The 144,179-nt window shown below is 45.6% G+C and overlaps 3 protein-coding genes across 5 annotated transcripts in view; 2 read left to right on the top strand and 1 right to left on the bottom strand.

Moving 5' to 3' along the window:
- Window positions 1-729, top strand: part of Mrps9 (mitochondrial ribosomal protein S9) — a 49,442-nt gene extending 48,713 nt beyond the window's left edge. Inside the window, exon 11 of the mRNA XM_075980276.1 lies at window positions 458-729. Coding sequence (XP_075836391.1) covers window positions 458-549 — 92 coding nt within the window. The 3' untranslated portion in view covers window positions 550-729. The remainder of the gene's footprint in view (window positions 1-457) is intronic.
- Window positions 730-31,129: 30,400 nt separating this feature from the next.
- On the top strand, window positions 31,130-90,935 carry Gpr45 (G protein-coupled receptor 45). Of its 3 annotated transcripts, XM_075980275.1 has the most exons (3): window positions 31,130-31,534; window positions 86,405-86,515; window positions 87,475-90,935. In XM_075980275.1, the coding sequence occupies exon 3, from the start codon at window positions 87,612-87,614 to the stop codon at window positions 88,830-88,832; it is 1,221 nt and encodes a 406-aa protein (XP_075836390.1). In that variant the 5' UTR covers window positions 31,130-31,534; window positions 86,405-86,515; window positions 87,475-87,611; the 3' UTR covers window positions 88,833-90,935. The 3 variants fall into 3 exon arrangements, 2 of the variants coding, with proteins under 2 accessions (XP_075836390.1, XP_075836389.1); XR_012911341.1 differs by lacking the exons at window positions 86,405-86,515; window positions 87,475-90,935 and adding an exon at window positions 31,796-33,554 and having other exon boundaries at window positions 31,171-31,534; XM_075980274.1 differs by lacking the exon at window positions 86,405-86,515 and having other exon boundaries at window positions 31,171-31,534.
- Window positions 90,936-99,019: 8,084 nt separating this feature from the next.
- Tgfbrap1 (transforming growth factor beta receptor associated protein 1) lies at window positions 99,020-143,585 on the bottom strand. Its single transcript, XM_075980273.1, has 12 exons — window positions 143,463-143,585; window positions 127,521-128,222; window positions 120,810-121,004; window positions 118,441-118,595; window positions 113,920-114,002; window positions 112,971-113,312; window positions 111,239-111,296; window positions 108,716-108,859; window positions 106,206-106,352; window positions 105,282-105,441; window positions 103,421-103,854; window positions 99,020-101,618 (listed from the first exon to the last, which is right to left on the bottom strand). The coding sequence occupies exons 2-12, from the start codon at window positions 128,206-128,208 to the stop codon at window positions 101,442-101,444; spliced, it is 2,583 nt and encodes an 860-aa protein (XP_075836388.1). The 5' UTR covers window positions 128,209-128,222; window positions 143,463-143,585; the 3' UTR covers window positions 99,020-101,441.
- Window positions 143,586-144,179: the final 594 nt, after the last annotated feature.

The following is a 144,179-nucleotide window of genomic DNA, read 5'->3' as shown; positions in this document are numbered from 1 at the left end:
AACAAGATACTTTCTTGCTCCAATATGTTCAGCTGTTTGTTTCTATATGAGCCTTGCTGTGCTGTTAACAGGTGCCTGAGCTTCCTGGGACCTTGCTAACAAGGTGCGGTAACACAGCCATAATCCCAGCACCTGGGAGACAGATGTGAAAATCACAAGGTCAGGATCCTTCTTAGAGATATAAAGAATACATTCGAGCTCAGTAAATAGTGGCTGGCCATGAAGAATGGCTCCAACCTAAGTTGAGCAGTATTGGTGAACCAAAGAAAGAGTCTTAATTCTCTTAGGATGCAGAAAGAGTCTCATAAAACATTGCTGGTGACGGGAACTATTAGTTTAGTTGTATGCCTCTGGGTTTCTCTAAGAGCAGTTTCTGTAAATGTCGTGCAGTTCACGCCCTTGTCAGCCAGGCAGCCTGTGTTTCCACAGCTCACAAAGGCTTCCATTTATACTGCAGCTGGACTCCTTACTACGGATCCACGGATCAGAGAACGGAAGAAGCCAGGCCAGGAGGGTGCACGAAGGAAGTTCACCTGGAAGAAGCGCTAAGACTTTCACAGGCGAGCAAGGAGCACCTGTGTCTGTATGCCTGGCTCGTGGTAGAGCACAGTCAAGTACACTGACCAAGGGCAGACAGCTCATTTAGACATTGTTTTTAGTTTGAGTCATAACGTGATTTATTTTTAAGTGCTATTTTATTGTGATTATCATTAAAATAATAAAAAATAATGTTAGTTTCGTTCTTTATTTTTTTAACTTTTTAAAATACAGGAGCGTAATTTACAAAATTTTGGCATATTGTACTCGAAAGTTACAGTCACCCCCATCATGCATGGAGCTCTGTTTGAAGGGCGAGGCAGCCTACCAGAGAGACCACTGCTCACGGGCGATGCTAGACCCAGGGTAGGACTGGCCGCGCCGGGCTTGTTGTCCCACACAGGTGGTCATCCTTGCAGTGTGCTCTTAGAACTGAGCGCTCAGAGTCCTAAGGTTGGAGGGAATGGGTTGCGCAGGAGCCTCTGGACTTGTGTGACTCGTGAGATTGGAGCCGGTGAGGGCGGTTCAGCCCCAGTCGCTGGACAGGAGCGTGGTGAGACTGAGCCTATGTTGGATCAGTTTGGAGTTTGGGTTTTATAAATTTTTCAGTCATGTATTTAAGGTATACAGTAGGGTATTTTGATGTATGAAATGTTTGCTGCAATCAAGAAAAATAACCCTTACTTTGGCAAAGCCTTGTCAGCTATACAACTGTACCCTCGGGGAAATAGATCTGAGACCTGATCTTCCACCGGGCACCTAAATTTTCCCCTTTGAAAAACCTATCATCTAGTCACTGGCATTCTTCATGCCCATTCTGGTAGCAGAATGAACATTTTGCGCTAATAACGGGACCTGTCCTTTTACAGAAGTATGCTTGAAGGAACTTTGCCTGACTGGTGTTTGTAACTGTGGTAGAGAAATGACTGAGAGATAAAAATTAAATAACAAAGACAAAACTAGAAAAGTTACACCCAGGCCTCTCTGTTCTACTAATATACTAGCAGGGCCTGAGGGTTGAGCTCTTGCATAAAAATGTATGTGTTGTTAGTTTTTAATATGAAGAGAGGGGAGGAGGGTCTAGAACTGGAGAAGTAAAATACAAAGGGCAGGTTAGTGAGCTGGCTCTTAGTGATGAGGATGGAATCTTCCAGTGGAGTCTTGGAGACTGAGGTCTTACTCTTTTATTGGCTCCGAGAGTGACTTCTCGGCCCCTGGAAGAGTGCATGCAGACCATGGCCAGCCCTTCTTGATGCCCACAGGATCAGTGTGCTGTCCAGTCTGGGCTCAGTCTTTACCCCACTTCCCTTTAAACCGCCTCTCCTCCACAAAAGCTACAGGCGAATATCAAACTTGTGCCTTTTTTCATTTCCTCAGCTCTGAGTTGCCCTCCTAAATATGATTGAAACCTCCAGGGGAGCTGGCCTCACAGTGTGAGGCCTCTCTGTGAGACAAATGAAGCAACTTCTGGAACCCTCTGTAGCGGTTCCTAGCCTTCCCTCCTCCGGGGGTTTTGTTCTTGCTGGAGGAAGCTGCCCCTCCCAGTGAGCCCACCGTTCTCCTGTGGTATCACTTGTCTGAAGAGAGCAGCAGCGGCAGCAGCTGTTTTGCACGGTGCTGTTCAGTAGATAAAGTTCAGGAGACTGAGTTTTGCATTGCAGTCTGTGGTTACGCTAGAAAAGCTTAGGACTCTGGTAGGTTAGAAAAAAAAAGGCCCAGTTTGAACTGTCTGAAGGGGCCTTTATGGGGAAAGGCTCCCACCGGAAGGACAGCAAAGTGTGCCTAGAGTGCCCAGCAACTCCCACTCTGTTGCCTTCCCCTTTACAGAAGTGCTGCCCTGGCTCCCTACTTCCCTCCTGGAACCTTCAGAGTCCTAAAAGATGCTGAGGATTGCTCCCCAATCCATCAGAAGCTGGTCTTTGATTCGTGTTAAAAAAGACTGTCATCCTGGCTAAGTTCATGCTGGAGCAGAAGATACAATTCCCAGAATTCAGCCCTTCATTTTCCCAGAAGGTGGCAGGTTGCACAGACATAAAAATAAATCTTCAACAAAGGAGCCAATGATTAGTCTTACATAAATTCTTATTTAATGAAGTATATATCTGGCTTTTAACATATATATGTGCAGGTATCTCTAGACTATGGAATTATGAATTATTAAAAGCTTTTTCCTTTTATATGTGTTTAGAAGTTTATAAGTTGCCACGCCCTGTAAGTTGATGGAGGCTGCCAATAACCACCAACTTGGTAAATTATATAATTCATATTGTCATCACTGCCATATCGTAGCCTGTTCCTGAGTGGACGGAAAACGGAGAGAACTCATAATAATGGAGAAAGACAGGCCAATAAGAAAGAGTGAGGGTTTTAAATGAATGCTCTCCATCGGTGACCCTCAGAGTTAATGCTAGTTAACTTCCACCAGTGTGGCCTGCTTTCCAAGGTCCTTCCTGAGTGCCCAAGGACCACTACTTTCGTGTAGTAAGTGTGCCTGGGAGAGGTAGGTGTGGTGAGCACCTGTTGTCCCAGCACTCGGGAGGCAGGAGAAGCACTTGAGATTCCAGAACAAGTCAGACACCATAATGACCTGTCTTGAACAAAAACACAATCCTCAGGATAGGAACTACGTGGTTAAATGTCTCAGGCAGAGGAATTAAAGCATCATTTGCCCCTACGGTTGCCAGCCAAATCCATTCCCAGGCAAGCAATATAAACACATGGACCAGTGCAAGGCCAGAGGGTAGAACTTAATGGAAAATGCTGTCATCACAGAAAGCCTAAATTATTATGAAATAATGAATTTGGAGTTGGCACCCCACTGTTACACCCCTATCCCCTTTAACAAGTCAAGAGGTTCCTGTCCAACCAGTGGCTACTTAACCTAATCTCCACAATGATAAACAGTTGTTAGCCCATCTTGTTGGGCTCTCCTCCTTCAACTGAATTGAGATAGTTACTTGTTTGAAGCCAAAAAAAAAAAAAAAAGTGGGGGAGGTGGAAAGAAAAGTCTTAGCAGTTAAGAGCACTGGTTGATCTTCCAGAGACCTGGATTCTATTCCAAGCACTTACAAAGAAGCTAACTACTATCTAACCCCAGTCCCAGGGGATCCGATGCCCTCTTTTGACCTCCTTGGGCAATGCACACACATGGTAACAGACACACATGTGAGCAAACATGCACACACATAAAAATAAATCTTCAAAAAAGGAGCCAATGACTAGTCTTATCTTACATAAGTTCTTATTTAATGAAGTGTATAGCTGGCTTTTAATATATATATATGTGCAGGTATCTCTAGACTATGGAATTAAGAATTATTAAAAGCTTTTTCCTTTTATATGTGTTTAGAAGTTTATAAATCTTGTTGGTAATTTTTGTATAGTTTGATTGATGGGGCACATTTTCGTGACAGGATCGCATAAATTCTGGGCTGACCTCAGACTCACTGGGTAGCCAAAGATGACCTTGAATGTCTGATTCTTCTGCTTCCTCCCTGCGTTCTGAGATTATAGGTGTGCCCTACCATTCCTGGCTTTATGCAGTGCTGGGATTGCCAGGCAAGCACTGTACCAACTGAACTTGGTTTGAATTTTTTTAGAAAGCCACACATAACTTTTAATCATATAGAACATGGTAGCTCTCCTCATCTGATATTCTGCTTTCCAATGTGTCAATTATCTGAGTGAAACTGTGCTCTAAAATATTAAGTGGAAAATTCTAGAAGTAAATAATTCACACACTTTAAAATCCATTCTTTTCTGAGTAGCCTGATGAAATCTCTGTTTGGAATGAATCATCCCTATGCCCAACATACTCATGATAGGTACGATACTTGCCTGTTAGTATCTTAGAAACCATGTTTATTACCAGGATCATTATACTGAGATCACAGGGCTGGAATCCAAATAGGCTTTTTATTATTTAACAGTGGCCCAAAGTGCAAGATGGTGGTGTTAAAAATTCAGATAGATAACACACAAGAAGATGAAGATGGTGAGAGAGAGACAGAGACAGAGAGGCAAAGACAGAGAATATTCGTGAGTCTTTAATTAGAGACTATTGTAATTGTTCTACATATTAATTTAAGTCAGGAAAAACATGTGTGGTTTGGGATTATCCATGCTCAGGTAGCCACGGGGGTCTCAGAATGGATCTCTGGAGAACAGCGACAAGGCGCTGCTTTTGTATGTGAAAATAGCAGCATCCCAGTTAGTACCCTTGTTTGGCCACAAGATGGAGCAGTGTGCAACAGAATGAGCAACTGAAGGCCCTAGACAAGAGGGGATTCCAGCCTCCTAGATTTCACCGCAGTGATTCCTGTGTGCGCTTTCTGCCTTCTGGCAATACCAGGTGTGGGGTTATCTTCCTAAGCCTACCCACTGAAGACATTTCTAAATTCTCGCTTATTCCTTTATTCTTACATTTGAACCTATAGCTATCTCACCATTAACGCAAGCCCTTTCAGTGAAAGACATCAACGGTTGGAAAAGATTTGCAGCCAAACTTCTGAGGCTTAGTAGCCGCCCCTACTGGAGTGCCCTTGCCAATAAGTCTGGTGTCCACTGCTTCCATCTCCAACCATGAGATTCCCAGACCTGAAGGACAACTCCTGGACATCGGTTGCCATTTCAAAACTGTGTTTGATCAATGATTCGATTTAGCATAAGCTGTCTAAATGCTAATGCAGCAAAGGCAGGGAGGGTGCACAGAAGGCATTTGATTCCAACTGGGCGAGGGCAAACGCTGAGTGAGCGCCTGAGACTCCCCGTTCATGGCACAGGAGGTGATAGGTAAGAGGAGAGGCCTGTGGGGGGCATACAAGGTCCAGAGGTCGGGGAAAAGAAGCTCATCTCCTGGCAGAGCTCAGGTTGGCAAGAGCTGCCCTTTCTGCCCAGCTCCTCACCTACTACCCTACCGGTAGTCTGGTGCCTGGGCTACCAAAGTGGCTTTTCTTTCTTCCTTCCACCCCCCCCCCCCCCCGCCCGGCCTTTTATCATTTTATGAACCAACGGAATAGTTTCTACTTCGCTGCTACAATTTCCTAATAAGTCCTGGCTGGCCTCTTACTGTTAGGACGAGAACATTCAAAACTCTCCTAGCTCTTTTGCAATGTCCAGTACATTACTATTAACTGTGGCTCCCACTCTGCATGAAAGAAGCCCAGAGCTTAAGCCGATGTAACCAGTTTAGTGTTCCTGGCCAACCTTACCCAGCCCTCACCCCGCTGCTTCAGCCTCTGAGCGCTGCCAGTCTCTTGTCAGCTTCTGAGATCAGTATTCTCTTTTGTCCTCACGTAGGAAGACAACATTCATTGCATCTTTCTGATGCTGGCTCTCTTCACCCATCCTAACACCTTCCACGGCCATGTAGGCAAATGGTTCTCAACCTTGGGGGTTGTGACCCCTTGCGGGTGTCACAACCCTTGAGCAGGGGTTGCATATCAGATATCCTGCAAGTCAGATATTTACGTTACAGTTCATAACAGTAGCAAAATTACAGCTACAAAGTAGCAAAGAAAATAATGTTATGGTTGGGTCACCACAACGTGAGGAACTGTATTAAAAGGCCGCAGCATTAGGAAGGCTGAGAAGCACAGGTTTAGGCAGAATTGCTTCTCTCAGAAGCATCCAGTCCACACCGGAGATGCCCATCCCTGGCAACACTCAACTCTGAATGTGGACAATAAGCAGAGTCTGGTAGGATCGCTCCACCGTAGAACATCCTGACTCTGTACTGTCGAAGTCAAGAGGGGAAGATTAGTGACGTCATAGCTAGGCTAGCTAATCAGTGATAGCAGATCCAAGTGTTCTTGGTGATCTAGAACAGTAGAATTGGGAGGCAAAGCAAGATTACTAAGTTGAGAAAGAAAACAACGATTGCCAGTGATCTTAGCATTCTCCCCCAGCCAATAGCTGGCAATTATTTGGGCTTCTCCCGCAGCACGCTGGCACGAAAGGGTGTTCTCATAGTTACCATGAGAGCGCACACAGTTTAGAAACCGATCTTCCATTTATACTCATCACCATCTTTCTGTGGCGCTATAAGCTTCATAATTATAATTTTAATGACCTCATAATATTCTATCCATCGAGCATATGTTCTATAATTTACTTAACTAGTTTCCATACCATTAGCCACATGCGCTTTTAAAAATAATACTGTAAATAATGAGCCACGAGCATATTCATACGGAAGCATTTTCCACTTCTCCTTAGGGTATGTCAACAAGATTTACCAGAACAGAATCCAAGAGAAGCGGAAGTTTTACTTAACAAAGAAAGAAAAAACAAAAATGTACAAGCCATGGGGATGGCAGCCTTCCTTACACAATGAGCGGGCATGCCAAGGGCCAAAGGGAGAGGCTGGCTGCTAAAGAAAGTTTCCATTTAGGCTCCTATGACTAGCTGTCTATACAAACCCAACTCTCCCTCTTCCCCTGCACATCCCACACACCCCCATTTGAGTGTAATCTGGGAGAGCAGCATGGGATCCATCCTGATTGGTTTTTTATATGTAAATGGGAAAAAAAACACAACCATGCCATTCTTGCTTGATTGACATTCATGTATGATTTGTGGATGCTAGTGCACTGGTCAGACCCCACAGCAAAAGCTGGCTTTTCTGGAACTATTTATCTTGGTACATGAGACAGGGGCGTGACTAGGACCACAAAACCTGGTTTTGATACCAGGAACAGGGAGTATACTTATAATGCCTAACCATCAAGTGTTGGGAACCCTTTGGGGACGTTCTGTTATTCTTGAAGTTCACAAAGTCCCCACACTAATGTTTTGTCAGGTTAGTGGGCAACAGCTGTAACTTTACCGCCAAAGCCTTTCAGAAAGTAATTTGCCATTTTCTGCGCGCTTGAGTAGCTTCTCTGCAGGAGGCTCAGCACTGAAAGGCCATCTTCAAAGGCTCCTCACACGGTGTGCCTGCTCTCGCCTCCTCACAGTGCTCCAAAACTCTTCACCCTGCCTCTTACCCTGTTCTGGAGTCTGGGAAGGAGCTTCAGGTGTCTGGAGCGACCAGCAGATTAGCTACCAAACGCCCAGGATCAATTGTCAAGACTTTCGTACCAATGTGGAAGAAATAGGAAACGTTTTTGTTTTGTTTTATCAAAATGGAGTCACTTTTGCCAACCCTAATCAACAAGTGCAAGGCAAGCTCGGTTATGAAAAACAGGTCCCTGCGGTATCTACCACTGAAGTCTGTCAGAACCACAATTTTCCAAAGATAAGGAACTTCAGAATCATCTTCCTCCCTGCTCCTTCAACCCTGAACATCATCCTAGGTACCACTGATGGAATGCCTCAGTTGTAGAAACGGGATTCCTCAGCTATTACAGCATCTCCTGAGATAATCTGTCCTGCCTGAGGCAAACAATAGAAAAGAGAGACCATAGAGCCACACAGAGCCCCCACCACACACAACAACATCAAGTTCCTCGTTACCAGGTCTCCATAAAGGGTCCCCAGATGGCTTTTCCCTTTGCAGACCCCTCCATTTCCCAAAGGAAAGAGGCTGCCCCTTGCTCTGTGTGTGTGTGTGTGTGTGTGTGTGTGTGTGTGTGTGTGTGTGCTAACAAACACAGTCTCATCTGTTGAGGTCCAGCTATGGGCTTTTTTCCTGCTTTTTGTTCTCTTTATGCTGCCTTAGAAATCTAATATTAACCATTGTGGCCGAGAACTGTCATTTAGAAACATCCAGTGCAAGCCGAATATTTGATAAAAGTTGCCCTTGGCCTCCCATCCTTGTGCATACCCATAGTGCTGGGTCATGTGACCACCACTGCATTATCATACTTTAGAGAAACTCTGATTTTTTTTTCTCTTCTTTTTAAAGCTAGACACCCACGAACAATCTGCACTCCCCTTCGTGCCTCCCTGCAGGGCCAGTTCTCACCCCTGCTTTCATATCGTCCCCAGAGTCTTTCCAAAGTCATCGATACCGCTCACTAGGAAAGTCAGTGCGCTCTTTCAGCTCCGTTTCATGGGATATCTGCCAGGCATTTGACACCATTCTTAAATCCTGCCTCCACCTGTCTTTTTATCCCCTCGCCCTGGTGAGATTCCTCTCATGTCAGTTGCTTCCTCCTAACTGCTGGTGTCCCCCCTCAAGTGGAGAACAGAGGGGAGAAGGTGATTGGGCAATGCTGGGAAGTTCCCACCGTCTCCAGGCCCTGAAATGCGCAAATGCCACAGAGCTGTCTACCTCAGCTGTGGGACCCCCTGTATCTTAGGTTTCTGTCTCCACCCTTTCCCTTTCTTTCCACGCATGTGATCCCTAAACAAATTCTGCTCTTCAGAATACTCTAACCCCCTCATGTGTTTCTGTACCCCCAACAAGGTCTTTCCATAGCATTTGAATTGCACCGCCTGTTCAGGTCACCTCTGTGTTAATATGCAGGCATTTCAGATTCAGCAAGGACAGAAGAGAATCATCATTTTCTTCCCCCCACACCTGCTGGTTTCCTGTTTTTTTTTTGTAAAGGACCCCACTCTCCACCTATGGGATCAAATTCAAATCTGCCCGACATTTCAGACCCTTTCCCCGCATCCATTACTACTAAAAACTTTCACATCACACCTGTTAAAATCACACTCTCCCCTCTGTCTGCCTTTGTTGCTTCTTGAGACAGTTTGTGGGTCCCATTATCTCCTGCCTTGATTATTCCAGTACAGTGGTAACCTCATACCGTCTAAGCCCATCCCCAGGAAGAGACGAGGAGATGCGATGTGATCTCGTTTATCTTGTCAAAGAACCAGTTTCCTCCTCTCATGGACTCTTTGTTTTTATTATTATAATTTCCATTTTATTAATTTCACCCTGATATAATTTCTTTCCATATTATGATGTGGCCCTGTGGACAGAACAACTATCGGATTTTGGGGCTTTCCATTTGTAGAGTCATTATTGGACTAGCTGGACCACAGCCTGTAAGACGCTCTAAGAAACCCTTCATTTCATCAGGATTTATCACGTTGTTTATCAGGTTGCTCTAGAGATCCCTGGCGGATACACTTTCTTAGTGTGCTGTTCCCTCTGACCACAGTGCATGGCTTAATCGCCACAAGCTCGTGTGTGTGTTGTAGATCCTCTTGATGTTGGTATAGTTTTATTCCATTACAGTCAGATAAAACACAATAAGATATTTCAATTTTTCCGTATTTGTTAAGACTTTCTTTGCATCCTATTATCATTGTTTTCTTTAGAGAAAGATCTCCGAGCTGCTAAGAAGTGTGTGTAGTCTGAAGTGTTTGGATGGAAATGTTCCGTAGATGTCTGAAGTCCCTTTGACCTATGATATTATTTAACTCAGATGTGTCTCTGTTTGTTTTTGTTGTTGTTGGAATGGCCTGTGAGAGTGTAGTACTGAAGTCATGTTGGGGCAAATCTAGGTTTAGACTTCCTGTCTAGACGTGTTTGTTTTATGAAATTGGGTGCGCCTGTGTTTGGTGTGCATGTGTTTAGAGTTGTTGCATCCTCTTGGTGTATTACTCCCTTGATCCGTAGGAAGTCGGACTGGCTTTGGCTTGAATTCTGTTTCGTCGCATGTTAGAAAAGTGACGCCTGTTTGTGCCCCACTCCCATCCGCTTGCAGTGTCTTTGCCATCCCGGCACTCTTATCTCTGCTGATGAGGTGAGTTCCTTGGAGGTAACACATCTGTAAACCTGTGTGTTTCGGCTGGGGAGTTAAGAATCATTGATACCCATAGATACTGTTCAAAGGTGTGTATCAGGCTGTGATTGTTTATTCTCTGGTGTTTTTCAGGTCCTTATTTGCTGCTCTAGTCTGGCTTATTCTTCCCACTAACATCATGAGTGAGTTTGTTTTTCTCTTCAGTCTGCAGGATTCCTCTGAGTATCTTCTGTAGAGCTGGCTTAACGGTCATGCGTTCTTTTAGCCTTTTTATCATAAAGAGTTATTTCTCTTTAAATTATGAGAGATTATTTTGTCCAGTATAGTAGTCTGAGTGGGCAGTTGTTGTCTTTAAGAACTTGTAAAACAGCATCCCAAAGTCTCCTGGCATTTAAAGTTTCTGATGAGAAATCGTCTATTTTGGGGTCATATACTTTGGACTTTTATCAGAGTTACAGAAAAGTAATTATTACACCAGATAAACTGGATTAAAGAGTGGGTGAGGTGGAGGTGCTGGCTTGCAATTACTTCTGACTGAGGAATTGGGCTGGAAGGGAAGGAAAATATAAGTTAGATCACACTAGAGATTTAGCCTTTGCTGTAGCAGAAGTACTTGGAAACTCTGAGAATAGCCCAGAGAGGAGCTAGTGAGTGGGGGAAAGGTGAAGGAAGATACCCATCATGTCTGACCTTTAATAGAGAAGAAGGGGAGGGGCTGCCCATGAATCAACATGAAAATAGGGTCCTTTTAATGACCTAGCACAAGAAACTATGGTAATAAAAAATTTTTTCTCAACATCTAAATTGTCTGAATTTAAAAAATAATAAAACTTTTAAGCAAGCAATGAAAGAGCCTCTCCTAGGCTAGTTTGTGAGTCTCTGGATTATAGAGAGATGGGGACAGTCCAAGTGCTGAGAAGGAGAAAAGCAGAGACGTGTCACTATTCATCCTTCTTTGAGGGAAAAACTCCATAATCTGAGGCGATAGGAGGGAAACAAATCCATCCTTTGAGACTCTTAGGACAATCGGTTATCACAGGCTGAGATCCTCAAGAATTTCAGGGACTGGAAGACAGGAGAGGAAGGATGGGCATTCCTGAGAGAAGCAGGCATGAGAAAGTCTCGAGTTTGATGTCCAAGTCACTTCATTGGGTCCAGTAGGACTATGGTATTAGTTGGGAATCTCTAGAGGGGCAGAGCCAATAATATATATATGTATATACGTATATACATATATACATATATATATATATATATCATACAGAAGAATGTACCAGATCTGCTTATGCAACTGATCAAAGTCGTAACAACTGGTTAGTTGCACAATCCTTAAGCCAGCTGCCTCAAAAGTCCCCATCTGGCGCCAAAGACCTGGAGGGTTCCTGGAACACCGCTAATCCTCAGTCCATGTTGGGACGCTGGTTCTAACAGGCAGGAAGAAATCTGCAGCAGCATCAACAGGCTAAAGTAACTCAGCGGCAATAGGGAGGCCAGGCAAACAGAAGGTGAATCCTGCTTCCTTCTGTCATGGTCCTTCTTCCTCTGGGATGCTACCAGAAAAAGCCACTCGCCCACATCAGCTACGGAAATCAGGACCATTCCTCAGTGGAGGCTGCCTGCTTAGGTGATTCTAAATTGTGGCATGCTGACATTTAAAACCAACCTTCACCACCGTGTTCATAGGAGAGCTGCGGAAGGAATTATTACCTGAGCAGGGACTTCAGGACTGGTGTGGGGCTTTAATGGCTTTGCTGAGTTCCGTGGTGAGGCGTGATCTTTACAAGGTGGGAGGGGCTTTGGGGGATCTGAATGACTTAGACCGACCAGCGTATAAATCAGTTCCAGAATATAAATCATGTCAGCAAAGTGCTAAAGCAATCTAGATGAGATGGACCGAGGGCAGAGCCGACACGGGGATCTTTCAGGGTCACTCAAGGCAAATGTGGCAAGATTTGTATTGGGTCAGAGTTTCCAAGGGGAGGGAAAATTGACAGAAAGACAAATGCTGTCCTAATGGGCTGCTGTAAGGCTTTGAAGCCTTAAGAATAGTTTATAGGTGGTGTAAATTATAGAAACACCACCAATAAAAAAGATTAAGCTTGTCTCAGGGGTAGGCAATTTTCCCCTCAGAGCAAGCTGTGCACATCTCTCCTGGCTTTTGTTTTGTTTCGGTTGTTGTGTTATTAACATATCCTGGAAGGGAAGGCTGCTCACTAATGTCAGGCTGTCACGGCGGCCATGTATGACTGAGGGAGGCCACATCCAGGCTGCAGCCACAATGGCAGCCCATAGCCTGTCACACATGGGGAGCCAGCCTGAGCAGAAGGAATTTGAGATTTCTACTGCTGTGACCAAACACCATGAACATAAACACCCTGGGGAGGAAAGGGTATATTTCAGCTTCCAGTTCTCAAGTCAGACTCTTGCTGAGGGAAGTCAGAGCAGGAACTCCAACAGGGCAGGAACCTGAAGGCAGGAGCTGCTGTAGAGGTCGTGGAGGGGTGCTGCTTACTGGCTTGCTCCCTATGGCTTGCTCAGTCTACTTTCTTTCTTTCCTTCCATTCTTTTTTTTTCTTTTTAAAAACGTCTTTATCGATTCTTTGAGAATATCACATCGTGCACCCCAATTCTGCCCACCTCCCAGTCTCACCACATCCTGCCCTCTCCCCTGCAGCCCCCCTCCACAAAAGAAAATTTAAAAAATTAAGAAAACACCAAGCAAGCAAACAAACAAACAAAACAAATGACAACCTCTTTGCTTCTTCTCAGTGTGGCATATAATAAACCCCTTTGTCCAGCCAGCTTCACCAGCAAATGCTCATTGCAGTGAGTCACTGGTCTGGTTCAAAGCCTCTGCTTTCCGGTACACCATCATCACTGGATCTTCTGGCACACCCTGTGGCTGCCCTAAGTCGTAGAGACTCTGTAGGTATTTTTCCACGGGACCAGTCCCTTCATGATCTCCAGCAGGTCCTAGATGGGGTAGATGTTAGGGTGGGCCAACCCAAAGCGCGGTTGGGAGCCTAGATGGTAGTTGAGCTGGTCAATCCGGGCCACCCACCTCAGGTGAGGGGGCAGAGTCCATTCCTAGTGCCCATGCTCATCGTCGTCATCATTATTATTTTAATGTATGAATGCTCTGTCTGCCTGCATGCTAGAAGATGTCATTGGACCCCGTTATAGATGGTTGTGAGCTACCATGCTGTGGCTGGGAATTGAACACAGAACCTCTGGGAGAGTAGCCAGTACTTTTAACTGCTGAGTTATCTCTCCAGCTGAATCATCTTTCCAGCCCCATCTACAGCCTGATCTTAAGGAGCTATTTTCTGAACTGAGATTCCTTTCTCTCAGATGGCTCTAGCTTGTGTCAAGTCGACACAAAACTAGCCAGGACAACTGACCCCTTGTCAACTTGACAACTTGTCACACAAACACATCATTTTTCCTCTTGAATCTTTCCTTTCTCAGTTATCCTCAAAATGAGATGTTAATTTTAATATTGTAGTATAAAACTTAAGTAAGTTTAAAAGTCCCACAGTCTTTACAAATTCAAAAATCTTTAAAAATTCAATCTCTTTAAAGTATAGCCAATCTTTTTAAAAAGTCCACATCTCTCTAAAAATCCAAAATCTCTTTAAAAGTTTAAAGTTTTCAAGTGTGGGCTCTTATAAAATCAAGATCAAGAACCAGGACATGATTACAATCAGGTCAAAGCAAAACCCCAAATCCAACACTGTGAAGCTCAATGTCAGACTTTGGGGACTCATGATCTAGGCTTTCGAGGGCTTGCCACAGCACACATGGTTTATCCTCCTAGGCCCGGGCCAGCTCCACTCCAAGCCTATTGCTGTCTTTGGTGACTGTCCTATGGTATTGACATCTCCAAAGCAAAACAAAACAAAAACCACCAGCCAACCAAACAAACCAAAAATCATCCTAGGGCCTCCGTGGCAAATGGACTGCACCTTCACCCATGGCTTCTCCTGAGTTCTCCTTAGGGACTCTGACTCTGCCACATGATGCCAAGCTTCGGCCTCTTTCCATGATCCCTTCATTCCTGGAGTTCTTCTAGCTACTGAGGCTGCACCTCCAACAGTGGCTTCCCCAGCTCCATGGTACCAACTCTCAACTATTCTCCATGACCCCTTTATACCTTCAAAACCAGAACCACCCAGGAGATTTTACATTGCCAGATTTGGCTGCCAGCATGGAATGCAGCCTCAACCACCTGGACCATAGTTTCTGTGAGCTGAGTCTGAGGAAACACTTCGCAGAAGGTTTTGATAAGTCACAGCAAAGCAAAGGCTTCTCTTTCGTGCCTCTGGTCCTACCAGCTCTTCAGTTCCAGCTGACCAGAATCACGATTCTTATCTCAAGACATCATATAAAGAGCCCCAATGGGGTTTATCTCTAAACCTTCACAAGCCAGACCTCCATCATCTGTATTTCTTTCAGCGTTCTCTTCCAAGTGTCCAAAGAACAGCCCATTGAGCTGTGAGCACTCAACAACTTAGCCCAAAGATCAAATGCTACCACAACCCTCCCCAAAATACTGTGTTAGGTCTGTTGTAGAAACACCCCACTCCTGGACTAGTACTATTTACTTCCCAGGCTCTCCTTAAGAAATAAACTGGCCAACATATTAGCAATGCTGAGATCCGTGCCTGGCACTTAGGAAGTCTTTGATGTGACTAAGGGAAAGACGTCTGATTCTGACACAAAGAAATCACAGGCTGGACCCTTCTCCCAGCATTGTGAGCACCACTAAGTGGTAGTGTTGATGAGAATTAACGAGAATGTCATGCCTCTTAGAAGCCCAGGTTCCCCAGGATGCAGGCCCTGGGGGTGGCAGGGGAAGGGGGAAGGGGTGGGAACTCACAGGAGTTCAGCTCACCTCTGTGCTCCTGTAGCTCTCTGAACTGGAAGTTAACTGAGACAAATGTATGTAAGATTTCAAATAATGTTTTGATGGTATGCATGTAAAGTAGTGAGGCTGTTTAAAAACATTAGCATAAGTAGAATGTAAAGTTTATGAGTTTTTCTAATGAGAGGCAAGAAATGAAGCTGGGAGGTAATTTTTGGCAATTCATCCTGGTGGTAAGAGGTAGATGGGAGTCTGTCAGGAGGAAGCGTACAGCTCTCAGCCTCCGTTCCTAAGCCAGAGCAATTTCTCTACTTCTCTCCCCCAAATGGCATTTCGAGGATTAGGAAATCTTGGCTATTAATATACTAAGAAGAAAATCTCCCTTCTCTTACCAGAACTTTCTTCTCTTGCCCATTTACATTACATGCAGAGCAAGGACAAGTTTCACCAAAAGTGTAGTTTAGCTACTGGTTTTGTTTAAGTATGGGAATGTTATTTGTCTGAGTTCTGAACTGATAGCTGTATTTTTTATCACGTAAGAAAATTTTGTACAATGTATTTTGGCCATGCCCTGCCTCAACTCCTCCCAAAACCTCACTATCTCTGTACTCACCTAACTTCATGGGATTTTTGTTCCTGTTGTTGTTTTTGAGGTTGTCTTAGTTAGGTTTCTATTGCTGTGAAGAGACACCATGACTGCCACGACTCTTACAAAGGGAAACATTTAATTGGGCGACTTAAGTTCAGAGGTTCAGTCCATTATTATAATGGAGGGACAGAGCAGTGTGCAGTCAGACAGGGTGCTGGAGCTGGGAGTCCCACTTCTGGATCAGCAGGCAACAGGAAATGGTCTGAGGCACTGGGTGTGGCTTGAGCACGTAGCAGACCTCAAAGCTCACCTCCACAGTGACACACTTCCTCCAACAAGATCATACCTACTCCAACAAAGCCATAACTAATAGTACCATGCCCTATGCACTTATGAAGGCAATTACATCCAAAGTACTGCAGAAGTTATAATTTCATCATTCCTCCCTCCCTCTAAAGCCTCCCAGGTACCCTTCCTTGCCTTCTTTCAAATTCTTGGCCTCTTTTTTCATAACTGTTGCATGCATACATATGTACTCCTAAGTACAACCTGCTCAATCTCTGTAATATTATTTGTGTGCATATATATACACATTCCATGGCTAACCAATTAGGGTGTGGAAGACTATTCCTCCCATTCTTAACTGATCTATGGCGATTCCTTTTTTCCTTTTCTTTTCTCTTCTTCTTCTTTTTTTTTTCAAGACAGGGTTTCTCTGTGTAGCCTTGGCTGTCTTGGAACTCACTCTGTAGACCAGGCTGGCCTCAAATTCACAGAGATCCACCTGCCTCTGCCTTCCAAGTACTGGGATTAAAGGGGTGTGCCACCACTACCCAGCTGATCTGTGGAAATTTCTTACCTATAATTTAAAATATAGTTTTCTTCAGTTTGAGATCAAGTGAAGCTTGATCATGAGCATATTTTTGCACGAGCACTCGTCTCCGGAGAGTCCTCCTGGGATTTCACATTTACAGCTGTTTGACTGCACAGAATGTGTGCAGGATGCTGCAGAACTATTTCCTAGAGTGACTGGCACATCCAGTCCTGTCAGCAAAGCTTAGAGATGATGTTTTCTGGATTTTATCCCAAGTGAAAACCATGTCTACACAAAGACTTGTTTGTATGCCAATTTTATAGACGCTTAATTCCCAGGTCACACAGGAAGCAGCTCAAAATGACCACTGATAGGTAAATAGATGCATAAGCTTGTCAAGCCACCAGCTTAGTCCTGCTTAGCAATAATGGGGGTTCAGCCATGGTACACCCCTCATTGCTGGAAGCCTCAAAAATATAGAAAATGAAAAGTTAACAGACATAAAACAACACAAGCCATGGGAGGGAGACTGGTAAATTTGTTTAAAGATGGCCCCAATGGGCTCATATATGTGAATACTTGGTCTCCAGGTGGTGGAACTATTTGGGAAGGATTAGGGGGTGTGTTCTTGTTGGAGAAGCTGTGTCACTAGGAGTGGGATTCAAGATTTCAAGATCTTGTGCTATTTCCAATGAACTATCTCTGTCTGCTGCTTACCAATAAGGATGGAAGATATCAGCTGCTGCTCCAGCACCGTGCCTGCCTGTCTGCTGTCATGCCTCCCCCAAGATGGTCATGGATGGTCACTCTCTGGAAAGTAAGACCCCAATCAATTCTTCCTTCTATAAATTGCCTTGGTCATGTAGTGCTTTGTTTCAGCAATAATAATTATAATAATGATAATAATAATAATAAAGACAGCTGGGAATTCAGCAAAAAAGGGTTTAAAGAAAATTGAAGGGATAAAGGCTAGAGAGATGGCCTGGCGCTTAACAACCTTTGCTACTCTTCCAGAGACCCCAAATTTGTTCCCAGCTCCCATGCTGGTGGTTCACAACTGTCTATCACTATACTTCTAGGGATCCAGTGTCATCTCTGACCTCTGTAGGCAGTTGAGAAATTTGGTACATATTCACACAGACACATCACGTATAAAAATTAAAAAGAGAATCATTAAAAAGATTGGAAAGGGTGACAGAAACTCTCCATCCCGGTGGTGACAGTGGTCACACATGAACATAATTTGTCAGAACCAGCTGATCTCTACAGTCAGAATGGGCATGATTCGTTTTCTGAGAGTCATACTAAAAAAAATAAAGTAGACTTTTAAAAAAAAGATGATAGGGGCCAGCCAAAACGACGCAAAGTCTGTTTAAAGAATGCTGTGGCTTGGTTCTTCAATATCCCCCAGGGACCCCGGAGTGAAAGATTTGGTTGGTGGTTGTGGTACTATTTATTGGCAGCCAGCAGAACTGTTAAGAGGTAGGCTGTTAGATTATTGTGGGTGTTTAAAGGGAACGGTGGGGCCCTAAAGTCTATTGCTCTGTTTCTCTTTCAATTTCCAGCTATAAAATAAGGAGATTCACCCCCACCCCAAGCACTGTGATTTGTCGCTTTCATCATTGCCTGAGGACAGCGCAGCCACTGAGCTAAGACTGAAAGCTCTAAAGCCTCGGACCAGAGTAAACCTTCTGTCTTCAGAAGCTGTTTAACAAGGGTGGGTACTCCCATGGAACACCAGTCAGCTAGGCCCCCTCCAACACTATTAGGGTAATGTGGACGTTAAAAAATGGTTTCTATAGAATAAGGAAACAAAAATCTAATGGATTATAATGAGAGAGGCAAAGGGACAGAGGATATGGAAATCCATATCTAGGAAGTCAACAGGTACAAAAGATGCAAGAAAATGAAATCCAGGGACGTTATGGGCGTGGCTGAGGGCCTGAGCATAGAGTGAGATCAGGAGCTGGGGGAAGTAATGATCTCACTGGCTCTTTACTTCCAGGCCACTTGCTAGCTACGTGTGTCTGCGTGTAGACATATTTCATAGTCAAAAGAGCAGCCTTCATGTTCAGAGAAGTAGAGAGCCCCAAGTAACCCATTTTAAAACACCGCTTCCACCCACTGCTTTCTGTTCTCCAACCCAAGTACCTGTTGCCTTTGATAGGGCTGAGACAGTCTTTAAAAGCCAGAAATAATTTCTGCATAAATGTTATCAAGAAAGCTTTTTCTAACAAACAGATTTTTAGGACTTCTTGGAGAATCCAGGATGAGAACCACAGAGTTGTCAGAAGAGGTTTGGCTCTGTCATGAATGCCTTCTCGTTATAGAAGCCTCTGAAAAGCCCTCAGCCTGTGACATGTCTGCCCTTCTCTAAAAACAAGAAGAGAAAGCACAATGCTGGATCTCCTTGATGTGAATTAGCAGATGGGCTGGCTTGCTCTGGCTCCTTTTCAAAATACTAAGCTATTAGACCAAATTCGAGGACCTGGAGGCAACCTGATCGGCTTCCTATGCATGCAGAGGTCAGTGCAGGGCTGCAGCGGGCCTGCCGTGGGGTTAATAGATGGACACGGTTTGTTCATCGTTGCTGTCTTCCTTCCCTTCCACGGCACCTGCACTCTGCTATCCTCGCCGTGTTAATAAAAGGCTGGACGAGACAAATGGAAAATCACCGGCAGGTTCTCTCTCCTAGCTCAATCTTGGGTGAAAGCCCTTTCATCTGCTGGGGGATTTTTTCGTCCTTTTCTTCACTTTAACACATTTTTCTGCCTTGTTTTGGTCTCAAACAACTCTTATTTATTCATTCCTGTGGATGAAAGTCGAAGCCTGGATAATGTAAAATGATACAAATCCAGAATCCTTTTATATTTGACTTTCAAATGTAGGGTTGTATTTACATTTGATTATGCAAATGTTTAATATGCAAGCAATTCAATCCAGGCAAAAGACGGCAGAGCCACAGGCTAAGTGCCTCCCTGGAAAAGGTCTGAGCGGCTACCCTGGGTCTTGAGCAGTACCCCTTAGCAATATCTACCCCCAGAAGCCAGAACAGGTCTCCTCAGCAGAGGATACACCGAAGAGCCCCACTAACTGTCTCTGTTAACCTTCTTACCCTCGTTCCCAAAGCAGCGGGACCCGGTGTTTCCCTGGACATCCTGGGTGCTGTGCGCATCTTGTCATCGTGGCCGCAATGGTGATATTTGCTGCCAGTTCTGGGAGGGACTTGTGACTGACACAAAGATTACTGCTCCCCTGCCAAAGGCTGCCCTTTCTAGTCGTCTGTCTTAGCCAGTGATGAGGGTCAGCTGCTAGCAAGGGGCTTACCCACGCTTTAAAGGATTAGTTGCTGTTACCCTTTAGGCATGTGCAGCCTCTCTCTCCAGCTCTGTCTTCCACCAGCTCAGTTCAAGGGGAGACAGCATCATCTCCAGGGAGGGGAAACACACAGCGGTTCAATATCAGGAAAGCACCCTGCCACAGAATTCTTCAGGAAGATCAGTAGGGTTGCAGACAGGAAATGAATTAAACATGGACGTGTCTGGAGACAGGGAGGCCACTGAGGAGGATGCTCAAATATCCAGGCAAAGGATGATGGCAAAGGAGCCAAGGTAGTGGTGACAGAATGAAGAAGGGACCAAGTAGGAACTATTTAGATATTAATATTAATTTACTTTGTGAAAGCTTCATTCTGGGCTGTTTTGCTCTTCAGGGAGACAGTGTGTATACTTTAATAGGCGCAGAAAGAGATTGGAATGGAGAAGACAAAAAGGAAATGTAATCCGAGATCAGGATTAGCCTGCGGACAGAGGTGTTGTGCTTTCCTGTCGCTTTAAGAGAAAAGCCACACCCATTCCCCTCCCCATCTGCTGAGGCAGGCTGATCTTCATCTTCTGGCCTGAGCATGCTTTCTTTTCCATCCTCCTCTCTGCCTCTCTCCCCACTTCTCTGCTTCCCCCTTCTCTGTCTCTTTCTCATCTTCTCTCTCTCTCTCTCTCTCTCTCTCTCTCTCTCTCTCTCTCTCTCTCTCTCTCTCCTCTCTCTTTCTGTCCCCCCCCCTTCACCCTTCCTCCTCCATAACTCCCTGAATAAACATTCAACCTCACCCTGCATGTCATGTCTATCCATGTTTCTGTCTTCTGCCCGCCCACCATGTGTCTTCCTGCCTGGGACCAGCCATTGCTCAGGGACCAGCAGCCGTCTCTGCCTGGGACTGGCTGCTCCAGGGCCCGCTGTCTGCAGCCACATGGCCCGCCACCACCATTTGGGACCTACAGCATTTCTGCTGCCTACTGCCGTGGGGATCTTGCAGCATTTTTTTAAAAAAGAATAACACTGTGTGTGCCCAATATTTACACATTGGAACCCCAGGTCGTCAGAACACGACTATATTGGGAGACAGGCCTGGTGGAGAGTTACTCAGGTTGAAATGAGGTCATTAGGGTGGCTTCTAATCCCGTAAGCCTGGAATCCTCTGTAGAGACCATTGGGACACACCCAAGAGGGAAGATAGAAGGACAGCAGCAAGAGATGGCCGCTGAGAACAGCTCTGTTGGCACGTTGGTCTTCGAGGTGTAGTGTCAAGATTTCAAGAAAACACATTTCTGTTGTTGAAGCCCAGCAGTTGGTGGTTTTGCTAAGGTACCTCAGACTGATGCAGGCAGAGATCAGCACCTTTGAAGAGAATGGGGGGAGGGGGAAGCATCATGCTGAAAATGAGACAGATGGAATCACACTAAGCCCCACAAAGTTGGACTCAACCCTGCAGGGAGCTGTGGAGCACGTTCCACCTCTTTCTGTCACCTGGTGGGGGCTGCTCCCTCACTCTTGTGACCTCAGGCCAGTCAGCTCTGAGACTACCGTGGCCTTGACTGTCCACGCCCTGTCACCAGCAAGGCGCTGCCTTAGGGGAGAGTGCTGCCTCTGTCCCAGGGAACTCTCTTTGTCTTGCTTTGGCTCCTGTAATTCCCCCAGGACATTAGCAGGTCCTATTTCTCCAAAGCTTGTAGAATCAGTGAGTCTCACGGTTACAGACTCCCTTCCAGCCTCTTTTGCTGTAAAACAGGCCATTGGGTCTGGTGTTATCCGCAGTCTGTTTCCTGAGTTCTCAAGCTCCGCCGTATGGGGGCTGACTGGCTCGCGGCCACCTGTCATCCATCTAGCCATTGCAGAATTGTAAGGAGGAACTCAAAGGCTCTGAAAAGGGAAATGATATGGAGAAAGAAATGCCAATTTATCTTTTTGATCATTACCAGTAGCATACACAGGTCAAAATATGTACCGTGGAGAAATGGAGACACTGTTTAGTTGTTCACACGCTGCTAAGCCCTCTAGGCTCCAATGGATAGCTTCAAACTCATGCCACACAACTGCCTTGGCTAATCCCAATGGATCACAAAGCAAAACAAACAGATATGAATGTGAAAAAGATTTGTAGAGACAGGAGAGGGTGGATGGGATGGTAGAGAGGAAGGAGTTGAGAGTGGTCCGTGTGTATGGTATATATGTGTGAAATTGTAAGTGTCTATTGTACCCAATTGATTATTGCATATTAATGCTTTATAAAAGAATAGTTCAGTTTTACTCTTTCTCTAAGCTGGATGAGGCCAGCATGTCACAAAAGAAAGCTACAGAAAAGATAGCTGATCAGTGTTCTCAAGAGGAAGGAAAAACACAGTGGTGGCCTGGGGAAGTACCAGGACTTGTCTAGGATAAGGGAGAGTGGAGAACCTAAGGGCAAATCTTCTTGTGAGCTTTTCCCACAGGAAAGGATGGGTAGGGCATAGGAAGCAGGCTTGGGATTGGCCGACTAGGGTGATTTCCAAGGGTTTGGGGGTACAGGGATTGTTAGTAGCTGTCTGGTGTCTGACCTTGTACTGATTAGGGCAGGAGGATGGTCACCCATAGTGTGAAAACCCCACGGGGAAGGTGGCTGTGGATGGAGACCCTGGATGGGTCAGTTCACATTCATAGTCTACATTGACAGGTGAGCCATTTACTGTCACTAGGAACCGGACAATTTCCCCAGAGACAGCAAGGTCCCAGATGACAACACCTTAGGATGGAGCCGAGTCACATTGTATACACGTCTGCAATTGTCAAGGAATAAGTAAAAGGCACTTTAAAAAAATTCATAGGTGGTCATTACATGTGGTCACCCTGCTGCCAATGGGACAGCGAGCGAGGGGCAAAGGCTGATGGCAATGAGATGTTTGAGTCATTTTGTCAGTTTGGTTGTTTAGTGTGATGATGCTCAGGAGAAATCTTAAAAGCCACCTTCCTTTGGGACCTTAACTAATACAGAAAAACATTTCTTATCAGAGGCCATTGGCGCTTCTAAATGTCCTGTAGCCATGAAGAGCTCTGATGAAGGTAACAGGTGGTGTGCAGCTTGCTAGCTTTTAAGACTTTCGTCACACTGACCTCTCACTGTGGAGATGGCAGCAAGCTGTCCTCAAAAGGAGAAATTCACATGATGTGATAGTTAATCTTCATCATCAACATGACTGGATTTTAGAAACACCGTGGGCTCGTACTTGTAGATATCTCCTTGTAGGTGTTTCCGGTAATATTTAACTGCGGAGGGAGACCCATCCTAAATGTGGGCCGCACTATTCCATGGCCTGGGATGACAAGGGGCAAGTGAGCTGAGCACCAGCCTTCGTCGTTCTGACTGGGGACATAATATGATCGATTGTCTCGGGCTATGGCCACCACACTTTCCTTACATGACACCCTTAAACTGTGAGCGGAAATAACCCTTTCTCCTTCCGTTCCTTTCTATCAAATATTTTTTGTCACAGTTAACATGTAAATTAGCGGATACACATGTGCTTGAATTTTCCTTTCCTCTCCTTGGTGCTCTGCCAGACACAAATTTGGGGTTTGGGGGGTTCCTTATTGACACCTATCATATGCCTCACAACATTGACTGTGACCAGAAAACATGTTTGTGATGACAGAAGTTCATGAACTGGGCTATCACTGCCTCAAGCTCCCCTGCCTAGAGGCAGTATTAATTAACAGGATGCTGGAACGGTGCACTGGAGGCTTACTTGCAGTAGCAGACGGGAGGCACCATCCTTAAAGCTGTGGATGACTTGATTAAGCATCTGCCTCAAACCCATGGCCAGTATCTGGTGGTGTCTGCCCAGAAGCAAGACATGCAATCTCAGAAACAAGGAGCTGTGTTAGCAATGTCGCCAAGTCCGTTACATCTCAAAAGACACTGGGACAATTTCATCTCATAGTGGGATCTTGGAATCAGTGGGTTTGAGAGCGTCAGATTCCACGGCATATTATCTCACCAGGGAACGTGTTATATGGTGAGCCCAGGCTTTGGGCCTCATCCTGCCAACCCAAAATGTCTAGGTAGACTCACCAGACTAAGCAGGAATATCAGTCTACAGAAATCCAAGAAAGCTTTCCGTTTCTGCCATGCAACAGAGATGGGAGCGGGGGTTGATCCATTGATACCCCAGTAGACTCATGGAGCCACAGGCTTGTAAAAAGAGTCTTCAACCGTAGGCTACAACCAAATCAAATCCATCCTCCCACCGAGGTGCCCACAATGCATGAGGAACACTGCCCCAGAAGTCACCTCTACATCCCTCATCAGGCCTGAGGAGCAGCTGCAGGAAAGGAGACTCTGAGGCTACGTTTCTGTTGTCCTCCTGCCTTTTCCTCCCCACAACCCCTCCTTCTAGATGCCACTGGGGCTAAAATCAAAGGTTCCATGTGAACACCAGGCTAGGCTACACCACCAGAGACAATTCAACATGGAGCGAGGTTTCTCATTTCCCTCTGTAAAGTTATCTTTTCCAATTGAACAATGAACGGGAGCAAGCAGTCTGCAGAGAGGCGTCACCACTGACCCTGGGGATCTTGTCTCCAGCTTCCTCAACCCTGTGTGGCTGGATGCCCACCCTTCACATGCCATCTATTAGGTCCCTTTCATTTTGCCTCCTTGATGGAATCAGCCAGTGGGGGCATCAGCGGGAGGCGAGAGGTTATCAGTCTTTCTGCTGTGTCCCTTGGCTGACCTGCCTAGTTGTTCTTAGCAGGAATGTTACTAGGTCTCTCTTTTCGCCTCTTCATGTTTTATTACGGTCAAATGTGTCTCCCAAATTTCATGCGTTGGGATTTTAATCCCCAAGTTCATGTCCACAGGTTTTTTTTTTTTGGAGGGGGGGCTTTTGGGGAATTGTTTGGGCCATCAAGGCAATGAGTTACTGTAGAATGGCTTTCTTGGATGTCAACTCTGTCACACCATGTGATGTCTACTGCCATGTTGTGATGCAGCATGAAGGCCCAATCAGCTCTGACTAGAATGCCTGCAGCATCCTCCGGGACTTCTCAGCCTCCGTAGTGGTGTAGAAGGTCCTTCTAAATATGTGTTGCTGTCATTGGTTAATAAAGAACTGCTTTGAGTCTCTGGCAGGGAGAATAGAACTAGGGGGGGGGAAGCTAGGCTGTATGCTGGAAGGAAGAAGTCAGAGTTGGAGAAAGCCATGGAGCCACCAGAAATTTTGCTGGTAAGCCACAGCCACGTGGAGATACAGAGATTCATAGAAATGGGTTAAATTAAGATGTAAGAGTTAGCCCTTAAGAAGTCAGAGCTAATGGGCCAAGCAGTGTTTTAATTAATACAGTTTCTGCATGGTTATTTCGGGGCTAAGCTAGCCAGGCGGCCAGGATGAATAAGTGGGCCCTCCTCTTCATCTAACACCATAGAGCTCTAATACATGACAGACTTAGGATTTACTATCTTGTTGTGTACCATGCCCTGATCTTTTTCCATTCCACCACAAAGTTGCCTTTGAAGAGAAGGTCATTCTCTGTCTTTGAAACCACAAAATGAAAACAAGACAGCCTCTTATTAACAAATTCTCATTCCATACCTCAAGTGTGGCCCCCAAAACTGTGAGCCAACTGGAGAGGCCCCTGAAGGAAGCAACAGCTCCGACTTACATTTCTCTGAAGTTTCCATTGTCTGCATGAGAAGAAAGAGAGAGAATAGGAAAAAACCTGTCTACCGAATCACCTTAGCAGATACATGGCTTGCTTCATGGGAGCAGAATGGCATGTTCGTTAATGGCTCTGTTACGAAATGTGTTCTAGGGTCATTATTTATAATGGGCAGCAACAAAAAGCAGTAACAAAGCTGGCGCGCAGCAACGGACAGTGTAAAATTTTAATTGAGAGGCATTTTCTGGATTCTGATTTTAAATGTTCTGCTGTTAAAAAGGAAAGCAGCTTTTCCAGAAGATGAGCATTACGACAGAAGTGAGTGCCTGGCACATTGGCTTGAGACACCAAAGAAAGGGATGTCCGCCAAACCTCTTCCCCCGACACCTAAATTGCATCAATGTCAACGATAACATCTAATTATACATCATCTGGGAGCAACTGACCGCTACCCACACATAGAGCATGAGCAGATTATTACAGGTGAGTGTTCCTGTACCAAGATCAATTCCAAAGAGCCCATCTGGCACCTACTCTGTGTTGGGCACATGCATCGGCCTGCAGAGACAGTAGCATCCACCTAAGACCCTGCAGCACTGTTCAGGATGGACCCTCGGCTCTGCAGAATGCAGCACTGGTGCTTTTTCTGGGAAGACAGTAGACTGGGGATCCTGCAGGGGTGGGATATACACGGGGAAGATTAGATGAGCAAGACAAAAACAACAAAAAGTTTACTGCAAGGAATCTGCCTTGATCAGAACCAAAGAGGAGAATCTGAAGCGATAGACGAGAGAAATATAGAAAATGATGATAATATATTAGAATGTTCATGGGATCGTGGTGACTGAGGTCACACAGCGTGTCATTTGCTAGATGGACAACTGAATGCCACTGGTTTAGCTCTAATCTAAACCTGGACGCCTGAGAACCTGAGGGCTGATGGGCAAGGGACAACAGAAGATTGTCCCAGCTCGAGAATGTGAGATTGCCCCCCTCCTCCTCTTTGTTTCATGTGGGGACTAGATGGATTGGATAATGCCAATTGATACTGAAGAGAGTCAGTTTCTCTACCCCTATATACTGATTCTAGCAATCTCTTCTGATCACCAATCCACTCTTGCGTGCATGCACACACACTTTTTTTCCAGCTGTCTGGACATCCCTTAGGCTCATCAATTTGGTACCTAAGATGAACCACTGCAGAAGCCATATAAAAAAATAATTGCTGCTTGGCTTTCAACTTGTAAATATGTACCTGGCTCACAGTCTGTGTATCTCTTACTGGAGGTGACAATTCAAACAAGAGTGTATAACTCCGACTTAAGGTCAACTGTAAAACTGCAGGACTGGCTTACCAAGCCCATCATGTGAGTCTCCTTTGGCTGAAATGGAAATCATCAAATGCCATGCCTGGGAAGCAGGAGTCCTTTCCCTGCGCTCTGCCATGGAATGGGCACACCTGATGTGTGAGCCTGTCAATAATGACGAACATCTGTGGGCAGTCCATGTTCTAACTCTCCTGTGATGGAGATCAGATTGTCTTATTTTATAGACGTAGGCAGGAGGCTGTCACTTTCCCCGGGGTGTGGGGCTGTAAGTGGCACAGGACACCTTGAAATTCAGCAGAACCCCTACCTCCTAATTCAGCTTGTTTCCCACGGAGCCTTGCGAAGGCTGTCAACTTTGTGGTGTAAATTGTCTCCTGTGGCATACGTCTGTACATTGTTCAGTATTCTAGTTTTCAATCGCTCCGACTACCCAAACTTCATGGCATTAAGCAACCTTACTTTATTGTGCTTACAGAATTGGAGGATCAGGAATTTGGTCACGTTATCAAAGGGGAGGCAGTTCTCTCTGTGAAGCTTGGAAACACTCAACAGCTGGAGGGTACTTGAGGGTTGGGTATGCCAGTCATCTGGAGGCTGCTTCATTCCCCCATCAGGTGCCTGGACTGAGATGCCAGCAAAGCTGAGATGGTTGACCTCAGTATCTCTTCTCGAGGTCTCCATGTACCTGGGCTTGATTCTGGGGCTGGCGTCTCCTTTGGAGGAGACATGGAAGACAAGCACTCCAGGTGAAGACAACGTACTGCCAGCCTTTTCCTAACCAGCCTCGGATGTTATCATCAGTTCTCCCATTATTTTCTCTTGGTTGGCAGATCCATCTAGATTACCAAGGAGGGGCCACAGGCTTCACTTCTTGATATAAAAGCACTCTCTATGAAATTTTTAATTTTCTTAGTTTTCAACCAGTGCGTACAAGCTTTCTTGTTGTTGGGACAACTGGATTTCCCTTGGTGTGGGAGAGTGAGTGGCTCAAATTCTTCGTGATGCATAGGGCACTTTGTGGTTAATAATCTGCTGTTCATTATAATGATCTGTAGTCCCTAGAAGAGTAAATGAGCTGGAACCACAGATATATTTACTGCCTTAATTTAGTCGCCGGCATTAGGCTTCCTTTAAAGTAGTTTCTCTCCATTTGGGTGGAATTTCTTTTATCCAAGCTTATCTTCAGTGTCAATAAGTTTAGCACTCCTCAACAGCTGGAAGCCCAGATATTATACATCTCCCCTCCTATTAATCTTCTGTAAGTTGATCTTTATAGCTATGGAGCCCATTCGTCACCGTGAGCTGTCCGCTTACATTTGTACGGTCTTCCATTTAGCTAACTGAACTCGATTTCTTTATCTAGACTGAAGTTCTTTGTCATTTTAATAGTTTATAGAGTTCTCCCTCGGAGCTGCCTCTGAGTGTCAGATTGTCCACAAAGAACAAATGGATGCTAATAATGTTCCTCGTTATGTTTCATCTTAACCCATTGCTAAGGCTCTCTGGTAAAGTTATCTCCAAGAGTCGTAGGATAGTCCATGTTCTGTAAGAACACTTATGATCTGGCAGTTTTTCTCTGAAGAGGACCAGACACCACGCTTCGTTTATCGAGCTCATCCTACAAAACCTGAAACTCGGCTTTATTCATCTACGTTTTCCAGATTTTGTGCAGGCAAAGCACAATGAAAGGTTTTTAAAAAATCCGTGTGATGGGATAATATGACACAGAAAAGGACAGTTGGGTTGACAGAGCAAAGAGGGAACTGAAGGAAGGCGTGAGGGAAATGAAACAGCAAAGACAGAGATAGGTTCCTGGTTCAGATCTTAAATGCCCGCCGGAAGTCAACATGCCTAAGGCTTGGTCCTCACCTGACTACAGTTTTGGGGAGGTGACAGAAGCTCTGAAGTGTGGGATGGAATAGCAGGAAGCCGGGTCACTGAGGATGTGCCCTAGGAGACACTGTAACCTTGTGCCATCTTCTCTCTGCTTCCCAGCCACCATGAGATGAGTAGCCTTGTTGCGCTGTGAGTTCCCCACTATGACCTTCTACCTCGCTCCTCTGTTATTCCAAAGCCACAGAACCCAAGGGATCATGGAAAGACCCCCAAAACCTTCCCTCCTCTAAACTGGGTTTCTCAGGAGCTTTTCCAAGGGATGCCAAGTAACAGATGCAACACGGCTATCATCAGAAAAAGCTAGTGAAGTCCTGAGCCCCACCAGGGTAGGAGGCTATGGTTCTCATTATAGATGGGAAGCGAGAGCAACCAGGACATGAAAAATCCAAACCAGGATGCCATTATCAAGGTGCTGGATGCCCTAGCTCTAGGGCACACATGCCTCTGTCTCTCTATACCCAGGCAAGGATGACTTTGGGAGCAAGTTCAAGTCACCCGTGCCAGCTCCTGGGCTAGCTAATGACTGAGAGTCACTGTACAGGGCAAGCCTTCTTGGGAGAATGGTTTTTGTTTGCTCATTCTAGAAGTAGTTTGCACAGCACGGGACTGGGCAATGGTGAGAATGTCACGAGGAAAGCCAAGACTGAAGAAGGACACCAGCTCAGTCCTTGCCACAATCTGGATGCCTGACAGCTGCCACCACAAATGGGGGTGGGTGGGTGGGCAGGCTGCCGGGGACAGCTTGCACAGTGTCAGGGCAGCAGGGCATTTTCTAGTCACCGTGGTCAGTTTGGCTGGGAAAGTGGATGCAACCTTCCATTTCCTTCCAGCCTTCAAAGGCTGTGTCCTGGAGTCATGTGACTAGGAGAGCCAGATCCAGAGGGTTCTTCAGATGTGCCGGCCCGTAAGTACCTGTGTGAAGCTCCGCAGGCCTCTGCGAAGAGAAGAGTCATTCTGCTTTCTGTACATTCGGCTAATTCTGCAAACCAGCTAGGGCTGGGCCCCTTCCATCCTCGGAAAACAAAGCCACAAATCCTTTGGAACAGCAATCTCTCTGGGCTTCAGTCATTCTACTTTTCCCTTAAGGTAGGCTAAGGGCATACAGTGCCTTCTCAACCTTTCTAGGCCAAGTACTCTACATGCAGAAATGCCTCCCGCAGCTCCATCAGACAGACTCCATCCACACTCCCAGTTTTTCCCATTGAGAAAATAAGGCACAGAGTGGCCAAGTCATTTGCCCAAGGGCACACCCCTGAGAAGGGGTGAAGGGCTGAAAGCCAGACAGGCTGAGACCATAGTCATCTTGACCTGTCTACCCAACTCCTCCCTGAATCAGTCACCAAAGACACCCCTCTGCTCTGCCACTGGGAGGGATAAGACACACAGAGAGGCTGGCTGGGTACCCTCAGCATGGCCTGAGTCTCTCCTTAGAATGCTGCACCAATTAAGGAATAGGCAGGAACCAATTCTTCAACTCAAACACATGAAACTTAAACGCAGACCAAGGCTGGGTGCTTCAGCATTAATCTCATGCTGTGTGTGGACTCCAGGACACCAACCAAATCACTGCAGGAAATTGGATTCTCTTGGAGGATGCCAGGCCCCACCCTCAGACTCCAACTACCTCTGAGGCTTATAACCTGCCTGCACTTGGGTTCCTAAGGCTAAGGACTGAACCGAAGCCCTTGGTATTTAAGCCAACATTCTGCTTGTCGACCCGTCCCGTCTCCCCCCGCCCCACCAGGGATGGCTTCAGTCACATTTGGCAGAGTCTAGAACAGAGCCACAGCAGCTTGGCCCTTGGTGGGTCAGTGTTGCTTAGCTCATGGAAGGCATATCAAGAGCCTTCCCACTACCAACTCGGAAACAAATTGTTTGGTTTCTTTCCCCAAGCCAAGCGGCACAGGTGAAGCGTTTAGCACAGGCCTGGGGATCCAGGATGCTCTGAAAATAGCATTAGTTAAGATGACACTATGGGATGGAAACTGACGTAGCCATTGTGCTTTTTTTGAGTGAAGTGGACGGGAAAATTCTGGCGTCTCTTGAGGCTGAAGATGGCTTTTTACACTATTCTCCTCCTTTGACTGAAAAAAAAAAATAACAATACAAAGTTTCTAAAATGTGAAAAAAAAAATCTTTTCACCAAGACACAAAAGACTGAGCCAAGCCACGGAGTTACTTTTTATAGCAAGATGCCTATGGAAGACTCATGCCCGGCAGATCTCACCTGCCCAACTCCCCAACCTTGGCTGTCCCCATAGGTACTAGGGGTAGTGCTAGAGCAGAAGACGTGCCACAAGAGGAGGGTCACAAAGGGCTCAGACCCCGCTGTCACCTCTCAGATGGCTGTCGCCAGCACCTTCTGCCACTTAACCTTCAGGTCTGTTTGCCGGTGGAGGTGGGTGGGCTGGCTGGTCTGGGGCAGAGGTGTGCCGGCACCGAGGGAGGCGGGGCCGTTGGGAGCCAGGCGGCTGGCGGGGAGTCTAGCATGTTCCTGGGGTTGCTGGCGGACGCGGGGGTGGGTGGAGACGATCACGATTGAGGAGGAACACACAGGCGCACTCACCGCCTTCCTCCTTCCCTTCCTCTTCCTCCCACCCCGCCCCCAGGGGGGCGGTACCCTGGTCCCTGGGGGGAGGTCTGTACCCCCGGAGGGTGGCGGCCCGGAAGGAGGGCTAAGGTTGGGGCTGCTGCGGTGGGTGGCGGACACCACGGGCCCCTCCCCCGCGCTCCCTTGCTGCCTCCTCTTGCTCCCCGTCCCTCCTCCTCTCCATCCTCTCCATCCTCCCCATCCTCCTCCTGGTCCCCGGCAACCGCGGCTAGGGGAGCAGCCGGCGGCACCCGGGCCGCTCAGCCTTTGTCTCGGGCCTCCGGACGCGCCGGGCCCAGCGCAGTGTAAGTGATGGGGGACGGGACCGGGTCGTGGGGGGCTCGGCTGGGCGGGCCCTGGCGCGGGCGCTGCCGCGGGGGTGAAGAGAGGGCTGGTGGGGAGGAGGGGTAGTAAGTGATGGGAGGCCGGGCCGGAGGAACCAAGGCTGCGATGCTCGGGCGGAGCCGGCGCGGGAGCTCAGAGGGGCGCGTGGCCGGCTCGTGGGGCGCCGCAGCCTCGCGCTAGCGAACGTGCGACTTGGGTGCAAATCCTGTTTCTCCGGGCAGAGGCCACGCGGGGACGGCGGAGGCTGCGAGGACTGTCAGTCATGGAAAAACGGGAGAAGAGCCGGCCCAGCGTCACCGCCACCACTGTCACCACCATCACCATCACCACCACCATCACTGGTCGTCGCCCATCCCACCACCCCGCCTCATCCCCCCATCTCATCTCCCCGCGCACCGCCAACTTTGTCAGACCATTTCCTTTGCATCGGGTAATACTTGGACAGAATGATCGCGAGTGAGCGCGGCTGCTGTGGGATGTTTATCCAACAGGCCACTGGGCTGCCTCGGTTTTCCCGTCAGGGAAAGGGGCCTGCGATGCCGCCTCTGCGTAGCCACTAAGGTTTAATCCTGGTGCTAGAAGGGACAGAGACATGTCTTACTTGTTAATGACCAAAGAGACACCATAGTTATGTCTTCATCAAACCAGAGATTTGGGGTTTAAAACTTCATCTCTTATCTCTAAGTGTCAAAGTATTAATGGCAAATGAAAACTTAAAGAAATGAAACTTTGACCAAACTATTCCAAAAAAGAAGCAAAATCAGGTATTTTGTAGGAAAACCACTTCAGCTTGCTAAGGGCAGTCTCAGTCCGCCGTTAGTGCTGGATCTCTGGTGAGGCTCATTATTTTGGATGCATAGCGTGTACCCCCGGGTGCTTCTCACCCCACCGGAAGAATGTCTTAATTACTGGGTTTCAAAACTGTCTTTTGCCAGCTCAGCACAGAATAGTGGGGACAAACATTCCTAGAGCGGGCCTGGGCACCTGCCTTCTTTTGAAGACACAGTAAGATCCTAAGCCCATTCTTTATTTCCCTTCTTGTTGTTGGAATTTTAGGGAAACTCCACTTGGGTTGCCACATGGTAAGGGGTCAATAGGGATTCCTTTTTAAGATTCTTCATCTTGTTAATAAAAACATGCAAGAATGAACCAAGAAGGAAACTCGAGGACAATTTTATTTGAGTTTTATTTTATTTGAACTCCAGGGCAAGCAAGGTGTAAATCTCAGCAGCTTCCAGGAAGAGGATGGAGAAGAGGTAGAGACGGCTCTCCTATACAACAGAAGTGGGACTCAGGGACAGCTTCAGAAAAGGGGTGTGAGGGAGTCCAGTGTGTTCAGGGCAGCATCCTCAGGCTTTTGGGAAGACTCTGAAAGAAGGAAAAAGATAAAAAAGAAGGGAAAAGCAAAAGTTAGGTTTTTCCAAGTAATTGAGAAAACTGAGCAGATATCATAGCAGGACCACGCAGCCAGGAGTTTCTGGTAAGGACAAGTCCATTATCTCAAGAAGAAATATTTATTCCTCCCATGTCTTTGGCATGCTTTAAAGCAAATCTGCCTTCCCGAGGGCTGATCTCTTTGGTTAAGTGACCAACAGGCCTGGCTGGATTAACTTTTGTGTTCTGGCTAGCTTGGAATCTTTGGTCTCCATCCAAGGCCAGGGGTAGAGCCGACTCTATTCCAGGAGGAAATATCTTCTCCTTAGTGGCCTTGACATATCCTTGATTCAGGCTACAACAGTAGCCTGTCCTCAGAAGAGGTAGCCCTAAGTCTGTGAGGGTGGCCCTCATGATGTGGTTCACCCTGTATTTTGTACCAAGTAGGGAAAATGGCGCTGTTAAAAATGTAGGGGCAAGAGCAGTCAGCATGCTTTGTGTACGTGTGTGAAACTGTCCATGGACAGACTTTTAACTCATCAAAAAGAGAAATAATTTTACGACATAAAATAATAATAACAATAATAAAGATCTAGCTGAGCTGTACGTGTCACTGGCGTAGCTGGAAATACCTCCGATCTTGAAGTGTAATTGTGCCTCATGGACTCAGACCTCCGCAGTTTATGAAATGGGGTTTCAAAGTAGTAATTTTGTGGAGAAAGGTTGTTCTTGTCTACAAAGTGTTTCAAGTCCCAAATTTAAGTGAGGCATAGTCAGGCATACACAGGCGTGTTTCAGAGTAGAAACTTACAGAGCTACCCTACTGTGTCGTAAATTCCACTCTTTGGGGGAAGAATTAGCATCTTAATGGGCCGTCATGTCTTTGCCTGTGTTTTAGTCTTTGCTGCTGCTACAACTAAATACCTGTGACAAACTACTTTATGAACAACAGGCATTTACCCACTGGCAGTACAGTCAAGACCCCAGGTTAGTGTCTCTGATTCGTAGATGGTCCCTTTAGTTAGTCCTTCGGTGACACAGGAGCCTAGGAAGCTCCCTCTGGCATCTTACAAGGGTAGCCGTTCCATTCCTTAGCATGAACTCTTACTCATTAATCACAGCCTAGGAGTCCAAGTGCATTGAGGGATAGTGTTCAAGCTGTGAGTCCAGGGAGCACCCGAACATTCCATCCGCAGAGGGCCACCGTGGAGTTCTCTTGTAGAGAATGTGGTAGATGTTTTTAGCTTGTGTGAGTTTTTATATCCCCACTCAAGAAATAGGCTACAAATTAAAAACAATGTGTTTGTTTTGTTTTGGAGTTTGGAGTACTGGGACTTGATCCCCAGACCTGGTGTGAGCTGAGCATACACTCTTTCCACTGAGCTACAGCGCCACGTTCTCCTCTTTTCTGAAGTATTTCCATCCATCACGTGCCACTTGATGCACATCCTGCCTTGTGACCCTTCTTAGTCAGGACGCCTTCAGATTATAGTCACTTCTTGGCTTTTAAACAATACAGAAAAACAGTTCTTTTAAAGTAATCTCTAAATGTTTTAAAAATTTATTCCATTAAATCTACTTGGCTCACTAAGGGTGCTGGCCCTGCGTCCAATGTTTTTTGTTTTTTTTTTTTTTTTTTTTGGTTTTTTGAGACAGGGTTTCTCTGTAGCTTTGGTGCCCGTCCCGGAACTAGCTCTTATATACCAGGCTGGCCTTGAACTCCCAGAGATCCGCCTGCCTCTGCCCCCGAGTGCTGGGATTTAAGGCGTGCACCACCACCGCCCGGCCTGCGTCCAATGTTGTATAGATATGGGCCTTGTTAGGGCCAGAATGGAGAACCAATAACGTGTGGGCAGTGCCCACCAGATTCGGGGTGTAGGACTGGAAAGGAGGCAGATTGTAATGGAGTTCTGTTTAGAGGCGGAAATGGGAGGCTCCCAAGGAGCTGTGAGCTTTTCAGCTGGAAACAGAGACGTGAGTATTGACCAGCTCTAACACAGAAGGAAAAGGGAAGGCGTTCTGTATGTGGAGGGCCTGTCTGAAGTCATTGGCTCAGAAGAGCAGAGAGACAGAGGACTGAAGTCATTAGAGATAGCTGGGGTTTGGCGGCGTCAAGTACACGCTCAAAGGTCTGCCCTTGGCGGCTTGCAGCATTGCTCCAGGGGCTGGGACGTGGCAAGGAGACAGCTGAGGAGCTGGCTGGCTGATCAATCATTCCCAGATAAGGAGGTGTGGATGGGTGGATGCTTGGGCGTCCAGCTTTAGGGATAGGACAGCTCCCTGGGTGGTGGTGACGGATTTGAGGTTAGAAGGGAGGATTAGCACAACCTCATGTTTGACAGGGGAAATTCATGGCTGACTCTTGGAAAATGCATGATGAAAACCACTGGAGATAGGAAGGAAGAACCTCGTTTACATGATACTTTGGGCTTTGTAAAAATGCGTTCCTTTTTGATTGACAGCAGCAATTACACCTGAAGGGCGGGCCGTGCGTTAAGTCATGCCACCTGTAGTATGCAGTGATGCGTTGAGGGTGATCAACTTAGTATCTCCATTTCCTTGCCATTTCTTTCTGTTGCGTGCCTCTGGTTCTTCATGAACATGGAGCAGGGGGCTTTTGGGAGCAGATCTACTCCTCGGTGCTATACAACATTAGAATGTCTCCCTCCCATATAACTACACTTTAGAAGGGCACGTTCAGCTTCTCTTCCCCTGATGCTGCTCTTCACTTTGTTGTTGTTTGTTTTTTGAGACAGGTTCTCACTATGTATCCTTGGCTAACCTGAAACTCACTACATAGATCATACTGACGCCAAACTCAGAGATCTACCTCCCACCTCAGCCTCCCGAGTGCTGAGATTAAAGGTGTACACCACCACACCTGGCTTATCTCTTTTTTTTTTGAGACAGAGTCTCACTCTGTAACCTAGGCTGGCCTGGAAATCGCTGTGTAACCCAGACTGGCCATGAACTCAGAGTGAGCCCTCTTGCCCCCATCCCTCAAGAAAGTTGAGCAGAAGCCATCCCATCTGGCTTCGACACATCCCTTTGTCAATGTGTGTGGCTTCGCTTGCTAGTTAGCACGTGGGGCATTTGGAAATGGTATCTACTAGGAAGTCCTCTGAAACACATAATGATTGAACATATTCTCTGCCAGCACGCTCTGTCACTTGAGGGGCAGCCAGGGAGGAGATACAGCTCTGGAACGACGGGGTTCGAGTGTGAGTCAGGGCCTCCAAGGGAAGCGGGGGCTCATGGAGATGGCAGCTCAGGAGCAGCGGGAGCCAGAGTGAGGTCCGAGGAGCACTCGGAGGAAAGAACTGTTCAAGTTTGATTTTCACTTGAAAATTTCAAAATTGAAAATGCCAAAATTTCTTTGGCCTGTTTGGGTTTCTTTCCTTCTCCTTTGTATACTGCTTGACAACCGATTTGAGTTCTGTCTACTCCAGTTTTGGAGATTTTGCTGACCTACTGAAGCCCTTCCCTTTGCGGGGACTCGAGATCCTAAAGCACCCACAAGCATCGACTCTTCAGCTCTGAAATCCGAGACAGCTCTATCCTGCGGATAAGTGGATCTCAGCTCCGAACTGCTAGGCGCTTGAATTAGCATCTCCAAAAAGCTGCAGAACTGTATTGGGGAATGGACTTCTGAGTATTTGAACTTGTTCTTGTGGAGCGCCTGGGAGTGTGTGTCCTCTTTGTCTCAAGTGCTCCAATTACACAATTGCAGTCACTGTACTTGTGACGGATTCAGGAAGGGAAGAGCTCTTAGGGACAAGGTGATTTTGTTTTTCTTATTTTTCTTATCCTCTGGTTGTCAGCTTCCCAAGTTTGTTATTTCAGTTGTCAAAAAAAAAATTAGAGCATATTGCGTTATTTTGATGTGGTCAGGGGAAAACCATGGTAGGTGGCGGAGACTGGCGGAGGCTTCACTCGTATTTCTGTCCCAAATGAAGACCTCGCTGTTTGTGAGGATAAAGTCTGGTGGGAAGGGCCTAGGACTTTGGGTGTAGAGAAAGCATTCAGATAGCGAGCGGATGGATGGATTAGGAAGGTGGGCGGGTGGATGGGTGAATGAATTGATGGGTGGATTGTGTGGATTGGGGGCAGATTAAAAAATGGATATGCCCCCCTGGTGATATAGCTCAGTGGCAGAGTTCGTGCTTCCCTGCCATCAGTGAAGTTCTCAGCCCTGCACGTGTGTGTGCAAGTTCCCAGGGACACACACACATGCACACACACACGCGCGCGCTGATAGATGGTTGGATGGTCGGACGAGTGGATAAGTGAATGGCTGTGTGTTACGGGAGGTCCTCCCACTCCTCCAGCCTATCACCGCTGAGATACCAGCCCATTGGGGCGTGGTCTCTCTCCCTTTAAAAAAGCGGCCACTTCCCTCTCCTCGCTCTCTTCACTTCCTGCTCCGCCGGCAACTAGACTTCCTTCCTGGTTGCGCAGAGGGCTGACAGTGATCTATAAGTTTTTTCCCCTTTAAATAAATACCACCCTATTAATCATAATTCCAAACTGGTGTGGCATTGTTTATGACTTACGTCTTCAGCTGTGGAGATACAAGGGCAGGTAAAAGGGATAGGTGCATGAACGGATAGACGGATGGCTCAAGGATGGATGGGTGAGAGGATGGATCAGCTAACGGATGGGTAGGCAGAAGGACAGACGAATAAAAAGATGGTGTGATAGTTCTGCTGATTTTCTTTAGGAAAAAAAAAAGATTTCCCCTGAGCAGGGCCCAGTGAAGATGGAAATTGTGTAAATGCTGAGCATCATATACCGCTGTGCTCTCCTGGGAATTCTCTGCTGTCTCAAGCTCTTTATGGAAGAGGGACGTATGGTCCACCATGCTCGCTGCTCCATCTGTGGTCGGGACCACACTAATGACCCTGCGTGTGTCAGAACTGTGAAGTGCTCTAGGAATCCGTGTTGAATGTGCTTAGATAGTGAATTATGGTTTGTGGTTGCCGCTATTGGTCACGACTACACTCCTGCTCTTCCAGGGAACGTCCCGGTCATTTCTGTGTACGTACGAGACATTGGTAGACCTCTTTCTGAGGACAAACAACGAAACAAAACTCCTGTCTGCAGCAGGCAGTGGTCCTTGGCTTAATACTCCTGCATGAATAGTGTGTGTGAGTTCATCCCCAGGGTGTCAGGCCTGTGAGCCGTTCATAAAGACCATATGAAGATGCACACGGGATTAACTTCAGTTTGACACAAGGGGAGATTTATAACTGATGGCGCAGGTAAGATTGCGCTAGCCCTGGCAGGAAGTGCAAAGGTGGCGGGCCCATGAATGGTGGACTCTGCAGAAACTTAAGCTTCAGGTCTCTAAGAGTGCGGTGCGGAGAAGTGATCTGAAGTTGTCCTCTGTTGAGAGCAAATCCTCAGTGACTCGCTTTCCTGCCCCAACACTAGCCAGTCTCTCATTGGATCCACCTCTTTTGATACCTGCTGGCAATGATGATGACGTGAGACAAACTTGTTTATCTGGATGCCGTGGACGGTGCTGTCGCGGGTGCATTCTGTTCTCACATAGTCTGTTCAGTAGGCATTGCTGTTGCCACATCTAAATGAAACAGACTTACTATATATAGTTGAGACTTACTATGGTTTAGATGTGGCTTATGTCACAAGGTTCATGTGTTAGAAACTTGGTATTCAGTATGGGAATGTTAGGAAGTAGTAGGACCTTGAAAAAGTGGGACTTAAGGGAGGATTTCAAGACTGGCTCATCCCTACCCTCTAGCTGTTTACCATGGGTGCCTCTCTCTCTCTCTCTCTCTCTCTCTCTCTCTCTCTCTCTCTCTCTCTCTCTCTCTCGCTCTCCCTCTCTCCTGTGTGTTGTTTATATCTCTCTGTGTCTCTGTCTCTCTCTCTGTCTCTCTCTGCTCTCCTCTCTTCCTCCCTTTTGTATGTCCCTACCCTTGTAATGCCATCTGAGTTCCTCACCAGAATCAATTATTCCCAAACCCCATACCGCTGAAACTTCAGAACTGTGGGTTATATAAACATTTCTTCTATTTGTCTCTCTTTCTCTCCTCTCTCCCCTCCCTCTCTCCTGTGCTTGCTCTCTCTCTCTCTCTCTCTCTCTCTCTCTCTCTCTCTCTCCCTCTCTCTTCTCTCTTCCTCCCTTTTGTATGTCCCTACCCTTGTAATGCCATCTGAGTTCCTCACCAGAATCAATCATTCCCAAACCCCATACCGCTGAAACTTCAGAACTGTGGGTTATATAAACATTTCTTCTATTTGTCTCTCTTTCTCTCCTCTCTCCCCTCCCTCTCTCCTGTGCTTGCTCTCTCTCTCTCTCTCTCTCTCTCTCTCTCTTTCTCTCTCTCCCTCTCTCTTCTCTCTTCCTCCCTTTTGTATGTTCCTGCCCTAGTAATGCCATCTGAGTTCCTCACCAGAATCAATCATTCCCAAACCCCATACCGCTGAAACTTCAGAACTGTGGGTTATATAAACATTTCTTCTATTTGGGAAGCTCTGGGCATAGTTAACAGAAAGCTGGCTAATAGAAGACTACAGAGCCAAAACCAACCCAGGCATTCTGATAAGTCCAGTTTCCCCCTGAGAACTCATTGGTGAAAGTTTAAATAAAATGTACACCGTATCTCAGAGCTGACAGCTTCTGAATAGTTCCATCTTGATTCTTTGGAAGAATCGACAAATGAGTAGAAATAAGGTCAGAACTGGTAAGTTGCCAGCAAATAGCACATAAGAAAGTGTAGCGCTCACTCCCCAACCCCCACACTTGCTGTTGATCCTGGCAGAAGCTTGGGGGCCTCCTACTCAAGTCTGAGTTGCATGCTTGCAACATCAGTGTGAGCTGTGGCTGAGCTGGCACTCTGTTGCGCTCACAAGGTACCTGCTTGCATCAGGGACATCAAACATGTAAAGGCGACGTTTTAGCAAAGAACCAGCGGAGGTTCTCTGGGTGCAGTTCATGCAACCCCTGTAAACCTGAGTCTTTGGAACTGTCTGCAGAAAGACAGTAGCTGTATTCATTTCTGATTAGTTTATCCACATCTCTTAAAAGCATTTATGCGATGTCTGATATGATACACGGAGCCAAAGAGATAAGGAAGTCTGTTCGAAATTATTATTTTTTCATCTATGTCCACTTAACCTTTTACTTAAAAAAAAGGAAAAAAAAGACTGAGATACAAAATTAGAATGCAAAGTGATCTTTGAAACGCTAATATTGCTGAGAGCATCCTTCACTTTTGTGCTAATTCCTAACCACAGACAGTCAGGATGTGAAGAATTTCATCTCTGCTCCGGAGACTTCTGGGAGACCTCGGTAATAACCTGGAAGTCTTCATCACTGGGCCTCGTGACTGGTTTTATTTGGAAGATGACAAATCATTTCTATCTAAAACAGGTGACAATACTCCCTACAGGAGGCTGTCCAGAGCAGGTGGCTGGGGCAGGAAGGAGTGCTGTGAGCACTAGAGGAATCAGATTTATGGGTAAAAGAGGAAGGGCCTGCACCAGGGACTACTTGAGGCTATTTTACATGCTAGTTGACTCAGATTGAGTCATTTGCCCCTGTGTGCCTCAGTTTCTTCATCCACAAAATGGAGATTATTTGTGCATTTGTCTCCTGTATCAGCTCTCTCTGTGTTTAACTCGCCTGGAACTTGGGTTCTTTATGAGTCAGCGATGACAATGGGACCTTCCATACCATTGGGCGGTTGGCTTGACATTCACATCAAGCTTTGGCCACAGATGCACTCTGAGGTGCCCCACCTCCACCTGCGTGACCCAAATACTTACTTGTGATGCTATTTTGTTATATATATATATATATATATATATATATATATATATATATATATATATATATCCTAGGTACAAGACGGATACAATGCAAACTATTTCTAGGGCTGGAGGATGTAGCTCAGTGGTAGAGCCCTTTCTGGGTTCAATCCTCAGTAAAGAGAAAAACTCAAGCTTTTTGCCAATGACATTCAAGTGCTGTAACCGTGCACAGAAAAGCCCAGCAACATCTTAGCTTCACAGAACCTATTTTTCTCTACTTTAGGTATTGTTTAGTCCAGCCAGCTTAATATATGCAAAGCTTCCTAGAATATTAAGAAAGAGGGCTCTGAGTGCTGGGTCCATGTGCCTGGCATCTCCAGGTCACTTGGCCCTTCTGGGTCTCTGTTTCCGTTTTGGTGGAATGGGGCTTCTCAGCTCGGCAAGGCTGGCTTCCTGGGCCGTGTCCTTCCTTTTCCATTCTGAGCTCTGAATTCATTAAGTGTTCACTGTTAGCCTAATTTCCCAATCACTGAGCACCACATGATGGAGATGAAAGTCATGACTATTTATATTAAACTGTTTCATTATTTCAGAGGGAAGGCGGGAAAGAGCCGTATGCATGAAGCTCTAATTACAGTAATATGGTACATTAGATTACAGTTCTCCTTTGCCCTAGTTTATTGATGATCATAGCCCAAGAAAGCCAAGAGCTTTCTTCCCATGCTTCCTTTGCCCATGTTCCACATATCCGACCTGTACTCACGAAGGAACAAAACAAAACTTGACGGAAATAATGAATGAGCCTTATTTCTTAAATCATCACTGAATGGCAGGGCAGGGTCTGTGCCCACTTCACACAGCACTCAAAAGTGACAAGCACACTTTCGTGTGCTGACATAATTTCCCTTCCTCTGCATTTGGTGTTCAAGATCCATAGGAACGGTTGTCACCAAATGTAGGGCTGTGCCACTAAGAGGGAACAAGGCAGAACATCTTTATAGACCAAAAGTGTTTCTTAACTAATTTGAAGAAGATGTATTAGCCAGAGAGTAAGATAACACCTAGTTCTGGCGAGGGCTAAAGGACCTACGAACAGTATGGTCTTCTCCTGCCAATGCCCGAAGATGGTACAGAGAATAGGTCTGTGTGTCTGCCTCTCTCCCGCCTTTTATGAAGCTGCAAGGATTGGAATCTTGAGGCTCCACCCTGTTGATTCATCCTAATCTTCATTACCTTTCACAGGCCCCACCTCTAAGCATCAAGGATGAATGGAGCTTCACCCTCCTAATAACACACTAGGGCTTAAATTTCAGCCTCTAAAGCCTTGGGAGGCTTATTCTGATGCCTGCAAACATAGATAGGTCCCAGAGGTCTGCAGCGTATTGAGCTAGAAGATCCAAATACCAATCTCGAGTGAAGACTTCTTCCACATAGTAGGCAGCAAAGAAAAAAAAAACACTGTGTCCTCTGCCTAGTGTAGATGCTACCAATACAGTGTTAGCAGAGCAGCCACCATGGGGCCACTGAACAGTGCTTCATTCATTAGAAAGGAATGGATGTCATAACACGATGCCATGATACCAGCATGGGTGGGGGGTGCAAGTCTCTGATGGTCAAGTTCCTCTTACCAGCTGACAAAAAGCATCATACAAAAAAGAAAAAAAAATGAATGCATAGGAAGTGAGAGAGAGAGAGAGAGAGAACACAAAAGAGAAAGGTAAAGTGGTGGACTCCGGTCCTAATACCAGTGATTACATTAAATGTAAGTGGTCTAAATACACTAAATAAAAGACAATTGGCAGAGTGGGTTTTAAAACATCATTTACCTATATGATGCCTATAGGAAGTCAACTCCAGATATAATGATATAGAGAACAATGGTGCTAAAGTTGTGCCATGCTAATATTGATTCCAAAAGGAAAAATTGCTACAATTGCTAATATCAAAAGAGGTTAGCTCAGGTTAGACAAAACAAGACAGAAACAGAGAGGGACATCACACGAAGAAAACGTGTACATGCCAAACACAGAGTGCATACTATGCAAAAACTGGTAGGTCTGAACAGAAATCGATAGAGAAACAGATAAACCCACAACTCTAATTGGAGATTTTATAAATATTTAATTTTTAAAAAAATGTTAAGGGTCTATATGCGTGTTTGTGTATGAGTTTGTACACATAAGTGTAGGTATTCAGGGAATCCGGAAGAGGACATTGGCTCCCTGGAGCTTGAGTTACAGGCATTTGTGAGCTGCCTAAGGTGGGTGATAGGAACGGAGGTCCTCCACAAGGCCATGAATGCTCTTGAGAACTAAGCCGTCTCTGTAGTCACCATGGTTGGAGACTTCAATACTATCTCTCAGCATCAAATTAAATAACTCTATGAAAACAAACACAGATGTAGGACAGAGTGACATCACCCTGTCAACTCTTGTGAACTTCTCCATCAGCAGCAGAACACACACCCTGCACGAGCTCAGGGAACATCAGTGGAGTTCTGCCACATCTGTGCGATGAACTAACCGTGGCAAACTTGAAAGGACTGGAAGTTTAAATGGATTTCTTTGATAAAAATGGAACCAGACTAGAAAGTTGATCATAAAATATTCAAACCCTTATAGGCCAAACCTAACATTTTAAAACAACTCCTGCATAAAAGAGACTATCTCAGAGGAAGTAAAAATACATTAAGATGAATCAAAATGAACATGCAGCCTATCAAAATTCATGGAACACAGCTAAGGCAATTCTGAAAGGGAAGTTTGCACATGGATATCTCTCAAGCCAACGTTCTAAACCTTCACCTCAAGAAACTAGAGAAAAAAAATTGTGTTAAAGAAAAGGCCAAAGCAAGGAGAAAAAATAAAACAGCAAAAAATTACAATAAAAAATGTGTGAATTTGGGGTGCTAGGAAGATGGCTCAGTTGGTAAAGCAGTTTCAGCACAAGTGTAAGGTTTGGAGTTCAGATCCCAGGACCCAGGTGGAAACACAGAAGTGGGGAAGCCCACGAGTAATACAACTGTTGGGAGGCAGAGACTAAAGATCTCTGGACCAAGCTGGCTGACAAGACGGGCCAAATCAGCAAGCTCCAGGTTCAGTGAGAAATGTTGCCTCGGGAAGTGGCATGTGATTGAAAAAGATGACCAACACCAGCCTCTGGCTTTCAAAGGTACACACATACACAAGAGCACACACACACACACACACACACACACACATGTGAGCATGCATACATATACTCTCACACAGCACACAGACATGGAATTTTTAAAGGTTCTTTTGAGTTGCATGTGTATATGTGTGCATGCATGCATGCATGTGTGTTGAGGGGAGAATACCTACCAGAGGGAAAGTATCTAAAGAGACTAGAGGTGTTGGATTGCCCTGTAGTTGGAATTACAGGTGGTGGTGAGCCACCCCACGTGAGTGCTGGAGCCAAATTCTAGTGCCTGCAGGAGCGCTGCACACTCTTAACTACTCAGCCATCTCTCTAGACACTTGTATTTTTTTTTAACATTTAGTGTGTGTGTGTGTATATATATATATATACAGTCACGCTCAAATGACTCACTACATGCATGTGGATATTAGAAGGCAACTCAAAGAAGTTAATTCTCTGCTTCTACCACGTGGGTTCTGAGGATTCAGCTCAGATTGTCAGGAGTTGGACCATCAGCCTTGCTAACTAGGGCACTTACCCGCCAAAGCATCTCGTCAAGTCCTTCCCCAGTTTTCTTTCAGGCATTTGGAAACGGAAAAAAAGAATATATGAGAAATACAATGAAATAAATAGCTGATTCTTTGAACACAACAATAAAAAGAAACCAACCAATCAAACAATAATACGGACAAGGAAAGGGCAGAAATGGTTAGTCTCGAGGCGAAACAACATACTACAGCTCCTGTAAATGCCAAGAGGTTAACAAGAGAATTCCAAGAGCTACTTCAGTCAAGAAAAAGACCTAGATGAAAAAGGCAAGTTCCTGCGCAAAAAGAAACAAGAAAAGAAGCATACAAGCCACCACAACTTCCCCGAGCTGGTTCGGTTTTGTCAACCTGCAGCAAACTGCAGCCACCTGGGAAGAAGAAACCTCGATTGCAACGTTTTCTCCATCAGGTGGGCCTGTAGGTGTTTCTTAACTAATGATTGATGTGAAAGAGTCCTGCCCACTGTGAACGGTGCCACCTCTGGATACATGGCCCTGGTTTTATAAGGCAGCAAACTGAGCAAGCTGTGAAGGTTGAACCAGGAAGCAGCCTTCCTCCATGAGTCCTGCTTGTTTCTGCTTGAGTTTTTGCCCCAACTTCCTCCAATACTGGGCTGTAACCTGTGAGCTAAATAAACTCTTTACTCCTCAGGTTGTTTCTGGGCAGTGTTTCCACACAACAAGAGAGATCAACTAGAACAACCCCAATATGAAATAGATCCTTCAAAGAGCTCTATAATTCTCATAATTAATTCCTAATTTAAAGTCTATCAAAAGAGAAATCTGAAGTCAAGATGGTTTTACTGAAAAAATGCTACTGAAATTTTGAAGTAAAATTGACACCAGTTCTACTCAATGACTTCTAGAAAATATAGGAAATAATATTTCCATTTTTAATGAGGCCATTATTGACCCAATTAAAAAAAACAGGTAAAAAAATATACAAGGAAGACACCACAAAAATAAGTAAAATGCTGAATTCAACATCACATGAAAATGTTATACATGCATCATGATTGACCAAAGATTATTTCAGGTCTGCAAAGCTAGTACAATTTATTAAAACCAATCAATGTAATATAGCACATCAACAGACTCAAGAAGATTCACATTATCATGCCACCTGATGTAGAAAAAGTATCTGACATAACCCGATACCCATTTATATTCCAAACAACTAGAAAATAAGCAGGAATTTTCCCAACTGGGCATCCAGATATCCAGAGAGTCTGAGAAGTAACAACACATTGCATGTTGAAACACTAGGCCCCTCCCCGCCTCTTGCTCATTAGTTTTCATCAACTTGACACAAACTGGAGTCATATGAGAAGCAGAAACTTCAATTGAGAAAACACTTCTACCAGATCGGCTTGGAGGAAGCCCGTGGTGTATTTTCCAGCTTGATGATTGAGGTAGGAGGACCCAGCTCTTGGTAGGCAGAGCTATCTTTGGACTGGTGACTCAGAGACCTCTAAGAAAGCAAGCAGAGCAAGCCCTAAGGAGTAACCCAGTAAGCAGCACTCCCCCCGTGACCTCTGTATCAGTTCCTGCCTCCAGGTTCCTGCCCTGATTTCCTTTGACGATGAACTATGATGTTGAAGAATAAGCCAAAAAAAATACGCTCCTCCCCAAACAGCAATAGAAACCCCAACAAAGAATCTCTAAGATCAGAAATAAAGAAGTCTATGTTCATCACCCTCCCCCCTCAGAAACATAGTACAGGGAGCTCTTACGTCTGTAATAAGACAAGAAAGGGAAATGCAAGACTCGCTAACCACAAAGTAAAAAAAATGAAAGTATCCTCTGCAGGTGGCATACCTATGAAAAATAATGAACACTTCGAAACTAGAATTAAGAATGGGAAACTGTGTAGTCATGAAAAAAAACATGAAAATTCTAGGTATAATATTTTAAAAGTGATATAAAATACTCCAACAAACTGTAGAATACTGATGAAAAAAATCAAAGAAAACCCAAATCAATGGAGACACTGTTCTCATAGATTTGAATAATCAATGTAGCAAAGCAAAGTCTATTGAAATTAATACATATATTAATAAAGTTTATGTCCTATTACCAAGATGATCTTCTTGTGGATGAAGATAAGATTATGCTAAAATATATAAGGAAAGGCAAAACCTAGAATATTTTAAACAACTTTTAATTTTTTAATTAAAAAAATTATAATATGGTCACATCATCTCTTCCTTCCCTTCCCCCACTTCCAAGCTCTTCTGTGTACTTCCTCCCCTTGCTCTCTCTCAAATTCATGATTTCCTTTTCTTTAATGATTGTTACATGTATGTTCATGCACATTCCTAGATATATAAATACACTATACTCAGTCTGCATAAAACAAAAAAAGTGGATCTTAACTTAAATCTTCTATTTTCCTCCTCCTCCTCTTCTTCTTCTTTATCCTCCTCCTCCTCCTTTGAGACAGGGTTTCTCTATGTAACAGCCCTGGTTGTCCTGTAACTCACTCTGTAGAGCAGGTTGGCCTTGAACTCACAAAAGTCGACCTACCTCTGCATCCCAAGTACTGGGTTAAAGTCATGTGCCACCATCGCCTGGAATTAAATCTCCTGTTTCATACAAATGGGTAATGTTTGATCACAGATTGCAATTTCAAGTATAAACTTTTAGAAGAAAACATAGCATTTTGAGCTTGTTGAGAGATTGGGTTGCAGAACATGAAGGGCTTTTGTGAGTGAAAGAGGAGGTTCTGTGAGGCAGTGATCACCTTTCCCACACTCAGGGAATAGTCTTTCTCAAACTTAGGTGTGTCTTCTTTTCTCTACCAGGAGCATCAGAATGGCTTCCACCATCATCCCCAACTGCCCTATTGCTACTTAACTAAAATCTAAGGAAATGCTCCCCTCCAGCAAATATGAGGTACAGCAAAGAAGAAAGGAGAGAGCGGGCCCCTGTTAGAAGAACCTGGCACAGTGCTTTGTTGTACCACAGGGTGCTGTATATTAATAAATATGGGGTAATTAGGGTTACCATTGTTGTGATGAAATACAATGATCAAAAGCAACTTGGGGAGAAAAGGGTTTATTTCGCTTCTACTTCCTGATCACAGTTCATCATCGAAAACAGAGAGGACGAGAACTCAAGCCGGACAGGAACCTAGGGGCGGGAGTTGAAGCATTGGACATGGATGAGTGCTGCTTACTGGCTTGCTCCCCTTGGTTTGCTCAGTTTGCTTTCTTATCGAACCCAGGACCAGCAGCCCAGGTGTAGAACCACGCACAGTGTGCTGGGCCCCAGCCCATGAATCACTAATTAAGAGAATCCCCTGCAGGCTTGCCTACAGCCATTTACACATCTTTCTAAAAAAATCTATTTGAGTCCTTTGATCATTTTCTAACAGGGACACGTTTGCTGTTGCTGAGTTGTGGAAGTTCAACAAGTGTTCCAGATATTCATCCCCTGGTGGACACCCACTTTGCAAACTTCTTCCTGATTTGTCTTCTCACTGTTTTGATAGTGTCATTTGATGCACAAAAGCTTTGAATTCTGACGAAGCAGTATCCATTTCTCATTCTCTTGCCTGTGCCATACCACAAGGTCCTTTTGGACATTCTGACAATGTAGTCTCTAATACTGTTTTCTCCCAAAGGCTCACATTTCTTTGTGATTCCCACCCTACATTCTCTATGGGTAGCCCTCTCTAAATTCTCTTTAGCGCTCCTGTGTTCCATGAGTACCAGCCAGCAAGGTTTATCCAGGAACCTTGCAAAGCCCTGGGCTATAAAGAGCAGGACTGTAGAAAGGGTGGATAAATTAGTGGAGAGACTGAATAAAGGGCTACCCTGCAGGAAGAATTTGGCCTCTCAGCAGGGCCGTGGAGCCTCAGACCTGGCTGTTTACAAAGCTCTCTCTTTTCATCTTTCCTTATTGTCCTAGGAGGTGGATTCTCAGTGGGGCCTGGCTTTTTATATAATTGTTTGCAGCATAACAATTCTGTTCCGTGGCTCTCAGGCAGTGACCTAATTTCTCTCCTTTACTGAAAGGGAGGTGTTTTCTGTGGGAAATCGGTGATCCACTGAGTCACCCAGGACTGCCTCTGTCCTTTGTAGATAGCAGGATAGACAAGCTACTTATAAAGGCAAAGAGGGAACATGACCAGCTGTTTCTGAATAGGAAATTAATTTTATCACCCCTGGTGTGTCCTGGCTAATGTGGAGGTGGGTTCACCCTGGTGTTCCCTGGTAGACAGACAGTCTATCTTAGGACATCCAGTCTCAAAGATTTTTTTAAAATTGACCTTATATGCATGACTTCCTTGTGAGGCCCTGGGGCTCTCCGAACACAGATACAATATGAAATCAACATTGGTAGCATTTATTTTTAGGACAAAAGGAAATGTACTGTAGAGTATGAAGGGTTATTAATTATCCTTCCCAAGTTTTCAGTTCATTTTTGGATGGCTGAATTTGATATCACTGTCAGATAAGGGATTATAGGCACCAAAGCTTAGAAAAAAAAATAATATGAGAAAAAAAGATAAAATTCTTCCAATTAAGTTCTTGAGCAAACTGGCAAAGGGCTATTATTATAAATCTCTAACTTGGATGTCAGAATATCCAGGTTAAAATTCTACTGTATCATTTGATCCTGCTGAAGCAATGTGAGAGGCTATGACAGTCTAGGGACAGAGGTCTTTGGACTCTGTTAAACCTGGGCTCAGATTCCTACAATGACTCTCCTCTCCAGTTTGATCTTGCCCAAAGGTGGAACTCATTTCTGCCTCGATTTGCTCATCTCCAAAAAGAGAAGATGAAGCATGCCTCAGCAGGCTGCTATAAAAATACGTGGAGCACCACATGCAAGACAGAGAGAGCCCGTGCTCAGTCAATACCAGCCCCCTGTCTCCCTCATGCTTGCCATGAGCTCGGTGATTACCTGAGGTCTCAGTCCTGCTGTAGCTCTCTGGCTGGTCTGGAACTCACAGAGATCCTCCTGCCTCTGCCTCCTGTGTGTTGTACCTAACGGTGGGCTCTACCATGCTTGAGTATCTATGTGTATCTCTCCATTAAATGTTAATATAAGCCTTGAGAACTGAATGGCTGGTGGTAAGGATTTAGAAATCGAGTCTGTCCCTGGAAGGCTGTCCTATTTCATAGTTTGATTTTCATCCATAACTTGTTTCCGACTTGCCCTGGTCATTGGTTTGACAAGACATGAGTGGGGCCTTTATCAGTGTTTGGATTTTCAGATAAGCACCAAGGATGGAACTGTGGGTTTCATTCATGGCCACATCCCAGAGCACACCACCAAGAAAGAGATTTCCATCGTCACTACTGATCACTGACCTTTGTCATATCTCAGGTAGTATCATATCTCCTTTCTGGAGATCCCACATCAGAAAGGAAGCTGAAGTAAGACACAGGAGACCTGATGGTTGATGTTTCTCCCTTTCTTGTCTTTAGCGTAGGAAATGGACAGCGAGGCTCCCATTAGGTACTGCTTCTGTGCGAAGAGCAGAACAAACGGCCGTGCGTGGAGAGAACCTAGTGGGTTAGAGATCCTTAAGGAACCATAAATACATGTCAGTCTGGATCCCCAGATAATCAAGAAGAGTCGACTCCCGCTCCCTGGGTAGCCACTGAATTACTACCTTCTTCACTAGCCCTACCTCAGAGGTGTCTAAATTCTCTGCTTGGGTCTCTATTTTCTCATGAATGCTTCTTTGCTGTGGAATACTGGTTTTGAACACATCTTATCTTTATGCTTTTCCCTTCTTGGTCTGTCTTTCGTTACATTGGTATCAGCCATGAACATAGCACGGGGGAGACAAAGAGGTTTCTTCTTTCCTGCAGGATGATGGAGTAGACATGGGTCAGGAAAAGCTGCACAGAGCTGAAAGGGGCCATGTAGGGAACGTGCATGGGAGACACAGGCAAAGAGTATTCTGACAGGTACAAGATGTCACAAAACTCAGCACTGAGGGCAGTGTCTGATGGCAGCACAGGGCCTGGCTGGTCTGGAGATGGGGGCATGGATGGGGGCCGACAGGATTTCCAGAGGGGGAAATCTGAGTGAGGTATGGCAACCTCTAACACCTCAGTTGGAGGACCTGGTACTTGACTGTGAAGGCAATGAGGTTCATATACTTGAGCAATGTTGTCTTTTGTTTTGTTTTTAGTTTTACTATGGAAATGAGATAATATATATATAAAAATAGCCTCGTATAACAAGTGTCTACTTGCTCATTATCCAGATTCATTAATTATTAACATATCACTAACTTTATTTCATTTATATTTTTCCATTACTCGCTCCTTGCCTGCTGGATTATTTGAATTAAATCAGTCCCATCGTTTAATTTGTCAGAGATTCAGGATGTATCTTTTAGAGAAAAAAATATTCCTTTTAAAGACGCCACAATCTCATTCCTACATTAAAAATGTACAATAATTTCATAGTGGGATCTGTCCTGGTTCCATTTCTGCCGCTGCGATAAAGTACCCTTGACTGAAAGTGGCGTTTGAGAGGAAAGAGCTTGTTCAACTTAGAACTAATTGCAGGTCACAGTCAATTATTACAGGAAGTCAAGGGAAGAAGAATTGGAGGCAGCTGCATCCATCGTCTAAAGCAGAGAGGAACAAATGCATCCTTGCTGTAAGGGAAATGAGGGAGAGAAGCAGACTGTCTCAGTCTCAACAGGCTGAGGCTGCTTTATTGGAACAGCGAGGAGCTCCAACCTACCAGGAAGTTAACAGCTAGAATAGTTAGTCTGGGGCTGATCAGGTCTTTATGACTTGGGGCTATTGCCTAACACAGCCTGATTCAATTCCTTATGACCCAAGGCTACTACTCAAGAATGCTGTTTGCTCACTTCTGTTTTCAGCTAGCTTTCTCATTTCTCACACTGCCTAGGGAATGGAGCCATCCACAGTAGGCTGAGTCTTCCTATATAAACTAACAGACAAGACAGTCCTCCACAGACACGCCCACAGGCCATACTGATCTAAATAATTCCTCAGTTGAATCTCTCTTCCCAGCTAACTTTAGGTTGTGGAAAGTTGGTATTTAAAGCTATCACAGAATCTAATAGTCACCCAGGTTTTGAATTTTGCCATATGACTCAACAGTATCATTTGGCAGTGGTGTTAAACACTGAGGTTAAGCATTTAGATTAAAACATTGCTTTAGCTGATAGGTCTTTTAGGTCAGGTGAAATTAGTTACCTCCCCCGGCCTCATGCATAGCCATGTATACTATATCTTGAAAAGACCAGGTAATGTGTTGGCCTGCCTTAAGCATTTGAGCAAAGGTTTGTTAGGGTACTGGTGGGTAGTCTCCTGGGGGGAGGGTAGGCTGAAGAGAGCTGGATGGCTTAGCAAAATGGCAGGAAAACAAAGGTTGTCATAGTGAGAAGAAAGAGCTCCAATAGGTCTGAGAAGGATTTAAAAGCAGCTCTGGAACTGAGATGGACTGGAAGGAAACCATGAAATGAATGAGGAGGAGTTGGCTGGTAAGACCCTGCTTCCAGGTGAAGCTTATTGTAGACTAAGGTTAGAGCAGATTCGGGATGGATTCAAGGGAGGAGTTGGACGCCAGGAAGTGGACAGATAATGGATAAAGGACTGCCTTCCTCTTGAGACAGGATCTTGTAATATAGCCCAGACTTCCGAGCCTCCTCCAGCAACCTCTTCCCCGAGTACTAGGGTGGCAGGTGTCCACCACTGTGATGGGCAGAATAATATCACCTCATTAAAGAAAAACTGACACCAGCAAAATGTAAGGAAGTTACCTGATGAAGACAAAAGTTTCTAGAACTGGATAGCATTCCCCAAAAGACAGTGATTCCACAGGTTCAAGATGTGTTTATGGACAGAGAAAAGGAAGTGGCATAGAGAGACAACCTGATTGGTTGGAGTTAGCATGACTCTTTATATGGCCATAGTCTGGTCAGGTGACGACCTGTGATTGGTTGAAGCTCAGCTGCTATGTTTGCTTGATTACATGGCTCTATTCCTGGTATAGTTTGTTCGTACGTCATGCTAGCACCCGGTTCACCATGTATGGAGGCTGCTGAGAGTCATAATTTGTCCCTCAACCATGGGCATTATTTTGTTTCGGCAATTGGGATGACTGTATATTTATTTAAACAAAGGCTGAAAGAAAACACACGCAAACACAATCTCAAAGTGACTTACATGAAACATATGCTGATAAATTTAGATAAATTTAGAACTAACATTGTTTCATATTGGGATGCCAGCACCTTTTGGTTTCTTCTGTGGTGTGTTGGCACAAAATTACTCCTTGCCGGTTCCGTGGGTACCAGTGAAATGGAAGGAGACAAGCATGCCCTGGGACTTTTCCCTTTAAGGCTGCATGGGGAGGTTGGGGAGTTTGCTTTTTTGTTTATTTGTTTGTTTTATTTTCAGCGCTAGAGATCAAGCCAAGGGCCTTCTACATGTTAGGCAAGTGTTCCACTCTGCTTCAACAGAGTGACATCCCCAGCCCTCTTTAAGGTCTATCTATCACATCTGTTCTGATAGAACTTAGTCACATAACCATACCTACCTGCAGGGAAGGTGGGATGTGTTGTCTGGTGCCCTGTTAAGATTCTGGAATGTTACTGCTAAAGGAAAGAAAGCAAGAAGAGCAGGGAGAGATGGAGGGCAGTTGTGAGGACTGGATGAAGTCTTAAGTGCATGTATTTTACTGACGTGAGTATAGCCATGTCAAGGACCGCAATGCCTCAGAACCATGTCAGGTCAGGTGCTTCTGGAACTGGTGTTAACTAGCAGTTCGCCATAAACAAAAACAGGGATATGCATAACTTATCAGCTGCAGCTTCCTGGTCTGGGATATTGACACTGTACGCAGGTTGCTTGAAGGTGTCAGATAGGGACAGGTGATTTGTTGGGAAAGACATTGGAAGAAAATGCTGCCGGGAGGTTGAAAGGAGGAGGAAGCTTCTCTTGGCTTCCTGCTGCTATTCTCTACCCTGAGGCTTAGTTACGCAGCACAAACAGTTCCACTGAGAAAGCTGCCTTGAGAAGCAGGCATCGAGGCAGATCTGAGCACATTAGTAAGCAAGGAAATAGCCGTGAGGGAAAGACTAGTCTGAAGCCATAATGCAAGTTTGTGTGGCTTTCCTCAGGTCTCCAGGTCACTTTCCATGTGCTTATCCATGAAGCTTCACGGGGGACAGCTCCTAACTCTGAGTACTTGTTTGCCAAGACTGCCAAGCGTTTATGAACATTATAAATGACTCTAGTGACAGGGAAATGATCCTGCCACTCTTGCGAGAATGAAGAAGGCAGAGCTGGGCGCTCAGTGTTCCCTCAGCCATCCGTCACTGTCAAGGCTCGTGCAGAGGCCCTGGTGTCCTGCTCCCCCATGGTGGCTGAAAGTCACTCCACAGTCAGTCATGAGCAAGAGCAGCAGGCCCCTTAGAGACGATGAAGACCTAATGTTTGTGTGTCCCAAATACCCTGATGGTGAAACCCTCTTCCCTGTGGCTTAGGATGGAAGTTGAGTAGGTTGCAAAGGTGCAGGCCTCACAAATAGAATTAGAGTCCTTAAAAGGGAATCGCCAAGAACTCCTTCTTCTGTGTGAAGATACAAAAAGAAATTTATGACCAGATGAGGAACTCTCTATGTTGATTTGAAAAAATTTAGAGAGATAAAAGGAATTTTTTTCTAAATAGTCTTTTGTAAAGTGTGTGTGTATGTGTGTGTTAGAAACATTAACACAGAGATTGTGATTGTTTGGGAATTGCAAATGCTTCAACACATCCTCTTCCCCCATTTTCTGTAACTAACAAACTATCCAAGCACTAGATAATTGACCAAAGAGTTGATTTGGGTTCCCATTCTGAGTTCTGGGGAGTCCAAGAGCATGATTATGACATCCGTGTGGCATCTAGTCAGGGTCAAGCTGTATCCTGTCTTGTGCAGCGTATTTTATGGCAAGGCAGAGGAAGCCCAGAACGAGAATATTTCTTCTCCTTTTTCCTAACCCACTAATGTCATCATGGGAACCTATTCTCATGACTTTATATAATCCCAATTATCTCTAAAAGTTCCACCCTGAGATACCAGTACCATTTATTTGGGGATAAATCTCCGACACATAAATTTGGGGGGCAGAGATTCAAACCCTAGTTCCCACGGTAGATCCCACACACCTCTATGGTTGTAGTTGTGTGGGTCATTGTGACTGTCTCAATGGAAGTACATGATAGACGGCTGCTGTGTGGCTCAGGGGTAGGTCTAGACAGCGTTACGGGATTCTGGTGTGCCCCTTCATGAACTGCTTTCAGGGCACGTTCCCCCACTGTTCCAGTGTAAACTGCTCAGCTTCTCTTCACTATGACTAATCTCTTTGATAACCGAGACCTGCTTGCTCTCCGCCTCACACTCTCATTTTCTTGCCAAACGGAATGTTTTTCACATCCTCCTGCTCTGCCTTTAATTCCTAAGTCTCACTGAAAACCTGGCTGAAAACAGCTAAAAATAACCATGCCACGGACCAGCGGCTGTTTTCTGAAAATTCTCTCCGTCAAAAAAGCGCATTGCTTTTACATTCTGTCTCAATCAAAACTGCAAGGACACTCACAAGATGTAAATATCTAGCCCAGCTACCAATACAGTTTGTTCCCACTCGAACTTACGATTCTCGCTTTTCTCCTTACCATGTTATTGTATTCCGGTCTTGCAGATTCCTCCCTCACCCGACATTGCCCCTGCAGTTCTGCTTCTCGCAAAGACCACATAGCCAACTTTTCAAACTGTCTCACATAAACCCATTTCAAGGCCCAACGTTGAGTAACAGCCATGACCCCACTCCCGGTACCAATTTTCTGTATTAGTCATTTTCACATCAAGAGATCACAATAGTTGAGGGAAACAGCTTAGATGGTGACTGGAGAGACGGCTCAACTGTTAAGAGCACTGTCTGCTTTTCCCCAGGAACTTGGTTTTATTTCCAGCACCTACGCGGCCGTTCATAACCATCTGAAACTCCAGTTCCAGGGGGCTCGACACCCTCTTTTGGTCTCTTCATCCACAAGATGTGCACTTAGTACGCAGACATACATGCAGGCAAACTGTCCACGGACATTAGAAATAAAACAAAAGAGAAAGCAACTTAAGGAAAGAAAAGTTTGATTTGGTTCGTGTTTTCAGAGAATTTCATTCTGCAGCTGCTTGGCTGGTCCTTTGTACGTGGTCAGGATACGACGGTGAGGAGAACGTGTGGCGAACAACAGCTGCTCGTGGCAGAGAAGGCAGCAGGCACCAGGGGCCAGGTAGCACCTTCGAAGGCCAGCTCTTATCAACCTGTTCCTTCTAGCTAGATGCTACTTTTAGAAGATAACACAGGCTCCTAAGGTACCACCAATAGCTAAAGAACAAATGTTCACACCATGAGCCTCTGGGGGACGTTTAAGACTGACACTGTAGAGCAATATATGCTGTTGTGAGGATTGGGGACTCACCTTAATCTGTGACACAGATCCATAGCCAGAACCATCTAATGGAGCTCAGTGAGTCGGCGGAGTTCTGACAAGGCATCGTAAGATGACTCTTCCTTTAAATCTCTAATCCATGAGTGATATTTTATACAACTATGATGCCAATTGAGCTTATGAACCCAAAATACCAGTGTATTCCTTAGCTTCAATAATCATCAGCTCATGGCCAGACTTGTTGCATCAGAAGTGCCTTCAAATTATCTTGATGGATGTTTCCTATTCCCAATGCATCATTCCACTGATGACTACTTTGAGCATCCAAATATTTATCGTGTGTGTGTGTGTGTGTGTGTGTGTGTAGTTGAGTGTTGTGGGTAGAACTCTGTCCTTTGAAGGATATGTTGAAGTCCTGGTGCATGTGAACATGCCCTTCTTTAGGGAAATAGTCTTTCACAATTGAGCTAAGGCGAGGGTCTGTTGAATTAGGTCATGTCAAATGTTTCTTTATAAGAGGAAGGATATTTGGATACCAAGATTGTTCTTTTTTATTCATCTTTCTGTTACCATAACAAACGCCTAAGACAATCAACTTACAAAGAGGAAAGGTTGATCTTGGCTCACAGTTTTGGAGACTTCAGTTGGTGCATGCTCTGAAGTCCATGGTGAACTATCTAGCCTAGTATAGCACATAGTAGCAAAACTGTGCACCTCATATTCATTATGTCAAAGTAAGGAAGAAGAAGGCCTGGGGTCCAGGTATGCCTTCTGAAGGCAGGTCTCCAGTGGCTGAGGACCTCACACTAGAGTCCTCCTGTTGGACTAATCGCTGCTCTCTGGGGACCAAGCCCTAATGACTTTCTAATGTATCCTCTTCATATGATACTTGCAAGTAGTAAGCAGAGTTATTATCTACTGCATTTTTTTAATTTTCTTTTTCCTTTATTATTTTGAGCATATATGAATTATACATGATAATGAGTTTCATTGTGGCGTTTTCACACATGTATGTAATGTGTTGATCCAATGAGTGCTATGTTCAGCACTCTGATTAGTTATGAAATCTCTGTATTAGTTGCCACCTATTTCAGAAAGAAACTTCTCTGACCAAGGCTGACAGTAACATAATATAAAAATTCACCATAAATATAAATATTTTGATGATTTCATGGGTGTTTGTCTACTTACAAAAATGACAGTAACAGCTTCATGACCTCCCCAGCAATAGACTTTTGACAAGGTTTATAGTAACAGGCACAAATCGTCTCCTGCGGAGCATTCCTCAATTCCAGTCAGAGTGAAGTTGGTTGCTCCCATACACCATACCACTACTGCACGTGGGCACATATTAACCGGTGGGTCATCGTATAGCACCAAGGGGCTACAGCAAAGAAAGATTATTGAAGACTTTTCTCCCCCAGTGTCCTACATCACATCTTTAAGCATGGCAGATGTTGGTCATATGGAGGAAACATTTTTTTTTCTCAGTAGTCACTGATTTTTCTGTGTCTTGTAATCAAAGTATGTATATGGTATTTTTAGAAAAACGTTTTAACATCTATTTTTGGTAGGCAACCAAGAGCAATGGGAATAGCCTGTATTATTTCAAAGGCCTCAGGGGTTCCCTGAAAAACAGTTCATTGGGAGGTAGTCCACCCCGGCACATGGTTTTTCATTTAATAACCCGTGGCTTCTGGGAACTATTGTGTTTTGGTTTTGGCTTTGCTTTCACTTTGAGACAGGATCCCATGAATCCCAGGCTAACCTTAGACTCTCCGTGTGGCCAAGACTAACCTTGACCTTCTGATCCTCCTGTCTCTCACCTCCCCAGTGCTGGGATTACAGCTGTGTATCACCAACTCAATTCTGCGTGATGGTGGAGACTAAATCCAGAGATTCATGCGCACCAGCAAACACTAACTGTGCTATGCCTTCAGCTGGGAGGGAGCAGCTTTATCCACTTAAGCAAGGTACCACGGGGTACCAGGACTCAAAACAAAAAGCTAGCTTGCAAGTAGTAGGTTTTTTTCATGTATCTTTATTACTGGTTGATCCTCCCTCAACCCCTATTCTCCTTCATCTCTGCTTAAACATTTCCACACCTAGTATTTCCTTTCTCGTTTTCATATCATTACATTTTACTGTCTTTACCCATGCACTTAAACCTCTTTCATACCCTATTTTCTAGTTTCCTGCCTCCCCAGAGATATGCATGCACTCACGTGTGTGTGTGTGTGTGTGTGTGTGTGTGTGTGTGTGTGAACGTAAGAAGCTGGGTTCTGCAAATGAAAGAAAATATGGCGTTTGTCTTCCTGAGCCTGGGTCCTTGGAATAGTGTATCCATTTTATATCCGTTTTCTTACAAATCTCATAATTTCACTTCTTTATGGCTGAATGAAATTACACTGCATATACAATGTGCCATTTCCATTTTTCATCCATTACTAGATGGACATCCTGCCGGATTTCATTTCCTTATTATTGTTAATACCGCAGCAATAACAATGTCTGTTTAGGCAAGCCTGTGAGAGATGCTAGGTTTTGGGTGCATCCCTATGAATGGTATACCTGCACCACACAGCAGTTCTAGTTTGAGTTTTTAGAGAAGCCTCCACACTGATACCATGGAAACACTGCTTTACCTTCCCGCTAACAGAGAATAAGCCTTCCACCTTTCCTACCTCCTCGCCAGAATGTATTGTTCTTTGTCCATTCTGACTGGGATAAGTTCGAATCTCGAATTAGTTTGTATTTCCCTCATGCCTAAGGATGCTGAGGACTTCATAAATATTTATCTAATGCTGGGTGGTGGTGTTACATGCCTTTAATACCCGCACACAGGAGGCAGAGGCAGATGGATCTCTGTGAGTTCAAGGCCAGCCTCGTCTATAAAGATAACTCCAGGACTGTTACAAAGTGAAACTCTATCTCGTAAAACATATGTGTGTGTGTGTTTGTGTAATTTATATTTTTTTCTTATCTATGGATATATGGGAAAATATTTGAATATAGTTAGAGATTGTCTTGGTTTAGGGAAAGTAGTAGTTGTAGGTTCTCTCCCAAGTCATGGGTACATGGCATGTAATGGGTTTTCAGATGGCAATGAACTGCATACCAAACAGTCTCGTAAGATTACAAGGTAGCTGAGGAATTGCTGTTGGGTGATGATGTAACTGTCATCACCGCACAGCCCAACACATCCCATGTGTGTGTGTGGGGACTCTGAAAGGAAACCTACAGAACTACCATTGTGTAACAAGAGAGTCCGTAACATATTGTATATAGTTCGTACTTGATGGTTGTGTTAGTCGGGGCTTTCTAAAGGAACATGAATATACATACATATGTTAAATGAGGACTACCTGATTGGCTTATGGATGAGGTTCTGGTAGCCCACCAATGGCTGTCTCCCACTTGAGAGGCAGAGGATCTGCCAGCTGTTTGATCCACGAGGATGGGTGTCTCAGCAGACCCCACCTGGCGCTGGAAACCTAGAAGATTCCTGGAGAGCTGCCGGCCTTCGATCTATGTTGGAATTCTAAAGATCTATTTCTAATGTAGGTAAAAGAATGCTTCAGCAGCAGGATAGATGAGCCTGCTAGCAAGAGTGGGGACAAGCAGGCAAAACCCCAAATGTCCTTCTGTGTTCTCTTATGTGAGCTGCCGCCAGAAGTGACCACCCAGAGTTAGGGCGGGTCTTCCAACTTCAAATAATGCAGGAGCATCCTTTGCAGAAGAGCCAACAGCTTGTGTTTCAGTTGGTTCCGGATACGCTCTAGCTGACAACCAAGGTTAGCCATGAGAATAATGTTAATGAACAACCATGTTGCTAGCTCATAAGCTACTATGCTGGGTTTTTGTCATTATTTTAGATTTTTTTTTTTACTTTATTTAAACCCTTCCTTATCAAAGGAGTTCACTGTCAAATAACATGCTGAGGTATACTAGCCTCAGCCTCACGCACGTTGTTTCTGCGGCATTTGTTGATCACACCAAGCTTTTCCATGGCCTGGTTCACCTAGACCTGTGTACTATTATTCTCCACAACCATGAAATTGCAAAGTGCCGCACTCCTCAAAACACATCTCCGTCCTTGCCAATTGATACATGAGTGTTCTTAGATCAGGCTGTGCTTGACTCTAACAAGTCTGATGGTAAATTTAAAAGAATGAATGACTTGGAGTGAAGCTGAAGATTGAAATGGCAGACAGACCAAGCTCAGGGCTTCCTGTGGGGATGGGACACTGTGATAGTCACCATCTTTGCAAAACTACAGACAGTCCTGCATCTCATGTAACACGAAAGACTTAGACTCCACCTATGGTTTGGACCTGACAAGGTCTCCCTCCACAGGTCGTAAGGGTGCCAGCTATAAGAGTCCGGTCTCTCCCACCTTAATCACACATCAAAAAGTTCCCGCTCTCCAGCAGTGTGCTTACGAAGAAGTGGATGAATGTGTGGGACTGGATTTTTGTTTCTTTGGTTTTACCTGCCATAGGATAACTCCAGTATCTTCCGGAAGAAGCAGTTGCCACATCGTCTTCATGCTCCGTCTCTGTACTGTGTGTCCCCTCCTTTCCTTCCAGCCCTTTCTGTTTGGCCTCATGTCTTCCTACTGGAGAAGTCAACTGGAGAACTCCCTTTATACCCTTCTTCATTCTGGTTGATTTAGCTATTATTGCACCATTTTTATTTCTTCCTAAATGATTCAGACTTAATTGCATGTTTTTCTTCTGCCTTTGGCTCAAGTGTGCTAATTAGGTAGTATTTAGTCTGTCTCAAGTTTATTATTAGACTTTTTATTGTCCCTCCATTTGCTCAATTGCGGAGAATTTGTATTTTTAGGGTTCTCTCCATTCATGGTGTTGTTATTTGAGGAAGTCAAAGAAAACCTATTTAAAAGTAGGCTTGCCTCGATATTTCTGATCACAGGTATAAAATTCTGCATCCCAAACCAAGGCTGCTTAATTCTGTTGTGGCTCAGCTTTAGTAAAGCTGGCAAGATTCTAGAGCTTTCTCTTAGAGCAAATGGTTTATAAAGCCATGGGCTGCGAGATCACCATGTTGGAGCTCTCTCGCCTTCCCTTTGGCTTTCTATTGCCAGCCAGGGATCCTCTTGATGGCTCAATGACTTCTGCCCTTGTCCTCCTCCCCTCTGCAACTCACAACTTATTAGAAGCCACATTCTTCAACTTGGCCCATTTGTTCATTCAGTCAGTCAACAGATGCCTGCTGGAGGCCGTCCTCAAGACACCAAGGACAAAGCCGTGTCGATGACTGATGTCCCCACTCTCCTGGAGTTTATATGACAGTGGCTCGAAACCTGCTCTGGATAGCAACACATGAAAACATAGCTGCCCAGTGGAATGTACTCCGTTCCATTTTCTCATATTCTGAGCCTTCAGAGTTTCTCATCATGCGTTGCTGGGAGACCTGCCATTCCTCCAGTACAAGCAGAGTACATTTCTCTGCCCCTTCTTGCTGGACTTTGGCCATGTCGTTCCCTTCATCCTATGGACTCTGGAAGACTGTGATTGGAGGGAGGATTGCAATATGTTCTTCTGGTGCTGCTATGAAAATATGCCCCAGCAGTCCAGTCCCACAATAATAAAACACCCACGGGTCCTACTTGAATGCAACACACCATCTAGAAAAGAGTCCCGCAGAATTCTGAACCCAGTCTAGATTGACCCAAACAATGGGACTGTAGTAATAAGAATGAAGGCTAGTGACTTTGTGGGTTGGTTTGTGACAAAGCATTCGCTCGGGAATTGCCGAGTAGTAGAAGTGCCGCTTGGTGCTAAAAAAAAGAAAGTCGTAGGGAACGGAGAGAATGTCTTCTTTCAGAAGGAGGTATAGGTTCCTAGGCTCTCAGCATGGGAAAACATCTCAGCAGGGGTTTCTAGCACTCAACTGGTTAAAGCAGTGTCAAATGCTGTGTGGCCAATTCGTTTTTAATAAACTTAATGGGTTAAGGCATTGCTCACAACATTCTTAAGAAACTGAGGCTCAGAGAGAGTTCTGTTGTCATTTTTTCAGTCTCATACATTATAAAAGGAAACCTGGTGTCTTCTCTTCTTTTCTGATTGCTAAAATGGTAAATAAAATAAAATACTCTGGCTAAAACCGCTCCCGGGAGAAAGGTTCATTTTGGTTATAGGGATACAGTCTGCCTGTCACAGAGGGGAAGACGTGGCATCAGGCAGAAAAGGCATCCAGGCAGGAGAGGAGACTGAGTGGTCTCCACGCTCAGGAAGCAGAGAGCAGACAGTGGCAGTAGGCTAAAAAGCCTCAAAGCCCCACCCCCTGTGACACACTTCCTCCAGCAAGGCTCCAGCTCTTAAAGGTTCTAGAACTTTCCTAAACAGTTCCATCAGCTGACAACCAAATGTTCAAACACACACACCCCTGGGCGATATTCATGTTAAAAACCACAACAGATCTCTATTCTTTTTCAACCCCAACTGAGCATTGCACATGTACCCCTGGCTGTAACGCCTCAGCGAGACAGATCCCACATGCTAGGGGGTGCTCTTCGTAATAAGACTATTGTTCCTTCAGATTCAGCTATAACTGGAGGGGGGCAGTGTCCCCAACAGTTCCAAACCACTCCAAAAATTCAGTGGTCCCCACAAGCCTTTCAGTTTTTATAATTCTCTAGAACTCACAGAATTCGGGGAAAAACTGTACATCAGATATGAGTTTCATTATAAAGGACACAAGGAGAGTCAGCCAAAGAGGAGGGCCTGGGGCTGGTGCTGTGCAGCACAGAGCATCTAGGCACACACTTTGTGGCATCAGGACACATCACGTTCCCAGCACGTTATGTGTGTGCTCGGGAATTTGCCCTTAACCTTCTCAGTGCCTAGAATTTTGTTTTGTTTTTTTTTAGTTTTCGACATTGAAATATAATTACTTTTTTGCCTTGCTTTCCCTCCTTCCAAAACCTCCCAGATATGCCTCCCCACTCTGCTTCACATTCACGGCCTCTGCTTCCATTATTATTGCATTCATATATGTGTATATAGATATATATTCCTCAATAGAAGCGGCTCCATATAATGTTGCTTGTCTGTATGTTTTCAAGGATGACCATTTGACACTGGAAAGCCAGCCTCCTCTCCTGTTCCCAGCTGTCTTCCCTGACTATAGTTTTCTGTGTAGTGTTGAGGCCTCAGGGGGTTTTTCCCTCCCACCCACTTTGGCATGTCCACTGGTGTCTTCCTTGTTCTGCTCACATTCGTGCAGCCATGCTGGTGAGACTTGATGGGTGTGGCTTCCGATATCACTAGGAGACACAATCTCAGAGCAACCTCCCTGGCCCCCTGGCTCTTAAAATCTTTCAACCTCTTCTTCTGCAATGTTCCCTGGGCCTTAGATACAGGAGCATTTTGTAGATGTGTCCACCAGGACTGGGCTCCACAACTCTGCGTTTTGATTGGTTCTGGTTTTCTGGTAGTGGTCTCCATCTTTTGCAAAGAGAAGCTTCCTTGATGAGGGGTGAGAATTACACTTATATGTGATTATAGGAACCAAGTTTTGCAGACTGTTCTTAGGGATGATGCTGGTTTAGTGAAGCAGTGGTTGCAGATTCTCCTCCAATAACTGTGACTTCACTTTCCCTAAGCAGTTAGCTAGAGTGCCAGTACGAGCTATATTTTCCTTCTTGCTAAACGGGAATCCTAATTGCTAAGTCCAATTAGAGAGTTGTTGGTTACCGCCAAGGCATGTGTGACACTATTGCACCCTTTGGGTTATTGTGCCATGCTAGTCAATGATGTGATCCGCAGGTGTGTTTTCAAGGTAAGTACTTTAGAAACTTACATGGTGCCTTCTAACTCTGTGAAAGCTAGCCCTTGGGGAGAAGTTCCAGCACATGAATCTCTGAGCCCTTATATGTTTCTGAAGTGCATGGTATATTCAGCAATAGGGACTTGCCTCTGTCTCCGGGAGGCAACCAAGGCAACAGCTATAGGTTGTATGATTTGGGAGTCTCTTGGCCTCACAAAGAGGGCTTTTCGTGTCTGGTACTGATGTTTTGTTAGCTCGCCTTTGGTTCTTTGAGGGAGAATCATGAACTCAGATGAGAAGAGTTCATTGAAACTATACACGCGCATTTCTATGTAGAATTACATTTATTATAAGGTTGTATTTTAAAAGGTAGATAGTTAATAGTATGATTCCTTGTCGATTTTCAGACTTTCTTCTTCTTATTTTATCCTCATCCCTGCTTCTTGTGTAAGTGCCTTTATCTCCTCCCTAAATAGCCCCCCTTCCTATTACCCCGATCAGACCCCTCATAGTCTGTTATTCCCTTCTTGATAGGTTGCTCCCCAACATTCCCTAGCTTGACACTGGTCCTATTTCACTTTATTGGTTTCTTAGTTACTCCAGGCTGTGTGCTCATGCTTGAAGATTTGGAACTAGGAGTCTCTAATGAGAGAGAGCACGTCGTTTGTCTTTATGGGTCTTAGCTATCTCACCCATTATCATCTTTTCTCTTTCCATCCACTTCCCTGTAAATTCATAATTTCACTTTTCTTTACAACGGAATAGTATTCTGTGGTATGTATGCACCACTTCTTCATTATCCATTCATTGACTGAGGATGTTTAGGCTGTCTCCAGCTTCTGGCTCTTGTGAACAGGGCAGCGCAGAGCATGGCTTAGATAGGACCTGTGGAATAGGATGGTGAGTCCTTTGGTTATACGCCAAGGAGTGGTGCAGCTCAATTCTGAGGCAGATCTTTTCCCAGCCATTCTTAAAACAAGGTGGCAGTACAAGCCCCAAGGGGGAATTTTAAAAAGGAAATGACTGGCATTGCCACCAGTCAGACCCATGGGCTGCAGAGCAGACAACATTCAATCAGAGCTCCAAGGGTTTCATGGGGATTTCCTCGGCTTTTTGTTGCCAGAAATGGCAACTTGGGGGAAGACTGAATTGCATAGAAGTAAAATGATGGTAAGTTTAAAATCTCACCAGCTACAACTTAGCCTCACCTGAGAGTTTTTGCAAGGGACTGCCTCGATTAGGGCGGTCTGCACTGAATTGTGTTCATTGACATGATTGATGTGGGGAGACTCACGTGGAAGTGAGTGGTACTGTTTGACGGAGTCTGAGCCCTGGATTTTATAAGAGCAGATGAGAAAAGGGAGGGAGGGAGGGGAAGATGAACTGAGCTGTAAGCATGAACTCATTCATTTTCTTCTGCTCTTGACTGTGACGTGACTAGCTGCTTCACATTCCTGCCTTGATTTCCCCACACTTTAACCTGGAATTGTGAGTTAAAATAAACCCTTCCACCCCTAAGGTGTTTTTTGGTCAGGGTATTTTAGCTCAATAGCATAAGTGAAACCAGGATGAGGGCTTTGTTGATGTTGCTGCTGTGACTCCTCCCCATCAATGTAAAACAAAGTCCATGAAGCACACACGAGAGCTCTTTCTAAAAACCACACATCTCAGTGGGCTGAAATAGCTCATGATTTTCAACGGAACAGCACACATCTGTGGACAAATTTTTAAGTCTCAAAATACACCTAGAGAAAACTTTCGCCCCTGTGGCTGAAGGGTTAAAGCTTCGTGGTCCTCGACTCTGAGCACCTTGGGTCTCAGCACCAGCAGAACTCCCAGGCAAAAGCCTTCAGACTGTGGGAGATGTTTGCATGCTGATTAATTTTTGATGGTCGGCTGAACATTTGTTTAATCTCTGGTTGAGACTTTTGCACTCCAGGCAGAGGGGGAAAGCATGAAACGACGCTCTCAGCACTTTCCCCCCACACTCTACGCGGGCTGCGGGGAACTGGGATTGACAAGGCGAGTGTAGGCATGAATGTATTAACCTCGTTTCCTTGGGAACCACAGAGCGGAGGGGAGCATGTCAGTCACATTTAGCAGCCTGCGCGGTGTAAGGCAATTAGTTCCAGAATTTGTCAGATGACAGTTCTATTTTTGAGCACTTTCTTATCAATTAGAAGAAGAATACCTGACGTGCAGAGATTTCTCAGCAGTTTGCGGCACAGCGTAGTTTAGAGGCAACAAGAAGGGGAGCTCACACTGCCTCCTACAAAGACCGTTCTAATTTGTTCCCTCAGTGGAGCGTCTCGATGGATTGGCTCAGGGTTGAACACAAGCAAGGGAGAGAGGCCGCTTAGCTCAGTCTCTTCAGAGTGAAAACAGACGCTGAGGTGGTACACACTGTTCTCCAGCAGCTTGCCCTGGAAATTAACGGCAACGCAGATTGTGAAGTAGTTCTTGTGTGCGGTCTTTGGGATTTGGAGGAGGTTAGAGCAACAATAATACAAACAAGCGTCAGTCAGCAGCATTGACAGCACACCAGGCCATCCACTCTGCCCACAAGGCTGCGGACAGAGTAGGGTAGCCTCTGAGAACGACATGACACAGTGGCTGATGGGTGCTGTGGAAATGGCTGTCAGCAAATCGCTTGCTGTGCAAGCATGATGTCTCAAGTTCAGGTCCCTAATACCTAAGGGAAAAGGTGTTTTCCATGCATAGCAACAGACATCTCTTATCCGGCCACCAGAGAGGCAGAGGAAGATTCCCGGGAGCTTGCTGGCCAGCCAGCCTAGATAAGTAGATTCAGTGAGAGACTTTGTCTCAAGAAAATAAGGTGGTAGCAATTGAAGAAGACACTCTTCCTTCCTACCTGTGACAGAGAGTTGCCCCCCTTATCAGTATATGGGTTATTGGTTCCGTTTTTCTGGAGAATTTTAATGACATAAGGCTGAACGTTCCACAGTCACCAAGGGCAAGAAGAAACACATGCAGATAGATACATAGCTTTTCACAGGTGGTGTATAGATTTCTAGATCTCTGAATATATGTAGATATAAGGATATTGATTTATTTTAGGTGATTGGGCCATGAAAGAATTGGGTTTGCCAGTCTTCAGTCTGAAGAACAGGCAAGCAGGCTGGGAACCAAACAGGGAATGGGTTGATATCAAACTGGAATGGGCAATATATATAAAACCCACCTAAGCCATTCAGTGCCTTCCTCATAACCCACCGTAGACATCCAACTCTTTCCGTACAACTCGCCCCAGCCATGCAGCTCCATCAGGTATAGTAGAGCCCATCTTTGCCCACCCCTCACCCCAAGGTAGGAGGAGCCAAATTTCTTATGGAAAAAGAAAACCCAACTGGACCCTTAGACCACCTTTGAAAACACAAACCACCTTGTCTTCAAAGCCCCCATGAACATTTTGTACATGTTTTATATTAAATGTTTAGAGGAATGAAAAAAACTCCCTCGCATGGTTCCTATTAGCTTCCCCAAAAGTATGAGTTCGAGTTATCGTGAACAAAGACTTTGGGGATTAAGTTTCCATGATCCTGCTGGCCCAGCCTGCCCCTCATTTCCTGCCATCTCCCAGCACATCAGGAAACAGAGACCATTCAACCCTGGGGCTCTGGGCTCACTCACATCAGATAAGTGGATGGCTGTAAGGCCAGCGAGGAATAACAAGGTGTGCCTTGTCCACCCTGTAATTACTTCCTCCCGGTGACAGGCCCTGAAGACGGCCTCTACTTCCGCTGAGGTGTTCAGTGGACTCAAAAGCTCACACCATACAGAAAGGGAAAGGACAATGAGGCAAATGCAGAGAAGGGTTCTGCAGGACTTCATGGCTTGCCGGAGGCCTTCATACCCTTGCTCATGGCCTAGTCTATGGCCTGAAGTTTGTGATAGTTTCTTGACCTTGCGTCCACCCACGACCAGGTAAAGAATATCTTATCTGTTGTATAGAGCAATGTTCCTTGACTTTTAGCCATTGTGAAGCTGTCCTCAGCTGCCCTCACAGCTATAGGCACCCTGTATTGAGATTCTACCCAAGAGTTAGACTCCCATTCCCTTTGTTTTTGTCCTTCCAACAAGGCCAGGTACCCCGACAAAGGCTACTTGACAACAACTTACAGAGGCTGACCCCAAAGCCCTGAGGAAGAAGTGAACAATTGTCTTCCATTTCCTTCTTCTCCCCTCAGTCCCAAACTCCTACTCTGAGCTGTTTGCGCAACACAGTGAGCAAATTGTGTCACATGGAACCCTCCGATCTGTGCTGAGTCCCCAGAGGTGAAAAGGCACAGACAGACCTGATTCCCATGCTGTGAACCCAGCAGCGGGAAAACCGACCGAAATCAGGACAGTGACCGGGTGGCAGGTGGCCTATCTCTCCATGTGAGTGAAGGAAGGAGACTCGGGTTTGGTGGCGCATGGCAAGCAAAGGGCTTCAAGGAATGAGAAGAGTGTTTGTCAAGGAAATAGGTAGCCAAGAGCTGTATTTGAGATCTCCATGTAGCTGGAGAATTCTGCAAATGGGGAGACATGAGCCTTAACCCCAGGCAGACAGCAGTGACTGCACTGTATTCTGCAGTGAGAAATTCATCTTACATTACAGGGCACACAGAGATCTGAAGCCATAGTTACAATCACTGGCCCTGCAATGCACAGAAGATGTCTCTAGTCTCTTTTATTTGGAGGGGATTGTTGTTTGTGCTCATTGCATGGCTGTCTATTGAAGATGGACCCAGTGCCTCGACCATGCTAGACAAGTGTTCTGCCACTAAGCTGTATCCCCAACACTGCTTATTTTTTTTTTTTGACAGTGTAGCTGTGGTTGGCCTTGAACTACCATCCTCCACTTCAGCCTTTGGAGTGCTGGGATTATAGCATACACCACCTTGCTCGGCTTTTATTTGGGTTTTCAAGTGTTGGTTATGATTGGATAAATTGATTTCCTCATCTTTTAAGGAGTCTCTCGACTTGGTCCCAAGGTTACCGGGGAGCCACTGAGGTGGAAATGCTTTGGCCTCTTTTCCTTCGTGGAAGGATCAATACTGCTGTTGCTGCAGAGTGAATAGCAGTGGTTCTCAACCTTCTTAATGCTGCGACTCTTTAATACAAGTCCCTCAGGCTGTGGTGACCCCCCTCAATAAAATTATTTCATTGCTATTTCGTAACTATAATTTTACTGTTGTTATAAGTCATAATGTAAATATCTACTATGCAAGATATCTGATATGTGACCCCTGAAGGGGGTTGCAACCCAAAGGTTGAGAACTACTGCCTTAGAGGGTCCCCTGGGACTGAGTGAGTGGGTTTAATCCAGTTGAGACATGAGCATACCCCAAACATGAGAACTGGCAATTTATATGGAGAGAAGCAGATTGGTGTGTGTGTGTGTGAGGGGGTGTTCTTAAGACTGAGAACGTTGATTGGAGGTGTGAATATGGAGTCAAGAGGAGGAATGAGGGTGGCTGTAGGAATCTGTTTTGGTAATACTGGTTGCAGCAAAAGTGTGGTGTCTACTGGGGTGAAGATACTGTTCTACCCATGAACTGATGACCACAGACTTTAAAGCTTAAAACAAAGCATCAGGGGTTCAGGTGAGCTGGTCCTAAGGGATTAGAATAGGAGAACTGGCTCCCGTGTCCTCGTCTGCCATGTTGTAACATAAACAAGGGAAAGATGCCCTCCCTCCTCGCCTCTTGTCATCTTCAGCAGGCAGGCAAGCTGGCCCTGGTGGTGTGGGTGTGAGGGAGCAACCCTGAGGGCGTGAGAGCAGGAGAATCGGCCCACCCCTTGCTGCCTGCTGCATTGGGCGATGTAGCCTAGCCCAGACAGTCCTGGGGAGCTAACACCGGTGGTGAGGATGAGGGACAGCTGGCAGTCTGACCAACCCAGTTACCACCCAGACCCAGAACCAGGGCTATGAGTTGGCCCAACCTGACATCCATGCCATCTATGAACTGCTGGAGCCCGTGAAGGGGCTGATCCTGCAGACCCAAAGCTGCAGGACCTCCATGACACGAGGCAACAACAAGAGGAGTCCCGGCCAGGGCCCAGTGTCGCTAGTGTAGCAGAAGCCAGAGGCCTCCAGTCAGACCTCATTGCAACGGACATTTTCAAGTAAGATGTACGGAGTGAAGGGTCTACTGTGTGATTCACTGTCACACTGCAGCTTTCGTGATGAGATTTTTTTTCTTTTAAATTTTCTTTTATTTTATGGGGGGGGAGCGGTTGCAAGGGCAGAGAACAGATAAGAAAGGACAGGGAGACGGATGGAGTCGGGATGCATAATGTGAAATCCACAAAGAATCAATAAAAGGTTAAAAAATAAAAAGGGAATAAGTGTCAGGGGAAGGGGGAGCACTGAGGGAGGCTTACAGACCTGAGACTGAACCACATTCTGGAACACTAGAAGTGATGGCCTGGGAGAATATACGGGAAACGCAGTCACAGCCTGGAATTCCCCCTCTGTCTCTGGAAAGATCTTTGAATGCAAGCAAACGTCAGGTCATTATTGCTATGTACCTCAGATAATACTGCTTCGGGGAGGTTAACACAGAACAGGTGCATATTTGGCCTAATTGTCAAACATCATCTCGGGTGACCTTTCTGAGTGCCCACAATGGCAAGTGACCCTCTTCTGGCTGGATTCAGAGGCGCCTGCATGGGAGGGGCTAACCTGGAGGCTGCTGTACCCCGTGGCTTGGCTGTGGACTTCAGATGTTTCCATCTTGACTCTTTTTGAACTAAATGTGTTCCTCATTGCAAAAGAAGGCACGTGTTTGATGTCGGTCGGAGTCCGAACAATTAAAACATGTTGGGAATTATTAGGAATCGAAGCAGCTGGTATTGGAATACTCTAGCCCTAGGTTTAAATTAGTGAGTTGACTTTCTTGATAAGAAGTGGTATTAGATTCCAGGCCCTGATTTTGCAATGGACTTGGCTGCTGTCCAGGACAGACTAACACTGCGGGTCACTCCATCTCCCCCACTTCATCTGTTTATCACCGCTTCCCATTCTTATCCATCACGTTTAAGAAGTGCAAAGTGCAAACTCATAGACAAAGTGTTACTTTTTTTTAATGAGCTGCTTTTCCTTAGTAAAATATATTTTATTGGGAGAGAAGTAAAATCATTCATCCACTCGGTAAATATTTACTAAATAGTTACTACGTTCCAGAGACTGTCAGATGTGACCGAGAGGCAACATACGGAGGAAGTGCCAAGAAGGGGCATGAACTGGCGGTGGGATAGTTGTTCGTGTCTGCTGCCAGTTCTGCCTGAGAGAGAACTAACTTGCTGTGCTTGTGGAGTTAGCTATGGCTCAAGTTCACCATATCCAGGCTCTGCACTATTTCACCCAACACCAGTGTAGACGTGGGAATCGCCTGATGCCCATTTCTAGATGAGAGAAAAAGAACGACCAAAAGCTCACCAATTCCCCGGGTCAATATTCAAACCACCCTTCTCTGTGCCTCAGTGCCTTGCTGCCACTTGGTTTAAGTGGGTTTACAGCCTCTCTCTGTGGGAGTACAAATATCCCACGGCCAGTCTCTGTGTGTATCAACACTTGTTTCCCTATAGGAGAGTCCTAGAGTGGACTTTCCAAGTCATTCTTTGGCTGTAGCAAAGGAATAATAATTTTAACAATTTCAACAATTAGGAACAAACTGTCCCAGATGCTTAGAAGAGTCCCGTAGTGATGCCAGTCAATTTAAAAGCAGGAGTTGCCGTGGGTCTGGCTGGGTATCTTTGAAAGGAGGGTGCCCTCCCCATACAGTGTCTTCGAAGACATGTTTGACTGAACATTAGTAGACAGTTCTCTAGAACAGCTCTCAGCTCTCTGTGCCCAGAACAGTGTTGGTGGCCACTCCCCACAGTGGATGCTACATCAAGCTGTCCCATCAGGGACTTGGGTAGGTTCTTGAGTAGCTGTGGTGTAGCATGAACTAGTTTTGGAAAGGCTGAGGGCTGTTGTCCCCTAGAGGTCCCCTGTTCCAAGGATAAAAAGATTGATAATATTAGAACTGGCCCTGGTCTCTCAGAGACCCTTCCCAAGCTACCCCTCGACTATGGACAGGCAAGTTCCTCACGCTTCCTCTAAGTAGCAACAACCCCTCACTCTGGATGAGTGAGAAAAGTTAAATAAGGTGGAAAACTATGTGAGCATTGAACCATCTGTACAGTCGTTACCAGCTTCATTTAGATTTACCATCTTGAGTGCCTCCCCTCTTCCTCCTCCTTCCCCTATCCTCCTCCTAAGCCGCTGATACCAGAGTGCAGTCAGGCGTCGTTTACGGTGAGTGCCTCTTCTGAGAAATGCATCATTGAGTGATGGTGGTGTGTGTCAACATTATAGAGTGTGTTCACACAAGCCTAGGTGCTGCTGCCCCCTGCCCATTGGCTAGCTGCTGCATCTCATTGCTCCAAAGCACAGGCCTGAATATTGCAGGTAATTGTGAAGATTTGTGGATTTAAAGCGTAGAGCATGTAGAATAAAAACAAGGGATAGAAGATTTGAACAGTAGCCAGCACAGGGCACTTGCAGGGAATGGAGTTTGCGGGGCTGGGCACCGCTCTGGATGAACAATGGGGTAGGGATGAGTGAAAGCAAAGGCTGGGGCTGTAGGGACGCTTCAGTAAGCTAATTTATTGTTTACAGAGCACAAGTACTCTAGAAATCTGCTGTAAACTAAGAACATGGTGTTTACAGACCAAGGGAGCAGGCTCATACCGTGAAACACAGCCTTATTCTTCATTCAGGCATGGCGAGGCCTCCATGCACACCCTCATCTAGGTCAGTTACATCATCTGAGGGAGGGCGGCATTATGGAGCCACAAGGCTCTAGGGCAGTGGTTCTCAACGTTCCTAATGCTGTGATCCTTTAATACAATTCCTCATGTGCTGACCCCGCCCCAAGCATAAAATTTTTATTGCTTCTTTATAACCGTAATTTTGCTGCTGCTATGAATCGTAATGTAGATATCTGTGTTTTCTGGTGGTCTTAGGTGACCCCCGTGAAAGGGTCAATCGACCCAAAAAAGAGGTCATACTCACAGAGGTTGAGAACTACTGCTCAAGTGACTTCCCTGTTTACCCGTGTTTCACCATGTCTTCATTAAAAGAATCTGTTCTTCCCCTAGGAATGACCTCTTCCCAGAGCCCTCCTTCCCCTTGTTTCCTGTACCCCATCACTGTCTCCCCTTGTTTGCCTGTACCCAAACACTGTCTCCCCTTGTTTCCTGTACCCCATCACTGTCTCCCCTTGCTTGTCTGTACCCCATCACTGTCTCCCCCTTGTTTGCCTGTACCCCCATCACTGTCTCCCCCTTCTTTCTTTACCCCATCACTGTCTCCCCCTTGTTTGCTGTAGTAGTAAGAGCGGCGGGGCTGCGTCCCCGGCACCCGGCCGCCCACATGGTTTATCCCCCGAAATAATTACACGGAAACTGTATTCTTTTAAACACCGCTTGGCCCATTATATCTAGCCTTTTCTCAGCTAACTCTCGCACCTGGACTAGCCCACTTCTTATAATCTGTGTAGCCCACGAGCTGGCTTACCAGGAATGATCTTAACCTGCATCTGTCTGGAGTGGGAGAATCATGGCGACTCTCTGACTCAGCTTCTTTCTCCCAGCCTTCTGTTCTGTTTACTCCACCCACCTAAGGGTGGGCCTATCAAATGGGCCTAGCAGTTTCTTTATTGCTTAACCAATGAAATCAACAGATTGATATATGACACTCCCATATCAGTTTGCCTGTACCCCATCACTGTCTCCCCCTTGTTTGCCTGTACCCCAACACTGTGCTGCTCTGTCTGAGAACTGGAATGTCTAGTGCCCAGCAGCACAGGCTATGGGTTCCTCAGTCTTGGAGATTTGGCTGCTTTTATGCCTACAGTGAAGCAGCATGCTGAGGCAGGAGTTGTGTCTAGGAGCACAACAGCTTGTGCATGGTAAACAGAAGAAGGAGACGGAGACCAGGGCCCAGGAACCCCCTTCTAAAGCATGGACCAGATAATTCAGACCTCCTCCTCTACTTCCCACCTCTTAAGAGTTCTACCGACTCCCAAAAGTGCCACCCTGGGGATCATGGAACATGCGAACATTCAGAAGATGCTTATACGTGAACTCCACAAGAGTCACTAGGGTGGGGCCTGAAAGTACGGTCCCTGGCACTTACACTCGTCTTATATGGCAGGAGGATGCAGGAGAATGCTCTTCTAACAGGTGCCCTGCTTACCCCGCTCCAACCTTTAGCATGCTCCCTTCTTTCTCCCTGTGAAACAAGCTGCCACAGAAGAAAGCTTCCTAAAACCATAGTAAAACAAACAAACAAACAAACAAACAAACAAATAAATAAATAAATGGAAATGCCCTCAGGATCAACTCAAGAGATGCCCCCCGTTGAGGGTTTTGGCAGCGTCACTGGTTCCTTTCCAAAGTTGCTTGTAGTTACATGGCCGCTGAACAGCTTCTTGGTGAGGTGGGTTTCTGGGAGGGGAGTGGCCCTCAGACTCACATCAGTCTCTGTCCTGGCTGCGGTGCTCCGGCCTCGCTGCCATTCGAGAAGCTGAAGACAGTATTTTAAAAACTTAGACTCAGGTGTGTTTTTCGATCTAGTTTTCTTTTCTCTGGCGCTATGGGATAAAAATGTGAGGGAACTCACAGAGTCATAAAAAGGAGTTTAAACTTAGTTTCTGAGAAAACCAGGTAAAAGGAAGAAGGGTGATACAGGTGTGGTTTGGGAGGGAAAAAAAAATTCTTTCATCAAGCAGCTCGGAGACGCTTGAGGTGTCAGTATCTGGTTTGACTCCAGCGCCAGCCTAGCTGTCCTCTGAGCCCCTGGGCTAGGCTGCTTGGGAATGTCACATGGTTTATCTGGAGAAACTCAACATTGGCAGACCTTATTATTTTTTTTAGCATCTTGAAAATGTGATAATTGTCTCAGATTTTGTTAAAATATCAAGCTACATCCATTTTTAAACTAGTACCATATGCTTTGTGCCGGCGGCGGAATCGTCATACCTGGTTCATGGACTTAAAAACCCCTTCTTTGCTACAAGACCTCTAAATGAGTTGAGCCAGAGTGAAAATGTTGGCTTTTAGTTGTGAAATTCACAGATAAAAATTCTCAGGGCTCAGCTTGGAAGCTGATAACCCCTAGAGAGTCATACATTGCCTTCCCCCAAAGAAAGGTGGCAACAGGAAGATGCAGGAAATAGATAGTGTGTGAATATTCTCCAGGTTAGTGTGGGCTTTTCAGAAGCCTTAAAGAATTAATGGTTCTTTCTCAGAATTAGAGCAAGTGTGTCTGGCCGGTTGATTGGTCACTAGCTGAAACATGTGTCCCCATAATAAAGCTCAAATTGTACACTGAGTAGGTGTCCTGACCGGGGCTTCCCAAGACATAGGAAAGGAGAAAGTAGCATGGTCAAAACCAAGGTGTGAAGCTGGACACAGTGGCACATGACCGTAATCCCAGTACCCTACAGGCTAAGGCAGGAGGATTATGACTTCAAGGCCAGCCTGGGCTGTATAGCAAGACCCCAGCTTTCTTACTTAGGGTTTCTACTCATGGTGAAGAGATACCATGACCATGGCAACTCATATAGAAAAAAAAACATTTCACTGGGATGGCTTACAATTTTAAAGGTTCAGTCCATTATCATCATGGTGAGATATGGTAGTGTGCAGGCAGACATGGTGCTGGAGAGGTAGCTGAGAGTTTTTCGTCTTTCATAGGTAACAGGGGGTGATCTGAGAGACGGGGTGTGGCTTGAACACATATGAGACCTCAAAGCCAGCCTCCACAATGACACACTTTCCAACAAGGCCACACCTCCTAATAGTGCCACTACCTTTGGAGGCCATTTTCTTTCAAGCCACCACACCATCTCAACAAACCAAGATGTGACTTGATTTCTCTGTCTTCCACGAGTATCACAGAAAGGCCCTTGTGTTGATCAAGGTTCCTTGTGTATATATAAGTGGGGCTATCAAGACAGTGGGCCACCTGTATCTGCAGATCCCACCTCTCAGAGACAACCAAATGTGGATTGAAAATATCCTACATGCAGGGTCTCTTGTGTAGAATGGCAAGGTGATTGCATCATCCCACGCACTGCACATCATCTCTAGGTGACTTGGTACTATTGTGATGCTATTATAGACACTGTGACTGTGGATCATTCAACAGCATGCCAAGGGGAGAAGAGGCTGACCATGCTTAGCATAGATACAAAGTTTTCCTTAAATAGCTTCAGTCTTCAATTGGTTGAATCAATGAATTTGGAAGCTCTTGACAGAGAGTCTCTGTACTAAATGCTACCAGTAAAAAGGAGTTAGCATGAGCATTAAACAAGAGAAGTTATGCCAGGCATTTGCATAGAATGCCCAACCTCTTAGAAGGCTTATTAAAGGCCAACTGGTGCCTCATCCAGAGTTTCTGATCTAGCAGAGTGTAGCTGGCTTTGTTTCTTTATTCTCTGGGGGCCCACTACCCAACTCCCAAATAAATACATGGGGACTTATTCATACTTATTTTTTTAACGATTTTAAATATATTTGTTTTATTTGGCACTCAAAAATGACAGCAAATCAGTGCTTAGTATTATCTCTACTTTATAGATGAGGAAGCTGAATCCCAGACAAGAGTTTTTCCTAATACCACATGCAAAATAAATATTAAAGTCAGTGTTTCCAACTCCAAAACATGCGCTCTTCATGACTATGGTCAAGATTCTATTTGTTATTTTGCCAGGGATTTCTGTCCCACTGGGTCCTGCAGCCGTTCAGTCCCAAAGAAATACATAGAGATCTACATTAACTATAAACTGGTTGGTCTATTAGCTCAGGCTCCTTACTAACTCTTTTTTTTTAAATTTTTTAAATTTTTTTAAAATTTATTTATTTATTAAAGATTTCTGTCTCTTCCCCGCCACCGCCTCCCATTTCCCTCCCCCTCCCCCAATTAAGTCCCCCCCCTCAGCCCAAAAAGCAATCAGGGTTCCCTGTCCTGTGGGAAGTCCAAGGAACCCCCACCTCCATCCAGGTCTAGTAAGTTGAGCATCCAAACTGCCTAGGCTCCCACAAAGCCAGTACGTGCAGTAGGATCAGAAACCCACTGCGATTGTTCCTGAGTTCTCATATTCCTCATTGTCCACTATGTTCAGAGAGTCCGGTTTTATCCCAGGCTTTTCCAGACCCAGGCCAGCTGGCCTTGGTGAGTTCCCAGTAGAACATCCCCATTGTCTCAGTGTGTGGGTGCACCCAATGCCTGACCTTAGCATGACTTGTTTCTAGCCAGCTTTTCTAACTTGAGCTATCCCATCTACCTTTCGCCTCTTTTACCTTTCTCTTACTTCTGTATATTGTGCTTTCACTCCTACTCCATGGCTGGTTGCGTGGCCTCTGGCGTCCTCCTCTCCTCCTTTTCTCACTCCTTCCTCTTCTCTACTCCTATTTATTCTATCTGGATGGCAGCCCCCCCCCATTTCTCCCTCCTGCTTAGCTATTGGCCATTCAGGTTTTTATTAGACCAACCAGGTGTTTTAGACAGGCAAAGTAACACAGCTTCACCGAGTTAAACAGATGCAGCATAAAAGAATACAACATATCTGTGCACCTTTAAACAAATATTCCACGGCATAAACAGATGTAACACATCTTAAACTAATACTCCACAACAGTAGGTGGCGCTGGAGATATAACACATGGTGGGGATGCTAATGTAGCCAACGTGAGGCCAAGCAGAGCTGCCCAACTATGAAAGGGCTTCACCTAGCACGGGAGATGCACAGAAGGAAGTTTAACCACCGCTAAGGGGAACAAGCAGTAAAGATTTGCTTCATTAAAAACATCCCCGATTCTGCCCTAGTTGGAACCCCCACCCCAAGAACCTTACCGAGTTGAGGACTAAAAAACTCCAGGCTCCTTCCAGCTTACCTTTCTTAGAAGTTGAGACACATGGCCCAACACCTGTTTCTAAACACAGCTACTTGATGTATTACTTTTGGCAGCCCTTGCATATTTTTTGTAATTGCCGATAAAGTTATTGAGATTGAAATAAACCATCTGTCTGAGCTTGTGTCGAGGAGGCAGGTGACAAGGTTGCAGGTAATGATAGAGTCAAGCTGTTTCCACAGCAAAGGACTGTTTCCCGCTTCTCCATCTGCCAAAACTGACTCGGTTTCCAGATTCGGCATTTCAGAAACAATATGTTCTTTCTGGAGGAGAGAATGAGAAACCCAATATTCCAAACACCGATGGGTTATTAATTATTAGATGCTTTGGAAACAGAACCTGTCAAGTTTTCCTGCCACTTAGCTAGAACTGGACCAGTAAAGAGAAAACAAATTCTATTAGGTGTGTGTGTGTGTGTGTGTGTGTGTGTGTGTGTGTGTGTGTGTGCTGTGTACCCAGCGTATCTGTCTTTTCTCCAGTCTTTAAAAGATAGTTCTAAAAAGGTTATAAACACTGGGCTGGTGAATAGGCTCAGTGGGTAAAGATGCTTGCTTCAGAGCCTGAATATCGAGTTTGATCCTAGAATCCACATAGTGGAGAAAGAAAGTCAGCTCTGGCGGGTTGTCCTCTGACCTCCACAAGTAAGCTGTGCCTAAGCATGTGCACACACACACACACACGCAAGCACGCACGCACTACTTGTTTTAAAGCCAACACATGCACCATAAGGTCGTGCATACAAACGGTTTGCTCGCTTACCTGCGGGTGGTGGCTCTGCCGTATTGGTTACTGTCAGTGTACCCGTAACCAATGTGCCAGGGTGCTCGGAGGCAGAGGACACCTCCTGAAGCTCACAGCTGGGAGAAGAAACTAACAGAACCTGTCAGGCTCTAGCAGCGGACACCATGTTCCCTTCTGGGCCTGAGCCAAGCAGGACCACACAGGGAAGCTCAGCAAAGACGAGCAGGGCTGGGGAGATTCCCAGTACCACTCGAGCAGTGGCAACACTCAAATGTGAGAAGCCCAGATGATTTATGGAAAATGATTGTAAGTTACAGAGGGTTAAATGGAGTAATGTCCCCTAGCCATGGCATGGTATCCAAGTGTGTCTGTCCTTTTGATGAAACAGCTCATATGAGTGATGAGATCACTCTATGCTATGTAGGACCTTGTTAATGTCTCTTTTTTAGTATCTCCTTGGCCACCTGTGGTATTCTCAATACAGAATGCTCCCCCATCTACTCATAGAGTGGGCCTCTTAGGAGGCGTGGCCTTGTTGGACTAGATGTTTACAGCAAAAGGGGGCTGGCACTGTCGGGACTGGGCATGCGTGGACCTGTGCATGGACATTTCATCTTTGCAGTGAGTGATGCTGGGAGTCAGAGCCTGTCAACTTCCGTGGACCGAGTGACAGTTTTTATGATGATGTTGTCCAGTCTCAGCCACAGATGGAAAAAAATTAGATATTTCTTATCATTTACCCCCAAGATTCAGAGCTCATCAAAGAAGAATCTGAAAAAAATGCAAGAGCCAAACCAAAGGACGGGATTCTGTGTAGCTGGTTCTTCTGCATTGAAACATTGTCTCCAAGGGAGAAGGGAAGCTTACAACGCTCCAGAAAACGCAGACAAAACTCAGAAAGGTCAGGAAATAAACACAATTTACAAAGCTCAGAAAGCTGCTAGAGACTCTAGGATTCACTAGGTCCCTCTCCAAGGTCACTGTCTGAGTTACGTTTCTGCTGCTGTGAAAAAAGAAAAAAAAACACCACCACCAAGGCAACTGTCTGGAAGAGGGTGTTCAATTTTATCATTCCAGACAGAGGGTTAGCATATATGACGGTGAAACCAAGGAACAACTGAGAAAGCGTGCATCTTGATCTGCAACAGAGACAGACAGACAGACAGACAGACAGACAGACAGACAGATGGAGACCGACACAGAGACAAAGAGAGAGAGAGGGAGAAACAGAGACAGAGAAAGAGTACCCAGGAACAAGCATACAAGAATGGCAGGAGACTTTTGAAACCTTAAAGCGCTGCCCCCCACCCAGTGACACACCTCCTCCAAGAAGGCCACACCTCTTAATTCTTCTGAATAGGTCCACCAGCCTGGACCAAGCATTCAAATATTTGAGCCTATTGGAGCCATTCTCATTCAGACCTTATCCAGCTGTCTCTGACATGTGGAGAGAAGTAGAGTGAAGCAGAATAATGAGCTTGACGGTATGCCCTTGGCATTCCAGGAACTTTGTACAGGAACTCACAGACAAGAACTGAATGGAGACTTTTTAAGCAATGGTGGGCCAAGCGTATGATGCTGGTCTCATTGCTTACATTACCTAGTGACATCAGGTTCATTCTAGTATGTGTAATTACACTTTATGATATTTCCAAAATAACAGACACCTAACAATGCTATTTCTCAAATAGGATAGATAGATAGATAGATAGATAGATAGATAGATAGATAGATAGATGATAGATAGATGATAAATGATAGACGATTGATAGATGATAGATAGATAGATAGATAGATAGAGTAAATATCCCCATTATATGTGATGACTGTGTTTTGTTTTGAGTGGAGGACAGAACAAGCCAATTCCAATCTCTGATTTAGAACTTCTTAAAGCCTATTGGTGCCACCCCAGCTGATTTCTGTCTATACTACCAGTCAGCAGAGATTTGTTAGGCAACACACATGGACTTGAAGCTGCCATCTGCTCCTTCTTCCTGATTTGATGGCCACTCAAATAGCTTTCTTATTCCCAACTACAACATTCCTTTTGTTGAAATTATTATCATCATTTATTTTTTGTGACAAGGTCTTATTATATTAGCTAAGGTTGGCCCCTGACCTTCCAATGTCGTGCCTCACTGAGTCGGCTGAGTGCTGATGTTACAGTCATATACCACCATACCCAGCTATGGAAAACACTCTACACCTGTCTCTAGTTATACGTGCAGCCGGTTAAAGTTTAGTCAAATCATTAACTCATCAGATGCCCGAGTTTTTAAATTCCACTATGCTTTTACAGTGTTTGTAAATGAAGCTATATTGGTTGCTGGGATTAAAAACACCATGACAAAAGCAAGTCATGTGAGAAGGGTTTACTTCATCTCACAGTTTACAGGTCTAAAACAGTCCATCATGGCACGGAGGTCAAGGCGTCGGGAGTCTGAAGCAACCAGCCACATTAACTCCATAAGCAAGAAGCAGTTTTCCCACATCAGTTAGCTCAATCAAGACAATCCCTCACAGGCAGTCTCAGAGGTCAACCTTCATCCAGACAATCCCTGGAGGAAGCCATTCGATGATGAGTGGATAGGGCACTGGCCTATGCAGATAGCAGAAAATCATTAGGAATCATCTTATTTATTTATTTATTTATTTATTTTTAATACTATTCATGTTTAGTTTTACCCTAGGTCTCCTGACTCTCTAATCTCTGGTACTTGGTTACTCAAGCAGTGCCAGGCATGGGTTCTTTTTCATGGAATGGGCCTTAAGTCAGTCAGACATTGGTTAGCTACTCCCACAAATCCCATTGCCCTAGCATATTTTCAGGCAAGACAGATTATAGGCCAAAGGTTTTGTGCATGGGTTGGTATCCATTTTTCTCTTTTGGTAGCCTGAAGAGTACCCCAGATGAAGGGATAGCGTCTTGTCCCCCTTCCCTGACGCAAAGCCTGCCATCATCCTGACACCCACCAGAAAGCCTGTGGGGAAAATGGCCCATAGCGACTCCTGGGCCTCAGACAGGAAGGATGATCAACATTCAGGAATTCCTGACAATCTTAAAGAGACAGACAAAGCTAAACTAAGGGATTCTAAAGGAATCACATATAAATCAGAAAAAATGAAAGGGAAACTTCAATGAAATACTTCATAGCTTTGGAGGCATTGGAGACTGGCATACAGCCCTAAGCAGGAGTGCAGCACGAAGCATTGTCACAGAACATAAAGACACTCTCAGATGTTAAAGATGGATTGTTACAACCAGAAGTAAAGCCAGTGACCCAGCACTTGACCTCTGCCATCTCTGGAAGAGCATGGTTCACAGATTGGGTTAACCGACCTTGGGCAGTGGTGGCGCACACCTTTAATCACAGCTCTAGGGAGTCAGAGGCAGACAGATCTCTGTGAGTTTAAGGCCAGACTGAGTTAGTTCTAGGACAGCCAAAGCTACACACACACACACACACACACACACACACACACCAACAAACAAACCCTGTCTCAAAGACAAAAATGAAAACAAAAATAAAGCTAGACAGTGGTGGGTAGCACATGTTCGGAATTTTTCCTAACGCGAGCTCTCTACTGACACAAAATCCCAATCAAGCCAAATCAAAACAAGCCAAATTAAGAAATATCCAAGTTTAATGGGATTCCTGCGCTCTTGGGTGGCCCCAAGGGGGAACCTGGAGGCTGCAAACATCCACCAGGAAGAAGCAAAAGGGACCAAGTGATCCTCTTTTGGGAGTTCACTTAAATACTCCGTGGGAGTGGTCCTGACCCCCGCCCCCAGGGAGGGATCAGAACTTGGCATGCTGGGATTTGGAGTCCAGACCAATACAACTCTGTGGGGGAGGCTGGGATAGATGCTAGGGGCTGGGGGTCTACGCTCCCAATTTAACAGCATATGTATGCCTTTAAGTCCATTATTAGGAGGCAGAGGCAGGTGGATCTCTGTGAGTTGGAGGCAAACCTGTTCTACAACGTGAGTTTCAGGACAGCCAAGGTGGTTACTCAGAGAAACTCTGTCTTGAAAAACAAAACAACCAAAAAAAAAAACCAAAAAAAAACAAAAAACAAAAAACAAAACAAAACAAAAAAACCAGAATTAAGTAAAGCTAAATGAGCTAGTCATAATGGCACCTGACCACAGTTCTAGAATTTGGGAGGTAGAGGTAGGAGGTTTAGGATTTGGGATGACATAGTGACTTTGAGACCATCATGAGCTACATGAGGCTGAACATAATCACTAAATATAAAAGTTTTTTAATATTCAGAGTATACAATATAAAAGGGAAAGAGTTTTTAATGGAAAAGAAAATTGAGGCTGGAAGAATGGCCTAGCTTTCAAACCAATCTGTGTTCTACCACAGGATCGGTGGGAATATCCAACCTACAGAGGAAAAGATTTTTCTAGAGTTGACCTCTGTGGACCTTTGGGTTTAAATGGCTCCGTGAGTGAGTGTCCCACATAGTAAAAAGTGACCCAGATGTACATCTTTCACCAACATTTCCAGTAAAAAGAGAACTAACAAAACGTCAAGAGAAAAACGCTTATCATCAATGAAGAAAAATAATGAATCTATTTTAAAGTCAGAATCAGTGATACCAATTGTTGAAGGGGCAAAGCTTCCCATTTCTGGCAGTAAATTCTTGCTATCTCAATTGTCAGACAAAGTACCCATTTGTGAGAAGGTAGAAGAAAAATACCTTTTTTTTTTTCTTTTCAGAGACACAAAGGCTTAGAATGCTTTCTTAGCTTGAAGCTTTCCCTGTTTCCCTGGAACATTTTCTTAGCAAGTAATTTACAGTAATTTTCCAGAAAAGAGAGAGCAGAGCATTTAGGAACAAATGAATCGTGAGAAGCCGTGCTACTGACCCACTGGACAGAGCCCATAAGTGGAGCAGAGGCAAATCTCCAGGAAGAACAGCAAGTCCAGGCAAAAATACTAGACCCAAGAAGGACGTGGCAGTATGAAAAAGAAAAAAAGAACTCGAGGGAAACACAAAAATCTGTACATGACAGCCATGGACCATATATGAAGAAAACAAACTGTAATATGTGATTCTTTTAGCTTCAAAGTTTTGATAAATTACCAAAAATTTATACTTAACTTGATGTTTATATTAGGAATGTACTCCTGGTATATCCAGCCCATGTAGATCATAATCTTCAGCCAGTCAGAAAAATAGGATTCTAGCAGATAACATACCCAAAATTGAACAATATTACATAGTAATAAAAATGTAAATAGCTTTATTGGGGATTAAATTATTAAAGTCTACTTATAAAAATATCACAGAGTAACAGGTGATAAATGGGGGGCTTTAGTTAGGCAAAAATAAAAATATAGCTGATGGTCAAATAGACGCAAAAGACTGAGAGAATGTGGGTAAAGACAAGAGTTACTAAACGGTGCATCTCATACGGTAGAGGCAAAAGGGATGCTGCCCAGGCTCAGTGGACTATCACATAGACATTATCAATCTTCTTACGGTTACAGAGCTTCTCAGATGACTTCAAAACACTTCTTCATCCGTCATTAAGAGGTCAGTAGTGTTTTCACTAGGATTTTACTTCTGTGAAGAGACACCATGACCTCGGCAACTCTTATAAAAAAAAAACATTTAATTGAGGCTGGCTTACAGTTCAGAAGGTCAGTCCATCATCATGGTGGGAAGCATGGCAGCGTGCAGGCAGATGTGGTGCTGAAGGAGGAGCTCAGAGTTCTACATCTGGATCTGCAGGCAACAGGAAGAGAGAGCCTCCGGGTCTGGATTGAGCTTTTGGAACATCAAAGCCCACCCCTTTGACACACTTGCCCCAATAAAGCCACTCTTATTCCAACAAGGCCACACCTCCTAATAATGCTACTCCCTATGAGTCTATGGAGGTCGTTTTTATTCAAACCACCACAGTGAGGTAATAAAACAAGCTCAACCTTAAACAAGCCTTGTGGTGAGAACAATAGTATTTATACTATTGAGTATAAATAGTAAGTCAGGAACAAATATGTGAACTTGTCCTCCAGCATTGTGTGAGCATCATCAGCATAACACAAGCCAGAAACTGCTGGGAGTGGCTGTTTGATGTGGGTACCCAAAGATGCAGGTAAGTAACAGATAAGATAAAAACAAAAGGCTAAAGCATCCATTCGTTATTATACATTGGGAAAGAAGTAAATACTACAAAGATACATAGGGACGTGTAACTGAAAACCACACACACACAGAGACACATACAGACATACATGCACATACACAAACATGCACGTATGTGCGCACACCTTTGCCCATACTTTCTACTCACTCTTGTTTTCTGCTTCCTGGTAATTTCTGTTTGGATTGACCCTTGGCATGGTGCTGAAAATAGATACTCAAAGAGTTCTAATAGAGTTTTTTGTTGATGGTGAGCTAGGATGAGGGAAGTGGGGAGGCCTGCTGGGAGACAAGAAACACTTGTTGAACCTGAGAAGAGGGCCAGGTTGTAGGGCACAGCTGTCCCCAGTAGCTGGGGCTTTGCAGAAGGATCAACCACAACCATGCAAAAGGAAGCTGGGGCAGAAAAGACCTCATTTCTCACCCTCCTTCATAGACTAGGGGCCATCCTTCCAGGGATAGATGAAGAGGGCAGGGAATCTGGAAGGGACAAGGCAGTCTCCAGCACATCTTCCGGACCCATGCACACACAATTCTGTCATCTCTCAGCAGCTGTGACTGCTGTGAACTCCTAGTTTCTATTTCCAGCTGAAACCGGGCGGTGGTGGCGCACGCCTTTAATCCCAGCACTTGGGAGGCAGAGGCAAGCGGATCTCTGTGAGTTCGAGACCAGCCTGGTCTACAAGAGCTAGTTCCAGGACAGGCTCCAAAACCACAGAGAAACCCTGTCTCGAAAAAAAGAAAAAAAAAAAACCTCTATTTCCAGCTGAGTGCCTGGAGTCTGCTTTATCGTGGTCAGTGTCCTGGGGCCACCATCCTGGTGCAATCAGCTGCAGTGGACGCAGTAGACTTCAAAACAATGCCATCAGGTCTATTCCACATGCAAATGCATGTACATGAAACAGTAACCATCGTAGCAATGTGACTGGTTTGTCTCGGGGCTTAAATGGTAACAGTGTCACCTCCAGAGAGCCTTCTGCCATCCAGATGTGGCGACATGGCTCTGTGATACGCACTGCTACTCTGCACCTGGACCTGATGCATTCTAGATGAGGGAGTCCAACAGAAGGGATGAGTGAGTGAGGATCCCCAGGGAATGAATACATGGGAGGAGCCTGGGGCGGGGCTAGGGAGATTCCTTTCACCCAGCAATGACTTCTGACTGCAGACCTCGGCTCCTGGACACCATTCCTCCCACATCTCTGAGAAAAGCAAGAAAAATTAACACTGTTTTTAAGAACTGGCCCTCTCCCCTCCTTCTTCGTGTTTCCAAGAAGAATCTTACAGCAGCTTTTATACTCATCTGAAATGTTCCTGCCAGGGAAACAAGGCAAAGGTTACACACAAGGTCACTATTGTCTTATGGCTCCACGTTGAGTATGAGCTTACACCTGCCTCAAATGTAAGCAAATGTACTTAACATTTTTAGTAAGAACACATTTCAGATTTTTTTTTTCTCCAAAGGTAGATCTCAGTAAAGATGCGTAGAAGGCCAACTTTCAGAAATGATGGATGTGTTTACGGCCTTGGTGGTAGTGATGGTGTCCAGGTACACACTTGTCCCTGGCACTACTGAGATGTAAACACATACACCTGCTCCCCTTTGCCTTTCACACCTTGAGAAGGTGTTGTTGTCTTTTAAGTTAAGACTGAGGTTATAGACTTCGGGTCTGGTTAATTTTGCCGTGTGATTTTTTTTTTAATAATAGAGTTAACTTTTGAAAAAATATCTCCACTTTTAACTCAGTAGATAAAAATATCTGAACAAAGGACAGTGCATAATCTCCTTTTTAGAAAGAGTAAATAAATATTAAAGTGACAGTATAAAAATCTAATTAATCATCCCTTTCTTCATCAAGGAACCGGGAAGTACCACCTGCCTGTCAGTCTGGCGCTGTCCTAGGTGCTGGAGACACACAGACTAAAGCAGGCCAGAGCCCTGCCTGCTTGAAGCCAGCATCCCAAAGCAGGTGGTTTGCTCAAGAGCCCATTCCATTGATTTTCATAAAAATCCATTCAAATTACATTGCTGGCAGAGGCTGCTTATTCATTTCCTGGCCACCCAAACCCGAAATAATTACACAGAAACTGTATTATTACAACATTGCTTGGCATATTAGCTCACACTTCTTTTTGGCTATCTCTTATATCTTAAATTAACCCACTTCTATTAATCTCTGTATTGCCACACGGTGGTAGCCTACCAGTAAAGTTCCATCCTGCGTTTGGCGTATGCCTCCTGTGGAGGCTACATAGCTTCTCCATGACTCCACCTACTCTATATATCTTTTCCAGCCTGGCTGGCTATATTCTGTTAAGTTATTGGCCAAAAGCATTTTTTTTATTAACAAATGGTATTCATAGCACACAGAGGGGAATCCCACATCATTACAAAAGTGGTAATTCCAAAGTACCTACAGGGCAGAGCTTCCAAGTGCCCAGAGGATAGCTAGCTGCTTAGGTTTCCTGGGCTGTTTGACAAGACTCAACCTTTATAAATATCAGCCTTTGTCCTAAGTCAGAAATAAAGGAATCATTCTTCTCTATGCTCTCCTGTCCCTGGAAACTCACGAGGAATTGATCCCAACACGCCCTTACAGACTACCATCTCTGGATTCTAAACTCCTTTATAGAGGATAGGGATCTGTTTGCATACAACCCTAGAGCTCCTCTTCAGATTGTGTATGACATGCTGTGATGAAGGCAGTATGCAAATCATATTGCTTAGGGAAGAGTGGCAAGGAGGAGTCTACATATGTTCCCTTCAGACTCCACTGGGGCTTTCTGAGTATTTCCTGGGTTGGCTGGCTAAATGCATAGATGTGAAACCCTCACATGTTAAACCACCAGTACCTGTAAACTTTAGACCATGCTCTACTCCGCCAGGTTTCCAATAGCTGATTCTTTTCTCCCCTCCTTCTTGCTCTAGGCTGTAGTGTCCTACTAGGGAGCTGGGCAAACACATGGCTCCCAGAGAGACAGGACAAGAATGCAAACCCCAGCTAGCCACTCCAAAGGAAGATTTCTCCCAACGACTCAAGAGCACTAGAGAGCCGTCGACATCAAATGAAAAGATGCAGCCAGCAAACAGAAAATGAAAGCCACCCAAGGGCTGGAGGGTGCCCTTGCAGCCACTTCTGTCCCGGTGCCGAGTTTCTCGTCAGGATGGCCTGTAACAGCACACCCATTGGGACATACGAACATCGGCTGCTGAATGGGAGCAACGATTCGGACCCCGGGGCCACAGCACTGTCCACACCGCTCAGGATCTCGTTGGCAATAACGATGTTGCTAATGATCGTGGTAGGATTCCTCGGCAACACGGTGGTCTGCATCATCGTGTATCAGAGACCGGCCATGCGTTCAGCCATCAACCTGCTGCTGGCCACCTTGGCCTTCTCTGACATCATGCTGTCCTTATGCTGCATGCCTTTCACCGCCATCACCCTCATCACTGTCCGCTGGCACTTCGGGGACCACTTTTGTAGGCTCTCAGCTACACTCTATTGGTTTTTTGTCCTAGAGGGCGTGGCCATCCTGCTCATCATTAGCGTAGACCGCTTTCTCATCATCGTGCAGCGACAGGACAAGCTGAACCCACGCAGGGCCAAGGTGATCATCGCAGCCTCCTGGGTGCTGTCTTTCTGCATCTCTGCGCCCTCCTTCATCGGCTGGACGTTCATGGAGGTGCCGGCTCGGGCCCCACAGTGTGTTCTGGGCTACACCGAGTTCCCAGCCGAACGCGCCTACGTGGTGACGCTGGTGATAGCCGTTTTCTTCGCGCCCTTCGGGGTCATGTTGTGCTCCTATCTGTGCATCCTCAACACGGTGCGGAAGAATGCCGTCCGCGTGCACAACCAGTCAGACAGCCTGGACCTCAAACAGTTGTCCAAGGATGGCCGGAGAAAGATCCGGCGGCAGCAGCAGCAGGTCAGCCTGGACCTGAGCTTCAAAACTAAGGCCTTCACCACCATCCTCATCCTCTTCGTGGGCTTTTCGCTGTGCTGGCTGCCCCACTCAGTCTACAGCCTGCTGTCTGCGTTCAGTCGGCGGTTCTATTACAGCGCCTCCTTCTACACCACCAGCACGTGCGTCCTGTGGCTCAGTTACCTCAAGTCCGTCTTCAACCCCATCGTCTACTGCTGGAGGATCAAGAAATTCCGCGAGGCCTGCATAGAGTTACTTCCCCAGACTTTCCAAATCCTCCCTAAAGTGCCTGAGCGGATCCAGAGGAGAATCCAGCCGAGCACCGTCTACGTGTGCAACGAAAACCAATCCACCGTCTAGGGAGCAGGTCAGACCAGGCCGACGGACCGCTCCGAATGGTCCCGGCCGAACTCTGCTCTCTAGCTTTTAGTTGTCTGCGTTTTGTGGTGACTACACAAGCACAAAGGTACTCATTTGTTACCAGGTGATCTGTGGCTTTCAATTTTCTGACCTCCATAAGGCGAATTATTATTTTTCTCTCTCAGAAAAAAAAATATAGTTCTAATGGGAATCGGGGCTTGCAGGAGCTGGCCCAGAAAGTGAGAGGGGATGAGGGGAAGGGGGAAAGTGAAGTTGGCTGAGGGTGGGACAAGAGGAGGGTCTATAGACAGAGCACATCCATTGCATCCCAGCCCCCACTCCACATGCTCAGGAGAAGCCCCTGGTGGCAGTTTGTGGTGCCCTTGTTCACGCTGACACTTGTATCTACAGGGCCTGGGTGTGGCCCAGAGGTCTCCATAACGTTCAACTGTGTGTTTCTGATCATGACATATTATCCTTTCTGGAAAGAACTGGAAATCATATTGGGATGTTCCTGAGGTCACCAGTGTGACAGGGTAGGGGTGGGACGGGGGTGGGGAGGTGACAGAAATGTACTTTGTGACAGCAAAACTGAAATGAGAAGTCCACCTGGACACTTGGGCGTGTGTCCACCCCTCCCACATCTGGCAAGCAAGACAGCCTCCTTTGTCCCTGTCCATTCTTCGTCCACTTGGTTTCCATCCTTTCCAGTGTGCTAAGAACACACCTAGTGTTACTCGTCCGTTGGGCAAGTCTCCGTAGTGACTTGCTCTCTGAAGCAGAAGCAGCCAGTGGCTTAGCTTTGTTTACATATCTCCTCTGGAAGACCCAGAGCCTTGTGAAGCACCAAATCCACATCAGCACCAGAAATGCTACAGGGACAGAACAGACAGCCCCTCCTCAAAGCTGGGCTTACACCCGTCCATCTCTGATCCTCCTACCTCACTCACGCCCACTGCTGCTGTCAAATCCTCTTGCCCAGGATCCAATCCTGGGAGGGAAACTCCTTAGAGGAGACATTTGGCTTGGCCACTATGCTCGTGGCCGCCTATATGACCGAGAGCTTCTGGTGTAGGAAGGTGAGTTCTGCATGCCCAGGACACAGCAGTTGGGTCTGTTGAGCTTTCTTTGCAAAGTCAGATGTGAAGAGAGGGAGAAATTAAGAAAATATGAGTCCAGGTCTGACTGTATCAGGGACCAGTCAGTAATCTTTTTCATTTCATCTTCTGTCAGCCTCAGTTTACCCATTTGTCAAAGGAGGAAGCAAGTCTACATGACTTCAGTCTCCTTGATTCTACACCTGCTCGTAGCCAAAAGACCCGGAAGAGATAAGTCCCCTTGATTCTAAATGGGGTGATTTTTTTTTTGCCTGAAATAGCCAGTTCCCTTACATTCATTTATTCATCCGTAAGATGGGCATCTGTCAAGTAAATGCCTAGTGTATGGAATGTAGGGGATGGAATGCACTGTGCAAGAGACAGTGCCCAAAAGAAGGCTGAAATGCACCCACAGCTAGTAGTCCAAGAGCACAGAAGTTCCAGCTGGCTTCGTTTCTTATTTCTTTCCAAGTTATGCTCAGAGACCAGCTCCCTGCTCTCCTACCCTCTTCCTGCGGTAGTGGTGATGGAGGCAGTGGAGGGAGGTGGGGTGTGAAGAGACCATAACTTATGTTAACCTCAGCCCAAGGGAGGGTCTGTCACGAGAACGATTGATCAGTTTTCATCAGCCAAGAGGGAAAGAGAGAGACGGTGGGATTGGCATGTAGCTTATTAAGGCAGGTGCCACCAATCCTATGCCTCTCCCAGTGATCCGCAAGGCTAGGGTTGGTCTCAGCTTCCATGGGTCAAGTTCACAGGGCCCAGTGGTGCCCAAGAGAATTGCCAGACTACTATGAGGGGCAAGCTTATGGGCACCTCCTCTCCAGTGGTATTTTAGAGAAATTTTATTCAGGAACCTTGAACAAAGAGAAATCACAAAACTGAGTGAAGGTACCAAAATTTACATCCATGTGTGTTATATGATATAAGTTGGATAGTAATATATATGTTTCAAAGTAATAATTTTGTATATATTTTAAATAAAGTATTATGGCTCTTTCAGTGTATAAAGTCATGTTTTTGCCAAAACTTTTGTTTTGTACCAAAGGTACTATTACAAACCTGGAATCTTGTGCCCAGTACCGATTTATCAGGCTGTTCATGGCACATCTTAAACCATGTAATTACAAATCACAAAAATACAGGTTTGATGGTTCTAAAAGCTGGGAAGTCTAAGACCGAGGAGCCAGCGGGTTTAGAGTCTGGAATGGACCACTCTCTTGAGTCACAGAAGGTGCCTTGGTGCTGCTATGTTATCACACGCAAAAGCAGAGGTTCCTTATGTGTGTGTGTGGGGGGTGTACGTACGTGTACATGAGCATGTGTGTTCACTTGTGTGTGTGTGTGTGTGTATGTGTGTGTGCACAGGAAGCCCAGTGGTTGACATCAGCTGTCTTTCTCTATCGTTCTCCATATATAAAAGCATAGAATAAAGATGCTAATTCTATTTAGGAGAGTGGAGTGAGCCCTCATGACAGAATCACCTCCCCACGGCTCCATCTCCACACAACATCACACCTGTGTGAGGTTGCAACCTCAGAGTTTGGGGAAAACACTTTAAAACAGCAGCAATTCCAAAATCACAGTGACCTCCCTGCAGACAGCCAGTGAGTCACCAGCATGTTTGACAAAATGGAAGTGGATGGGGCAAGTGCTGCTTTGTTTCGGAATCATTTCTCTATTTCTCATTCTCTTTGGCCCACAGTTTAGCCAGGTCCTGGGATTTCTGGGCTCTGTGATGTCAGAACAGCTCCATACATATATTTTTTTTTCTGTCAAGGCCTGAGGAAGAGAAAAAAAAAACCTCTCGGCCACAGAAATAAATAATTCCCATCCCATGAAGATGCCTGGAGCATGTGGAAGAGCTTTAGACATGAGACACAGCGTCATATCCTCAAAGGGTCCGGGAACCAATTCCCTATAGATAGCTGCATTTAGAGAGGCTCCATCTCTTATATAAAGTGCTATGATATTCAGAGAACCAGTGCACACACTTCTGGGTACTTTGAAGCACTTGTAGATGATTTTAAACTAAATGATGCACACATCGTACAAGTACACAACATACCACACTTCTTTCTTAAAAGAACGATGGGGAAATCTGTTTGTATTTAGCACAAAGAATTTTTTTTTCAATTATTTTCCAACCCTGAGTGGTTGACTCCGTGCATGTATAACCAAAGGATATTGTTGTAATTATAATGGATTCCAAAACCCTATCACTTTTTTTCACTGATTTTTGCATTTATTTGTGTCTATGTGGTAGAAAAGCAGGGCACGGCGTGTGTGTGTAAGTTAGAAGGTAATTTGTGGTAGTAAGGTGTCTCCTTCTGCTATGTGGGTCCAGGGAGTTGAAGCTGAGCTGTCAGGCTCGGTGACTAGTCCCTGTGCTCACCGAGCTGTCTCGCCAGTCCCCATCATTTCATCTTCAACCTAGGTCTCCACTGTTGGAGTAAAATAAAAGCAAAGGTTCCAGGCTGGAGCAATGGCTCAGCTAGGAAGAGTACTTACTGCTCCTGCAGGATAGTACCCAGTTTTGGTTCCCAGCACCCACGTGATGACAGACAGGTGTCCTTCACTCCAATGCCAGGGCTTCCTGTGCCTTCATCTGGCCTCTGCAGGCATCAGGCACACACATCACCATACATACGTATGTGCATGCAAGAAACTCACACACGTCAATAGGGGTAAATAAATCTTTAAGAGAAAAAAACAGCAAAGTCCCAAGAATGTTGGGAGCATTAAAAGGAGTCATGGAAATCTAGGTCAATTTCTCCTATTTCCAGACACGTGGGATTGAGTTCAGGACTGAGCACAGTTTGAGACAGAGTACACACAGCTGCTCGCTCCCCGCTTCATTCTGAGTATAACGGAGCACCCCGAACTCATGCCCCTCATCTGGGAAATAAAGAGAGTTGTCCCAGACACAAAGCCTTGCTGAAGAGCAAGCAAAGGATGAGGTGTAGCTGGTAGGAGTGTGATTGTCTAGCAACCTCAAGGTTCTGGCTTCCACCCCAGCCCCGTCAACATAAACAAGCAAGTAGACATTACATATCTATCGGATAGAGCCCAAAGAAGGCCTGGTCCGGCACTGGGATTTGGAGACTGTAATTGTCTCCGAGGGACGGGGCAACTGCTTCTTCCTATCAGTTTGTCCTTTTTATGGGCTAAGGTGGAACATGGTTAGAGAGACAGGCAGATGAATTTTTCTGAACTCAAATAGAACCGAAAGGACTTGCCAATTAGAATAGCATCTGGCTTGATTCGGTTTGGTGCTGTCTACCTGGAGGTGACATCAAATTCCACAGGTGGGGGGCTCAGTCCCTCAGACTAGACAACCCCCCACATTTCGGATAACAGCCCAAAGAGTAGCAGAAGTGCATGGTGGCCTATAATCCAGAGCTCCCATAATGCCCTGCTAGGTTTGATTAATTTGGTACAGCTGCTCACAGAACCCAGGGAGCCATTTTGCCTCCACTTACCCTGTTTTCACAGAGGAAACTGCAAAGGGTACAGCTGGGCAGGTAGGTGGAGGTAATGAGTGGGATGAGGCCTGAAGGGAGGAGCAGTCTGCCTTCCCCGCCCTCTCAACGGACTGACCGTCCAGCAAAGCCACTAGGCAGCTCCCGGAAGTCCTTCCGCACCTATCCTCTCTGGAGACTTGATTACACAACCGTTATCAATGACACCACTAGCCGTCTGTGACCAACTCTCCTCTCAAAGCTACAGAGAAACCCTGTCTCAAAATAACCAAAAAGAAGGAGAAGGAGAAGGAGAAGGAGAAGGAGAAGGAGAAGGAGAAGAAGAAGAAGAAGAAGAAGAAGAAGAAGAAGAAGAAGAAGAAGAAGAAGAAGAAGAAGAAGAAGAAAAGTAAAACACTCAGTTGAATGGGGTTGTGATGTGAGCTGGGAAAGGCATACATTCAAAATCACTGGACCACAAAGCTCATGAGCTTTATAGGTAGGTCATACATAGCATCCACTCCACATCTCTTGTATATCGTGGGACTTCTTGTATCAGCCAATTCTTATCCACCCTCTCCATCTCCACACACACGCAGTAGCTTTATTAGCTCGCTCCTCCCTCCCCCCTAAGTAATAAGCACCCTGGCAAAGCCACAGTGGGCTGGGACTAGCTGACCTCTTCTGCCCATTGCTAACGAAGCACTTCATTTCCCAGCATCTACGTAAACAGAAAAACATCTGAAAATGACAACAGCGGGGGCAGATTAAGCTCACACAGGACAGACAGTGCCCTGCCTGCCTCTTGTGTTCGCTTGCGTGAAATTACAGTGACGGGGCAGAGATAATGATGCGCTCGCTCACAGGATGCTCGCCCATTCGCATGCCCGGCCTCTATAATTAGATAACCTTTGCTTCGGTCTATGCCACAGAGATTCCCCGGGACACAGGCCTGCCAGGCAGGTGTGCCAGTACGCCGGGGAATCTGCAGCTCCAGGCTCCCCATGGTGGTGGGAAAAGGAAGCAGGCTGGCTTTGACTTCCTCAGATACTGTTCCTCAGCTCATGTCCATGGAGAAGTGGAACATCAGCCCTTCCCATCCCATCCCAGACCAGACCCCACCCCCACTATTTACACTCTTCAAAAGGTTACCTTGCTCCCCCAACAAAGTGAAGCAGAGAAATCTGCACACACACACCCCCAATCCTAGCCAGTTCTTCAGGATGTCAGCAACTGTGGATATCAACATCATGGAGGGGCAGTGACCCCCTCAAAAGTAAAAATGGGGGTCACGGTAACTTCAGCAATTCTCCAAGGAGGGATATGACCAAGGATCTAAGAATGGGGTATCGCCCCTCCCCACACAACTGAATGGTTGTATACAGAGAGAGGTTGGGGACAATTATGGTAACATAGCATCCATCAGGAGACCTACTGTGAAATACACCCCTGCCTGTTTTTCCCACACTGAAACCTGTAGGCACCCGCCCCTGCTCTCCTTCCCTATATGAGTTAGTCTGGCTCTTGTTTCTGAATAGACTTGGCACAAACCTTTGTAGATAAGCACGTGTCACATCATAGATGGGTGGTGGGGAGTCCGTGTTGACAACATCTAAACCCATTCTTAAGGAACCACAGCAGACCTCACACTGGCTTTGCTCAATGGTGTGTTTTCGTCACTTGATCCAGACAATAGATGGATGCCATTTAGTTGAGTTGATAGAAAGTTATATTTTACATGGTCTGGATATAGGAAATAGACATTCTAATTCTAATACAATCCAATGGTTTCTAATCTAGTAAATTCCAATATCAAATACATATACATGTAAATAGTCGGTGTGCAAACGCATACACTGTTGGTAACACACTATCTAAAACCATGAAATGAATTGTAGGTCTGCTTTTTAAAAGGCAATTGTGACATGGTCACACAATAATAGGCCAAGTGTATTCAGTCATGGTAGAGAACCGCATGGTTTGACCTATTTGAGCAACCCTGGCATTATCAGAATCACAGAATCAGGAAAAAGAGTGTGGTTGCAGGAGGAGACAGGGAGTCATTATACCCCACTGAACACAGAATCTTTAGGATCAAGAACACGTGGAGATGGATGATGGTAATGGTTGTATTTCAACGTGACTATACTCATGTCACTAAAAGGTACACTTAAAAGTGGCTGCATGGGCTGGAGAGATGACCCAGATGTTAATTGCACCTACTGCTCTTCTAGAGGATCAGGTTTCAATTCCCAGCACCCACATGGCCGCTCACAACTGTGTATACCTCCAGTTCCAAGAAGATTTAGCACCTCCTGCTGGACTTCATGGGTATTGCACACAAACATACCTGCGAATAAACACCTATACACAGAAAACAGAAACAAATAAATCTCAAAGAAAAATTCTTTTTCCAAAGTTACTGCAGGGTCCCGGAGAGGTACCTCATTGGTTAAGGGCCTTAGCTCTCGTCCAGAGGACCCTGGTTCAATTTCCAGCACCACATAGCATAATACAGATCATAGTCATCTGTAACTCCCATCCTGGGGAGTCCCAATGCCCTCTTCTGGCCCCCATGGGCACTGAATGAATGTGGTGCACAGACAGGCAAGCAGGTAAAATATTCATACACATAAAATAAAAAGTGGTTTCAGGGTTAGTATACTGTCTCAGTGGATGGAAATGATTACTGCCAAGTCTAATGAACAGAGTCCTACTGTGGGTTAATGCTCATGTACACTGTAAAGATTTGTCACTCACATTGCCAATATAAAACACTGATTGGCCAGTAGCCAAGCAAGACATATAGGTGGGGCAACCAACCTAGGAGAATTCTGGGAAGACAAAAGGCAGAGACACAGTTGTAAGCAAGAAGCAGAGGAAGCAAGATGAGAAGGCCTCACTGAGAAAAGGTACCAAGTCACAAGGCTAAACATAGTTAAGAATTATGGGTTAATTTAAGTTGAAGAGGTAGTAAGAAGCCTGAGCAACAGACCTAACAGTTTATTATTAATATAAGCCTCTGTGTGTTTATTTGGGACTGAATGGCTGTAGGACCGTATGGGGCAGAAACTTCCGTCTACAGAGTCCAATCCCCAGGACCCACCTGATGAAAGAGAACTGACCCCCTTGAGTTGTCCTCTGATTCCTGGATGTGTGGTTGCAAACCCTGCCCCGCCCCACAAAAAATATAGATGAAAAAAATATTAGTCCTTACAATGATAATGTTTATGTTTTGAAAGAGGAACACTTTTAAAATGTTGTCACCTTGGTGACATAGTAACTGTTATTGCTTTTCTTTGGGGCAAAACGCTGATTTCTTGATGTGGTTTATAATATAAAATAAATATATTCTGGTAAATTATTGGAAATCAAAGAAACTGTTTTCAGAGGTGTGCATTATTATGCAAATCAAGGAAATGCTTTCTTGTCCTATAATTCCCAAGAACGCAAAAGTTTAGCATTTGGCTATACATATTTATAGGCTTTAGTCAACGGTGGCCTATAACTCAGCAATGTATTGAAACAATTTAGAATGGATTTGGGGGATTTTCCTGTAACATCCTAGCTAGAGAGGAGAGAGTGAAGGACAGTAGGCAGCCGGGCTCCCCTAATTCTGTCATGTGTATCAGCTGACCCAGGTAAATCACAAATGTTTGTGTGGACTACTTTCTTTAAAGTCTGTTTAATTTTAGGCAATGGTGGAAACCAAGTCACTTTAGCTCCTATTCCTGAGAGTAGGCTGGGATTTGTCTGCTGAGCTGAGAAAGAACACGAATGAAATCTGGAGGGAAGGCTTACTGTCTCAACTAAGACAAACGGAAAATGTTCTGTAGAGAAAGATGACCAGCGTGGTGAAGGAGTCGAAGCCGCCAGAGGCAAAAGAACGCATCGTAGCACAGACTGGAGAACAGGAACAATTGAACACCAGACAGCTCGACCCCATGTGGATGGCTGTGGTCACTTTCCTGGACAGCGACCATGCAGTGAGTTATGGGAGTGCTGACAGCTCATAGAGACAGACAGGCATACCCACAGTCACACAGCCAAATAGGAGATTCTGTGCTGGGTGCTATTGGGGCTCCCCAAGCCCTGAAGGGCAGCACTGAGCGTTTGAACACTCAATCATGTCCATTCCCTTACCCTGATTCCCTTGATCAGAAAGTTAACTCCTGAAGAGACCCCAGACGCTACCCAGCTCTACCCCCTGATCATGGATGAGACCCTAAGGTCTAAGGGACATGGCTGTGTCCAGGTAGAGTAGCAGAGTCAGTGGGACCCAAGTCTCTTGGTATCGAACATCTTCTTGGTAAAGAGTCTCACGTGGTCCAGTAGCTGTGTGTGGTTCTCTAATTCTTGCCACGTGATCTCATTTAGCTAATTTACCACTCTAGGCTGCAGACTGAATTATAGCTGTTTGTTTCCTTTCCCCGGTTGCAAGCCAAAGGAAAGCAGGCATCATTAATTCTGTGCTTTTCTCCAAACAGCATGCTAACAAGCCTTTAGCTGGAGCTCCGGCCACGGAGCTTTGCCGAGGAGGTGAGAAGGTCTCTGGTCCATATGGTCTAGATGCTTGTAGGTTTTCATTTCAAACGCTAAGGTTGACAGATCCGCTAGGAGCAAATGGGGTATTAGTTAATCTCTAATTGCTCCTAACACAAGTCACGGGCCATTTAACCGAGGCAGACGCCAGTCTTTGCCTCCACAAGACACATTTAGGACAGTTTACTCTTTCTCTGCCATTTAGCCTTGTCTCTTATCTTTGTAGTAGGTCCACACCTCGGTGGAATATAGCCTCTTCTTTCCAGGCTCCAGTTTAGCCTGCACCATCTCTTGCTTTATTGTTATTTAATATGCTAATAGACGCTAGGGTACCCGTGTGTTAAATAAAAAAGATGATCCCAGCTGTGGCTTCACGTCTCTGGAGGCAGCACCCATGGTAATTGGAATAACAGTAAAACCTGGGCTAGTTTTATTGGGGGGAGAGGGGTCTCCTTGCTTGGTGAAGTGCCAGACAAGAGAATTTTCACGTGTGTGTGTATGGGGGGGGGCGAGGTGGTCACCTTGCTGGACAGGTGCCAAACTAAAATTATCACGTACCCCAGTTTTCTGCTTGAAATATGAGCCTTGACAGCTTGCCTCACTCCACGGATGTGAGGTTTACCTGACCACATGACAGAGGAAGGTTAGAAGAGTCCAAAAGATGCCTATAGTCCCCTTTGCTCAGGGATGGAGCAGTGCCCATGATGCACAGACCCATGATGCACAGACCCATGATGCACAGACATCCAACAGGATTGCCCAACGACCTGCTGTGACCACTGCAGGGAGGGGGGCTGATCTGAAAACACTTGGTGCATGCCTGTGTACCACTTCAGGGCAGGGATGATGGAGGCGAGAGGACGGTCTGCTCCACCACTCCGCTTCATGCCCTCGAAGGCAGGGAGGGGCTCTCTCTGGACCTGGAGCAATGCCGTCTGTGCCCTTCCATACCTCAGCACTTACAGGCAAGCTGCAGGCATCTCCATGGGCACAGGGAAAAGGCAAAGTGCAGCTGGACTCTAGAACTCCTCCCAACGAGGCGGCATATGTAGAAACCAGCACTTTAGTAAGGTGACTTTTATTTAAAAAAAAAATGACAAAAAAGGAACAAAGAATTAGAAGAATTTTAATAAAATCAATAAGTTTACATTTGTACATCGTGTGGATTTGGGACCCATTAGGAGGCAAAGGAAGCTGTGAGGACAGAGGTTCCTACGGGAGAGCAAGCAGAAAGCAAGGACTGGCCAGTTGTGTAACAGGTGCCCTGTGGCAGCGGGACCCAGTGCCCACTTCTCTGTGCTTCGGGAGCGTCCAGCACGGCTCAGGAAGCCCCTCTCTGCTCTGTTCTCACACCCAGTGCCCACAGCCTGGGTGGCACCTGGCAGGCAACAGTAGATAAATGGTTCCCCCAACGAAACAGTCCCACCCGCAGATATGAAGGTGAACCCATCTCAGCCCACGCAGCTCCAACCAGGACGGCTGCGGAGCCTAAAGGGAGGAACAAGCCCGAATCCAGCTGTCACTGCACCACTCAGTGGACAGTCACGGGCTGTGATAGGACCACAGGTTCATCTTTAAAAAGGGGTTTGAGAAGCGGCCCTCGGGAGAGTGAGGACGGTGAGGGAACGGGACTTGTAACAGATGAGGTGATTCTCTGCCTTGTAGAACTGTTTACGGTAAAGGGCTGGGTGGGGGTTGGACTGCTCGACTTTGTCAATCAACACTCAGAAGAGGCCAGTGTCTCCAGGTTAGGAGTGAGCAGACACAGCCCCTTCCGAGATCTTACCCAGTTTGGGAAGGGAGAACAGTGCTGCTCATGGGGTAACTCGTGCTTTGAGAATTGTAACGCCAATTCGTTGCGTATAATGACAAGCAGTGAGAAGTGTCCTCAGTCATCCTTGGGACACTGGAGCTGCAAGGAGACTTCATTTATTCTCAGACACTCGACACACGCAGGGAAAGGGGTGTCAGTCCCCTGAACAGTGACAGACGCTTTTACTTCCTGGCTTGCTCAGAACCCCAAAAGGAAAAGAAATACAGTGATCATTGTAAGTACAGGAGCATTCTGTAAAGACTGGACAGTGAGGGGAGCTCGGGCAGGCGGAGGGAGGGTGTGTTCTGGGCCATCCCGTCAGCCCAGGAGATGCTGTTTTTCAGGTATCATAGCGGAGGATGTGCTGTCTACCCTGAGGTCCTCATAAAGCCAGCCTCCTGGGGTGACCTGGAAGAGGGCAGTGCAATGGCAAGAGCTGCAGCCTGTCCGCTGCAGGACGCAGAAACCCCAAGTCCAGCTGGTCACGGAGGAGACCCTTCCTCTGCGGGTTCCGGAAAGCTCAGGCAGGCATAGAAAGTGCTGGCAGATCACGTGGCCTGGCCAGACTGCCTCCTGAGGTCCTGCAGAAACACCTGTGGGGAGAACGGGGCGAGCCGCTCTGCTGGCTGCCGGCTACAGGGCGGAGGCCAATGCCAGCCCCTCCCGAAGGCTCACCGGCCACTCAGCACATTTCCCTTCGAGTTTCCCAAGCATTCAGTAGGAGGTACATTTTAAAGAGGAAAGAGATCTCTGTAATGAAAACAGCTGAGGAAATTCCAAGCGAGAGAAAACGACAAAGATGATATGAATTCAAATAAAAATATTTAGTTGCGGATCTCCATCAAGGTGTTTCCAATCAAGTGGATGGAAACGAACCTGTTTCTGGGCCATCACACAACCTGGGGCCCCTTAGTTGCAATCTTCAGGATGGGCAAAGCAGCTTCCACTCCGACCTCTTTTTCTTTTTTTCTCTTCTATCGTGTGTGTGTGTGTGTGTGTGTGTGTGTGTGTGTGTGTGTGTGTGTGTGTGTGTGTGTAGGCAGGACAGCCTGTGGGAGTTGGTTCTCTCCTTCCATAGTAAGATCTGGGGACTGAATTCAGGTTGTTAGGCTTGGTGGCCAGTGCCTTTGCCCACTGAGTCACTTCACCATCCTGCCTGCTTCAAGCTTATGTTCCTGAATCGATGTCCATGTGCTAGGCAGTCAGAGCGTAGGCCTTTACACCATGACGGGGCAGTGGCTTCCCGAGGTTGACAGCAGGATGGGAAGAGCAGACACTGTGTCCACGTTAGCAGCAGATGCAGAGCCCATGTCAAGAGCGCACCTCCCCAGAAGGCAAGGCGCCCACCTCAGGACTCTGCTTCCTGGACGCTGGCCTGAGCCAGGTGGAGCTGAGCTCCTTCCCTGGTCCCAGCTATGTCGGGATCGCCCAGGCTCCACCACCTGCTTTTCAAAGTTGGCTTGTGCTTTGAAGGACTGTAACCTCCTGGACGGGGAACCTCTGGCCTGTCGCTAGTCTCGAGGTGTCAGGCCTTTTCCTTTTACATTCACATGAGGAACAATCAGTGCTGCGGTGCCCTCATTTCCCAGGGCTGGCAGTTCCCTGGCACCCAGATGCCTTCCCTTTGTTCTGGCTGGCACAAAGCAGGTTTGGAAAAGAACCCAGAATCCCCTTTGCAGCCTGGAACCATGCTTTTTCAAGTCCGAGTGCCAGGGCTGGGTGAGCTGGGGGTCGTGTGTCTGCTGGCAGCACAGTGGGTGTGCACGAGCCCTCCATTTGGGTATCTGACAAACACAGGCTCACCAAAAGGGTTCTGGCAGAGTTCGCAGAGCTTTTTGTCTGAGAGCCAGACTGCACTTCCCTTGAGCTTCACCTGCAAACAGAAAGCAATCGTGAGGAAGCTGATGAGTCAGGGCGAATGGGTGCACAGTCTATAGCGGACTGCGGCTGCCCACAGGATTGTGTCCATCAACTTCTGGACATGGGACGTGAGAAACAGAAATGAACAAGCAGAGAAAGCAGCAGAGCTGCCTTCCTTTTATTCTTCGAGACTTATTTATTCCTTTTCCCATGTATGTGTGTGTGCCTGCATGGGTTTCCATGCATCACATGCCTGCAGAAGCCAGAAAAGGTCATCAGAATCCCGGGACTGGAGCTGTGAGCAGTTATGTGGGTGCTGGGAATTGAGCCCAGGTCCCCTGCAAGAGCAGTAAACACTCTTAATATCTGAGCCATCTATCTCTCCAGCCCCAGCAGTTAGTTTTCTTAAAATAACCACTGCGTTTCTGGAAATTTCTACACAAACTCTTCCCTTCAGCATTCTCAAAGCACTGACTGTCTGCCACAAAGTCACGACTATCAGAGCTGAGGGGACCAAGGGGGATGCTCACTTGCAAATAAAAAGCAGAACCCTAATCAGGGATTTGGTCACAGCCCCGCAGTTGATTAGTGGCACATTCCCACATCACAGTTTCATTTTCTGGAAGTCAGTAAGAAACAGTACCTGTCAATATTGACTCTAGTCTGATAATTTAGACTTGAGTTGCACATGCTAAGGTTTTTCTATACAGTCGCTGTCAGTCTGGGCAAGTTGGACCACCGACAGGGGCAAGCAGCAACTTGGGATTCTCCTGCACGAACTAGTGCCCTCACCATGCAGTCCTGCAGCCTACCAGGATAGGCACTAGGGGGAACACTAATAAAAGTCCCTGCCCTCAAAATCTAAATGGAAAAGAGGAAGTTATCAGTGCACACACAAGGGATGTGGGTAGGCAAAAGACTTAAAGCTTAATTAAGGCTTTGAGGTAGAGAAAAACAGATCGGCCAAACGCTGCCTGGGTGTTCATGAAGAAAAGGTAAAATACTGCAGGGTGTAGGGTCAGCACGTGCAAAGGAGAGGAGGTAAGACAGCATGCTGCATGGCCAGGCAACTAAGGCCAGGACATGTGCTGGGAAGCCAGAAGGAGTTAACAGAGGTGAGACTCAATACCCCAGGCCACAGGGTCTTAAGGAAGACCCATGTGTGGGACAAGAAATGACTCTGCTCTTCTAGCCAGCCACATGGGGTTTCCAGAAAAGGACTTCATCTTGGAGAAGAGAATGTGGGTTTCTGAACTGGTCTAGGGCTCTTCCATGTAACTGTCACAAGGCTCAGTTTTCTCCTCCGTGCAATAGAGAGGACAGCAGAAGACACCACGTGTAATGCTATAAAGTGCTCCAAAGGCGTAAAGAATGTGTCTGGGGAGCGTCACTGTTCGGACACGACTCACCTTCCCTACACATTCTCCCTGGTTTGGTTTTGTTTGTTTTCAGTCAGGGTCTTGCACTGGAGCCCAAACGGGTCTGGAACTTTCTTTGCACCACAGGTTAACCTTGAGGTCCTGACGGTTTTCCTGCCCCAGCCTCCCGAGTGCGGGACTTAGAGTGAGGGAGCACACGCAGCTTCCACACACTCTCACGACTACTGGTGTCCAAATGGAAGACGCCTCACCGATGCTGCCTGCCAGCGCAGCCTCTGCCTCTGCCCATACAGATCTCCGTATCTTGGTGGGCGCAATCAATACGTGTAGAGGAAATAAGAACTAACGAAGACCACGTTCTCATAGGTTAAAGACTCACCTCTCATGCAACAAGGGCTCGCAGAGAAGCAAGCTGGCACAAGGGCTGGGCACTCACCTTATCATACCTGTAAGTCAGGTTTTCTGATCTGGCCAGCCCAAGAGCCACCTGTGTGGTCCTCCTGGCATGGATGCTGTCCCTCATAGCTCCTGTGAGGAACGGGCAGAGAAGTTGCACCGACCAGGTGTCAGGCAGCAGCTGCAGGACCTGGGTGGCATCAAACTCCCTGGCGTGATGGTTCAGCAAGTCCACAGCGGCCACAGTCAGCGCATGGGCAGAGGGGCCCGCATGGAGGTACATGGCAAGCAGTGTGTGGAAAAGGCGCTGACGGCAGGCTGCGTCCTGACCCTCGGAGCCCCAGAGGCAGTAGTCCTCAGCTGCAGAGAAGTCCCCCATCTCGTGCACCAGGATATGCAGGGCTTTCTCGTGCTCACCCAGCTTCCCGTGGAGGATGGCGCTTTCCATGGGCAGGCCAGCACCCTGGATCTTCTCTGTCAGACAAAATTGGCACTCAGTAACAGACTGGGCTGGCTGGCTGAGCTCACCTGCTTGTTCTACCTAGACATTGCTAAATACTGCCACCTAGATGGCTGATGGAGGTGGCTCCTTGGATTTTCCCCTGGTGACTCAGAATCTTAGAAAAACCAAAGACAGACTCTGCTGCTAACACTCGGGAAATGAACCAGTGGGTGTGTCTGCTCTCTAATGGACCCTAAGCATCACCGGAGCCCGGGCTCCTGGTCTGTGGTTACCATAGCATCACTCTGTCTTTCCAGTATGAAATCTCATGACTAACACACAGGGGAACAACTGTTCCTTCCTCTGTGTCTTCAGGGGGATGAGAGTCAAGACCCTCCCAGAAAGAGCCCCAAATCCCCTGTACTATTTTCAAGTAACTGACACTATTATACTTGAGATCACCCCTGGAGGATTTAAATGCAGCTGACTATAAGGTTATGGTATTTAGGGGGGAAATACTTTCAAATCACAGTTGGTTAAATCTGCAGATGCAGAACCCATGGATAAAAATCCAAATATCCGCTTTACTAAAAAAATCCATGTTCAACCCCTTTATTTCAACTGAAAGGAACATGGGTTCACGGTATTTTTTTTTTAATCCTAATTGTATTATCTGTATCCAATGAGTTTGCAGAACAGAAAGAAAAATGTTTCTTTGCTCCCCCTACAGTTAAGCTTCCAAAAAATGACACAGCCCAGGGGCAGTGCCAGTCTTGATCAAGGCTCTCTCTTAGTGGGCTGATGGGCTGAGTCTCACTACCGAGATCACTTTGCTCCCCTGTGGGCTGTGAAATAGGGGACGACAGAAGATATTCCCTGCTGCAATGGGATATTCCCAGGACAACTGAGGGCCAAGGTTAATAGCAAATGATAGGCACTGGTATCTGTAGCTTGGTCACTATGGGCTGCTCCTCAGGCCTGATGCCTGAGGTAGATATTACCAGCCTGGGGGTAAAGGGCTGACTGTATAGCCTGTGTCAAGTGCAGCAGCAGCAGCCAGACACCACAGCACACATGCATCACCACTCTCCTCAGAGTGAGAGTCAGGAAATAATTACTAAGAAGCTGCCATACTTACGGCACAGACGAAGGTACAAAGGTAAGGTGTGAGTTACACAGAGTCTATGCTCAGACTATGACATTTCCCTTCAGAGCTTGAGTACTGCAGATCTTGAGATTCCTTGGGGTCCAATACCCCAGGGATACTGAGTGGTGAAGGTACTGAAGTCATCAGAAGGACCTGAATCGTGTGCTTTAAAGCTCAATCCAAAACTCATCAGGACAGCTTAGGAAAAGGAGCTCAAGCAAGCACCCTATGGGAGCCAAATGTTGTACTCTGGGACAATGGCTTCCTGCCCCAGCCCCAGAGACTCTCACTGGGACGCAATCTTATCCTCACCTTTCAACAAATGGATGCGGTAGGAGTCAGACTTCTGGAGCAGCCTCCGGAGTTTGGTCTGCGCCTCAGTGGCATCTTCGTCCTTGCCGCCAGTGGCCACCCTCTGCCGCAGCACTTCCTCCAGGTAGAGGATGGCCAGGTGGGTGTGGTACTCTTCTTTCTGCAGAAGTCAGGAATGAGCCAGACACAGCGTTTACATGAGGGAGGCCATGACAGGTTCTCAAACACAGTGGTCAGGACACCGTCAGAGCACTGGAAGACTCCCAGAAGCTCCAACACAGAGGGAAGGTTTACAGTCACGTTGCTATAATTGGAAGCTGAATTGTCCCCAAAGTCCACTGTTAAAGGCCTGGCCTCCATGGGATGCTATTGGGCGCTGGGGGTGAAATATGGAAGGACTGGAGCCAAGGGGAAGGAGTAGGACCACAGCAGGGGCAGTGGGACCTCAACAAATGCCCTGCCTTGCCCTCTTTTGCCAAGATTCTTCATCCAAAAGAATGGGACGACCCATTACAGACTGAAAGCTCTAGAGCCGTGGGGCCAAGGAACCATCTGCTCTTCGGAAGTTGATTGCCTGGGGCTTAATCATAACGCTGGAAAGATGATTAACACTTGGCGGGGGAGCACATTTTCATTCTGGGAGGCAAAGGCTTTAGTACCCTATAGATGACGTAGCTTCCCCCATTTCCTGGAGGACACCAACAAAGAAAAGAGAAGCGAGGTGGCGATGAGACAGAGACAAGCACATCCTGCTCTAAGCCTCTAGGTCTCTTTCACGAAGGCTCACATCCATCAGATATCAACAAGCACAGACTGAGTGACCAGGAGACGTGGCTTGCCCGAAAAGTGACACTCAGGTTCCCTTTCCTAAGTTGTGAGAGACACCGCAGCCAGAGACCTTAAGTCCAGGCTCTGAGCACTCACCTGCAGTCTCCTGTCGATAACAAGATGCTCCAGATATTTAACCAGGGCTTTAGGGTATTTCTTAAGGCAACTGATAATGTCATCTGGATTAAAACCAGTCTGCTGCTTCTCATCCAAAGGTCTCTTGGTGAAAACTTGAACTCCAATCTGCAGAAAGAACAGCAATTCAGTTTTCTTCATCTTTCTTTTAGTCACTTAGCATTCAGAGGTTGGCCAAAATAATGCAGAATATGCTAATGTATTAAGCAGGTGCAGCTTTTCATACGCCACACTTAGCTCAAAACTATGGGAGAAAACAGTCTATCAAGAAGTCCCTAGAAAGAGCAAACAAAGGACACAATGCAGACAGGAAAGAGGCTGGCATTTTGAAATAATCCCCCACATTGCTGGGATTTCTTCTGGAATGGTTGGAAACTAGGGAACACAGCAGTCACTGGTAATAGGCTTTGACAGCCATGCAACAGACAATAGTTTATGAAGATTATCCTAAATAGAGACTGTCCTTTGCAAACTTTAAGGAACAAAGTCCAGAAAGTATGAAAATACAGTGTGCTCTTGTTTCTCTGAACACATTGTCTGGCTAGCAGATTATTTACTGCACTTGGCTAGTCCACCATCTGAGCCTGTGGTCCCTAAACAACTGTCAGGCTGCCTTCCTATGTCTGCCATGAGGAGCTCCCTGGGCCAATTCTGCCATCTAAGGAAATACTGAGAAGGAAATACACATTGTTGGGTTCCCTTGTGCACTTACACGTGCAAGTACTATTGTATGCCTACAGGTTTGCATGCACACCCCCACACCCTGTGAACCACAAACACGAAAAACACAACATAGCTACAAGTCTTCTGGATCTGTGTCTCAGCACTATTTGCCTCCATGACCTTGAAAAGTCTGCTATTTGTTTGTTTGGTTTTTCTTTTTGTCTTCAGTCTTCTTTTTTTTTTTTTGTTGAGGTTTTTGTTTGTTTGTTTATATTGTTGTTTGTTTGTTTGTTTGTTTCCGAGACAGGCTTTCTCTGTGTAGCCCTGGCTGTTTGTCCTGGAACTCACTCTGTAGACCAGGCTGGCCTTGCACTCACAGAGATCCACACGCCTCTGCCTCCTGAGTGCTGGGATTAAAGGTGTGCACCACCACCATCCAGAAAAAAAGGTCTGTTAATCCTATATGTGAACCATCCTTCAAAAGATGACAGAGGTCAAGTGGTGGGCTACCATGTGGCACAGAATCTCGGTGAGTTTGGCTGATTGCCTGGTGAGTGAAAAAGCCCTAACCCTTTAAGTGACACTGTATCAACACCATCGGAACATGTGCTGGTATGTTCTGTAGGCATGCGTAGAGGGAGAGGAGGAATATAATAAAAACTCTACAAGGCGGGGCTGGTGAGCTAGCCCAGCAGGGAATTTACTTGCTGCCAAGCTTGAATATCTGAGTTCAATACCTGGGACATGCATGGTGGAAGGTGAGAACCTCAGCTGTCCTCTGACCATCATACACACAGTATGTACATATATGTCCATAAATACACATAAATTAAATAAATGTAATTTTTAAATGTTTCAGTATGCAAGGAATAAGGGCTCTGACCTGGTTCAGGAAGTAGGACGGACAGCAGAGGAGTCTGCTTAGTTCTGTCTTGAACCTGTCTATCTGACCTTGTCTCTACAAGGAGGGGAGGGGGGCAAGGAAATGGGTCTGTTAAGCTTGCTGCCTTTGTGGGGGTAAGCTGGGGGGTCTCAATGAGGTCTGTGTCCTTCTGTTCTGAGCACTGGCTGCCTAGCTATGGAGCAGTGGTTTTTAACCTGTGGGCCATGACCCCTTTAGTGTCACATATCAGATATTTACAGTATGATTTGTAATAGCAATCAAATTATAGTCATGAAGTAGCAGCAAAATGCTATGGCTGGGGTCCCCACAACATGAAGAGCTGTAGCAAAGGGTCGCACCATTAGGAAGGCTGAGAACCCCTGCTCTACAGCCAAGAGCCAACAGTTGTTTTTTCTCTATCGTTCTGTTCCAGCCTCCAAGATGAGCCAGGTCGTCAAGCCACTTCACACCTCCATGTCACAGCCTCTAAGACGGGCATGGAAACAGAAGAGGAAGATGTTCTTCCTGATGGGGCCCAGATTGGGGACTACTTGGAAAAGACGGGGCTGTGCAGGTCTACACCCATCCCAGACAACAAAATGCAGACTTCTGTTCCGCAGCAGGGGAAGAGGAAACTGTAGAGTGTTTTTGGAACACCGGGAGCATGCGCAGGCTAGGCTCTTTGTATTTCTACCAGGGGCCTCTACAGAATGAGGGTTCTGCAGACCGCAGCAGCAGCAGCAGCAGCAGACTGTGGCAGTTGCTCATGCTCAAAGGGAGGGATTTAAAATGGCACACAGAAAATGGGGCTGCAGGGGGGAAATGAATGTAGCTCCCCACCCTTGCACCTAAGTCTGCCCGCAGTTTAGGGCTTTGGTGTCTTTTATCAGACATTCCGAAGAGAAAGCATTTATGAAACACAAACCTCCTCACTTTTCTGCAACAGCCAGTCAGCATGGGTCCACACCAGCTCTTGGTCTAAGCAGTAGGTAAGAAAATCAACGATGTATTCATACAGGTCTGAGCGTGTGGAATCCTGGATGTCCCCATTCACAATCTTCACCCACAGCTGAAAAGTAATAGAAACCAAAAAAAATTTTAAATCTAGAATGTTAAATACCTTGTAGAACTATCTCAGAAAGTCCTTGTTTCCTTACTCTCTTAAGACTTTCAAAAACATAGCTGAAGCATCACTCACACGAGAGTCTAGAATCTGAACACGGGCCAGCATGTTGATAGTGCAGCCTGCATTTCAGGCCTGCAGACTGGGTGGCTGGCTGTGGCGGCTCTCTCTACCCATGTATTACTTCAAAATCGCAAAAACTCTGAAATCTAAAACAATTCTGGTCTTGAGCATTTTGAACAAAGGGTGTAAATTCTTAGATCAGTTTTAATTTTTTTCTTTGAGAAATAAATCTAAAAACCCAAATGTGCTAAAATATAATTATTTTCCAATGTGAGATGATGCTAAAAGTGGAAAATTCCACACCATCAAAATTGGTTTTGAGCACAGACTTATAAAAAGTATTGTATAAATTACTTTCATGCTATTTGTGTAAGACACAGTGAAATTTAGCTTAGGATCAGGTCTTACATCCAAGACATTTCATTTTATACATGCAAATACTACAAAATCTAAAATAATCTGCAATTCAAAATAGTGGTGATCCCCCCAATTAAAACGGATTAGGATGCTTAATGTGTACTAGTTTTTTTCAGTCCTGAGTTCACCACTTAAATAACTGAATCAAAGGTCCACTGAAAAATATTGACTTTTTTATGGTACTTTTGCCACTTATGAATATTTACTCCATATTATTCAAGTATGCAAATCTTTCTCTATAGTGTGCTAACATCATCATAACACACGTGCAGTAATCTAAAGATGCTGCTACCATGTCTTAAAAATAAACGTTTTGTTTGTAATATCCAAATCTGTTCTTAGCCTTGAGGCATGTGATGATGAAAACTCATTTTCTTGTTCTCTTCTCTCTGCAATTATGTTATTGTGATTTTAGCAAAGTAGCTGCAGACTAAACTCACGAATGCACGGCCAAAGCCAGGGAGCTGATGTCACACAAAAGTCTCCCGAGGAAACTAGCACCCAATGCAATCTGAGGCATCACAGGGCAGACGGGAGCACATCTCCCCAGGGTGTGAGAAGATCTCTGCAAAGATCAATGGGAAGCTGCAAGGTGAGAGCCAAGAGACAAGGCTAACAGATCAATGGCATTCAGCTGAGGCCCAACAGCCCTGCTGGCCTTCACATCATCACTGTGGCTCTACAATGCGCTGTATGGGAAGCACCTGCCCAGTTCACTGGCAATGCAATGCCTGCTGTTATTACTACTAGAAACTACAAATGCAGCTGTTACCTGCTGCCCTAATTTTCTAAGGTGATGTCATATGCCTGCTGGTTCAGCAAAAATACCACATTTTTAACGCTCATTTCATAAAAGTCATGAAAAGCAATGGGTATTAGCAGTTAAAAGTCAGGGACAGGGTGGGCAGGGGGAAGTTAGATATGGGTTACTAAAACACGGTTAGAGAAAAAAAATCCTTCGTTATCTGTGCTCACTGGAGTGACTGAATCTCTAAAACAGACGAGCTCCAAGTTTCCTGGTGCAGAGACGGTGGCAGGGACACCAATGACCATGACTAGATCACCTTCCACTGTAAGCACGTGTCAAGTGGGACACCAAATCCAAGAAATGTGTACAATACCATGTGACAATTTTCTAAATACATATTGATGTGCATGTACATGTCTGTGTGCAGATGCCACATGTGTGCAGCGCCCACAGAGGCCAGAAGAGGGGTCGATCCCTAGGATCTGGAGCTATGACGTTGGGAGCCGCCCAATGCGGGTGCGGAAACAGACTCTGGAAGAACAGCAGTTGCTCTTAGTCACCGAGCCATCTCTCCAGGGCCCCTTGTCACTGTTAACAAGGAAATCAGCCTTTTTTTCATTTCTTCAGTTTTCCCAAACTCAAGCTTCAGAATATTCTTTACAGAGATTTAAAGACATCACTTCTTGGCGTGTTTGTCAGGAACAAGAATGGAGACTTGATGTCAACCCTTACTAAGGAGCTCACTTTTGAAAATGGTGTTGTTTGCTCTCTGTGGAAAAGGTCAGATCAGACAAAAGTGGTTTCTACTGACTTAAAAAGTAATGCAAAATTAAAGGTTATTGGCCTTTTAACAACACTAAAATGCATTTTAAAAAATGTATGGTGTGTGTGTGTGTGTGTGTGTGTGTGTGTGTGTGTAAATGTGAAAGTTCTGTGTGCCTCAGTTCACATGCGGAGGTCTGAGGATAACTTTCGAATGTTGGTTCTCCCGACACCATAGGTTCTAGGGCTGAGACTCAGGGTGTCAAGCCTTGAACGGCAGGTGCTCTTACCTGTCGAGTCACCTTGCTAGCCCACGAAAGCCTTTCTGAACTCACCTGAACTGCAGAGGCATCCTGTTTATTGTAATGATAGAGCAGTCCTAGTGCAAAATACCTGGAAAAGAGAAGGATGGGAAGGATGAGCGAGGGCATGGCTCACGTCCTAGGACATGCACGGCTCATGCTCTGTCCACGGTCTTCTTCCCACTCAGCAGGTGACCCCTTAGAGTCACATCTCAAGACACTCAAGTGTCCGCTGGAACCTCTCTTTAAAATCTCTGGGAACGCAACATGACTTTTCATAGATACAACTTCCCGAGTCACTGCCACCAGGTGTCAGTGTGCACTCTGGATTTGAAACCCAACAGGCTGAGGAGCACTAATCTGAAACACGCCAAAACATGAAACTTTAAGGGCAAACTAGAGATCCAAAAGCTTAGGGTGTTTGTGTGTGTATGTGTGGTCACACGCGTGCTTGCATGGGTAATCCCAAGTGGAGTTTGCATGTGTTTGGGGGGCACATTCCTACGGAGGCCACCCCTTGCCTCGGGCATTTCCTCCAGCACCCTCCACTCTGTTCAGTGAAGTCGGCTCTCTCACTGAACCCATTGGTTTGTGTTGGTCTAGGAGCCAGCAGGTCCCAGGTGGGCTGCCACATGTGCCGAGCTTTTGTGTGGCTGCTGGAGTCTAGGTTCCAGGCCTCATGCTTATAGAGCCAATGCTTTCTCCACTGATCCACTGAGCCCTCTCTCTAGCCTGTTCAGGTCTAGACACAAAATAAGATCTTAGAGTTTCAGATTAGAAAACTGCTTAAGAATACAAAAAAAAAAAATCTGAAAAACTCTGAATTTGGAAATTCTTCTGTCCAGGTATTCTGGTTAAGAGATACGCAACCTATACCACCAGTCCATAACGTGTTCGCTGCAAGCTATGAAAAGAGCTAACACTGCCAAGGATGCCCACACCACCTCAGGCACCAAATGGGATCTGGTATGGTGGCCCCACGTCTTCATGAGTCCTTTTTCATTTTAAATTCTAAACAAAAATCATAGGAGATCTAGAGAGATGGCTAGGCTCTTAAGCAGAGGACCCAAGTTCAGTTCCCCGCAGCTATGCTGGGTAGCACACAGCATCTGTTAACTCCAGTTCCAGGGCGTTAACACCCTCTTTTGGTTTCTGTTGACACCTGAACGCACATGCACAAATCTACACAATAGATATTAAAAAGTGAAAATAATCTTTTTAAAAATCACATATAAAAACCCTAAGGAGCTACCAGTCCTAAGCAAGCTGGTCACTGGGCATTCACTGCCCATGGATTTAGGGCTGCCTACTAACCGTTAGGCATAATGAAAGCAGTTCAAACCATTATCAGTAAGATCCAGAAAGCTAAAGCTAAAGCTTTAGACCCTATCTAACCAATCAGAATCATGATTGCATTATTATTACAAGCATGCAGCATCTTCAAGGTGAGTCCGAGTCTGACAACAGGACCCTTTCAACTGCTGCATTTACTAACAAAGCTCACGGTAATTCACACTGGACTCGCCACCATGAACAAGCATAGGAGTGAATTCCTCCAAGGTCCCATAGCTCAGGAGAACGTTATCATCTGAGGACCATTTGATGACTGTTGTCACAATGACTTCTTAGTGGTTACTGCCTGGACCCTTGAAAACTCAAACACAACGTTGGCTGAGTCAGTTTCAGAGTACCCCCTTGAGGGGGCCACAGGGAGTGCAAGAGGACTGGACAGGAAGCTTTAGCACATGGGGCTAAGAGCACTCACTTTTTGTGCTTCTCCAGCCAGGCAGCACTGTCCGTCAGCAGGCAGAAGTTCTCAGTGACCAAGAGGTCCAGCAGGCTGTCATGGTCAGCCTCTGCATACAGCTTGAGTAGGGCCGTGTCGATGTCTTCCTTGTAGCCATTTGCTACCTCTGTGCTGCGAACTTCATTCAGGTAGCTCATGAGGAAGCGCTTGCACTTGGCCATCTTCTCCTGGTCACCCTGGGTCAGTTGGTTCAGGTCTGCATACTCATGAAGAGGAGGGTGAGACCGGGTGAAGGAAGAGGAGGTGGGCAACAGGAAGGGGTAGAGAGAGATCAGCTCCCGGACATCCAGCTGGCTGCTTCTGCAATTACAGTGTCAAACTAAATGAAGCAAAAAGAGAGAGAGAGTACACATAGGCACACAAACAACACTGGAGGGCAGTGCCTGGAGGCACATGTTAATGGGGGTGAGTGTGACTGAGTGACCATGCTAATCTGTAGTGCCAATGAAACCATATCAAACATGGTTCCAAAAAAGAGCGGAGGAGACAAGAGTGAGGAGCATAAACGGATGACTGGGGAGTGCAACATCAAGGTACCTGAGCTGGGAGGAAAACCCAATGAGCCCTGGGATTCCCAGAGTAAGAAAGAACCATCAAAAAACAATGTAACATAAATCTGAGCCAGGACAGGGTCCTTCAGAAACCAGCATCTTCCTGATACTAAACTCCAGACAAGTTGCTCAGTGGTCCTTAAATAAGGGATTTTATCCTAACGTGGTTTGTGCTACTGCTAATATCTAGCAGTTGGAATCCAGGAATGAGCACCCTACAATGTACCAAACAGTCCTGCCCCAACACACCTCCATTTGGCCAGACCACAACTCCCCCCCGACATCACATAGATGATGGAGGTACCCAGCAGAGGGGACACTGAGTAACAATGCTGCCACCAAACACTTCAAATTACCTGAAGAGCTCTTTGGCTTCCAGGAACTGGAGCTGTGCAAACTGTATAAAGCCTGCCTGCTGCAGAACCCTCCTGTACATCACCTGTAAGGAAACATGGGTTAATTCTCTCCTGAGGACGCCTTACAACCGTCACCACAGGGGTAGGCTGCACTTGTCAATCACAACCCAATTTACCTTCTTCTATAGAGACACGTTATTAGTTACAGAAAAAATAAAATGTACTGAATATATGTACTTATCCCTCAGTAGTGAAAAGGCACCATTCCAGGGCCCCAAAGATACCAACATATGCTCAAGTCCCTTAGATAAAACAGCATTGTATCCCACAGACCTATGCATATCGACCTACATGCTTTATGTCATGTCTAGCTTACCTGTAACACTTAGCAAGCTGTAAATCCAATACAAACAGTTCTTACACTATGCAGTTTAGGGAATAATATCCAAGAAAACAGTCTGTAAGCCTTCATTAGAAATGCAAATCTTTCTTCTTGTGGTGCTTGAGTATGGAGCCCAGAGCCTCATGCATGCAGGGCAGTGCTCTACTGAGCAGAGGAACATACATACATGCATGCATACACATGCACACACACACACACACACACACACACACACACACACACACACCACACTGAGACATAGTCACAGATTCGATTCCATGAACCCCTAACGTACTGCTTCACCCTCTTCTCAATCCACTAGGCTTCTGTGACTGCTTCAGCCTCTGGTTGCTCAGGTGGAAATCAACAACCCCAGTCTTCTGAAAGTGACTTTGCAGAAGCATTTCTCATAGCATCCCTCAGACACAAGGCTGGTCAAATTTAAGTACTACACAGCCACATGAGTCCTCTTAGCTGAAGCTGAGGAAGTGCTGTGTGCCCTATCTCTTGGAGATGCTCTGCTCACATTTAATAACAGACTGCCTAAAGTTCTTGTAGTAAAACTGCCAGCTCATCTGGGCACTGCAACCCAACTTAACTCATCTGCAGAACTCTTCCATTCTTGTAACATCCAACAATAACAACACACACACTTGGTCTAGAGAGATGGCTCAGTGGTTAAGAGCACTAGCTGTTCTTCCAGAGGACCCAGGTGCAATTCCCAGCATACAAGGCAGCTCATAACTGTCTGTAACTTCTGTTCTAGGGGATCTGACACTTTCATACAGACATGCATACATGCAAAATACCAATGTACATAAAATGAAAATAAAATAAATCATTAAAAATAAATAACCAAAAGTCGGGCACTGGTGTCACATGCCTTCAATCCTAGCACTTGGGAGGGAAAGGCAGGCAGATCTCTGGGTTTGAGGCCAGCCTGGTCTACATAGTGAGTTCTAGGGCATCCAGAGCTACACAGAAAAAACCTTTCTTAAAAAGCAACCAACCAACAAATCACCTGTGCACACCTGAGGAAAATCAGTCCCTTCATCCTTTCTCTCACAGCCCATTTCTGAGTTCTGCTAAGGTTTGTCTGAAATGCTTGTTCCAAGTATGCCAAATCATCATCCTAGCACTGTCTCCCAGCTGAAGATGGATTTCATCGCTCCCTTTGCTACTAATTCTTCTTCTAACCTAGAATGCCAAGAGAGCCTTGAACATAAGGTATGCCTACTACTTACCTAGGCACCTAATCACCAGCTTATCAATTCTCTACTATTTATTCAGGGATTATTGATTTGAAGGATTCCCTGGTCCACTTTCATTGAACAAATCATTGTCACCCACTGCCCCCATTTTAGATATGAGAAATTCTACGTAGAGATAAGTTTTGACTTCAAAGTGGCTAAAGTAATAAATGACTGAGCTATGATCTAAAGCCAGACCTCATCAATACATTCTATTGTTTTTTAGAACAATCTTGCACTTTCAAATAAAACTTAAAAGGTTTGACAGTGGTGTGTGTGTGTGTGTGTGTGTGTGTATGTGTGTGTGTGTTTATTTGTTCACGTGTGTGTGTGTATGTGAACTGTGAATTCATTTGAATTACTGAGTGTTCACTACTGAGCTATACTCCAGCTCACCTTGGTTTTAAAGAGCAACAGTTCCTCCTGGGGCACTGAGATCAGCACACTGCTTAAACTGGTGAGAGGCTCAACAGCTTAAAAAGCACTCTCCATCTGCCTTTGTCTTTCCTCTCTGGAAACAACCATTTCTCACCTAACAATTGGATTTACTGTACCACCTTATAACAATAAGCAGAAAGCAGAGCCCTGCTGTCCAGCGTCTAGTTCTGTTTCTGGAAGTAGGAATACTATGGGTCATCCTTGTAGCAAAAAAGGATTAAAAGGACCTACTAGGTGTGGGGGAATTCCTAGCCATATCCAGGCTTGCTACAGAGAAATCAGTGACAGTGGCATCTTCGTAAGGCTACCAAACTGAAAGTCCCCCCACTCCACCCCAGGAGGAAGACAAAACCACTACCAACTCCATCAGTAAGGATGCTGAAGTTTGAATGAGTACTCAAAATTACCCCCAAATTCACGTTAACAGTGTTTGGAGGTGCAGTTAAGGTTGGATGAGGTCATGAAGGCAGGGGCACTACGTGGCCTTCTTGTGACCAAAGATGAGACTGGAGCTGGTGCATTCACCTTCATTATGTGATGCCCTGGGGTGGGAGGTATGAGTTAGACACAGGGGGCAGCCTGAGCATAGAAGATATGTCCAGAGAAGAGGATGGGGTGCACCTCTTGAAAGAGTGGCATGTGCATGGTACTGCAGACACACACACACACACACACACACAGAGAGAGAGAGAGAGAGAGAGAGAGAGAGAGAGAGAGAGAGAGAGAGAGAGCGCTGTTTGCATAGCTCAGGGAAAATAACATCCACACAACAAGGGAGTTGAATTCACAGCAATACGGGGAAAAGGCAGGGATCAGATGCAAAGGCACAGAACCCCCATTGAAGCAGGCTGGAGAGTGAGAGAACGCATGTGATGATGTCATCAGGTATTGGCTATGCATCTTTGCTCTTAGTCAAAAAGGGCAGAGGAAAAAAAGGGAAATTCAGACACAGAACACTGAAAACTTCCATAAGAACATGCCACATAATTTGAGCACAGTGCAAATGGTGCTTGAACAAGGGCAGGACACCCCTTCCACAGCAACTGTGACACAATGCTATGGCTGCACACTGCCCCTACAGCTCCTCTTCACTCTGCCACACCCCTGCCTGCCTGGGCTGTGTGGACACATGAGGTAGCGTGAGTGCCAGCAGTCAGAGCTTTGTGCCTTTGCCTTTGCTGCCCCCTGCTGAATAGCTCAGTGCCACTTCAGCAAGTTAGGAGCAGGGAGGAGACCCTCGGAGTGTTAACCACCTGTACGACACATGCTCTTCTCATCCACTGGCAGAAGCTGCCCTGTGCTCTCTGAGGCAGCTCACATCCAAACATGCCTTTTCTGCCACAGCAATCAATAATGGGTAAAACGTACTGGCTTTAGTTTCTAAGGACTGTTAGGGACAGGTTCCATGCAGCACCATGGTTTGGGTGTGAGTGGAGCTTTGTTGTTGCTCTAACACAGCACTAGGGATGGAACCCAAAGCCTTACCCACACTAGGAAAGTGATGTCACTTTTTCTTTGAGACAAGGTTACCCTAAATTCCAAGACTGGCTTGAACTCACTCTGTACCTCAGGCAAGCCTTGAACTTGAGGCCCCCTTACCTTAGGCTTCCAAGTAGCTAGTTTTACAGGTCTATGCCTCCAGGTTCAGCTCACAAGTTTTAGTAGTCTCAAATATGTAGTGTCCTGAATGCAGGAATTTTAGGGAATGGGACTGATAGTGGCTGTATTTATACCAATGACATTCTAAGCTAACATTTCTTCAGTGCACTTCGTGCTTTCTCCTGGCCAGATGCAGTGATTTGTGCCTCTGATTCCTGGACTCGGAAGGCTGAGATTGTCTAAGGAAATGGCTGGGCTCCTGCAATGAGGGGGTACTTCATCCACATAGAGGGCAAAGCACTGCCTACAGACAATAAAAGACAGACTGCTGGGGTGGGGCAGCCAACCTTTTGACACTGAGACATGATAATGTGTGGTCTATAAATGCACTGGGTTGCATGTATCCTGGATGCATGGGCCCCACCTCCAAACACAGTCTACATAGAGGACACACATGAAAATTAATTGAGCCCCAACAAAGACAAACTCTAAAATCAGAGACTAATGACCTGACCTCACTCAGTCAGTTTAGAAGGATCAGGTTCATAACCGCTTTCAGGAGGAGACTGAAGAAGGGATTGATTTCAAATATAGTCTATTGTATCAAGTGAGAAACTGACAAGCTGAGCTTCCCACGATTGGCTGTGCAATCTTAGGAGAGCTGCTCCGCTGCTCTGTAACCTGCTTCCTTACCTATGGCAGGTGAGATGTTGTTGTAAAAGGTGCACGGTAGGCACAAAAGTCCTGCACATGGTCTTGTGTAGACAGAGTCCAATGCATGCAGTTAAATCTGACTGCTTTCTAACTTGCGGCTTGCAGGCATAAATTCTTGTGACCAGTTAATTTACCAACCTGAAATTTGTCTTTTGGAATGTTCCTCCGGGCTCCTTTTGCTAAAACCAAAGCCTCCTCCACTCTTCGGCTTGCTAACAGATCCTGTATTTGTTTTTCCAGAGGTAATGGAACCAAGATGTAAACTCCTTTACTTGTGGCAACAATCACTCTTCCTGAGGGAAGAGAAGAAAAACATTAACATATTTGGAAAGGGAAAAGCATTGCCTCCCACAATGCATTACTGCCTTCCTTATACTCGGCCCTTATCTGATCTGCTAATTACTCCCACCGGCTTTTCCATACCATTCCAAACAAGATTACGGTGTGATGCCTCCCTTTTCTTCTACCCACACTGACAACTGTTGGGAAGGACAAACTTTAATGTCACATTGCTAAAGAAACAAATGTGCTCTTTATCCCTTTTCTATATGAAAGAGCCCATTGATTTAGATACCTGTGGGGAGACACATGATACAGAGTTCAATGGAGCTACAGACATCCATCACGGAACACCACCAAAAACTCGCTGAAGATCTTTTCCTTCCAAAGTTTGTATACATAAACTAAGATTGTAATGCAATATTTTGAACCATGAGATAATATGCCATGCTTCCTGTCCATCCATATACCAATGAGTCTTTCTGTTCACTACTGATTTCCCTACCATCCTGCCAGCTCTCTTTGCCCATCACTGTAACCCTACAGGAAGTCTGTGGAAGATCAGGACTGCTGTCTAGGCTAGCTCCTTCCATTGGATTTCCAAACTAAACTCTGACCCTTCTCCTAACTCAGCAGTCCCTGTTCACTGGAAGTAATTAACTTATTCCTTCTGTCTCCTGTACCTCAACTAAAGTGGTTTCCTTGGTTTCTGGCTATCTGCTTGGAGGCACTCTTCCCAGGAGCCTCTCTGCTCCCATATAAGGCAGGCAACATTGGTCTGCTCTATGTCAGTAAGCCCCATGCAAGTCTGCACCACTCAATATTCAAAGTCCCACAACCTGAGCATACGGTCAGCCTCTGTATCTGCAGATTACACATCCACAGCTTCTGAGTCTGCAGGTTCAACCCACCAGGGATAGAAAATATTTGGGAAAGTCTGTAGTTGAACATGGGTAGATTGGTTTTTGTCCTTATTTCCCAAACAATAACTGAAGTAACAACTGTTTACATTGCATTTGCATGGCTTTAAATAGTATAAATCATCTAGAAATGATTCAAAGCCAATAGGAGTATGTATGTAAGTTCTAGACTAATGCTATGAAAGGACCAAAACATCCGCCTGTCTATGTGTGTACCAAGGGATGTTACTCCAACTCGTGAGTCAGTGCCTACTTGGACCTGACCCCAGTCGGGGTGGGGGCTACACTTCTCACTAAGGTTATACCCCAGCATCTCAGATGCCAGGAAGGTAACATTTAGAGGATAAAAAGATCTTTAAATGGCAAGTACAAGGAATGAATCTAGATTAAAAATACTCAAAGCCATTCATTGGACATGAATATGGGCAGGCTAAGAGATGGTACTATGGAGGTTTGTGCTGAGGAAGGTCAGTGTCTTCCATTGACTTACGAACAATGCTGCAAAACACAAAGAAGCTTCCAGTCTAAATGAAGGGACTATGGTTATTCATTCAATCTTTCTGAATGTTTTAAAACGTTCAAAATGGAATGGAGGGAAAGTGAAACTGATGCACATGGCACTTCAGCCACTTGCCAACTGTGCCCAACCACATTGCTGCCCCCCCACCCCATATACACAGACACACCAGATTCACTTGTGGGAGCTCTTGTTCAGATACTCCCTTTTCTCTGATAGACGGTTCTGCATATATCTGCTTGGCTGACTCCTATCTATCCTGACATTAATTATCACCCTCAGGAAGCCCTCCCTGGTTTCTCCAGGAGTCAGTTCTCTTTTTGCACTCCCCAGGGGGCCTATTCCATCTCCAGGCAAGTCTTACACTGCTGTGGCTCTTTACTGAAATGCCTGCCATCCCCTTAACCTTATTGTTCCTGAAGCACAGAAACTGCTTTGCAATGACTGTCGTCGTCGTCGTCTTCTTCTTCTTCTTCTTCTTCTTCTTCTTCTTCTTCTTCTTCTTCTTCTTATTCTTATTCTTATTCTTATTCTTCTTCAAGATTTATTTCTTTTGTGTGTGTGTGTGATGCACACATACAGGTACATATATAACTGTGAGCAGCCTGGTGTACTGAGAATCAATCCTCTGCAAGAGCAGCAAGTGCGCTTAACCACAAGGCATTTCTCCAGCTGTTTGTGTATCTTCTCTCAGTATAAGGCGCAGCTCCTAATTTTTCCCCAGTATCATTTATGGTAGAAAGACCACTAGGTTTGGAATGAAAATGCTGTTAAGATTTCTACTGTTGTACCTTCAAAGTCCTGCAGGATGTGGCCTTCTTTAAAGGGCAGGGTCTGTTTCTGCTGCTGATCCAGCATGCTGTGAACGGTGATGAATTCGTCATCGAGTGCTATGACATAGGGGAAGCAAACAGCCGCCCCAATCACATTCTCTGACCAGTGCACAGGGGCACGCTGGGAAATCCCGGCCACGGTGGCAAACATGCCTAGAAAAATAGAAAAGAGATGTCTTCAAATAACTATGAGGTATTCTTTGCCACAGAAATGACAGGGTGAGAAGTAACTTACTCACTCAATTCTCCTACGGGCTTGCATTTCCAAAACAATAACAGAATATCCTCATGTGCAAAGAACCATGTATGACTTATCACCGTGAAGAGAACTACCCTATTCAGAATGCCTATCATGTCTGCTTCTAATTACAAATGAGATCTTCACAAAATATTTCCACTGAACTCACGTACGCATGTATAAGCGACATGTTCCCCACATGAAAAGAAAACCGCTCAGGAAGCGTGGCAAGCTTTCTTCCACGCCACCTAGTTTGCCTCTATGCGTCAAGCTCTTTTTCACACACTTGGTCCACATGTATCCTGAGCACCTACTATGTGCCGCACTCTCTACTAAGAGGTCTTTCAGAAGCTGGCTGTGCGTTGGCGTGAGGTCTGAGCCCTGATAGTTGGTTTTACCCCTTTATCACTGAGAATGTATATGCGCTATAAGAACACATATGCTATAACACAGAGAAATGGCTTTCTGTACTCAACATACTGTTATAAAGCCTTTGTCCTTAGAAGACTTGTGACAGTTTATCTATACTGTACATAAGGCACTGATATTAGGGATTACTGAGATGAATATTTTCACCAAGGGGTCAATCCATTTTAACTTTAGTTGTTTGCAAAGGAAGCAATCCAAGGGCATCTGCGGTAACAGGGGTGGGAGAGGAGGCAGCTATAGGAGGGGCCAAGAGCCCCATTGTTTTGGGTCTCTGCTGAGGCAGCGCGTTCCAGCAGGAGCGTGACAAAGCCGCTCACCTCCTGAAGCAGGAAGCAAACAAACAAAAGTGGGGAGGGAAGAACCTAGACCTCTCAGTCCTTCTCAAGGTCCATCCACCCTAAGATTTCCTCCAGAGTCCACCTCCTAGAAAGTGCTTCTCAGCCTGCCGGCTGCAACCACTTTCACAGGGATATTTACATTACAATTCATAGCAGTAATGAAATTATAGTCATCAAGTAGCAATAAAATAATTTTATGGTTGGGGGTCATGACAACATGAGGAGCTGGATTAAGGGGTCACGGCATTAGGAAGGTTGAGAACCCCTGTCCTAGAGGCTCCTCCATTTTCCACTGTCACCACAGAGACTAAATGTAACAGTCCTATGACGTTGTTTACTCTTTTTGTTCTTTAGGGGAGCCCGCCACCCAGCTCCCAAATGAATCACACACAGCCTTCTTTCTTAGAAACGTCTGGTCTTAGCTTGACTTGTTTCTTGCCAGATTTTCTTTACTTACATTATCCCATCTACTTTTGACTCTGGGCCTTTCCCGTTCTCTTACTTCTGTAAATCTTTCTCTTACTCCATGGATTGCTGTGTAGCTGGATGACTGGCCCCCGATGTCCCCCTCCTTCTCTGGTCACTTCTTCCCTTCTCCCATGTGTCACCCCCAGATTTCTCCTTCTCGTCTCTCGGCCTGACAGCCCCACCTATCCTTTCTCCTGCCTCGCTATTGGCCATTCAGGTCTTTATTAGAACATCAGGTGTCCTAGTCAAGCAAAGAATCACAGCTTCACAGAGTTAAACAAATGCAGGATAAATAAAAGTAACACACCTTAACATAATATTCCCCCACAACTAAGACTCTAACACAGAGACCCTCTAGGCGGCACACATCCTGATCCCAGCAAACAGTAATGCCCGTGTACACAAACAGCATCAGAAAACACTGAGGGAGTGAAGCACAGCTACGAATGAAGACCAAGCTGGGGTGTTCGTGCTATCATTGGAAGTCAGCCAAAGAGACCAAAAGGGACAGGGAAAAATGACCAGCATAGCTGGTAATGGTGATGCCACCTCCACCAAGACATGAGCTAAATACAAACTGGCAAAGGGATGAGCATGAACGATCTCAGAGAGTCTGCGAAATTCTGGGTGAAGAAGCCATGCTCTGAGCTCGACGACATGGAGCCTCTCAGCACTGCCAGTCAGGGTCACTGCACCTACCCACTCAAGGGAATCACACAGTGCACTGGTCCTGGCTGGTGTTTCTGACATAAAGAGGGCAGAAGCCAGATGCCAAGAACTACGGCTTCTCCAGTTTCACCAGAGTAAAGGAGCAGAGCCCTAACTGGCGAATGAGAAGATCAGTGAAGCCAGACAACTACCCCTAGGAAGAGGGTATTAACTAGACTGCTGCTAAGTGCCCCAGCTAACTCTCTTCTGCCAAGCAGTCGATAAAGTCTGTTGCTTTTATACTATTATAGGAACCCAAGCGTTGTTGGTATACCACATGAGAGATTTGGGAAGGGCACACCAACTTTAAAATGTTTTATTTTGGTCATGCTCTTTCTAGGTTCAAGCCCACCAGTGATCTAAGCACAAGCTGAAGAAGAGCCTACACTACATGAAGGGCAACTGAATTCTTTCCCTTGTCTAAGAAGTGCCATCAAGGGGTATAGCTAAAGTATTATAAAAAATTTGGTAAACTTGCCTTACAAAAGGCCAAGTACGATCTCTTATGACATCAGTGGTCACAAGTTACACTCAGGGAAAAAGGCAGAAGAAAAAAATAAAAATTAGTGTCATGCTGAGAGGTGGGTGCATTGATTATAATCTCGATAGTAATTTGTCTGAACTCTTAATTTCTGAAATCATGTAACGATGCTATTTGGAGAACCTATAGCTACAGAAGGTGTACGTAACAGACCTTACAAATCTTTCTAAGTGCTTACAACCACATTCATTACAAACAGAAAGACAACTAAAAGTAAGTTGGTTCATTTAGCGTAATGCTCATGTAGATGAGACATAGAAAATTTGGGGGGAAATGCACCCAAAAGATGACTACTATCCTTTCCCTTTAATCTAACACTATAACCAAGAAAGGAGCACAGGACTCTAACAGTTTCCCTGTGGAGCCTTCAGAACCAGAGTTAGGGCTACACTAGAGGACAGGCAGAACACAACGGGAATTCCAGATACATACCCAGGGCATGAGTAAGTTAGTGTCTACTAACGGCAGCCACCAAAATCAGTGACAAGACGGACTCTGCCAACAGTTTATGGGCATAGTGAACAGTCTTATAAAAAACATAGCAATTGAACCACTTCTTTACATGGTGAGACATGAGACCATATAGGTAATATCAGAAAACACAGATGACTTTGTCTATAAACTCAAAGACAGAGAAGCCTCCTAAGTACAAATCAAAATCATAAAGTAATAACTTAAAAGGCTGAAACATTAGATTATATAGAACTTTGTAAAAAGAGATTTTGTAAGGCAAAAATTAGAAACAAATACCTAAAAAGTGGAAGAAATGTTGGAATCTCAAATGTATAAAGAATACCAAACAAAACAGAGGGTTTGCTGTAGGGGTGGGGTTCAATGACATGGGCTTGGCATGAATGAGGCCCTGAGTTCAGTCCCTAGCAGAATAAAAAAAAAATTAAAAATAGATGACAAAACAGGTAATCCCTATTAACCCAAGGAAGCAGAACAGACTCCTAAACATGAGGAATTCTCAATGTTGTTCATAGGGAAATGGCTATGCTGCCAAAGACACAAGTTTGGCAGTATATTCTGATGGCCAAGCCTGGGGGGAAAGCACTGTCATGTCACCAGGGAGAATATAAAGCAACCCTTACTAAAGGAGACATGGTAACACCCAGCTCAGCTCACATGCATTCATGCTCTCACTCACTGTAAATCTGCTGAAGTAGAAAACAAAATAATGATAAACGAAAAGCAAATAAGCTACCCAAGGGAGGAGGCTGGATGTGGGCAGGACACAGGCTAGATCCGCTGTGGGGATCTCTATCCGGGAGTACTTGCAGAAGGACGGAGAGGAAACCTTTGTGCGGTGGAAAGACACAAGTTTGGCAGTATATTCTGATGGCCAAGCCTGGGGGGAAAGCACTGTCATGTCACCAGGGAGAATATAAAGCAACCCTTACTAAAGGAGACATGGTAACACCCAGCTCAGCTCACATGCATTCATGCTCTCACTCAGTGTAAAGCTGCTGAAGTAGAAAACAAAATAATGATAAACGAAAAGCAAATAAGCTACCCAAGGGAGGAGGCTAGATGTGGGCAGGACACAGGCTAGATCCGCTGTGGGGATCTCTTTCCGGGAGTACTTGCAGAAGGACGGAGAGGAAACCTTTGTGCGGTGGAAAGATGACACTAAGGTACAGAAGAATGATCCTAACTGATCTTATGATGCAGTTATCCTAAAAGGTAGGATTCCCAGCACTGTCCACTGACAAGGCCTAGAGAAAGTGGACCAGAGCCCCCTCACCCAGACTGTGGTCTGTAAGTAGCGGGGCTCTGCGGAGGAGGGGCTTGACACCAGGTCTGGAGCAAGACTGTGTGAAATGTAAAAACTCTCGGATTTCTAGAGACACAGCAAAGTGATTCAAGAATCCACCACGTAAGCTCACAGCAAGCACCAATGGAACTACAGGTACCTAACGGGACCCATGCGTTTACAATTAGGATCATTTAGTACTATCCCTAGTTGATTGATGAAGGAACCTTAATGTCTCACCTTGATTTCATACACAGTGCCTGGGAGATGCCAAGTGGGTAAGGAAGGGAAAGTTTGCTCCACAAAGGCATTCCCAGGGATATGTGAAGGGAAGAATAGACAGAAACACAATGCTGCCCATTGTCAGGCCTAATATGGCACAGGCCTAGGTCATTAGCACCCAATACCATCACAAGAGGGGAGAAAGTCATGCAACCCCCCCCCCAAGAAGTACCCACACTATGAAGTTTCTTGCTTCCTCCACAAAGCAAACACACACACACACACACACACACACACACACACACACACACACACACACACACATCTTAAATCTCCTAATTATCTACTTGCAGTCAACAAAGGTCTGAGGGGTCAAAGTGGCATGTTAAATGACTCTATGGAGATAAAACTATCAAAATTCCGGAGTGTAGGAAACCATCCAACTTCTTCAGCAAAGGGAAAAGGAAAAGTTCAGGAAAAATAAAGAGAAGGAGGGACCTGAAGAATAAAATTTAACAAATCTATCAGCCAATTACAATGTTTGATCCCTGGATGGTAGTGAGACAAGAAAACTGAAAACACAGCAACAAACCCAAACTACCCAGACATTTTAAACACTTGAGCAGACATATCTGTGTGTGTCTACTACATATGGTCAAATAGGAGGACTATACGCATCTAAATGTACTGATGATGTACTGAGTATTTAACGTATATGTTTTTTCACATGTCTATAACTTTGAACCACAGCAAAATATTTACAGAAGAAGTGCTATGATGTCCAGAGCTGCTTCAAAACAACAGCTAGGGAGAGGACAGGTATACAAAGGGACTGGCAGGGCTGAAAGCCAGAGGAAAGACCTGGTTTCTTTATGCCATGCTCAGAGTCATATATATGTGCATGTGTGTTATACATTTATAGAATATATATTTATTTTTAATTTATTTTAACATATCATATAATATGTAATTGTATATAAACACATATAATTGTATACATAACTGTGTATTTATATATGCATAAATATATAATCTATAAATATAAAAATGAATATATTTAGTTAATATATAAATGATACAGAATAATTTACATAGCATATAAATTATATGCAAACACATATGGTTTATAGTAATATATAAATATGTATATACTCTTTCCATAATAATTTCTTTTTCTTTTTTCTTTTCTTTTTTTTTAAGAGCAAAAGACATTAGGACCAAGCACTTTCTTCTTCTCTCAAGCCATGAATACACATGGAAGAGTCTTGAATACACAGACAAGTAAAAGCCAGTCTGAAAGGCCACATGTCATATGATTCTAACCATACATTCCATGCCAACTATGAAGACAGTACAAGGTAGGTGGTTGCCAGGAGGCAGGGCTGGGATCAGGGGGACTAGGTCAAGCCCAGGGAGTTTAAGGCAGTGAAAGCATGCTGTTTACTACCCCAGGAGTGGTTTTAAGTCTCTACACATCTGTGCAACCTGTAAAGTGTACATCACCAAGAATGAGCCCTAATGTGAATTTGAACTCTGATTATCAATGAGGGTTCACTGGCTATATCTAAAATACCATTCTGGTGGGAAATTGGCGACCCATCCCCCCATTTAAATCGGATGGAATTTCAGCATCCGTCATGCAGACCTGCTATGAACTGGCCACACATTTCCAGGGATGTCAGGCACTCATTAGTACAGTCATGTAGCACATGCCGTCTGGTCCTCAGTGAACTGCATGTGACTACTATGCCACCTAGTGACACTGAAGCCATCTTAACTGACCAACAGATCCTCCGAAATGTACAATGACAAAATCACCTAATTATGTGTTTCTTAGAACTGTGTCAGTGAGTGACACATTTTGCTGTGGAACCCTCCCTCTCCCATCTCAAGGTGTATCCAGAAACCCTAAGACAGCAGGCAGGATGCAGGTGCCCTGATTGCAATACTAACTGCAGCCCCTCCTCACCCAGGCCTCCGGGGCCAGCCAGCAGGAACTCCTGTCTGCCTATCCTCTTGACAATGGGTGGCTTCTCCTCGCTGCAGTAGGGAAACAGGTCCTGGGAAAGGCCTGTGCTGTAGTTCAGGATGATGTACTGTGTGGTCAGGGCCAGGCACAAGAAGTAGCCATCCACAGCCACAGCAAGAGGCTGCTCTGGAGTGGACACCTCCTTGACAATCTGTACTCGGTCCTCGTACACCAGAAACATTTGGACGGTCCTTCGCTTCACGGATATGATGCACACTTCCACACAGAAGGGGTCCCCATTCACAGGGTTCTCGTTCACTGCAAATGTTGTGGCCCCTTTGATGCGGGCCCCTGAGGGGACTGGCTCCAGGTTCAGCATGTTAACCAGGGTTATCGAGTTGTCACAGAGCACCAGCAGCCTATTGAGAGCTGAGGCTGCACACAACTCATTCACGGGCTTCTTGAAGCCCAGGTGTCTGTGTAGCTGTTTGGTGGCAATGAATGAGGCCGTCCCTGTAGGCAAAGTCTTCTCCTCCAGCAGGAAGTGGTAGATGAAGCAGTCATTGGTGCCGACATAGAGATTCCTGCCACAGCACTCCACACACTCAATGCTGATGTGCTCTCTGTCACCAGTCAGCAGCTCCCGCTCCACTGCAGAGACCAAGGTGAAGGCCTTGATGTTCATCATGTCTATTGGGTGATCTGTGGGAAGACGGATAAAAATTTTCATCTTGGAGGAAGAAAGAAGCATAAACAACGAGCTGCAATGAAGACGCGCTGACTCCCCATCCCCCATTTCATCAGAAGAAAGAAAGAGTCCCCATAACTTGTCTCACTAGGAGGCTGGGGACCCCGAGAAAGAATACACACATGTGCTTAGGATTACTTGCCCGTCTGCTCATTCCCAAGGGAGCTGCAAGCTCCACAGAATTTTCTCCATTGTTCCTGGGAGACACACCGCAGATAGAACACCCACCCACACCTACTCACATCCGCAGACGACGTGAGGGATACACTTCTGGAAAACGCAGGCAGAGACCTCACCAAGCTTCTTTGATGTCTATAGTTACCTGCATGCGTGTTTAAGAGAATAGTCGGAGCTACGTTCTGAATCCCTTTGTGCTCTCTGGGAGCCTAGCCTGTCAGCTTCAGCTCCACACTTGTCTCTAGGAATAAACACGCCCACACTGAGTAACAAAGATGAGCCTCCAGTCTCCCATCCTGCAGGTGGTGAGATGAGCTGTTCCTAGGCCTGGGAGTGGGTCACTGGACGGCAGTAACGCACAGCCTCATTGGAAGAAACACACCCTGGGCTTCCAAGGGTCTCTTCTGACAAGGACTCTGGTTTCACATTCCACAAAGTCAGAAGCAGAACAGCCTTCCTCAACTTCTCAGCTTCCAAGGACAACTCTTAACTCCTGTGAGGCAGGGACCCACAGGTTTAGACAGAATAGGAGGCTGACAGAAGTGACAAGGACATCATCAGGTCAACACAAGAAAGCAGCCTCTATCACATTGAGCTTCTCAGAGATGGAATAGGATCACTTTATGAGACATTAATTCCAGCTCTCTGACACATTCCAAGGAAGGTAGGGAGACCTCAGAAATTAGCTACTTCAGAGAAAAGGAGGAATCTTGTAACACCTCTGATGCTTTTCCCCTCAAAGATTCTAGAGCAGTGGTTCTCAACCTTCCTAATGTTGAGACCTTTAATACAGTTCCTCATGTTGTGGTGACCCCCAACCATACAACTATTTCCATTGCTACTTCACAACTATAATTTTGTTGTTATGAATCATAATGCAAATAATTTTTGGAGATAAAGGGTTGTAATGGGATCATAACCCACAGGTTGAGAGCCGCTGCTCCAGAGTGTCACAATTTTGAGCACCCCTCCCCGACGGGGGCGATGACAGGTGTTTTGCATCAGACTGTGACTCCCTTCTGAGCCCGCATGCCCAAGAGGGAGGCCTGTCTGTGGGAACAGACAGCTCTTTGCAACCACCTCCATCACCTGAAGTGAAGCTGGAATGTCTCTCCCTATGTCGTGAGTTCAAACTTTATCTCCCTTGTAGTAGTAATGGGAGGAAAAATGACTCTGAGATTGAGACTTGAGGGTAAGGACCCCAGGTAAGGGCTTAGTGCCCTTCACAGAGAGGGCGAAGAACTGTGTCCCTTCTGCCGTGTGATGACATGGCAAAAGGTGCCTCTATGAAGAGAGACCCTAACCAGACACTGACTGACAATCCTCCATCTTAACATTCTCCATAGGTTGAGCAATAAAGCAGCCTCTCTTACAGACTGCCCAGGCCACAGCACTGTGTTGCAGCAGGACGAAGACTTCTCTAGGCTGCCACCTCTGTGAAATGAATGTAAAGTAGCAGCCTCTACTTCACTAGGCTGGGGTGGAATAAACCTGCGCAGGTCGTGTTTACTATCAGGCACACAGCCCGCTGAAGCTGTTCATTTCAGCATGAAGACTAAGCCCTTCCCTTCGTGATGGGCTCAACTGCTCTCGGCCCCCCGCCCCCCAGTCTGTTTTATTTCCCAACCTGGGCTCCAAAAAAGGAAACACTACCACACTCCCTTCAAGGTTGTGGCTATCTCACTGCCCTCTACCAAAGGGCAGAGGAAAACAAACAAGAACCAGCAGGGGTAAGCTAGTGCACACCTGCCAACCAATGCAATCAGCGGGCCAGAGGTGAGCTACAAGTCTGAAGGGCTGCGTAGTAGGATCCTGTCTCACAAGGAAACATAAAGCAAAGCAAGAGCAGGAGAGGGAGAGAGGGAGAGAAAGAGAGAGAGAGAGAGAGAGACAGACAGACAGACAGACAGACAGACAGAGAGGTGCACTGAGCCTACTTACTTCTGGCCCCCTGATGCGAGCCTGCAATCCCACCTACTAGGGAAGCTAAAGAGGGACGCTCACAGGTGAAGGCCTGTCTGTCTCTAGGCAACAGGACTTCTCAGAGTCCCTGGGACAGCTGGAAGAACAACCCATATAGACATCTGCAAGTAATTTCTGGGACATCCAACTTTTTCTCTCTTTTTAAAAACAGCACCATCTATTTGTCAAGACCAAATAAAATTACCAGAACCCACCTAGACAACTTTTCCATTTAAATGCTAATGAGTCAACCACAGATACTGAAATGTAGCCTTGGAGACAACTAAGCCAGTAAAAGCGGAAATAATACAAAAATACATCTTCCTTCATTGGTTGATCAAGCAGGACTGCTGTTTAAAATGGCAGGATAAAGCGATTCTGCCACTTAAAATATGAATTGTTTCTCATGCTTTTGGGAAAGAATAGAGAAACAAGCTTTGGGCACCTACAATCACACTCCTCCTCTATTTAACTTCGTAAAGAAGTTTGGTATGTAATTCTAGTCTCCGTCTTCCCTCAGCATAGAGATAAACTATCCACATTTGCAGTGAAGAGTGCCAAGCAAAGCCAAATACCTCCTGTTTAGTTGAGTGAAGGGGAGCTGGGAAGGGGGAAGGAGCGGGAACAGTAAGGCAATTGTGTGTCTTATGAAAAAGCTGTAATTTTATGACACTTCAAAACAAATGCAAATGCAGTTCTGTTTCATCATCTGCCAGCTCAAGTCTTGCTGGTGGGAAATTTCCTACTAGAGGTCTTTAAAATTAAAAAAAAAAAAGAGAGGCTGCACAGGTGGCTCAGTGTTAAGAGCACTGGCTGCTCTTCCAGGGTACCTGGGTTCAATTCCCAGCGCACCCACGATGGCTTACAGCTCTCTACAGCTCCAGTCCCAGGGAAATCTGATGCCCTCATCTGGTCTTCCTAGGCATCAAGCATCACATGGTACGCAGACATACATGCAGGCAAAATACTAATATACAAAGGAATACCAATATGACTTTAAATTAGAAGCCCACTCTTTTCTTTCCACGTTGCTGTCTGAATCCCCAGCCCTCTCCTTCCACTCCTAAGCACTGCAATTATTAGGCATGTTTCACCACACCTACTAAGAGCCTGCTCCTGTAGTTAAGCAATAATGTATCAAAAGCAAAACCGGATGGAGGCAAGTGAAAGATGAACATGTAACTTAAAAATGGTTTACTTGCCGGGTGGTGGTGGCGCATGCCTTTAATCCCAGCACTCCGGAGGCAGAGGCAGGTGGCTCTCTGTGAGTTCGAGGCCAGCCTGGTCTACAGAGCTAGTTCCAGGACAGGCTCCAAAGCCACAGAGAAACCCTGTCTCGAAAAAACCAAAAAAAAAAAAAAAAAGGTTTATTCTTTTTTTTTTTTTTAAAGTTTTCAAGATAAGGTTTCTCTGTGTAGCCCTGGCTGTCCTGGAACTCCCTCTGTAGACCAGGCTGGCCTCGAACTCACAGAGAGCCACCTGCTTCTGCCTCCGGAGTGCTGGGGTTCAAGGCACGCACCCCATCGCCCAGCTAAAAATGGTTTATTCTTATAAGCAGTAGCAGCATTCTTCCCATGATTAGTTCGAATGACATATTTATGTAGCTGAAATAAGAATTATAAAAAGATAAACATTAGGCCACACATCTGCGTTATTATTAAGTCCAACTTGCAGCAAGTTCCTCTTAGTGTGGAAATAAAATAAAAAGTTCTAAGACAGTGCCTAGCTTCCCACGGGCCTCACAACCTCAGGAAGGAAATCAGACTAAAATTATAAGGGGAATAATAGATAAATATGCCTAAAGGCCAAATTAATAGTCTTCATATTTTGCTTTTCACATCACTCTTTTTTACGAGTCCTTCAAGAATTTCATACAATGTGTTCTCTACCCACTGACTTGACTTTGTGTCCTTATTTTTTATTTATTCATTGACTGATCGATTGATTTTTACCCATCAAGTCTAATTTGCGCTGCCCATAAATTCTGGGATGTGTTGCCTTCCAGGGGACTGTGGACTACCTACCACTATAGAAACTTACACACACACACACATACACATACAATAGAACTACCAAATAAAAAGCAACATGCTGCTACTAGACACCACAGGCTAACATATTAAACAAACAAACAAACAAACAAATAAAAAGCTCAGTGCTGGGAATGGGTTTCTACTTTTGGAGTTGTTGGCTGGTGAGATCTCACAGATTCCAAATATTACAGGCTTTTGCCAAGGCTCTTGATTAGCCCAAGGGCAGAACAAGACAGTAAGACTATATTATGGAAGACACCACATACTTGAATTACAGAACATGAAGATACCTTGTCAGTATTGACCTGGAAGCTTCATTACTACTGGCTGGTTTTCACAGTGCTGGAAAGTATTATACAAAGTAACAATCTTAATCATTGTTTGTTCTCTGCCAATTTGAGATTATGCACTCTGTCCTTTGAAAGATACTGCCACTAATGATCTGAATGTGTCTTTGAAAATGCCAATGTAGGACCATCAGGATGACTCACTGGCTAAAGATGCTTTCAAGCCCGAGGGAGAAAATCAGCTCCCACAAGCTGTCCTCTGATCCCTACATGCATACAGTGACAGTATGTTTTTGTATGCAAAAATAAAACTTTTAAAAATATTAATTTATTTCTGCTAATGAACACAAAAGCAGTATTGTTTAGTTAGCATCTGTAGATGCTGCTGTAAGAACTAGCTTTTTTGGCTGTCTTCCTTTAGGCTTTTAGGTCTCCTAAACCCAAGCTCCAGACTGGAGAATTCATTCTTTAAGGCTCCCCATGGGTTAGGTACCAGAGAATCTGATATTGCCCATATATTTCTAAAGATACCTGCTCTCGTGACTTGGAGACAATAGTTATGCAGGCTTCCCGGGCCTTGCTGCTTCCTCTTCATAGCACACAGCCAAGGTCAGCAGCTCAGATATGAGGGAGTTTATGAGCTATGCAGAACACCAGTTATGCCCTGACTTCATGAACACTGTGTTCCCCAAAGCAAACTCAGGGTTCTTTATGCACAGTCTGTTAAACCTTTGAGAATCACATAATACAAGTTCTGCATAATAAACTCTCTAGAGAATTAAAAAATAGGGGGTTCATATCCCCCTTTATGAAGCCAATATAAATATTCAATCTCTGATAGTAAAGTTCAATAGTGTTTTTTTCAAAAGGGAAAATTAAGTCTTTCTTACAAATAAACATGTCCCTTAGCAGCTGCAGCAACCAATCAATATACACTAAAATAAAAAGTGTGGCGATGTTGGAATACTATCTTGGCAGCATGTTTACAGGAAAGTCCACAAAAATAAAATCTGTTGGTTTAATGTTCCACAGTTACAAACTAAGAAAGAAAAACGTCATTATTTTAGTAGTTGCATAAAATCTCAATTCAACATTCATCCATATCAAAAGCTTGCAGTATATTATCCTAATACCTAAAACACAGGAAACTAATCCACAACAGGAAGATTTTTAAAAAGATGTATTTTATTTGGGGTGTGTGTGCGCGTGCGCGCGTGCACATATAAGTACTCACAGAGGCCAAGGGGCATAGATTCCTCTCTGGAGCCGGAGCTACAGACACAGGTGATAGGAACAAAACTCAGGCCCTCTCTAAGCATACTCTCTTAACCACTGAGCCATCTCGCTAGGCCTCAACATCAAAACTTTACAACTATTTCCTTTCAAAGAAGATGAAGATGTCTGTTAGTACCATCTGTAGTGGGATGAATGGAGTCCTACTCAAACGCTAAAGGCCTAAGCTCCAGGGCCTGTGAGCACCACCTTCTGCAACACAAGATCTTACAGATGAGTGGATGAACATGAAATCTTCAGGTCAAGCCCTAACCCAATATGACTATGTTCTATAATAGAGGAATCAGGCTGCAGACACACAGAGAGGAAAGATATTAATAAGGGAGGGGAAGATCAGGATCTATAATCCAATGAATGCTGGCCGTACGAGAAGAGGCGCTCCATGGATTCTCCAGTTCTCAGAGGAACTGGCACCATCACCCTTGATCTCAGATTTGGATCCTCCAGAGCTGTGAAACAGGACATTCCTATCGCTTAAGGTGCATAGTTTGTTACAGCAGTCCTTGCGTGCCCATACACTGTGTCTATTCTAAGCTGCACTGGGAGTTTGTCAGGATAAGACTCAAAACCCAAGTCAATAGTACAGAAAAAGATATAAAGAAATCAAAGACATAAAACTACTAATATCTACATACAGTTCTACAAAGATTCTCTTAGAATTAGTAAGAATTTAAAAGTGGTTAATTAAAAATATTTATATCAAAGTAATCTGTATTTCTACACATAAATAACAATTAAAAACTTTAATCTTAAAATTTATTTGTTATAACACATGAAAGAATCACCTAACAAAGATGTACAAGATCTCTGAATAAGCTAGGTAGTGATGGCGCACACCTTTAATGCCAGCACTTGGGAGGCAGAGGCAGGCGGAGCTCAGTGAGTTCAAGGACAACCTGGTCTACAGAGTGAGATCCAGAACAGTCAGGCCTATGCTTTTCCCTGTCTTGGAAAAAAAAAAACCTCTGAATAAAATCTTATTTTATTCCTTTTGTATTCCTTACACCTTAAGGAAGGCCTATTTAAAAACTTAGCAGTTTTTTTCTCTGCAGAAATTGACAAACTAGTTTTAAGTTTTACAAGGAAATCCAAGGACCTTGAATAGTCCAAACAATGTTGAAACTGAAGCACAAAATGACAGGACCCAGACTAAGAGAGCTCAGAAACTGTTAACAAACAACAGCATGTAACTAACATAAGGTTATCCCGTACTGCAGTGCCTAACTATAGTCCTGTCTACTTGTATCTAAGAACTAGAGGCTAGCTGGGCAACATATCTGCCTCAAAAAGGTAAAGAAAAGGAAGGGAGGGATGGAGAGAAAAACAAGCAGGTCAATCCCCATACTGGGGAAAAAAAATGCAGTTTACACGCCTGCCAAATCAAACGAGGAGATATAAACTCCCACAAGTCAACAGTCAAAATAAGAAACACTTATTTTTCCTTCCACAAGTGTAAAAAAATCAAGAGGACACTTTACAAAACAAGGTACACCAATGACCTGTCACCATTCTTAGATACCCAGGATGGGGTAAGCTGCACGAGCTGACTTCACCGCTATGAGAACAGCTACCACTGAGCTGAGCACGGTGGCACACGCCTCCAACTCCAGCACTGGGAAAGCAGAGAGGCCAGCAGATCCCTGGGTTTGAGGCCAGTCTGGTGTACAGAGCAAGTTCCTGTTGTGGATAGTATTTTAAGGCATATTACTTTGTTTATGCTGTGGAACGTTTGTTTAATGATGCAAAGATGTGTTACATTCTTTTATGATGTATTTGTTTAACTCAGTGAAGCTGTGTTACTTTGCCTGTCTAAAACACCTGATTGGTCTAATAAAGAGCCGAGCAGCCAATAGCAAGGCAGGAGAAAGAGTAGGCGGGGCTGGTAGGCAGAAAGAATAATTAGGAGGAGAAATCTGGGAAGCAGCGATCAAGATCAAAGTATGAAAAAAAGGAGGAGAGGAGGACTCCAGGGGTCAGCCACCCAGCTACACAGCAAGTCACAGAGTAAGAAAGAAAGAAGCCCAGAGGCATGAAGTAGACAGGATAATTTAAGTTGAGAAAAGTTGGCTAGAAACAAGCCAGGCTAAGGCCAGGCATTCATAAGTAAGAAAAAGTCTCTGTGTGTGATTATTTGGGAGCTGGGTGGAGAGTCCCCCAAAAGTCAAAAGAATCATCTATCTGGCTACCCCATCCATTTTACTTTGTTTATTGTTTTGTTTTGTTTTGTTTTGTTTAGACAGGGCCTCAAATTCAGCACGTAACTGGGGTGACCTTGAAAGCCTGACCACGTTACCTCCAATTCTGGACTAGAATGACTGGCATGACCACTTTGCTTAGCCATTCTTTTACTTTTTCTTTCTTTTTCCCTTTTCTTCCCCCGCAAGTCAGGGTTTCTCTGCTTAGTCCTGACTGTCCTACAGCTCACTCTGTAGACCAGTCTGTCCTTGAACTCACAGATCCACCACCTCTGCCTCCCTGAGTGCTGGCATTAAAGGTGTGTGCCATCACCGCCTGCCACCACATTCTTAATGTTTCTATGTAATTACACAAGACACACACAACAGATTTATTCTTCATAGTCTGAAAACTGAAAACAGCTGAGTTTTAGAACCATAAGGTAATGCATTCAAGTACTAACTGAGCTATGTTCCCAGCCCAGCTATTTGTGAAACATTCGTATAGTAGAAAACTAGTTAGGAACGAACGGATGAAAACAACACATGGACAAATGTCAAAGACACTGTATGAGGCCAATGAGATGGCTCAACAGGTAAAGACATTTACGGCCAGACCTCAGGTCCTACATGGTGGAAGGAGAGACACAAGTCCTGCAAGTGACCTTCTGACTCTCATACAAGTAAACATGAAAGATAAATATAATAATAAGACTGCACATCCTATACACTTCCACTACATGAATATCAAAAGTAGACAGCACTGACGTGTGCTGATTTAACTCTTATTAGTGCTTATTTTAGCAACAGGGTGACTAAATGGCCAATGACAAAGGGAACACTTTGGGGAACAGGAAGAGTCTATGTCTTGTTTAAGGTGTCTGCTGCGAATGCATGGAGACCTGTTCTACTGCTGTGACCAAGGCTCGTAGAAGAGTTTATTCAGGCTTATAGTTTTAGAGAGTTAAAGTCCATGACTGTTACAGTGAGGAGCAAAGCATGAAAGAGGGAGGGAGGGAGAGAGGGAAGGGAAGGGAAGGGGGAGGGAGGGAGGGAGGTAGGGACGGACGGAGAGAGGGAGGGAGGGAGGGAGGGAGGGAGGGAGGGAGGTAGGGACGGACGGAGAGAGGGAGGAAGGGAGGGAGGGAGGGAGGGAGGGAGGGAGGGAGGGAGGGAGGGAGGGAAAGAGAAAGTGCACGCAAAAACACTAACTGGGAAAGGTATGGGCTTTTAAAATCCCAAAGCCCACCTCCAGTTACACACCTCTTAATCCATCCCAAACAGTTCCATCAACTAGGGACCAAACCTTCAAATATGAGTTTGTGGGAGCCGTTCTCATCCAAACTACCACACTTGTCAAACTTATATGACATGTGCACAACTGTAATCCTAGAATATAAGAGGCTGGAGGACTGGGAGTTCAAGGCCACCCTAATCTACACAGGGAGACTGCCTGAAAATATAAAAAGGAGCTCACATATTTGACCAAAGGTATCTGGATGTCATGGGAAACTAGCAAAACACCAGCACAGGCAAAGTATTGGCACAGAGTTTTCCCTGAAAATGTAAGATGCCACAAAGAGCACAAAGCTGCAGGTGATCACTGCAAGAGATTTTAGTTTATGGTAAACTAAAGCACATGGTAACTGCATGTGAATATAAGAACAGGACACAATGACAACTCCACTGCCTGTGGAAGATTCCAAACTGCTAAAACTGTTCTAGCATTTTCTGTGAAGCCCTTGACACACACGGCTGAGTAAGCTGATGATTCCCCCCCCCCATGGAATTTATTTTATGTTCACAAAGGTGAGAACGAGAAGGAACATCAATCGTGTCTGAGATGAGGGAACTGGAAACACCCCAGCTCTCCTCCACAGGACAGAGGACTGCACAATGCAATAAGAAAATGACTTACAGCTATGTACAAGGCTGAATCCATTCATGGGGCATCTCATGAGAAGAAGAAATTAATCCATAGGTAATGAGCCTGGGAATGGGCAGATGACAGATTTCTAAGACATTAAAAAGGTTCAACATTGCTGTTATTATTTGCTACATCTCTACAGATTATAATTTTTTCTATATGTTATTAAATAATTTTTAATTTTTTATTAGTATATATCAATTATATAATGAGTTTCATAGTGGTATATTATTTGTGTCTTAGTAAATAAACCTTGCCTAAAGGTCAGTGCTAAGCAGCCACACTGGTCAGCCATACAGGCCAGGCAGAGGTTGCACACACCTTTAATCCCAGCAGTCACACTGATTAGCTATAGAGGCTGGGTGGTGGTGGTGCACACATTTAATCCCAGCACTAAAGAGGAATATAAGACGGGAGGAGACAGGTCTCAGGCTGTCTCATTATGAGGACTCGCGGAGGCAGGATCACTATTTCAGACTAAGGTCAAGGTAAGAGCCTGTGGCTGGCTGCTTTGCTTTTCTGATCTTCAGGTTGAACCTCAATATATGTCTCTGGGTTCTTATTACCCATGCTACAGCTTTCATTATCATATTTTGTTTTTTTTAATCTTTATGTGTACTTGTGAGAATGGGTGTGTAACACACATGTGCATGCATGTTCATGTATGAGTACAGGTATGTTCATGCCAAGACATGCATGTGGAGATGAGAGGACAACCTCAGATGTTGGTCTTTACCTTCTACCTTGAAGGCACCTCTTTAGCTAACCTATGAATGATGTGGGATTCCCCTCTGTATGCTGTGAATATGTTTTATTGCCAGTGGTTAATAAAACAGCTGCTTTGGCCTATGGCAGGACAGAATAGAGCTAGGCAGAAAAACTAAACTGAATGCAGGGAGGAAAGAAGGCAGAGTCAGGCAAATGCCATGAAGCTGCCGAAGGAGAGAGACACCAGAACCTTACTGGTGGGCCACAGCCTCGTGATGATTAAATAGATTAATAAAAATGGGTTAAGAGCTAGCTAGAAATATGCCTGAGCCACTGACTAAACAGTGTTATAATTAATAAAGTTTTGTGTGATTATTTGTGTCTGGGTGGCCAGGAAGCAAAAGTGCAGTTTCCACTTACATATAAACTCCCAGGAATTCTCCTGTCTATGGCTTCAATTTTGCCATAGGTGTACTGACATTACAGACAAATGTCTGGCTTTATGTGGATTCTGCAGACTTGAACTCAGGTCCTCATGCTTGTGCGCAAGTGCTTTGACCCACTGAGTCATCTCCCCGCCCTCATTATGACATTTCCACACACAAATATAATGTATTTTGACTGGTGTAATAGTGGTATGACTGATGTAGAGTAACCACACACTTTATTATTAGCTTTACACATTAACTTTTATGATACGCATTTTTCTATAAATTATTTGCTTTCCCAAACTAGTTTAATGATGGGACTATAAAAAGAATCCATTCAGTAAACTCACTAGAATTCACAATTTTCACAGTTTTCATTTATAATTTCACTTCATGGAAGCATATATTTATCCCATATGTAAGTGATCTACTCACAATTTCTGAATTCACCTAAATCCAGTATTTAGTTTATATCAAATCCATATTTAAGGGCCCTTTCTCAAATAGCATAGATATTTGAAATCTTCACAATTATTAACCATAAATGCCTCTTATATTAGAAGATAAAGGGCAAGACGAGCATGTGGGGGACTGCTCAATGAGATGGATGCCCTACACTAGATGAGTGTCTGCCCCTTCTGCGGCAGCAGGTTACACGAGGCCTCCCACTACCTCTTGGGCTGTTGGCCGCAGCAAAGCTAGGGAGGTGGCTCAGCAAATAAGGGCACCTGCCACTAAGTTGGATGACCTGAGTTTAATCCTGGAACCCACATTGTGGTGGAAGGAAAGAACCTATTCCTGCAAGCTCTTCTCCAACCTGCACACATGCATGTGTCCACACACACAAAAAGTCCATGTAAAAACAAACAAAATGAAAAGCCATAGCACAAGAACAAACAAATGAAATAAAAGCAGCTGTAAGATCAGTTATCTAGAAGCAGAAAGACATTTGCAGATACATCATAATATTTTAATTCATGAATACATAAAATTAGACCAACTCCTGCTCTAGACAGAAAATATATATATTGCAAGAGTACTGTGACAAAGTGGCATTTGCTGAGACTGGCGCTTTAGCAGAATAACATTACTAGCTGTACCATCTATATACAGGGTTTGGATTCCATTGTAGGTTTCTCCAACACTGTCACCTAGCTGCCTCAGGAGGACAGGGCAATTTAGATAGTTTATTTGATCACAGTTGGTATTTGGAGAACTGAGACTCCAATCTAGGCATCTTAACGCCAAAGCACAGGCCCTTAACAGGTGTCATGCTGGCTCAAGAATGGATGCTGTATTTAACATGTATAGTCCAAAGGATGCTCAAGCCTGGATGGGTACCAGACAACGTATCCCTGAGAGCACTATGGCTGACCCTCATGAGAGCCCCAAGGACTGGGTTGGTCATAGTTATTTTTAATTTGCTACATTCCTTTCCTCTATTCCTTTCTCCATTTCTCTCTTCGTATTTTGTTTGTGTTGTGTGGTGGCAGGGCACTACTTGCTTGAGACCACTGTAGTCCAGGTTGGTCTGGAATTCACTATGAGCCAGCCTGGCCTCTATCTCAGACTGATCCTCCTGTCTTGGCCTCCTGAGTACTGGGACTACAGATGTGCACTACCATGCCTAGATTGAGTCAGGATCTTGTCATGTAGCCAAGGCTAGTCTCAAACACAGAATTCCATTGATTTAGTCTCTGGGGTGCTGGGATGGCCAGAATGCACTCAACCTTATTTGGGGTAGTCCCAGACTGAGTTAAGGTTTGCGTCTGTTTAGTGGTCATGTATTTTTTCATATAATAAAGCAGGCGGGTTTGCCACAGAGGAGAGGAGTTGTAAGATCTCAGCCAAATTATTCTGCAGAACCAAACACCTGGCTGCCACAAATCATGACGTTAATGTCTTTCTGATGAGGACTGGATCCTGACCAAGAAGAGATGTTTAACCCAATCAGGGAAACTGAGTCATTTTTATAAAGGATCAAAGCTTTAACATTAGCATAAAAGGCTTTTTAATAACTGTAAAAAGCAGAAATGCTAATTGCAAGTCAGGTCTGGAAAAAAATGCATTGTTTTTGTTTGTTTTCAAAACCTTCATTTACATTTGTGCCAGGCCCCTATTCATTTGGGCAGGATTTCTTTTTTAAACAGGCTCCTCTCTGTAGCTAAAGAAGACCTTGAACTCAGATCCTTCTGCTTCCCCTCCCAAGTGGAGGAATTACAGACTTGTGCCACTGCACCTGGCTTCATGTGACATTAGAGATGGAGCCCAAGGCTTCCTTCATGCAGGCTAGCTCCATATTCTCTGAGCTCCATCCTCAGGCCCCAGTGTTGCTTTTTAAGCAGCAAGCTCCAGGCGTTGTCAGCTTCACAACTAGAAGAAGCTACTGTGAAGCACAGGGCAGTACCAATGTTCATCTCCAGAGAGTTTAGGCCAAGGCTGACTCGGTGCTGCAGGCCTGCTGCAGTGAACAGCTCTGTCCCCAGCTCTAGGACTGCCAAAGGACTGCTCCTCAGATAAGAGTGAAGGAAGAATGGCAGAGGAAAGGAAGGCCATGAGTCCTACCAAGTCTTACCAATGAGCTGAAAACTCTCACCTTGGCATGGACAGTGAACTGAAATCCAGAATCCACAGCCTAACTCCACAGTCACGCCTCCATGGTTTCAACGATTGCTCAGAGCATAGAACCTTGGGTTTTGAGAGTGGAAGGAAGCATGGCCTTACGCTCTCATTTCTACTTGTGAACAATCATTTACTTTATTTCTCTTAAGTGTCAGGTCTTATGATAGATGCCTCACATGAATATTTTATGGGAATTCACACACCTTTTGTAAAATTAACCCTACTTGGCGAAAAGGGGGAGATAAGACAGGGCCTCGTGTAAGCTAGGCCGGTCTCAAACGTGACACACAGTCATGAATGGCTGATGACGGTCCTGAACTCCCTGTCTTTCTACCTCTATCTCCTGAATGCAGGTACCACCACACCCTATTCTTCCCGTTTTGATCAGGAAAATGGCATCCAAAGGTCACTGTTAGGAAGTGACAGGAGTGGGATCTACACCCACAGCCTCACCCTCATCGTGGCCACGGAGTGTGATAAACCAGGGTCTGGGGAAAGGTGCTGTGGGCAGGTTCTTGGGGATTCTGGTCAAGCAGTCTTTGACCAAAGTGGTAGTTGCTTGGTTAGCAAAAAGGAAAGGAAAAAGAAAAGGAAGCAGCTGTCCAAATGTCTCTTCCTTTCTGACCCTGGAGCTGTGAGTCCTCATCTTTGCTGACCAAGAAAGAATCCTGACCACCAGCATCAGAGTGCAGCACACGGCACACCAGCAGGTCTCTGTCCGCGTGCTCCGGCCAGCAGCAGGCAGGCAGGCCAGCTCACAGGGCACCCCTTCTCGGAGTCTTCCGTGCCACCGCATTAACACCAATGTTGCCCGCCTGCCCTCCTGACCCAGCAGGCCTTGCCCAAAGCACAGGGGTGATCAGTCATATCTGCTGGACTCCAGCCCCCGACTAAGAAGCAGTGTGAACTCCACTTGAGCACCCAGTGGTAGTCCCAGAGCAGCGGCCTCTGAGACTCAACCAACAGTCCTTTGACAGAAGCAAGACCAGGAGGCAACTAACTGCACAGCCTTATGAAGCACTCTAAGAAGTCAGGCAGAAGGCTACGGAAGGAAAAGTCCCACTGGGGAGCAACTCCCTGATCTGGTGCACCCATGGTAAACACTGGGACCAGGGTGATCAGACACAGGCCTCCTCTTTCCTCTTCAGCATTCCCCCGCCTGGTCTCCCCCAGTCTCTCAATTCAGACCTGAGACCGACCCCAATTTCAACCCCTAATCCACAGAGCTCGGGAAACTTCAATTCCACACGCACCCCAACCCTTCCACCCAAAGGGTGGAGGCGCACCAGCACAGTCCTTCCTGATCCTGATCTCTCTCTCTCTCCCCAGAAACGCAAGTTCAAGGGCTAGGTCTCTCGGATTTTCCTCTGCCTTACACTGACACACCCCCAGATCACAGGGTACACAGTGACCCCGCGCGGGTGAACACCCCAGGTTCCCCCAGCTTGCACGCCGGGCCCCGGCGGCACAGCTGGCCCAGTCATGCAGGCACCCGCCCGCTCTCACCCCGCTGCACCTGCGCGGGCGCTCGCCAAGGCCGATCGCGCACCCGCGGTTCCCCCAAGCCGTCCCTCGCCTCTCACCAGCTCAGCGCAGCTGTCCCGCGCCGCCCGCGGCCTGGGGGCCCCGCCGCCCGCTCCGGCCGCGGCTCCTGGGCTGCCGGCCCCGCCGCCGCCGCTTCCCGTCACGTGGGCCGCCGCCCGGCGCCGGCGGAGGGAGGGCGGGCGCTCGCCGGTGCCCAGGCCGCCTTGCGCCGCTGGGGGGCTCCGCGTCAGGGCTCGGCGGTCCGGACGGAGGGCGAGCGCGCGCCGGCCAGTGCGCAGGCAGCGCCGACCCCGACCGCCGCCCCAGGGAGGGCAGAGTCTCCGCCGGCCGCCTGGGAAGCGCGGAGGAAGCGCCGCCTCATCTTCTCCGCTTGCCCATCCATGGCTGCCTACTACAGAGCAGCGCTGGGCAAACGGAGGCTCGGAGAAATGTCTGCTGGACAGACGGGTGGACGGTCTGACAGCCCGGGCCCGACTTGGCAAGTGGGGATGCCTCCTGGACCGCAGTGTGCCAACTGGGGGCATGGCCTGTCAGTGCCCAGGCCCACTGCTAGTCCAGGCTGTAGGATTGCAGGTCCCGGAGGGAGGAGCGTCTTTGCAGGCCTTTCCTTCCTAGTTGGGCGCCCCGGGGCGATTCCACCTACTTCTTTAAGGGCAGTCCATCAATGGCCACTCCTTTGTGACAAGCAGTGGTGAAGAATCGTAGAATCATTCTTCTGTGTAGAATTAAAACCCAGTTTCCTGATTAAGGGTTAG

Source organism: Microtus pennsylvanicus, chromosome 7 (genome assembly GCF_037038515.1).
Source record: "Microtus pennsylvanicus isolate mMicPen1 chromosome 7, mMicPen1.hap1, whole genome shotgun sequence".
NCBI classification, from domain to species: domain Eukaryota; kingdom Metazoa; phylum Chordata; class Mammalia; order Rodentia; family Cricetidae; genus Microtus; species Microtus pennsylvanicus.
This window is presented reverse-complemented; position numbering and strand designations above follow the sequence as displayed.

Coding starts and splice junctions, on each gene's coding strand:
- Gpr45 (XM_075980275.1), top strand. CDS start 87,612: ATGAAAAGATGCAGCCAGCAAACAGAAAATGAAAGCCACCCAAGGGCT.
- Tgfbrap1 (XM_075980273.1), bottom strand. CDS start 128,208: ATGATGAACATCAAGGCCTTCACCTTGGTCTCTGCAGTGGAGCGGGAG. Junction 118,596..120,809: donor CATCCTGCAGGACTTTGAAG/GTACAACAGTAG, acceptor CTCTTCCCTCAG/GAAGAGTGATTGTTGCCACA. Junction 114,003..118,440: donor TTCCAAAAGACAAATTTCAG/GTTGGTAAATTA, acceptor GTTTCCTTACAG/GTGATGTACAGGAGGGTTCT.